General features: G+C 37.6%; 1 protein-coding gene across 1 annotated transcript; it reads left to right on the top strand.

The window, feature by feature from the left end:
* Positions 1-34,201: 34,201 nt before the first annotated feature.
* Positions 34,202-127,312, top strand: LOC131054623 (uncharacterized). Its single transcript, XM_057989171.2, has 6 exons — positions 34,202-34,682; positions 51,163-51,374; positions 90,415-90,732; positions 90,937-91,011; positions 91,896-91,970; positions 126,607-127,312. Exons 1-6 carry the CDS (start codon positions 34,493-34,495, stop codon positions 127,180-127,182), a joined length of 1,446 nt encoding a protein of 481 aa, XP_057845154.2. The 5' UTR covers positions 34,202-34,492; the 3' UTR covers positions 127,183-127,312.
* The last annotated feature ends 16,867 nt before the right edge of the window (positions 127,313-144,179 follow it).

The following is a 144,179-nucleotide window of genomic DNA, read 5'->3' as shown; positions in this document are numbered from 1 at the left end:
TCCATGCTCAACAGCAATCTTAATAGCAAGGGCCTCCATCAGATTATTAGAATGCTGCCCCTTGTAACTAGAGAAGACAAACGCCACACCACCATCATTACCTCTACCAATACCCCCCACACCAGCATGACCAGGGTTCCCACGAGAAGAACCATCAGTATTAATCTTAAGGACCCCCACCGGGGGAGGCATCCACCTCCCATCACAACAAACCCGTTGCCGAACCAGACGGGGTCTTCTACCAGCAAAGCATCTCCTGCTACTATCCCCCAAGCTCAAATTCCACACAATATCAAGATCACTTGGGTCAAGATTTTCAGGCATGTCACACTTAGCCGAAATAGTCTCCTGAAGCCTGTTGAGAATCTTCTTCCACAATTGAAGATTTTCCAAATCGAAACCACAAAAAACTCTACGGTTCCTCTCCAACCAAAGGTTCCAAAGAATGAAAATAGGCCCAATAGCCCAGGCCACCTGCAGGAAAGGAGTCTTCACTGGAGGTCTGCCCAAACTTTCCCAAAAGTCAATCAAGGAGGTAGCGTGAATACAACCATGATGCCAAGCCTCCCACCATCTATGTCATAACTCTCTAGAGTAAGGGCAAAGAAAGAACAGGTGGGAGGTACACTCCTCACTGTGAGAACAAAGAAGGCAAATAGAGGGTCCCTGAAAGCCACGCTTGCACAGATTTTCCCAAGTGAGGCACTTCCTCTGAGCAACCAACCATAAGAAAAAATTGCATTTGGGCTAAGAGAAATTGTCCCAAACCTTCTTCCACCAGTGCACCTCAGCCGAACCATGTAAGTTCCTATCCAGCATAGCATAGCCTTGGGCAACCATAAATTTACCTTTTGGACTAGGATTCCAAGCCAGAACATCCCTCCCATTAAGGGAGCTGCAGAGCCTAGTCTCCAAAACTCTAGAGAGAACAGCACAATCCTCATTAGAACCACCCAAGGGCCACTCCTGTGGGTCCTTCCAGCAAGCCACCACTGCCTGCCCAATATGCTTGACAGTTTTAAAATGCTCCACCTTAGTCCAACCGGCCTCAGAAAAAATATGGCAAAGAGGCTGAAGCTGAGGAAAACTAGAAAGAATGTGAGGGTGGCCATCCCAAGAGTCCTGCCAAAACAAAGCATCAGAGCCTCCATAACAAATCCAGAAGAGACCCTCCTTAATCGGCTGAGAACCCTTCTTAAGGGTATCCCAAATACAAGAACCTTTACCCTGCAAAGGAAGACGCGGCACATCAAGGCAATCAGCACCAGGAAGATACTTGTGGGTCAGAATCTTAGCCCAATCTTGATCTTGATTGTTACACCACCTCCAGTACAACTTGGTAGCCAAGGTCGTGATAGCAAGAGCCATAGACCTAAGACTAAGGCCCCCAGCATGCTTCGGCCTGCAAACAGACTCCCACTTGACTAAGCTCCACTTCGAGGAAAGAAGGTTTCCAGACCAAAGAAATTGCCGAGACAAAGCATCAAATTCCCGCACAAAGGTGGACGGGGGAACTTGCACACAACACCTATAAATGGGGAGAGACTGCACCACAGTCTTAAGAAGAATCACTCTCCCAACAGAAGATAGCCATCTGTAAGTCCAATGGCTAACCTTACTCCAAAATTTATCCAAAATTCCCTGCCAATACTCTCTTCGCTGGGCTCCCAAAGCCAAAGGGATCCCAAGGTACATCAAGGGAAGAGAACCGATCTGAAACCTAAGGATCCTAGCAATCCTACTCTGAATAAGCTGAGGTGTATTAAAGAAGTAAATGGAAGATTTATCATCGTTAATACACTGGCCAGAAGCCTTCAGATAGATGTCTAAAGCATGCCTGAAGTTCACCGCCTCACTAATTCTAGCCAAGCCCATTAGCCCAGTATCATCCACAAACTGAAGGAAGAAGGTTGTTCCAGCTCCAACCACAGATAAGACCCTGTCTCACCTAAGATTTAATAAATCTTCCAAGACCCTCTACCATGATGATGAATAAGCAAGGAGATAAAGGATCCCCTTGCCGGAGTCCCCGAGAAGCACTAAACAAGTCTGAAGGTTCCCCATTAATGAGAACTGAGAAAGAGGCAGAGGTCACACAACTAAGAACCCAGTTCACCCATTCCTCAACAAAGCCAAAGCCAAGAGAATTTTCTGTAAGAACTCCCAGCTCACCCGATCATAAGCTTTAGACATGTCAAGTTTAATAAACATAGCCTTCTCCTTAGAGTTAGCCATAGAATGAATAGCTTCCATGGCTATCACAACACCATCCAAAATTTGTCTCCCTTCAACAAAACCACCCTGCTCAGCCGAGATCAAAGTACCAAGGAGTGGTTTGAGTCTCTCAGCAATCAATTTGGTGATGATCTTGTAAACAACATTACATAGCGCAATAGGCCTAAATTGAGCTAACCGGTTAGCTCCTTCCAACTTAGGTATGAGAGCCAAGAAGGTAGAATTCATAGACTTGAGCATCTGTTTGTTCCTAAGAAATTCCTGAACCACCTCAAGGAGATCAAACTTTATAATTTCCCAAAACTCCTTAAAAAACTCAATCGAAAACCCATCTGGACCAGGGGCCTTACCTTTTTTCATATTAAAAACCACTTTCTCCAACTCAGCTAACAAGATAGGACATAAGAGAACCCCATTCATCTCAGCAGAGACCAGGTGGGGAATACAATCCATGATGGCCTGCTCCTCAGCCCAAGCAGCAAGATTCTCCCTAGAAAAGAGGTTTGAAAAATAACTGACTGCCTCCCTGGAAATATCAGCATAGGACGAGAGTTGAGCCCCATCCTGTGAGACAAGAGAGGAGATAGAATTCCCATGTCTTTGAGCCTTAACTGAATTATGAAAGAATGCAGTGTTCCTATCTCCCTCCTGAAGCCAATCAATACGAGGTTTTTGCTTCCAGAAGATCTCTTCTCGGAGTTCCCACTCTTCTAAACTCTTCAGAGCCAAGGACTCAGCCATACTAAGGGCCGAGGTCAACCCCTGATCCCAAATCTAATGAGTGATAGAATCCAATTTGGACTGGGCATCCAACTTCTGAGCTTGAAGGTTCCCAAACTGCTGTTTATTCCATCTCTTGAGCCTGAACTTCACATGTTGGAGCCTCTTGCTAAAAGTAAACATGGTTGTCCCATGGGAAGGCATCCCCTCCTGCCACCAATCCCACATAAGATCATGCAGCGACTGATCTCTTAACCACATCAACTGAAATTTGAAAGAGGGATTCTTGGTGACACCATAAACGATGGCTGAGAACTTGATAGGCCAGTGATCCGAGCCCCTCCAATCAAGAATTTCAGAACTGGTAATCAACCTACTATTCAACCAATAGCAAGAGATAAGAAATCTATCAAGCCTCTCTGAGATAGCCTCAACACCACATCTCCTATTATTCCATGTAAAGACACCATTGGTTGGCTTCACATCGATGAGGTTCAAGGACCCAATCATATCCCTAAGTAAATTTGCAGAAGGGTCCAGCCTGGCTAAACCACCCCTTTTTTCATCCAAGCACGTAACAGCATTAAAATCCCCAGCCATAATCCATGGAAGAAATGGGTCCAAGGCATGGATGAATTGAATGTGAGCCCAGAGATTTGACTTACCTGATAGATCAGTTGGAGCATAAATATTGGATAAAAGACATCTTTCTCCAGTCGCAAAGCAAGAGGCTACCAAAGAAATGGAAGACCGGCTAGACATCCACCATAAGGGGGAAACTTTCCTCGGGTTCCAGAAGCAAGCCACCCCTCCTGCATTATTCAGAGCACCCACCCCCTGCCAATTGCCTTGGGGCCAGATACGCGAAGCACAATTCGCCAAACCATCAACAGTAAGCTTGGTTTCCTGAATGAAAACCACATCAGGTGACTGCAATTCAATTAATCTGCGAACAACCTTTTGTCTAGGGATGTTGTTCAACCCCCTTACATTCCATGATAAAATAATCATTTATGAGGGTGGGAAAAATGGGAATCAATGGGTTTCACAGACCAAGACTCGACCAAAGTATCACCCATAATCTTAACCTTCTCTTGATCAGTCTTCCTTCCACTCTTTGACGGTTTATCAAGAGGCCCCTTCTTAAAGGATTTCTGATGTAAACCTAAAACCGGAGGAGCTTTGTTACCCTTTACAAAATCTGAGGCCCCCTTAGGAATAGGGGGATCATGGGCCACTACTACCAGGCCCTTCGAAATCTGTGGCCCCTGGAGAACCCTGAAATCCTGAGCTTGAGAAGGCAAATCCATAGCCATCTGATCTACCTGGTGGACCTCTGGAGATAAAATCTAATCCTCTTTCCTTGCATTCTCATCTAGAACTTCATGCAACCCCTTGGCCCCAGAAGAGAGTTCAGCGGGAATACCTTCCTCCTAGACTAGATCATCAAGGATATCAAACTTGTTAAAAGTACCTTCATTCTGTCTATCTAGCAAAGTTTGCTTCTTGCCCTTGCCTCTGTTACGGGACTTAACTGGAATAAAACCCTCATTATACCCAGATTCATTAGACATCGGATCCTTTCCCTTGTCCCCCCTAGGAGGCCCAGAGGCAGCCAAGGGGGGGGATTTAAATCTAGGGCATTTGCGGTGTAAATGACCATATTCATGACAAATTCTGCATCTAAAAGGTAGGGTCTCATAATCCAGCTATTGGATCCAAGAAGAGGAACCCAAGCGAATTTCCATAGAGTCTGGTAACGGATTATTCAAATCGACTTCAACGCAAATGCGAGCAAAAGAAATTACCTTACGATCTTGAGTTTGTGAAGTAGATCCCATAGGTATTCCAAGAAGAAGAGAGATCGAGTGGAGAATATCCTCCCTCCAAAATTCCAACGGAAGCCTTGGCAAACAGACCCACACAGGAACTCGCAAGGGGATCTCTTCAGCGGAATTGAAGCCCATGTGCCAGGGCTTGATGAATAACCCAACCTGGTTAAAGAAATAAGGGCCACCTTCAAAAACCCTATTCCTATTCGACATGCTTGAGAAGATAACCATAAAGTAGTTATTAGCTGCCAAAATAATCTCCATGTCACCTTCAGGGTTCCAAACCCAACGTGCCCAGGAATCCAACACCGGTAGAGATAGACGAAGGCCCAAAAATTTGCAAATTAGTGCATGATTACACCAATAATCAACATCTTCTGAAACTTGCTTAGGTTGAATGACCAAAACTGGACAATCCTCAGATCGCTCCAGACATCCATTTACTTTTTTAATTCGTAACCTCCCTTTTGAAGAAGAAACCCCATCCCCAGATTGGGGTTTACCCAGCTGATCCGTAACACCAGCATGCAACGAAAAAGATGGCTCCACCATCTCCAAACCCCCATTAGAAGCTTGAGATAGAGAAAAACCCCTATTCTCCATGGACCAAAAGGCACGATCCACACCAAAAGAGAGAGAGAGAGAGAGAGGCGAGACAAGAGGCCCACAGCCTCGGATCCGAACACCCCACCCCCAAGAAAAATGCAAAGCAGAAAGAAGGAATCAGAGACCAACAAAGAGAAAGACAAAGGTCGCACCCCAGTCGACCTGCGCACCTTGAACACTAGCAAAGACCCCCCCCCCCCCCCCCCCCAAGCACACACCACAGCCGCCGAGCCCACACAGTGCAGAGCAAGAATAAGCTAGGGCATGCGGGCCCTAGCTCGCACGCAGCCGCTGCACAACGCCATCCCTTTCCCATTTCTATTTTTTACTTTCTTTCTAACTAGCTTTGCAAGAATATATTTTTTAGTCTTCTGGTAAATGGATTTTGTGTAGGTGAAACATGAGTATAGCAATGTGTCTCGAATGATGCTTAATAAGGATGTTTTTAGTTTGTGTATTGATCCCAATTTTAATCAAGCCTTCATAATGCATTTGATTATCATGCTCAGACATATCTCTCTACTAACACTAACCTTTCTCATATGATATGATCACACAAAGGATGAGATAACTAGACCAACCTTCTTTTCTACCTAATGCCAAAACAACAAAGCACTTTTCTTTAATTTTTGAATATTTGTGCCTAACATAACAATGTCTTGGTTGTAGAAATATTTTTCAATAATTGAATTGATATTAAATTAATTTCATTCTCAAATGTTGTATTAATTTTGTTCTTAATTTTAATTCTTTTTAAAAATATTGAATGAAATTATTTTAATTTAAGTTGTCAATTTATGACCTCAAGATAAAATAGTATTTTTCATATATTTCTTTTATTTGACAGTTTCATGCTAGTGTGTCAATCATGATACAAATACAACTAGCATATATATATATATATATAAAGAAAGCCGAGAGATATCGAGGCTTTCATTTATTAATTTAAAAAGTTCAATTTTAAGTAAAAATTTGAAATGAAACCCTCGATATCTCTTGGCTTTCTTTATATATATATATATATATATATGCTAGTAGCATCTGTAGGGGCAATTGGAAATAAATTAAATTATAAAATATCTATTAATTTATAAGTACAAGGTTTTATGTTATATTAATTATTTAAATATTTAATAACTTATAAATCAAATAATTTAAATTAAATGAATTATTGAAATAGTTTTAAAATTAGTAAGACTTGTTATATGTTTTTTAGTTTTATGATTATGGTTTCATTGCGTTTAGGTTTATATTTTCATAATATTTTAAAGTTAACGGGTTACAATTCCATTTTGTTTTGTTTCATTGCTTAATTTGGTTGAGTTTAGCATTGGGGTTAGGGTTAGGGTTAGAGTTATGGTTCAATTCGGCTTAGTCGAAAGGTTGGTGCCAGGGTTCAACTTGGTTTAGGGTTAGGGTTGCGGTTGAAAAAGGTTTAGTGTTAGGGTTATTGTTGAATTATGTTCATAATTTGAGTTCAATATGGTTTAATATTGGAGTTGGTTTATGGTACAATTTGATTAATGGGTAGTGATCAATTACTTTTAGAGCTAGGGTTCAATTTGGTTTAGTGAGAAGGTCAGGGTTGGGGTTAAATTTGGTTTAGAGTTTAGGGTTGAATCGGGAATAGGGTTCAAATATGGCTAGGGTTTATTACAATTAGGATGAAGGTTATCTTTCAAATAGTTGTAGAGGTAGGGTTCGGGTTAAGGTTTAATTATAGTTATAGTGAGGGTTTCATTAGAATTAGTGTTAACTTAGGCTAATGGACAATTTAATTTTGACTCAATTAGGGTTTAATTCTAGTCAAAATAATATTAGATATATAGTTACATGTAGGGTTGGGATTAAAATATTAACCCCTAATTTAATGAGGGTTAGGGTTTAATTATATTTAGTGTTGAATTGGGTTTATTGTTAGGGTTCCATTTTGTTTTAGTGGAAGCTGTGTAAAATGATTGATTAAATATTTTGTTGTCATTTATGAAGAATCAACTTCAATGACCAGAGTTATTTGAATGAGGGTCATTCAAAAAAGCAAAAATGTGCTTTTTATTTAGTAAAATACCTTGTCCTCTAAGTATTCTAAAAATGAAATCAGGACAAGGGATTCTTCGGTTTCCCCATTGTTTATCACACCATAATGGTACGATGAGTTTCTTTTTTTCCCTTTTTTTATGATCTTTTGGGTATTCTCAAAAAGAATGGTGGAATAGATAGTCTTTATGTTCGTTAGGTATGGTTCGACCAGTTTCAAAATAATTCAAGATTTTTTTTCCTTTTTCAAAACAGTTTGAGTCAACTGATTCGTGTTTCACTTGATCCACCGAATAATTTGAAAGTGATTTATGTTTGTCAAGATGAGGTTCCAGAATATCCACTTGATCTTGATCTAGAGAAAAAGGTACTACAATGGATTCATATATATTTCCCTATAATACCTGTAAATCAGTTGTCTCTAATATAAAATTAGACATAGGGATACTCTGGTGCATTTCTCCTATCAAGTCAGAATATATATGTGTCTTGACTTTTTCTTTAAAGGGGGATCTTTTAGCACGAACCTCAGCAATTACTTGTTCCGATTTGATGAGTTGATTATTCTGAATGAATATCAAACTTTCTAGCGGAATCGTTAAGTTTTGTACTTCATATTGATTATCGATAGTCACGTCTAAACTATTATGACATATATAAGCAGGATGCCCATGATGGGTAACCAAATTTTCATTGAATTCAATTTTTTCGGTGAACAGGGCTCGTACATGTTCTGCAATATCACCTGTGAATACTCCACCAATATGAAAAGTCCTTAGTGTTAGTTGAGTTCTCAGTTCTCCAATTGATTGGCCTGCAATAATGCCGACTACTTCTCCTAATTTGAATAAGGTGCTATGAGTAGTATTTCGACCATAACATAATTGACAAATCCAATATACACTTTTGCAAGTAAAAGGGATTAAGAGTAAATTTGGTTCAAGGGCGAGGTTAGGGTGAAATTTGGTTTAGGGTTCAGATTTAGTTTTATTTAGGGATAAGGTTCAATTTGGTTTAGAGTTTAGTTAGGTTTAAGTTTATTGAATTTTGTTTATAGTGTCAGGGTTTGTTCAATAACTCTTTTACCTGCAGTGCAATGTATGCATTAGGCTCAACAATCGTCACATTAGCCAATAGAAAATAGAACAAAATCACTTGCTCTTAGAGGATGCCCTCAGCATAAAGGAGTATGTGGCAGGGTGTATGTGCGACTCGTTTAGATCAGAAGCTGAAACAGACCAGGAAATCGCTCTAAAAAGAAGAACTTTCCTTCTAATAAAAAGTATAGATCTATCATCTACTCTTACTGGGGATGAAATTTATGGTTTCCATTGGTGCAAATCCAATCACCTTGATGTGGGATGAAAAGAACTTCCTCATTGGTAGTGAATGTTCATCAATCCATTGAGCGAGGAAATAATGCAAATTGAAAAAATATAAAGAGATTATGTTTTTATTGATGTGAGAACGGACAAAAGGTCAACTACCTTGCCAACTCTCACAATTACATGTCGTTACTGTACATCTATAAATCTTATCATGAAAGTTTTTCTTACTTGATAATTTGGGGGGGAAGAGTAGAGCTAGAGATGGTAAACTATACAAGTTACCAAATAACTTATATCTTAGGGCTTCAGCGTATAGAGAGGAGGTTGTCGTCAGAGAAAGAACCATAGAAACTAAGAAATCCATAATATATATATAATTTTTTTTGTTACTTAAATGCAAGGTCCAATCCCTTGCCTACTTGGAAGGTGCCTAACTGAAAAGAATTATGGTCGAGAAGGTTAGAGTAGCAAAAGCCATTGGAATCTATATTTTATACACTAGAAAAATCAGTTTTATTCTTAATAAACCAAACAAGAAAATGATTGATCAAAAAATAGATTAGTCATTTATGAAGAATCAACTTCAATGACCAAAGTTATTTGAACGGGGGGTCATTCAAAAAAGCAAAAATTTATTAATTTTAAAAGTTCAATTTTAAGTAAAAATTTGAAATGAAAGCCTTGATATCTCTCGACTTTCTTTATATATATTTCTATATATATATATGCTAGTAGCATCTATAGGGGCAATTGGAAATAAATTAAATTATAAAATATTTATTAATTTATAAGTACAAGATTTTATGTTATATTAATTATTTAAATATTTAATAACTTATAAATCAAATAATTTATATTAAATGAATTATTGAAATAATTTTAAAATTAGTAAGACTTGATATATGTTTTTTAGTTTTATGATTATGGTTTCATTGTGTTTAGGTTTATATTTTCATAATATTTTAAAGTTAACGGCTTACAATTCCATTTTGTTTTGTTTCATTGCTTAATTTGGTTGAGTTTAGCATTGGGGTTAGGGTTAGGGTTAGAGTTATGGTTCAATTTAATTTAGGATTTAGGTTTATTTGGTTTAGTGCTAGGGTTCAATTCGGCTTAGTCGAAAGGTTGGTGCCAGGGTTCAACTTGGTTTAGGGTTAGGGTTATAGTTGAAAAAGGTTTAGTGTTAGGGTTATTGTTGAATTATGTTCACAATTCGAGTTCAATGTGGTTTAATATTGGGGTTGGTTTATGGTACAATTTGATTAATGGTTAGTGATCAATTACTTTTAGGGCTAGGGTTCAATTTGGTTTAGTGGAAAGGTCAGGATTGGGGTTAAATTTGGTTTAGAGTTTAGGGTTGAATCGAGAATAGGGTTCAAATATGGCTAGGGTTTATTACAATTAGGATGAAGGTTATCTTTCAAATAGTGATAGAGGTAGGGTTAGGGTTAAGGTTTAATTATAGTTATAGTGAGGGTTTCATTAGAATTAGTGTTAACTTAGGCTAATGGACAATTTAATTTTGATTCAATTAGGGTTTAATTCTAGTCAAAATAATATTAGATATATAGTTACATCTAGGGTTGGGATTAAAACATTAACCCCTAATTTAATGAGGGTTAGGGTTTAATTATTATTATTTTTTTCATTACGCCAGGGGTATCCCCGCGGCCCAGTCCAACGACCCAACCTGCCTTGTCTTGGGCTTACTTTTATTGCCAAGTTGGGGCCAGGAAGGGGTGAACCAAGGCGAGACTAGTCCCCTAGGGAGAGAATCCAGAGCCCGCAAATTATATTAGTGTTGAATTGGGTTTATTGTTAGGGTTCCATTTTGTTTTAGTGGAAGTTGTGTAAAATGATTGATTAAATATTTTGTTTTAGTCATTTATGAAGAATCAATTTCAATGACCAGAGTTATTTGAACGGGGGTCATTCAAAAAGCAAAAATGTGCTTTTTATTTAGTAAAATACCTTGTCCTCCAGGTATTCTAAAAATGAAATCAGGACAATAGATTCTTTTCTTTCCCCATTGTTTATCACACCATAATGGTATGATGAGTTTCTGTTTTTTCCCTTTTTACACTCTTTTTTGCCCTTTTTATGCTCTTTTGGGTATTCTCAAAAAGAATGGTGGAATAGATAGTCTTTATGTTCGTTACGTATGGTTCGATCAATTTCGAAATAATTCAAGATTTTTTTTCCTTTTTCAAAATAGTTCGAGTCAACTAATTCGTATTTCACTTGATCCACCGAATAATTCGAAAGTGATTTATGTTTGTCAAGAAGAAGTTCTGGAATATCCACTTGATCTTGATCTGGAGAAAAAGGAACTACAACAGATTCATATATACTTCCCTATAATACCCGTAAATGAGTTGTATCTAATATAAAATTAGACATAGGGATACTCCGATGCATTTCTCCTATCAAGTCAGAATATATATGTTTCTTGACTTTTTCTTTAAAGGGGGATCTTTTAGCACGAACCTCAACAATTACTTGTTCTAATTCGACGAGTTGATTATTTTGAATGAATATCAAACTTTCTGGCGGAATCGTTAAGTTTTGTACTTCATATTGATTATCGATAGTCATGTCTAAACTATTATGACATATATAAGTAGGATGCCCATGATGGGTACGGGTAGGATAAACCAAATTTTCATTGAATTCAATTTTTCTGATCAACGGGGCTCATACATGTTCTGCAATATCACCCGTGACTACTCCACCAATATGAAAAGTCCTTAGTGTTAGTTGAGTTCCTGGTTCTCCAATTGATTGGCCTGCAATAATGTCGACTACTTCTCCTAATTCAATTAAGTTGCTATGAGTAGTATTCTGACCATAGCATAATTGACAAATCCAATATATACTTTTGCAAGTAAAAGGGATTAAGATTGAATTTGGTTCAAGGGTGAGGTTAGGGTGAAATTTGGTTTAGGGTTCAGATTTAGTTTTATTTAGGGATAAGGTTCAATTTGGTTTAGAGTTTAGTTAGATGTAAGTTTATTGAATTTTCTTTATAGTGTCAGGGTTAGGATTCAATTATGTTTAGTCTTTAGGTTTTAATTTAGTTTTTATTTAGGTTAGGGTTCAATTTGGTATAGTGTTCAATTACGTTTAAAGCTACGGTTGAATTTTGTTTTGGTCTAGGGTTAGATTTGATTTAGTATTACAATAATGATTTTATTTGATTTAGGGTTAGGGTTCAACTTGGTTTGGTTCAATTTGGTCGTGTTAGGGTTTAAAAGGTATCTTTTGGTTTAGGATTATGGTTAAGTTTCAATTTAGTTTAATATTCAATTAGGTTTGAGGTTATTTCATTTTTGGTTAAGGGTTTGAGTTTAATTTGTTGTAGTGTGAGGGTTCAACTTGTTTAGGATTTAGGTTCATTTTGATCTATAGTTAGATCATTCAAGTTTATCTAGTGTTCAATAAAGAAAATGACTATTATTTGTGTGAATAATTAAATTATATGTAAAGATGTATTATGGACAGTTCATATTATTTATATATCATTTATAATAAAGTTGAAACTTTGTGTTTATATTAAATTAATAACAATATAGTATTGCATGGTAGTTATTGCATAAACAACTAAATGTAATTAAATTGATTACAAATAGAATGATACAAAAGGAATCCAGATTACTACTTAATCTAATACAATATGTAAATTTAATGTTGATCACATGAAATAATGAATGTTTATGAAAAAGTATTACATGAATTTATTTCTAAATCTTTCAATCTACTTTCTTCATCTTTTCTCTTTGCAAGTTGTTTTCCCTTTTTCATTTTTTCGTAGCGATCATATGTGAACAATGGCATTATTCTCAATCCTTGAAAAGACTTTACTCAAGATATAGCTACAAATGTCATTCCCGTTCTTTTAGTTGGTCCTATATCAACTGCGGCTTTTCCAAGTGTCAAACCTTGCAACTTGTGTATTGTCAATGCCCAAGCCAGTCTCAATGGTATTTTTACTGTACAACCTCTATGTCTTACACTGATGGGAATTGTTTGTAGATTGTGATCATTGAACAAAAATCCTGAGTAGTTATCAAACTTAACCATTACATGTGTTAGTGGTTCTGGTGGCATACTTCCAGGTTTGTATACAATACTTTGAATATAACCTAATGCTCCATTTACAAGACTTGCTTCTATCCATAGATTAGAAGCTAGCATAACTCTTGCATTTTTTCTAATCAATAACTCCATATCGAGCTCGTCATGAAAACTTCCTTCAGTTGCATTAATAGTTCCAAGTTTTGTTGCAATGCTACGTGCAATAGGTTGTTTGAGAGAATATGTTTTTTTCCTGTTATGATTCTGAACATTATCATTTGTGGAGAACAAATGAACATCATTGTCAAAGGCTTAATTGATTTTTGTACTCATGTTACTATTTGTTCTTGACATTAGCAACTTCCAGTCATTAATTGTAGGTTGTGCTTCTCTCGAGTTTGGCAACAGTTGACGAAATTGTATCTGTTCAACGTCTTCTCCATCCTGTCTAAAAACTTTGTCTAAGGTAACCACAATTTTTAAGTCTTGCCATAGAATCTTTGCTTGTCTGTTGCTCTCATATGTCAGTTTGTCTTTGACAGGAGACAACTAACCCAGGTCTTCAACTAAAATGATTGAAACACCTAAAAAATAATATACAAAAATAATTTTACATGTTATATAATGAAAATATGGAAATTTAATGTGTATATTACATTCTAAAATGCTTTTTATTATTCATGGCAATTATGAACATACCTGCAAATCTTAGATCAAAATTTTGTGGGAATGCTTGATGCAGATGGGAATTGATGTTCTCTAGTAATTTCTCTCCAATGAAGCTCATTTCATCAATCAATATATACTTCACATGTGATAGTTCTTCTTGGAAAGTTGATAGTCTTGTTCCTTCTAATAGAGCAAAATCTTTTATTGAAATTCACAACTTGGAATGAATAGTCGATGCTCCTATGTTGAATGTTGCTACTCCAATTGGTGCAAACAATAGAAGGGGAGATTGATTAGGCATTGCTGCACTTTTAAGACTTTCATGTTCCTATTGTTCCTTGAATTATCATATACAATGGCATCCTATTTTCATTCATATGATAATGTGACATAATTATGTTCAATGCTTTCTCTTGTTTCTCACTCAAGCTTGCATAATTGATATATTGTGGTATATCATCATGTATAGCGCATTTGTTCTCTCTCATTGTTTCTATGAAATTGATTGCCTGAGTTGTCTATTCATCACTTTGATATTCGTTAGACCAATATGTTTGTCTGCCAATATCCCTTCTTCCCAACATATCTATTTCTGAGAGTTGCATTACATCACAATGATGTAGCCTAGATATGATTTCCCATTCATGCTTTGTCATGTTTTCTTGAACGATACCACTGTCTTCAATTTTTGAATCACTAATATTTTCATTGTTTTATGTACTTATTGTTCACTCCAAATGCCAAGGGGTATAATTGAGCGACTCCCAGTTTGATATTATGGTGTCATTGTTGTCACCTATATCTATTTCCATGTCATGAAATGGCTTGTAAAGTAACAATTCTGATAAACAGAAATCAACAATTTTTTCTGATCCACATGAAGGAATGGATAGAAACCTTGGAAACACTCTGACAATAGTTGCTCTTTCCCTAGGCTCCCATTTGTTATTTCTTCTCCGTTGAGGATTATATATCCATGATCTTGTTGCATCAATAAGTGTGATAGCTTCCATTGAGTATAGCTGTGTCCTATATCCATCAATGAATGATTACGCTTGTTCTTCATTGTTGTTGGTGCTCCTGGCATCAGTGCATGTAAATCTGGCCAATATAAGTCCACAACACTAAGTGTAAAGAATATTGTCGGTGTTCCAATTTGATGGAGCATGTCAGATAGTTCTACTCGACATTTTGTCCAATATGATCTGGTTCCTCTCAATGTTGTTCCAAATTACATTAATTTATTAGCCAGCCGCGAGTTTGGAAAATTCTGCATATGCTTGCTCAATTCGTTTGTTGTGATAGGCAACTCTTGAAGGTTCCTTTTTGCAAATACAACAGTTGAATTTTGTGCTCTGTACCTCATTATCATGCAATATCGAAACCTTGGGTGTTTTCCAAAGCGGTGGTCCCTATAGCGATGCAAATGCTTGGCATACTCATGTAGGTGTACTCATATTATTCTTGGTTCCAATGAATCACACCTACCATCAGCAAATAGAGTTGGAAATGCCATGTCAAGTAAACCTGCTGTTGTGTATTCATTGATTGGAGATACACCAATTGCAGGCCAAATAATCAATGTGGGAGGATCTGCATTTGGATTATTCACCCATGCCTGGATTAATTCCATTTCTCTTTGCACGTTAGGTGGTTTTGAGGCCATTGATGTTGTATTATCTATGATATTAGAATCATCTGTTTCTACAATTGGACCAACAAATACAATTTGATTTGAGTCAGAATCAAATTCCATATGCATAGTCCTTATTTTGTCAAAGATATTTTGATCACAATCTATGTCCAAATCATGCAGAGCATTATGATCAATTGTAACACATGAATAGAACTTGTCATGCTCAATTTTGTATTTTAATGCTTTGTAGACACGTTCTCTATTTACTGTAAAGTTGTAATTTGTGCCACACCGATATTTTCTTCGAACAATGATTATTGGCAAGTCTTTGATTGGATGTGGCAGAATATTGGAAATTCATTCAATATTTTATGGAAAACTTATTGTGTGTCCTTCATACCTATATTGACCACCTGTTGCATGTGTGACTTGTAGAATTGGACTTACACGTGCAATCAACATTTCTTCTACTTGTGTAAGGTTGCAAGTTCTTGTGGTTGTGGTCCTGGATCCATATTGTTCGACAAAGAGAATATGTTATTCGCTCATTCTTGACGACACCTACCACATACAGGACCTTGCGTAGTGCGATACACTTTTATGCCAAGGTAACATTCTTGACATATATAACACATTGTTGGAGAAACAAAGTTGTCTAATCAGTGTCGAAATGCAAGTTGAATATTTTTCAAATCATTTTGAAGAATTCCATTAGGATTGTCTATATTTTGTACATTATTTACCGTTCCTACATTTCTTTCATGTAGAGGAATATGTTGAGTATTTTGAGGTATATAGTCAACAGCTGCAGATTCTTTAGTCTGATAATTCATTTGAATGTTTGTATGTGATTGAAATCGCTGCATTTTGAATGATTGTTGACGAACTTGTTGCAATATTGCCTACGTTGTTCCTCTGATTCAAAATTCATTCTTTGTTGTGGCATCACTACAGGAAATTTTAGATTTCAACAAACTTAATAAATGCATTTTATTTGAAAAAATACCAATATTGCAGATTGAAACTTAATACATCGTATTTGCGAAAGAAAAGTTCTAAACACAACACTTCACAAAAAAATCTACATATTTCATGTACGCATTTTATCGATCTTTATTGGATGTTTACAAATACAAATATCTATATGAAATTATCCAATTGACTTCCTCAAGTGCACTATAAATTATAAATTAGACAATTATCACATTCATAATTATTTAGTCTTATAAGACTTGGAAATCAAAGCTTTGAAATTTTTTGACGATGAGTGGAATGTTGAATATATATATATATCTATATATATATATATATATATATATATATATATATATATATATATATATATATATATATATATATGTATATGTATATATATATATATGTATATATATATATATATATATACATATATATATACATATATATATATATACATATATATATATATATATAGTACAATGTGATAAATGGATATAGTTTAATTTGGTTTACTGATCAATTAGTTTCATTACAATTGAGAATTAAATTAAATTTCAGAATTTTCAGAAATTTATTAATATTAAAACTTATAATGTTATGAATATTAGCTTGATTAGTATGAAGTTATTAATATTCATTTTAACATTTATTTAATTAGTCATTTTATATTATTAAAAAATTTCAATAGTTTATTAAACTAATTATCATACATTTTGTAATTTTAAAAAATATTACATCTTTATCAATTAAACTCTTAATGAATTGGTAAGCTGAACAATTTTGTTTATTAATTCAATATTAAATTAACATTTCATTTATAAACATTTTGTTAATACTATTATTTATGCTAATAATTAAATTATAAGTTAAGATGTAATATATAATATTAATATTATTTATATTTTATTCATAATGACTTGACTAATATTAAGTTATCAATAATGGTTTAACATTTTTTACTTTATATTTTCAATAATGTGATATTGATGTGATGAATGATTTAAAATCTCATTTTCAATCAATTAAATTTTTTAAATTAATTATATATATATATATATATATATATATATATATATATATATATATATATATATATATATATATATATATATATATATATATATATATATATATATATATATATATGGTGAAAATGGATAACAAATAACAACAATATTGAAAGACTAAAATGGATTCAACCACCAAACCCTAGCCTAACAATGAACAAAGATCCACCATAACATATGAAGATAACCCAAGACTATGCAAAATAACTCAAAATCATAAAGATTATACCATCACATGTCCAATAGGGTTTTGATCTCCATTCTTCCTATCTCCATTGATCTTGTTTGATATGCTTGCTCTCAGATTTTTGTATGCACAAGAGCTCAATAAAGAACGGAATGTGGTTGCAAGTGGAATTGTAGTGTAGCCAAGTTGCATGAAAGATCATTAGGATGTGTCATTAGTCATTAGGGTTTGACAATGAAGAAAGCATCTCCTTAAATAGAAGACACAATAAGAAATGGAGGGTTAAGATTGAGAGGTGTAAAAAGAGAGGTTGGCTAGGATTAGAGGGTAGGTAAAAGAAATACCAAAATAATGAAAGAGGTAGGTAGTGTATGAATTAAGAGATGAATGACATGTGTCATGTGTAGAAAAAGATAATGAATTAATTAAATAAATAAAGATTTATTTAATTAATAGAAGAAGTAGGACAATTAAATAAATAAAATATTTATTTAATTTAGGAAAGGGGTAATTTAAATAAATAAATGTATTTATTTAAATTAGAAATAAGGCTAGAAGAGGATAAATGAATTAATTAAATAAATAAAAATTTATTTAATTAATAGAAGAATTAGGCTTAGATAATTAAATAAATAAAATATTTATTTAATTAAACATGACAATTTTGAGTGTCTACATTTTGCCCCTCTTTGAGACAATGTGGCTTGTCGCGTTGTTTCAAAGAAGATAAGATGAACTGATACAAAGTTGCCCCAGGATGGGAATTATATGCCCCCTCGAGAGATTGGATGAAAATGTCTGAAAAGATTGCAGACAATCTCTCGATAAGAAAGATGGGATAGAATGGGTTGACCGAATAAAGTGACAAAGTCACGGGATGAAGAATACTGACTCGGGAAATGAGGGCGAGGGCTAGGGTAGGCTATAAGATAGGCCACGGGCAAAAGACATCCTCATTGTCATCCACACCCTTAGAAGATCACAGTGCAGAGCGAGAAAAGAGCAGCAGCAGTTAGCAGCGATGGCATTCATTCATAGATTCGACCGTGTTCGTCGATTCCAGCGACCAGCCGATGCAGGAGAGCCGGTAAGTACCCGAAAACCTCCTCGTACTTTCACGCATTTCAAGTTTTGTCATAAATGCATGTTTAGGAGCAATAAATGCGCTAGGAATAGGATAGTTGAAAAGTGCAAAAACGCGCAACCACGTCTATGTCAGTTCCAGGCGCGTCTGTGTCCAACAGGCGTGTCTGTGTCGGGTCCAGGCGCGTCTGTACCTGGAACCGCGTTTGTGTTGAATGCGGACGCGTTTGTGAAATGTAGCAGCGTCTGTGCTTTTTAGGAGTGTTTATGTCATGTAGGGACGTCTGTGTTCCTTGGTCGCGTTTGCGTTTATGTCATGTAGGGTACGATACATTGGGCTAGGATAATTAGCCATTGCTTAGACGTATAGTTGAGGAGACTCAGGGCTACTAAGTCCTTCCACATGAGTTCATACATCATCTATGCTTTGATCAGGAGTGTTGAGTACGCAGGACTACCTCACAGAGGAATGATTGGAAGAGGACCCGGCGAGGTCAGAGCTTGTGATTCCTATGCCTACTTGCATCATCCGCCAGGGAAAAACTACAAGTTAGTTAATGATACTTTCACGATGAACATCACAAGGACGTTGCAAGGAGGGATTCACAACAGATTATCTCAGGATGCCCAGGAATTCATCAAGAGGTACGGTGCTTGGTTCATTCAGTTTCCCAAGTTCACTTACATTAGAGTGCATGGATGTCCTTTACCTCCATACATGTTGCCGAGGTATCCGACAGACAAAATTGTGTTACTTGAAGTAACAAGGCAGTTGGCAGCATATGTGAAGGCATTCAGACACAGACATCAGAATGGAGTTAAGGTACCTATTATTTTGGGTAATTCAGTTGAGGTATGTCCTAATGTCTTAGCCATGGATGACGCAGAGAAGGAGTTAGCCTTGTATTCTTTTTCATCTTTTGCTTGGAGAAATAGTTTTGATCCACATGGACATTTAGAGGAGACGGTCGGTAGAAGATTTAGACATGAGCACCAAATTGAGGATTTTATGATGAACCTCCTAGATGATCTTGAAGTGAAACGAAAGATACATTCTAGATTGCCTTTGGATTTCATCAGGAAATGCAGGATTTACAAAGTGGCCGACCAAGCTCAGGACAATGGCAGGCACATCCAGTCTTCCTATGATAGAGAAAGTAAAACAATAAGGTTGGATTGGAATGAGCCCGAGGTCGTGGATTTAGATGATTTGATGGCACCAGTCTTGTCTTGTACTCGCAGATGGGTAGACGTTCAGCATCAGAAGTTGAGAGAACAAGGCATAGCTATGTCTTTTACTTTGGAAGAGAAACCAGCCGAAGGTGGAGCAAGCGTGAGTGAAGGCAATCCTAATCCTAGGAATTCAGGTGAAGGTAACCTTCGATGTGCCAGTGAGGGCAATCTCCATTCGAGAGGTTCGAAGAGAAAGGAAAGATCAGAAAAGAAAGAGCCTTCCAAGAAAAAGCAAGGTGCCAACAAAGATCAAACACCAGGTACTTCTTCCAGACCTGAGGATAGAACAATTCGAGTGGAAGAGTCTATGGAGTCTATGGTACAGAATGACAGGCAGGAGGAAGGACAGGCACAACATGTTTCGTCAGATGGATCTCTCCAAGACTATGAGTTAGAAGAAGATAATGAAATAACATCTCCTCCCAGACAAGAATAAATAGTACATAAAGAAATTCAAGTTCAAGAGACAAGATCGAATATCCCAGATTGGTTGAAGGAAAGATTGACTAGGGTGATCGTAGTTGAGGACGAGGACAATGCAATTGATTTAGAGAGCCTTGTTGGACGTTCACATGAAGTAACAGAGAGGAAGAAGGCTACAAGGATGTCCAAGATGATTCGAGATGAGACTGGATCCAGAAAACTGCAGATAGCTACACCGGCAGCAGACAAATATGAGGGTGAGATCCTAGCAGAGGATTATGATATACAGACTTTTGAGTTAGGACCATCCACAGCAGAGCAGACTTTAGATGATGCCACCGACACATTTTAGGCATTGAAGGACAAGCTTAGAGAAGAAGTGGAAAAGAATAGAAAGCTTGAGAGAGAGGTCGGTGCATGGAGGACATATTTCAGTCACATCAACGAGCCTTTGGGACGTCAGGATCCAGTTAGATCACCAGTGCAGGCATTGCCCCTTCAATCGATCAATGAAGCAGAAAGATTCAGGAACCTGGTCCAGCGTACATGTAGTTGGATGGATAGATCTCATACAGTGGCCATAGAGTTTGTTACAAGGATGATGAAGATTATTCATCAGGCTATCCAAGTTCTTGAGATTACACAGATTGATGGCAACAGTAGCTGCATTTGCCCATACCAAGGACGTTATCATCCCTGTCTTGAAAGTAATAAGACATACATCCAGAAGAATTTTAGCGCAGGAGAGGATCTTGGAAGGTGATTCTCACAGTTTGTTCCAGTGGTCAACCTTACTCCATATAAAGAGTGTTCTCTTCGAGGACATCAGTGTTAGATGTGGTCAAGTTGAGGAGGTGATCAATCCGATCTAGGATAGAGTATTTGAGGTACTTCGTACCATTCTTGGCAAAAGGATCGAGGTCGAGACAGATGTGGATATGCAGGAATTTGAGGATAGAATCAAGATCATCTTTTGCAAGGACGCAGATGTTACAGATGAGCAGTATGATCAGATGTATGCCACCATGCTCCTGATTGATAGAACGAAGGAACTTGAACCTACTTGGGACGCAGCTCTTCTAGATGCATTCGATCAGGTCATCCACTTAGAAGAGAGTATCAAGAATCTTCCCGAGATTCCAATCACAGAAATCGAAGGAATCGTGACAAAATTCATTGCATATGCTAAGAAAGAAAATTGGAAAGGGAATAAGATTCTAGATGAAAGGTTGTTGCAGATGACATGACATCTTATTTCTCATTGGTTGATACCTCCTAGGTTTTTGTGCCGAATTTAATATTTGGCTATGTATTTAATATTGTTCAGTAAAAAGGAGGTCATTTGTAACAAACCCTAATTAGGGTTTAGGTGTCATGATCTTGTCCGTTGATTTACTTTCAATCTGGACCTTTCATTGTAACTGAGGATGCTATATATACCCCCATTTTTCATTTCATTGAGTAATAGTAATAGTTGATGTAATAGAGAAGAGAGATTATAGTTAGAAGCAATTTTATTTTGTAGCAAGATTGAGTCTTGAAGAGAGAACTTCAAGCAATTGTTGTACATGATGACTTGGAAATCAATAAAATATTGAAGTTATGGTGTTTTGTTGCAAATTTCTTGAGTTATCTTCATGGTTGTTTGATACACTTGAATCGTGCTCAATCGAAGTAGTTTGTTAATTTGAAAGACTAAGTGTGAGATTTGATATTTGGTAGGATTCGTAATCCAAACCACTAGCTTCTTGCTGATTGTAGGAACGCCTTGTGTGGTCGACTGGAGAACACTTTGAGTCCTTAATCTTCAATTATCATTGTGTCTTGGATATGTACCTTCGTAGTAGTGTCCTTGATCTTTGATGTATTGAGTATCATTATATTACCTTAGAAGATCGCACTAATTTCAATTGAGTTGTTATCTTATGGCAAAATTGAAGTTGGTTGAGTCTTGCCAAATCTCGTCCATGCTAAGTCATTCATAGGGTTAGGCTAGATTAGACCTCTTTAAACCCTATCTTTTGCTTTTTTTGAAAGTTCCTTTAGTTTAGTAAAATCTTCGAGCTTCGAAAGCGTAAGACCCCTTGGAGGAAACAGCAAATCACATCATACCACTAAAAAAGCTTGTCCACACGTGGAGACCCCACTAAAAGAACCTTGGAGTCTACCTAACTGATCCTTTATGCGTATCTTCAACAGTTAGAGACTATTTTCTCAAGAGAGGATAAGATGCCTATTGGTATTTTATTCTGTGTATGATTGTGTATAAAATACACGTCAACAGAATTGGCACGCCCGGTGGGACTCTTGTCCCTTTGCATTTAACATTTTTGTTGCAGATTTTGCATTTTTGAAGTTGCAGATCGGACGATTTCGACGACATTTTAGGTTTTTTCCGTGTCTGCGAGTGTTCAGATCGCGTTTTTGTGTTTCAGAAGCGTCTGTGATATCGTTAATCGCGCCTGTGTTTTTGCCAGATTTTTATTTTTGCAGGTTTCTGGAATCGCGTCTGAGAATTTTAACCGCGTCTGTGCCGGATGTCATCGCGTCTGCGTTCTTGAGTCGCGTCTGTGACCTTTAATCGCGTCTGTGAACTACAGAACCGCGTCTGTGTAGTTCAGACGCGTCTGTGTCTGGTATAAAGGCGTCTGTGCTTTCTGTTTTGCAAATTTTTCAAGTTTCTTTGATTCGGGTTTTCGGATTTTGTACTTAGGGTTTCAGATCTGGTTTATTTTCGGCTAACCTTTGCAGATCTAGCTAACCTGGTTTGTGCAGCTTGCTTTGGAGGCAAAAACGTTTTTGTTGAAGGCCCCTTTTCACAAAGTCTTTTTGGGTTTTCTAAAATTTACCTAACTTGTGTGCTTGCAGGAAGGGGTTATCATTTGAAACAACCCAAACTACTAACAATTTTGTTGCAGGGCCTTAGGGTTTTGTAATTTTTATTGTGTGCCTTGTTTTCATAGCTTAGCAAACACTTCAATTGGTGCACTAAAATTGAATCATTGTCTTTTGTGTCTTGAGCAATAGGCTCTTTTTGTTTAATCTTTAGAGGGCCTGTCTTCCCGTGTGGTCATTAGGACTACTAGTGAGAAGAGAACGACCCAAGTGGTAGCGAGGAAAACCCACCTCATCCAAACCACTATAATCAAATGTATTCATGGTGAAAACTATGGATAACGTGTGCTGATTAGTTCATACCGACACTATGTCTCCCCATAAACCTGTTTGATCAAATTTATTTGATCATTTGTAGGGCGTAACCCCTACCGACTGGGAGCCTTCTGTATTTACAGAGCTGAAAGTGCCGCATGTATGGCCACACGAGCGGATGCCCTTACTAGCACCTCTTTGTTTTAGATGCCCAAATCCTTCTAGTTGTTGAGGCAGGAGGTCAGACCTCTGGTAGCGGCCCACACACATACGGTTCTTAGTAGAGATACAAAGTTCGCCATGGGGAGTTTTCATGGGGACTGATGCTTGGCTGACCCGAGAAGTGAGTGCTGAGGGTGGAGCCAGTGAGGTCAAGCATCTAAGTATCCGCTCTGAATAGCGTAGCCTCGGGGGTAAAACCCTATGTGGGATCAACAACTATTGTCTTGGCCAGCCCTAAGATTTGTGCTTGTCTTATGCTAAACACTTAAACATTCAAGACAAAACAGCAAAACATTGTGTCTTTTGTGTCTTCAAGTGTATGCAAAAACTTTTTACATCAAACAACACACTTTTTGGAGTCTAAACAGTCTGCAAACATTGAGTCATCAACACTGTGTCCTCTTGTCACGAAAAACAGTCGAAAAATCAGATTTGGTCACAACAAAACAACTTCACAGATAGGAAAGATCGCACTAAGGTTACAGAAACGCGTCTGTGTCTGTTCGAACCGCGTCTGTGTCGGATAAACGCATCTGTGAAGTACAGAATAGCGTCTGTGTTTTTGTCTGTGTCTGCGTCAAACAGAGTAGCGTCTGTGTCTTAAAACCGCGTCTGTGAAGTATACAGAGGCGTCTGTGTCAGGATTTGAAAATTTTAACAGTCAAGCAAACAAAGAAAATCAGTTTCGGCATACTTGAGCTTCCTAGGTTGTCTCTTCAGGTTTAATCTAGCATTCAGCCTGTTCTAAGGTCTTACATAGTCCATCATTGCTTCATACCTCATTTTACATTCATACTTGTCTAAACTTGAGTCAAAAGGTCACTTGCTTGTCCTCATCATACTTTGTCAACACACTACACACAACTACACTTGGCTAAGTGGTCCCTCATCAAGGTTTCTTACCTTTGGGTCTCATTTGGTCTTACTTAGAGTCAAGGTCAGCTTACCTCATCAAGAGAAACTATCCTCTCTTTGGAAGTCACACCTACTCTACTTACATATTTGGTCTTACACTTTGGACATTGCAAGTACACCTTAAGATTCATTTACACTTCATACAACTCTTGGTCTTCCATACTTTTTCCATTTTCATCTAGTCTCTCACATATTGGTCTAACACCTAGTTCATGGTTGAAACCCGCCTTCAAAAATCTAGGAGAATAGCTAAAGAAGCTCAAGAATCCGCAAACATGAGTTCTTATGAGTATGACAATGATCTATTCTACAATCCTGAGCACACTACATTACCAGACATGAATGTTTATAGACACAATCCAAATGTGGAAAGCGCAAACGCTATAAACAACAATACTACACACAATGACACCGTGGACAATTCTTCAATACTATCAGTAGACATACAAGAATCTATAATGGATCCTCAATTCAATAGATTGGTTGAAGAGATAATGAGGAGAGATCGTCAATACTTTCTAAACATGATGGCACAAAGTGGAGCCAAAATACCGCATGATTTTGACTTATCTCAACTTATGGAAAGTAGACCCTCACAACAAACTCAACATAACATGGATCAAAGGAGACCAAATAGTGGAGGACCAAATAATATGATGCCGGAGTCACCATCAGTTTTGCTTCAAAAACCAGCAATCCCACATACACAAGCTCAAATATATGATACTTACACTCAAAGACCATCATGGAGGCCTTATGCTCAAACACATGCTCAAGATATGGGTCAATTAAGACAAGTGGATACACAAGGACATCCTCAAAATTTTGACACAAGGAGACCCCATGTCAAAATTGGGGGCAACACAATGGAAAATGAAAAGCCTATTGAATATGGTGTATATACGCAAAACAGATATGGGGTCCCTCAACAAGAAGTTATGCCAAGTACTCCACATATGTCGCAACAATATAGACCTCCATATGGACATATCTACGATCAGTATCATCCATATATGCAACAAGTTCCTCCTCAAATGGGTGTTTCAAACATGGGATATGCTACAAGAAATCCATCTCCTCCCAAAAATAATTTGGAGCAACAAATTAGAGATCTACAAAAGAAAGTGGAAGACATGGGCACATCAAAACCCACATATACTATGAGAGATATATGCCCTTATCCCTTCGATAAGAGCATTCCAATGCCTCCGTTTCCTCCGCACTTTGTAACACCAAAATTTGACAAATATAGAGGGAGAGGAGACCCCAAGGCACATATAAGACAATTCTTCACAGCTTGCATTGAGGTAGCAGTAGAAGAAACATACTTGATGAGGTTGTTCCCACAAAGCTTAGGAGATCAAGCGATGGAATGGTTTTCTCAATTACCTCCCGGTATTAAGTCATGGGGCGACTTAGCAGAGGCATTCATTCAGCATTTCTCTTACAACATTGAAACAGATGTCTCAGTTACTACCTTGTGCAATACGAAACAAAAGGAAGGAGAATCTTTCGCAACATTTTTACAGAGATGGAGAAACTTAGCTAGCAGATGCTCTTGTGAGATCCCGCAAAAACAAATGGTGGAGATGTTCACACAAAACGTTAATAAAGCTATTGGCTATGATCTCAGAAAAGCTTGTTTGTCTACATTCAAGGATGTCATTGAAAAGGGCCTAGCAACAGAAAAAGTCTTAATTGAACAAGGAGTTATCAAGCTATTCAAAGAAAACAAAGAGGACTTCAAAGGAAAGGACAAACCAAAATTTTGGAACAAGAACAAGAACACGGTTAATGATGGTGTTGTTGATGCCAACACAGTAAGACCAAAGTTTGTCTTTTCTGGTTCAAGTTCTACCAACAATCAAGTGAACAATCAAACGGCTGCTAAACCATGAAGGAAGTATACTCCATTGGGAGAACCACTTGAATCAGTATTCAAAAAGCTTGTAGCAAATAAAGTAATCACGGTCCCAGATTTTCCTCCATATGAACCAAAGGTAAAACCGAATTGGTGGAATGATGATGAATTTTGCGAATTTCATAAGAGCAAGGGTCATAAGACAAGTAATTGCCATCAATTGAAAAACATTGTACAAGATCTCATTGACAGAGGAGATATTGAGATTGAGGGACATTCATCTAACCAAGAGCATGAGGTGTTTAAGGAACCATTCCCAAAACATGACAAGGGAAAAGGCAAAGTCACAGATGATCAAGCCAATTACACTAGAGCATCTTACAATTATGATTCCACTATTAATCACATCTCAATGGACAATCATATTTCTACCATTACTATCAAAAATAAAAATCCTGAGAATTCTTCTCAAAGACCCAAAATTGTCTTAAAAGGTGTGGGATCTTCGTCCGCATCTACCTCTGAATGTCATGTTACAACCTGTCGAGGTAAGATTACATTGCCAGGTACCTCTACTAAGAATACCAATCTTCCGTCAACTAAGCCTGAGTACGACCTTGTAGAGCAATTAGGGAAAACACCCGCACTCATCTCTATTCTTGAGCTCTTACGTATATCTCCTGCACATAAAGCTATCCTTGATAAAACCTTGAGAGATACTGCTGTCCCTACTGATCTGAACGTGGACCAGTTTCAAGCCATGGTGGGATACCTATCCATTCCACACTCCCTCACATTCACAGAAGCCGATGACGCCTCCATAAGTCAGCCTCATAATGCACCCCTACATGTTGAAGCCTTCATACATAAACACCGAATAAAATGAGTCCTGATAGATGGAGGAGCAGGTCTTAATATTTGTACATTGAGCACCATCAGACAATTGGGATATTCTGACAAAGCTTTAAATTCTACAAACCAAATCACTATTAAGGCTTATGATGATGAAGAGCGCTCGTCCAAGGGTACAGTCACCTTACCACTAAGAATAGGGCCAGTCACAAAGGACGTGGTTTGTCAAGTCCTGGATCTAGACCTCACGTATAACATATTGCTAGGACGTCCGTGGATTCATGAAATGAGGGCAGTCCCATCAACATACCACCAATGCATTAAGTTTCCTCATAATGGAGTCGAGGTAACGGTCAATGGTGATCCAAATCCATTCATATATTGCAATAACTTGAGATCACATACTGAGACTATCATTCCCAGCAATCGTGAGGCTAATCCTTCTTCAGCATATATTGATCCTGAGTCATTAAAGCCCTCGACATCCAAACAAGGTGAACTTAGAGCCAAGTTTCAAGACAAAGGCATGGGAGAATACACTCTGAATCAAACAATGTTCTTACGACAAGTCATGACCTCTCCCAAGGAATATGGGAGGCCACATCCTAATAAGCAAATCTCCATCATGCTACTCAAATGGGATCCTACCGTCTTTCAAAAATGGGGCGAACTAGAGGAAGAAAATTTATATAAAATGCTATATAAGGACGCTGAAGAGGATACACATGATCAAATTATAATACCCTGTGAGAACTATGGCAAAGGTTTCAAAATTCTGCAAAGATTCAGGTATGATGGAAAAAGTCCTCTTGGACTACGCAAAGAAGGTGTCATGGAGCCTTTACAACCTGAGCTAACTACAAGAAGGGAACGCTCCAAGGGGCTTGGTTTTCTAAATCCCAAGATTCACAATAAAAGAACAAAATAGATATGGCGAGTCAAAGTGGCTGAAGTTCAACAAGAAGATGACTATTCTACAGATTCCAACGAATGGGAATGGGGTTCAGACAAATCCTCCAGCGACTATGAGCTCAACGAGACATTTAGAGAGCTAGAGGAACCTACAAAGGAGGAGGAGTTTTACAAGAAATTCAGAGTTGGTCAAGAACCGACCCATGAGGATCCCGCACAAGATTCATTTCAAGGCCCTAGGTCAAGATCACATAGGATGAGGACACCTGTCCCTGAGGGTGCTACTAGTGATGATAATTTGGACTCACTCACGATCAAAACTGATGAGGAGAGTGCCATTGACGACCTCGATGACTATCTTGACATACCTGAATATAACCACATCTTCACTATTAGCCTTGCGAACTCTGAAAACACTAAAGACCTTCCCCTCGTACACCCCCAACTCATTGACTGGGATCAGGATGGACCAGCACAGCTTGATACATTTCAAAATGACGAAGCTATTGTCGATTATCTTGGCATTCGCGATGATCTTCCTCTTGGAGACCATAAAGCAGGATACGCCATAGAGCTTAATAACATGGCATACTTTGGTGAGGGTGTCGGGCCTTCTAGTCGCAAAAATGTGAAAATAAAAACAAAACAAGGGTCTTATGGCGAAAACCACACTGTGGCGCTATCTGACTTTAAAAAAGTAAAAAGAAAGGACGTATCTGAGGGTGAAAACCTCTCTGAGGCGCCCGAAGATGGAAGGCTTGACATTCTCCCAGCATCATACGAGGAAAAATCATCCATGTTGGTAGAGGAGACTATAAAGACAAACATTGGTACAACAGAGGTTCCCCATAACATATTTTTGGCTCAATCATTGACAGAGGCCGAGAAAGCAAGATTCATAAGCTTCTTTAAGGAACGACAAGTTAACTTCGCATGGTCTTATGCTAATATGCCTGGACTAGACCCCGATTTAGTAATGCATCATTTAACAGTCAAACCGGGGGCAAAACCAGTAAAGCAGAAATTGAGGAAAATGCATCCACAAGTGGCATTATTAGTCAAGACAGAACTGGAGAAATTACTGGATGTTGGATTCATACGCCCAATTGATTATCCCAAATGGATTTCCAACTTAGTACCTGTTAGCAAACCAGATCGCAGCATCCGAATATGTACAGACTTCAAGGATATCAACAAGGCTTGTCTGAAGGATGATTTCCCATTACCAAACATTGATTTAATTGTTGATCTCACAGCAGGCCATGAGATGTTATCTTTAATGGACGGATTCTCTGGATATAATCAGATCGGGATTGCACCTGAAGATCAACATAAAACATCATTTACTTGTCCATGGGGAACCTTCTGCTGGAATGTCATGCCCTTTGGGCTGAAAAATGCAGGTGCCGCGTATCAACGAGTTATGACTACTATCTTCCATGATCTCATGCACATAACCGTGGAAGATTATGTTGACGATCTTTTGGTTAAATCAATAGACAGAAATACACACTTGGACATACTTTCAGTCGCTTTTGATCGGTTGGAAAAGTACAAGGTAAGACTAAATCCTAAAAAATGTGTCTTTGGAGTAACCTCCGGGAAGCTCCTAGGATTCATTGTGTCTAAAAGAGGAATAGAAGCTGATCCAGCAAAAGTCAAGGCTATCTTAGACATGCCGCCACCCAAGAATATCAGTCAACTTCGGTCTTTACAAGGGAGACTCTAGTCCATACGAAGATTCATAGCACAACTTGCAGATAAGTGCAATCCTTTCCAGCACCTGCTACACAAAAACATCAAGTTCAAATGGGATGAGAACTGTCAACAGGCTTTTCAGGCACTCAAAGACTATCTTTTGAACCCGCCAGTTTTGATGCCACCAATACCAGATCAACCATTGCTACTTTACATATCAGCTACTCCAACAGCACTGGGGGCACTCCTAGCACAGCAAATACCTGACGGCAAGGAAAAAGCGGTCTACTATATCAGTCGCACATTGGTGGGATATGAGCTGAACTACACACCAATTGAGCGTGCATGTCTCACTGTGGTCTTTGCTTCACAAAAATTACGACATTATATGCTTACTCACAAGACTAAGTTGATTGCCAGAATTGATCCACTAAAATATCTTCTCAACAAAGCTACACTTACTGGGTGGCTGGCCAAGTGGGTAATGATCTTGAGTGAATTCGACATTGAATATGTGGACAGAAAAGCCATAAAAGGACAAGCCATCGCAGATCAACTGGCAGATGCTCCCATGATAGATGATGTTCCTCTACAGTTAGAATTTCCAGATGAGTCCATTCTAACAATATCACCTGCAAAGCCATGGCAACTATACTTTGATGGCTCATACACACAGCATGGGGCAGGAGCGGGTATACTCTTTATAACTCCTCAAGGCGATTCTATACCAAAGTCATACCGCTTATCATTTCCTTGCACCAACAATATAGCGGAATACGAGGCATTAACAACTGGGCTAAGAATTGCAGTTCAGTGGAAGATCCAAGAACTTCGTGTTTTTGGGGATTCTCAACTGGTCATCCGTCAAGCAACTGATGATTATCAAACAAAGGATGAAAAGCTAATGCCTTACAAACAACTGGTAGATGATCTGAAACAGCACTTTGCAAAGATAGAGTTTGAGCAGATACCAAGAGAACAGAATCGTGCTGCTGATGCCATGGCTACAATTGCTTCGCTCATTGATCTACCACAAAATGCGACCTGCTATGAGTTCCTGGTTGACAACCTGCTGATTCCGTCATATGAGATCACTCCTACGGAAATGATATGTGTTGTTGGTTCTGAATCCCAGTTATATGGTTCCATATTCACATACCTTCGCGACAATATCTTACCTCCCCATCTATCGAACAACCAACGCCGCACTTTCATTCGCCAATCCTCCCGATATGTTATCCTAGCTGATATCCTATACCGACGAGGTCTAGATGGCACCCTCCTTAGATGTTTAGAGAGTGATAAGCTCAAATTGCGTTACGAGAAGTGCACGAAGGGATATGTGGTCCGCATACTAGTGGTCCTACCTTGGCCAAGAAACTCATCAGGACTGGATACTACTGGCCTACTATGGAAAAAGATGCATATCAGTTTGTCAAGAAGTGTAAACAGTGTCAAATTCATGGAGACCTTATACATGCACCAGCACAGGAACTACAGCCACTTGCATCTCCTTGGCCCTTTTGTCAGTGGGGACTCGATCTCATAGGCAAGATTCACCCTCCTTCTTCCAATGGACATGCCAAAATGTATATGGTGAAAATGGATAACAAATAACAACAATATTGAAAGACTAAAATGGATTCAACCACCAAACCCTAGCCTAACAATGAACAAAGATCCACCATAACATATGAAGATAACCTAAGACTATGCAAAATAACTCAAAATCATAAAGATTATACCATCACATGTCCAATAGGGTTTTGATCTCCATTCTTCCTATCTCCATTGATCTTGTTTGATATGCTTGCTCTCAGATTTTTGTATGCACAAGAGCTCAATAAAGAACGGAATGTGGTTGCAAGTGGAATTGTAGTGTAGCCAAGTTGCATGAAAGATCATTAGGATATGTCATTAGTTATTAGGGTTTGACAATGAAGAAAGCATCTCCTTAAATAGAAGACACAATAAGAAATGGAGGGTTAAGATTGAGAGGTGTAAAAAGAGAGGTTGGCTAGGATTAGAGGGTAGGTAAAAGAAATACCAAAATAATGAAAGAGGTAGGTAGTGTATGAATTAAGAGATGAATGACATGTGTCATGTGTAGAAAAAGATAATGAATTAATTAAATAAATAAAGATTTATTTAATTAATAGAAGAAGTAGGACAATTAAATAAATAAAATATTTATTTAATTTAGGAAAGGGGTAATTTAAATAAATAAATGTATTTATTTAAATTAGAAATAAGGCTAGAAGAGGATAAATGAATTAATTAAATAAATAAAAATTTATTTAATTAATAGAAGAATTAGGCTTAGATAATTAAATAAATAAAATATTTATTTAATTAAACATGACAATTTTGAGTGTCTACATATATATATATATATATATATATATATATATATATATATATATATATATATATATAGTACTAAAGTAATTTTTTAATTGATTAATTTGTATTACATAGATATGTTCAACAATGTAATTTTTTATATTGAAATAAATTGCATATTGCAAAATTTATTAATATTCTTTCAATATAATACATATTTTTAAATTCGGATTTTTAAGCAATGAAAACTTACAAACAAATTATGTGCTTCTTAATATTTGACAAATTTTTACTGTTACTTCATCTTCCTTGGTCAAGTAGTTCTAATGCTTAAAGATGACTTATTTATTTCTTATCCTAAGCATGCAAGGTAGAAACCAAATTTCATTATAATGAATCCAACTACTCGCAGGTCTGTTGCTGAAAGAGGTCAGAGAAGTTAAAAGCCAAATTCTTTGCCATCGTTCTGCCTACCTATGTGAAAATGGAAGCTTTTCAAGAGGGCATGGAGATGCATCAAAACAAAATTGTATGGAGATTTTCATCAGACATTATAGTTAAAAATACTTTATTAGACGTGCATGCAAGATGTAGAATCATAAACATAGCACAATAAATTATTATTCCTGTGAGAAATTGCATACCTATTTAGTGGAACACTTGTTACTTTGGAAACTTGAAGGAGGAGACGAAGCTGAAACAAGAAGTGTCTGCAATATGTAAACGGTGAATTAGGCACAAGAAGATGAAGCAACAATGAAGCACAAATGACAAATGACAGAGTTATATCTATGTTGTATTGAATTGCATTTTTTCGCACCTTGTTTAAGCATGACAATAGCACAGTAGTATATTTTCGAATACAAACTACATAAAGATTTGTAAGCAATATAATGCATGCAATTTCAAACCAAGAACCATTATGAAAACCCTCTGTCGTGCTATCTTTTCCACTTGCAAAGAAACACATATACACTCTTATAGAAATGACATCAGTATTGGCGACATGATAGGGTAAGATTCCCATCCAACGGTGGCGATTAAAACTTTCAGCCAGATACAATCTATGTTCGAATAAGTTTTGAGACACATTAACGAAATTAATAAACGGTGGGGATTTCAAATCAATTCTGCAAATTAAGGAGATGAAAGTGTGTACACGGATGACTGACATCCATATATACGACCGTCGGAAGCCTCTCGACTTAATAATAAACCATGTAGAGAGGTTTTGTGCACACTATGTTTCATCTTTTACACTTCATCCCCTATCAAAATGTAGTAGTTAATGAAGTCCACTTCTTTCCTAAATATTGAGTAAATCCATGTCACTAAAAGGAGCTCAAATTATTGAATAGTGTAAACTTGTAGATGCATTTCCAAGAGCTTGGAGTGTGTACATCATCATATACAAGAGTCACTTGAGCTATTTTAGACATTTTTATATAGATTTTACAATTATAATTTTTTGTTGTTGCTATTTTACAATAAGGACTACATTTTTTTCAACAAGGATTTATATATGCATTAATGAGAATATTGGACTCATAATCTACTTGTAGCTAGTGAGAAATCTACCATCGAACCACTTGCCTTTTCACGCTAATTTTTTTAAAATTCTACTTAGAAGTGTATTCCAATTCGAACACCCCCTCTAAGATACATTCGTATTGATATCAACAATGACACAAAATTGAAAATTTCAAATATAATTAAATTCTAATAAATTTTAATCAAGATAAGTTTTCAACAATAATATATATTTTTTAATTTTTATTTTACAATAAAAAATATTTAAATAATTTTATCTTACAAATAATACATTTAAATTTTTTTAATTCTAATAAATTAGGATGACTCATGTAATACAAATGTTATTGCTTGATAAAACTGCCACCAAAATTCAAATAATTTTTTTTTTAATTCTAATAAATTTCAAATAAAATAGAATTTCAACCATAATACATGTTTTTTAATTTTTTTCTGCCAAATAACGCATATGTATATATCATTTTCCAAATCGAGAAATTTTCTCCACTGAAATTAAATAATTATGAGTGTACCCATACTAATTGTAAATCCTAAAACCCCTCAATAGACCATAAACTAGTAATACTCGTAACCTAAATTGCCTTTTCCCTTACAAAATAGGGTATATCCCAATGCTTATAACGGTAAAAATTTAGGTGCAAGCCTACAGACTTCAGGAGGAGATTGGAAAAACTTAAGAATAATGGAATATCGTAGGGTCCCAATACACCACCAAGAGAATCTGAAAACTTTAAGGCACAAGCTGGTTCAGAAGAACTCTCGAGCAAGAGGAGCTGGATAAGTCTGGCTTGAAAACATTCAATATAAGAATCTCAATCTATTCTCTTCCTGCGATGATCTTATTTAATTCGTAAAAGAGTGTTCAAAGAAGAATTCGAATATGTGGTATTTGTGTTATTTTTATCACAGGCTTTTGGATTACAGAAGACCTGAGGTGGAAGCATTGGCTAAGCTCTTTGGCGGCGCTGCTAAATTTGAGTGGAAACTTCCGCCACATCATCACCATGACTCGCCTTTCCACTTCATTTGGCTTCCCTCAGGAGACATCGCCTCAAAGATAGCTAATCGAAGTAAGTAAGCTCTATTTTGCGCTTTTCAATCACAGGTTTCATGAAAGGGAGATAACTTAAAATGCAATGTGCTTAAGATTTTTTTTCTTCTCAATTTCATTTTCTGTTTGCGTCCTCGTTTTTCTACAGAGAAATCCCATGTCATTGTAGCAGTTTACTGGTTGTTAGGTTAACTCGAGTTGCTTTCTGATAGGAGGATAAATATCCTGATACCTTTTGCAATTCGTAGGCATCGGTTACACGAATCATAAGATTTTTATGTGGGGATATATTGTCTTTTCCATTATCTCTTTTGGTAATGGACTGTTGAGTAAGTTGTAGATGATCATTCTAAAACTTTAACTTTTTCCCACCAGTTTTCGTATTTTTGGTTGATCATTTTCCAATTAATGCTTGAAAAATGACTTTTCAACTACAAATAATCTTAAGGAAATAAAGTTCAGTGGGCTATGGTGTATTGGTAAGCTGGAGAGATCGCCATGATAATCACCGTTCAGGCTCCTTTGGGCCTACTATTTATGTTGAAATGGTAATTGAGACGGGTGATATAGGTAGGTTTTGCGAACGGATTTTTGAAATAGGATAAATGTGAATATAATTGGGTGTATGGATGTATTGCCTTTAAATATAGTCAGCACGAGATGCGGGTACAAGTATGGAAAGGGAGCTGAGATGAAGTCCCCGCCCCGATCGTGAGACTCCTGGTCACTATGGTTAAGATGGCTGCAATTCTTGCGGGTCATGATCAAGCACAGGATTAACCATTTTTTCCCAATTCATCTACACGCTCCTGGGTTCTCGAGTATGGGTCAAAGTTCCTGGGAAGTAATGACAGAAAATGTAAATATTTGAACGTGGCCTTTAAATTTGAATGGAAATCACAAATTGATGGCATATACTACATGAATCAAAAGTTGATGAAGTGAGTGTTTTTTGGATAATTTTAACGAGGGATTTTATAGGGGTTCTTTCTGTTGGATTTTGCCAAGATCAAGGGCACAATGAAAAGCATAAAAGAGACAATAGAATGACAAGAACAAACTGTATTCTCATCAATATAAAAATGATCAACTGGATTAACCAATACAATGAATAGAGGCCTGCTTATATAGGCAAGGCCATGTGGATGTATGAGCACACAAATATGACAAGTGGCTCAATGAGAAACAAGGGTAGGTAGGAAATAGGTGTGGGTAGGTAGGAGAAATAATATAATATTCCACATGAGGTGGATCACCCACCGAAGGTGGAATTATCACTCCACAATAAGTGGATATGATAGTGTAATAACAAGATCAACACCATAAGAGGTGGAATTTCTCCTACACACACTATCCCAATGAGGCACAAACACCCAAGTGTCTCATATCCAAACTACTATGAAATGCATTATCCTAAGTAAACTTAAGTAAGTGTAATAATATCCATGATGAATAATTATTTACACCAACACCCCCCCTTAAGTGCAACTTAGGGGAATGCACTTAAGTCTACAATGCAACTAAGCAGGATGGGTCCCGGCTACAAGGCCATGATAGGTACCCATGTACAACATGCAAATGCAAGCAAAACAATGCAATGCAATCTCTCACAACCGGAGAAAAGGAGAAAACCCAGTGGGAAAAAACTCCCCCCCAAAAGAGAGATGAATGTACAAAAGAATCTCAAGGAGGAAGGACAAAACCTCAAAGAGGAAAAAGTCCCCCCCAGAAGATAGGAAGGAGAGGTCAGCTGACCCCCCCTAATGACACATCCCGCACCCCCAAGAGAGCTCGCAACTGCTGGAACTTACTCTCGGTGAAAGGTTTGGTGAATATGTCAGCAACCTGCTCTGCTGTAGAACAATACTGCAAATCAATGACCTGCTCCTGGATGAGCTCTCGGATATAGTGCATATGAATCTCGATGTGTTTGGTCCGCTGGTGCTGGACCGGGTTCTTCGAGATGGCAATGGCACTCTGATTGTCGCAATATAGGACTGTCGGCCGTGGAGTAGTAAACCCAAACTCTGTGAGAATCTGCTGGAGCCAAATGGTCTCAGTCGCTGCGTTAACAGCGCCTCGATACTCAGCCTCAGTCGAAGAGAGAGCAATAGCATGTTGCTTCTTGCTCTGCCAACAAATGGGGCCTGAACCAAGGTGAAAACTGTAACCAGAAGTAGACTTACGATCAACTAGATCGCCAGCCCAATCGGAGTCTGTGTAACCAACCAAGCGAAGTCCTATGCCTGCTGCATAGTGAATCCCATAGTGATGTGTACCCTGGATGTAATGTAGAATGCGTTTGGCGGCTTTCCAATGAAGCTCATGTGGTTCCTGCATGAAGCGGGAAACCATGCCAACTGCAAATGAAATATCAGGGCGTGTATGAGTCAAGTAGATGAGACTACCCACAAGCTGACGATACAAAGTGGCATCAACTAGTGGAGAAGAACACTGAGCCTCAAGCTTGACTCCTGAAAGAAAGGGAGTCGGGGCAGGCTTACAATCAGCCATATGAAAGCGTGCAAGTAGATCAAGAGCATACTTGGGCTGCGATAGAGTAATCCCGGAAGATGACTGTGAAATCTCAATCCCGAGAAAGTAGTGCAAAAGACCCAAGTCAGTCATAGAAAATCTGTCATGCAAAGCAGATTTGACCCTGCTAATGATGGATGCAGTACTCCCTGTAATGATCAAGTCATCAACATAGAGTACTAGTATCAAGTGAGAGTCATCCTGTCGCAAAATGTAGACATTCGGATCGGAATGACACCTGGTGAAACCTGCAGAGAGTAGAAAGGAGTCCATCTTGGCATACCAAGCCCTGGGGGCCTGCTTAAGGCCATAGATAGATTTCCTCAATCTGCAAACCAAAGAAGTATCCTGGATGAAACCCTGTGGCTGCTCCATATAAATCTCCTCATCTAGATCACCATGAAGAAAGGCACTCTTCACATCCATCTGATGTACAGCCCAACCATGAGCTGCAGCTATAGCAAGTGTCAAACGAATGGAGTTCATCTTAGCTACGGGTGCAAAGGTCTCAGTATAGTCAACACCTGCAACCTGCGAGAAACCTTTGGCAACAAGCCGTGCCTTATACTTATCCACACTACCATCCGCTGCAAACTTAGTTCGATAGATCCACTTACATCGAACCATCTTTCTCCCCTTAGGGAGATGTACTAGATCCCATGTGTTGTTCCTCATCAAGGAACTATACTCTTCCTCCATAGCTTGGTCCCACTCAGGAACCCCTGATGCTTCCCTGAATGTCTGTGGATCGGAAGCGGTAGCAATAAATGCATGTGGATGTTCCTGATGTTGTGATCGTGTTCTCCGTGTATCCAAAGGATCCCCAACAAGAGAACCCGCGGACTCAAGTGTCTGTCGAGCCCAACGAGGTCTAGGTGGAGGTGGAGAATGAGGCACCTCAACTACAAATGGACCCTGCGGAGGTGTAACCCTGCGAGTCGGAGTTGAGGGAGTCTCATCATCTGAATCACTAACATCTCCATCCACAATGGAGGAAGGTGGAGGAGGAAGAGAGGCTAAGCTAGGAGAGCTTTCCTCAAAGTGAACACTCCTCTCAATGAATACCTCATGTGTCTCTGGATCCATCAATCTGTATGCCTTAACACCCTCAGGATATCCAACAAATATGCAAGGCCGACTCTGTGGTTCCAATGCCTTGCGTTTCTGTGGCGGAATGCGAGCCCATGCTGGACACCCAAAGACTCTGAAATGTCTCACAATCGGTTTTCTACCAACCCAAGCTTCAAAAGGAGTAATACCTTGTAAAGCTTTGTGAGGAACCCGATTCTGGATGTGTGTGGCACAACTGATAGCCTCTGCCCAAAAGGCGGGATCAAGAGAACGTGCATGAATCATACAGCTAGCCATTTCTTTGAGAGTTCGATTCTTGCGTTCTGCAACCCCATTCTGCTGTGGAGTGTATGCAACAGAATGCTGAAGATCAATCCCCTCAAATGTACAAAAGTCCTCAAGTCTCTTGTTCACATATTCCCTGCCATTATCTGTACGAAGAATCTTGATCACTTTCCCTGATTGCTTTTCCACACGAGCCTTGAAGTCCTGAAATCTGTCAAATACTTCACTCTTATGAATGAGAAAGTAGACCCAAGTGAAGCGGGAGTAGTCATCAATGAAGGTAAGAACATAGCGGGCCTTACTAAATGAAGGTGCTGGAAATGGACCCGCTACATCACTGTGAACAAGTTGAAGAACTTCCAAAGCTCTCCAAGTTTTCTCTTTATCAAATTTCTCTTCGGGATGCTTGCCCATGGAACATCCTGAACATACACCCTCTGAAAAGCTGATTCGAGGAAGACCTGTGACCATGTCTTTAGTACTGAGCTGCTGTAGATAGCGGTAGTTGAGGTGACCAAACCGCTCATGCCATAGCTTACTTTCTGAATTTGAATGAGTAAGCAAGGCCCTAGAAGGTGAACATGGCACAAAGTGGGAAAATGAGTAAAGCCTTGAGTTGTCATTGACTTGTCCCACTGCTACCAAGGCATCATCATCAAGTTCTTTTACCACAACCGAATCTGGTGTAAACTCAACCTTTTTCCCATTCCCATAGTGAGTGATTTGGTAGATGGAGAGAAGGTTGGTAGACAAGTTAGGAACATAGAGAACATTCTCAAATGTTCCATCATCCATGTCAACTGAACCTTTCCCTTCAACCTCTACTTGTGTATCATCACCTATGTAAATGTGAGGTACCTTAGATGGCTCTAATGAAGAAAACTGCTCCTTTGTAGAACCCATGTGATAGGAGGCACCCGAGTCAAGTATCCATTGCTGTGAAGAACCTGTTTTAGCCACAAATGCTTGCCCTTTTCCTTTTGACTGTGAGGAGGAAGAAGATGAATCCTTCTTTGTGTAGGCGGATGGCAAGTTGATGTTGTTTTTCTTGAGAAGATTGGTTAACTCATCAACTTGCTTTGCGTGGCATCGATGCTCATCATGACCATACTTTTTGCAATATGCACAAGTTGGTTTATCCTTCTTAGGTGTTGTCCCCTTCTTGGAAGAGGATTGTTGATTGCCTTGTGATGGAGAGGATGATTGTCCCTTTTCTTGTTGTGGTTGAGACTTAGATTGCTTCTTCTTCTTGTTGGAATTTTTGCCTTGACTTCCTTGATTTCCTTGATTTGCTACCAAAGCCTTGGACTTTGAAGACTTGAGAAGCCCCATGTTCAACAACTTGGATTGTTCCAATATCAACATTTCTGTGAAAGCTTCAAAAGAAGGCATAACATAAGAACTCCCCACTGTCAAACGATGAGTTTGGAAGCTTGATACAAATGCTGCATACTCTGGTGCAAGCTTGTCCAACAAGTTGAATATCAATTGAGCATCCTTTTTGTCTATTCCACAATCCTTTAGCTTTGCTCTTAGCTCATTTGCTTTGGTTACATAATCTTGGATTGTATCAAAATTCTTGGGATCTAAGTTGGTGAGCTCATTATCAATCTGGTAGCCTCTGATTTCATCAACTTGTCCATACAATTTCTGAAACATATCCCAAGCCTCTTTAATTGTTTTACACTTCTCAATGTGGAAAATGAGGTCATCTGATACATACTTGCGTAAGGTTCCAAGAGCCATGCAATTCTTAGTGAGCCATTCTAAGTGAGCATTTGGATCAGCCTTAGGATCAGGTGGTGCTGTTATTGTTCCATCTATGTAGTGTGTGAGACCCTTTTCCATTAGTTTACTCCATACTTTAATTTTCCATGATGCATAATTATGTGGAGTTAATGGTGGAAACTTATTAGGACTCATTGCAACAAGAATGGAAAGAGCACAAAAGAGGCACAATCACACAAGACACCCCCCCAAATTCACTCAATCAAAGAACCCCCCCAAATGTGATGATTTTGGCACTTTATAAGTAGTGCGTATACAATGGGCCACTTGCAAAAAATGGCAAAGTGGATTTCTGATTTACAATTTTACAACTGCCTCAAGAAGGCCAAAAGAGACTCAACTGAAAATGCAAGAGATCTAGCTAAGATCCAAGCAATTTACAAGTACCTAATAGGCCAAATAAGACCAATATCTGAAAGTACAATTTTCACTCAAAATCTCTGAAATCTGATCATAGATTCTGAAAGTAGACGAAAAAATAAGCACTTTAAAAAAAAACGGCACCTGAAAAGGAGGTCGTATGAGCTCAAACGAGGCCTTTGAAGTTGCAGAATTGAGGATTGGACAGGTACAGCTGAGAGAATCCGAAAATTCCGAAAAACCTGTGCATCAAAATCAGAAAATAACCACACCACTGCGAAGAGCACGAAATTTTAGCCCATTTCAAAAAAAATTGCACCAAAAAAGGAGCAAAAATGAGCAAGATATGGCCTTCCAAAGTTGGACTGCAAAACTGAAAAGCCCAATGGAGAGGGGTTTAAAAATTTTCAAAAAATGCTGATGTAGCGCTGACGTCAGCAAACCACTGTGTTAAATTTGACGGCCGTATGACCGTCACGAAAACTTCGCTGCCTGGCTGACTGGGCGTCCGTACTGTACGGACGGATGACTCGGCCTGCTGACTGTGCAGTCCGTACTGTACGGAAATGATGACTGTGCAGGCTGATGTGTGCGTCCGTACTGCTGACTGTGCGTACGGTGATCTGCGTGGCGTACGGATGTGTTTATCCACGGGCCAGTGGCCGCCTGCCACGTGGCGGGCGTGGTCCACCTGTCTCTGTCCGCGTGTCCGGGTGACGTGGCTGCCGGAGAGGTCTTCGCCGGAGTCTGAAGCCGGCGGTCACAGTGTCACCGGAAGCTGGAGGCCGCAGGCGCCGGAGTCCGGGGAGGAGGCGGAGCTGGCCGGGAGCGGGCGCCGAGGAGGCGCTGCAGCAGAGCCGGGACGTGCACGGGAGGCGAAGCCCGAAGGGAGCTGCGGAGGCGGGCGAGTGGGGAGGTGACGCCGGGGACAAGCGCTGCTCGGGCGGCGAGCTGGAGGCCGCGGTACGAGGGAGGCGCGGTGGACGATGCAGACGTCGGGCGGAGTACCTGCGCGCACAGACCTGCAGGTACCTGCAAACAGGAGGTACGGCGAGCACGGGGGGGGGGTCTGCGGACCCCCCAAAAACCAATATTTGTTTTTTTTTGCTTTTCAATTTTTTTTTGATTTTTTTTTGATTTTTTTTTTTTGATTTTCAAAACAATATTCAGAAAAACAAAAAATATATTTTTTTTGAAAAAAATATATAAAAATTCGAAAATCCGTACAATATAGCCAAATTGGGGAAAAAAATTTTCCTCACCAAAATAGGTCGACTTTATAGTCAAAATTTATGGAAATGGCCTCCCGGATTCAACGGTGATGTCCAAATCGCTGTATGATGCCTCCAAAAAATGAAGATCCCCAAATCCGAAAATAGAAGCCTTCCACGATGTCTCCAAAAACTGATCAACGAAGCCCCAATAGCTCTGATACCATGTTGGATTTTGCCAAGATCAAGGGCACAATGAAAAGCATAAAAGAGACAATAGAATGACAAGAACAAACTGTATTCTCATCAATATAAAAATGATCAACTGGATTAACCAATACAATGAATAGAGGCCTGCTTATATAGGCAAGGCCATGTGGATGTATGAGCACACAAATATGACAAGTGGCTCAATGAGAAACAAGGGTAGGTAGGAAATAGGTGTGGGTAGGTAGGAGAAATAATATAATATTCCACATGAGGTGGATCACCCACCGAAGGTGGAATTATCACTCCACAATAAGTGGATATGATAGTGTAATAACAAGATCAACACCATAAGAGGTGGAATTTCTCCTACACACACTATCCCAATGAGGCACAAACACCCAAGTGTCTCATATCCAAACTACTATGAAATGCATTATCCTAAGTAAACTTAAGTAAGTGTAATAATATCCATGATGAATAATTATTTACACCAACACTTTCCCATGTAATAAATAAGATACATTACAAGCAAAAATACACATAGGCTGAGCCCACTCGATATAGAACATAATTTCATAAGTGAGAAAAACCAAACAAAAGAAACTTCCATTCCTCAAAAAGAACTGCCAATTGAGGAAGCAGAGAAAAAGCATGAGAGCACCACCCACTACCATTAAACTGGAGAAGTTACACGCCAGCCATGAACACCACCTGAGGCATCATCACGAGAGAAACAAACCACCCAAATTCCTTTAGAACAAGCCGCAAAATCTTTATCAGGCACCTGCTAGTTGCAGAAATTGACACCATAAACGGCCTTTGCTCTGTAAGCAGGCTGAACAGATCACCATCCAGTGAGAGAATGGTGTGTGCACTAGTGATCTCCAAGGAGTCTTTAGCATGAGTAACCCAAAATATTTTAACCACCTTGCACAAAACTGCATAGAAGGCCTGAATTTCTTTAACTGATGAGAAATTGAGAGGAATTCCTTATCAAAGGTTTTTAATTAATTCTTTGGTACCGGCTTTAGAGAAGTCTTACGTGCTGACAAAGACATCCCAATTAGATTTTAATGAATAGAGGAGGACACTTTTGAAAGCAATAAGCCAGACATCTAATTTCTAATGTCGTCATTTATGTTGTGTACTGAAATCACTACTCACACTTCTTGAGGTATCAATCCACTTCAAGGGTAGGGAAAGGTTGTTATTGAGGGATGAATATATTTAGTCAGCAACAAAGAGTGAGTGAGGACAGACCAATAGTTGAGAGTTGATATTCTCTTCTTCACTTTGGATTCAGCTAGACCTATAAGGGTATTCCTAGAGGTATCCTTAACAAGACTGAGGACAATTGAAAATAGATAAATTGCAGACATAGTAGTAGTATCTAGTGTATGCTTGGTCCCAAAAGTTGTCACTAGACCAAAGACTAATGTATTGCACATATAACCTCTATTAAGCCGATGAATACATGCAAAACATGATTCTCTTAAGGATAAAAACTCTTGATGCTCATTGGAGATGTTTCCGTGGGATTAATACTAAATCATGAAATGCATGCTAATTTGCTAATTAACTTCTTACTCCTAAATATTTTGTTAAAGATGTTTTTTTTTCATTTTAAGTGCATGGAGGATTGTTTCTTCAAAGATCAGTGCCTTGTATTGGGTTACAGAGTCGTAGTTTACTAGAAGAAACACCATATAGAGATAACAAAAGATATATGATATCAACAACTAAATATGCTTAATGGTCCCTCTTTAAACTCCAGAAATCCATATACAATGTCAAAATGTTGCGACATTCATCAAATCTATATCATAAACACACTAACAAATATGGGGAGATAAAACCCCCAGGCTAGAATTATGTCATAATTCATCACTTTGGAGTTTTTCTAATATCTACAAATGATCAAGGAGACATTTAGTTATACATATCTGCTACAAACGAGCTACTTCGCTAAGATTCACAAACTATGCTACACAACAGGCAACTAGACTTGCTGTAATTGAGACCCTAAACTTTTCTCAGTGCTTGTAGTCATGTGGAAATGGGGAAATAATTGATTGTTGTTCTGTCAATTGAATTCATATTTATAGCACCTTGTGTGGTTGTTGAGTTGCTTGCGGGAATTTGGCTGAGAACTAGATGCCATTAATGTGTTGTGTGAAACCAACTCGAATCTGGCAAAAATTGCTGAAATGGCAACTTGGATTTGGCATGGGATTACCTCTATTTGTAACTTCAACCCTTGTATTCATGGTGTCACGGTGAAGACTTGAGTCTTGGCAAAAACTCAGCAAATAAAATGAATTACATGGTTTGTAAATATAATTAAATAATTCACAGAAAGTATAGGTTGTTAGATAGTGATTTTAAAATATGATCATAGTAGCACTATTCAAAATTAGGATTCACTTTGTAAACCAGAAATATAAATGCAATTCAATTACTTGGTATTCAATTGGGAAATTCAGGAATATAAAAACAGGGAAAATGCTGTTTTTTGTTATTTTGAGCAAAATAAAGAGGAAAATTGCCTCTTTTCCATCTGGTGAGGCCAAAGCATTTTTTAAGTTTTCCTTTCAGAACTAGAACAGGGTTCTGTGGGCTGTGTCCCTTGCAGGATTTTGAGGCAGCTAAATCAAGGGCTTCAAAGCCATAGGGACCTTCATGGTGCATGCTATTTTCATAATTTTATCATCTGTAACCAACTGTTGATGAATTGATGCAATGTTGTCAAAAAGTGGAAGGTAGAAAGAGTGTAAATAAGAAACTGATAAAAAATGAGGGTTTTAATTTTTTTTTCATTTTTGTGCCTGTGGCCTGAATTTTTTGCTGCCAGGCAAGTTTCTGGATTGAGTCACCAAATACTCTTTGTCCATTTACACGTGAGCGATGTGAGTTTATAGATGAGTAACTTGCCAAGACTATGTGACTTGTGAGTGCTTGGAAGTAGGCAAGTTACTTGCTGAGTTTTGATGCATTGGTTTAAGCATAGGCTATTCTGCTTAGACTTCTGATCCTATTCAACTATTTTGATTTTTTATGTTGTTCCCAAATGTTTGAGTCTTGGAATCATTCAGAGTTGACTCATTTAACATGGAAGTTATCTCACATGTGTCCTTTCTGACATCGGCTTGGTTTGATATTGGAAGCACTTTCACCTGCAAAAGATAATAAGCATGACCAAAAATTTCACAAGATTAGGGGTCTACTGTCAATAAATAAAAAATTGCACCAGATATGAGTTCCTTGTATATAAATTTCCTTTCCTGTTTATTAATCATTCCTTTCCAACCCACTGCAAAACTAGTGTAATCAAACAAAGTTTTTGTTCACATTGTAATCTTTAGTATGTGTAGAAAGCATTAATTTTATGCAAGAACTGGGTAGTACTATAAGAATAATGCTCCCCTTTCAAGAAAATTCCAGCAATGTTTAGGAAGTTAAATGCAGTTTGAACACAACATCAACATAAACTTTTGATGCTTCGCCATCTTGGAATGTCTACTAATTTTCCCCCCTCTTTGGATGTTGAAGAGTGCACAATTTTATGTGTTAAGTACAACATTTCTATTTGTAATTGTCTAAATGTGCCACAATCCATAAATATTCTTAAAAACGTAATTTGAAACCAACCATGGTCTTATGTGAAAGGGAAGGCTATTTTCAAGGGGTTTGAAGGGCCCAACCAAGCACATATCAACATGGGAAAAAATATTGAAGCAATAGCTATCAGCACCTGTCAGTCTTGATTATATATGGATCTGTTGATGTTGACAATCAGAGATGAACAAATTTTTCTGTGACACTTCGCTAAATTTTGGAGCATTGGAGTCATTTGTGCATTGCTGAACACGAATGCTATGTAACTTGTTCTCTTCTTTACTTTGAAGTTTGCACAATAAATATTGATCTCTCCATATTCTTATCATGTGCATATCAAAGGAGGGCACCATATTGACTATTATTAGATTTACATGTAAACTTGGTGATGAATTCTGCTTTCTGCAAAGATACCACCACCCTTCCTCTTGGATTCTCCTTCACGGTTGTTGACTTGACCTATAAATCTCAGGAAAAGATGTCAAGAAAAAGTCAGAGAACCTTGTAAAGATTTAAATTTTTGTGGAGAGATGTCTTGGTGAAGTGTGGGAGAGGCAAATCTCTATGGAGTGAAATGCATGGGCTGGTAGTTGGGGGGAGGCAAAGTCAATGTCAGGAAAACATGTCAAGAAAATCTTAAGAGGAAACTAATGTATGGATTCAATCTTTGTGGAGAGAACCATGTAATTGAAATATCTGTGAAGAAGTATGAGTCATATGCAGCTAACTTCCAAAAAGAATTGTATGTGTTTCATTCTCATAATTGCCATTGCTTTGAAATTAAACTTCACCAATTTTATGTTGTTTACATCCAAAATGTCATGTTTAAACAATGATCCAACACCAATACTATGAATGATATGCCTTGACCAAGTGTAATAGTGGTGGCATTGAGGGTGCTTGCATATCAGTTAATGCTTTGTATTGGTGCTTGTGCTTCTCTACATAACTATTGGGGTTATCAATTTTTCTCAGGAAAGATTGAATCTGCCGAAGTGCTTGTGAACCTTGTGTAGGTTCTAGCATTAATAACATCGAGGTTTTCATTATTGTATCAGTTTGGGCACTCAGGATTGAATATCTTGATATTGCTGCCATTAATTGGGGTTGAATTGAATCGAGAGAAACATGCAGTATCATTAAAAGTGTCGGTTATTGTTGTCACTAACATGCCCAAACTCCAGGGGGTCATGTCTGAAGTTTGCGCAAAAGTATGCATTTAGCTTTTCTATTTTTCTTGAGGGCCTTGGTCATGGATTGGATTTTGATTGGTAGTTCTCCTTTATACAAAAAAGATTTGCCCAAGGCTTTGTTTCATAGGTTGGATCTAGGCTTTTAACTATAATAAGAGCTTCCTTTAATAACTAAGTCTTGTGTTCATATTGCTCAAGTGTTTTAAAACATTATGCCCTTGCTCTACTGAAATTTCAATTGCCACTTTGAATGAGGTTTTTTAAATCATTGACTTAGTAGAAGATCTTACAGCTCATAAGGTCTTCTACTCACAAAATGGGACCTACGGCTGCTCTTTTATTATTAATGTTGAAAGCCCCCCTTTCACCATTGATTAAATCTTGATTAATGATTTTTCACTCATTTTTAAAGTAAATGCTTAAAGCTTCGCCCAAAAATCCTTGAATCTGTCCTCAGCATTCAAAGATTACATCTAACGGTTGAAAAGATAATTTTGTTCCAACATGCACCTTACTATAAAGGCTTTTCCTTCAGCTCTTGATAAACCATTGACTTGCAATCTATCCAATGGCTAAAAAAGCTTTTGTGGTACTGTTGTCATTTTATGACACCCTTGGTTCTCATCAGTGAGAACCGATCAGAAATATGTTCTATGGACCAGCGTTGCCTTAGTTGATCAAAGAGAAAACAATGGAATCATGAAGTGTGAAGTGTTGTCTTGCCAGAACTCCGGAACCCCCAAGCTCTGAAGTTCCTAAGTCTTCTCTTCCTCAACCCTAGAACTTTGGAACCCCTAGGTTCCCAAGTTCCTAAGTCTTCTCTTCTTCAACCCCAGAACTCCGGAACCCCCAGGTTCCCAAGTTCCTAATTCTTCTCTTCCTCAACCCTGGAACTTCGGAACCCCTAGGTTCCCAAGTTCCTAGTTCTTCTACCCTGGAACTCCGGAACCCCCAGGTTCCCAAGTTCCTTTTTCCTCAACCTCGGAACTTCGGAACCTCAAGGTTCCCAGGTTCCCAAGTCTTCCCAACTTCGGTGACCCAGGTCTCCGAAGTCTCCCCAACTTCGGAGACCCAGGTCTCCAAAGTTCCTAAGTCTTCTCTTCCTCAACCTCGGAACTCCGGAACCCTGGAGTTCCCAGGTTCCCAAGTCTTCCCAACTTCGGTGACCCAGGTCTCTGAAGTTTCCTTAACTTCGGTGACCCAGGTCTTCGAAGTTCCTCCAACTTTGGCGACCCAGGTCTCTGAAGTCTTCCAAACTACTTCTGGCTTGCAACACTTTCGGGTGGCGTGATCAACACTCAAGGCTTTAAATGCTCTGACAACTTTGATGACTTATGCACCTTCTTTTGTGGAGCCACAGGGGTGCATTTAATGTTTTTGGCAGGATTTCCATCAAGGGAGGTACGAGGCCATGCTTGTTGTGGTGACTTATGTCATGTCTGCATACTCTGACTTTGGAAGGTCAGTCAATCCACCCTTCTCAGAATTGCCTTTTGTGGGTATGGCTAGGTTGCTTGCATGTACAAGTCAAGTCCATGCACTTCCTTGTACTCCCAGACTGACATACAGGGGTCATGATCACTCTTGTAACCATTTTTCTATATAAAGGCTGTTAAGCCTCATTGTAAAGGGTTCTCTCCCTGCTGGTTTGAGCTATTCTATGCTCTTTCACTTCTCTTATATTTATCTTGCATTTATGCAACTGTAAGTTTGGCCATTGGCCTTATAATGAATTGAAATCACCATTCTTGCCTTCCTTCAAACTTATGCATGTTGTGTATGTTTCCTTACCTTCATCATAGGTGTATGTTTTGTGGCTCTTCTCTCATATATGTTGTGTTAACTTATTTCTGAGTGTGACTTGTGGGAAACCTTCTCCCCTCTTGGCATTCGGCGAATTCTAACCTCCATACACGCATTGGGATCACTCATACAATTGAAGTTTGTGCATCTCCTGGGTATTTCAATTGATTCTTCGTGTCATTTTGGGTAGGGAGAGGAACAATCTCTTCTTGGTGCATCACTTCCTTTTATTTCAAGCAATTCTCTCTCCCCTTTACCTGTGCAAGTTGATAGGATAGGCTTAGGAGTAAGTTTTGAAGTGTTGAGTTGGTTCGACACCTGCACCGGATTGAGAAGGAAGCCGGCCTTCTTTGGAGACTCAACCCCCTTGCGCAAGGTCCCACACTTCGGGGTTGTTTCCATGTTTCACAAGGTTGCTGAGTTGATAGCTCAGCAAGGGTGCGAGCTTTTGTGATAACAGGTACCAAAATAAATTCATGTTTTGTTATTACCCTTCAAAGTTGAAAAGTGTTTTCTTTATGAATCAAATTTAGATTTGACTGCAATTTTCTTTTGGCTTATATTAAAGATTATGCCTCAAAGCAAGCCTTGATGCACACACAGCTTTTTACATCCTTTAGTGGACCCAGTGAACAACCCAGATTTGTCTTCAACCCCTCAAAGCCCCAAAACTGCAACCTTTTCTGAAAACCCTTGAAATACTTTAATGGCCGTTGACCTAGCCCATAATCAATTGTCAAGAGGCTTTGCCACTTCTATTTCAAAATTCACAGCTCCAGTCTAAAGTGCATAAAAAGCTCTAGCATTGCTTTGCCATATGCTACTTTCAAATGTTGTGGCCAAATGCTTTAGAAATCAAAGACCTTTCGAATTGAAAGCATAAATGACATCGCAGAATCTTTGAGTATTCTTCTTAACTGACCCAACTCTTTTTGTCTTTTGTGATCTATTTCTCAATGCTGCAAACATTGAAGGTCTTTCCAAAACGGAAATATTGCTCCTAGTTATAATTATAAGTTTTTCCAGGATTAGCTATATGATGAGCAAGAGAAATTAAAAGGAGCTAAAATATGGCCATTGGGATTTCAAATGGAGATCGATTTGTTTTCCAGTTGCAGCCATAAAAGGCAATAGATCCTTTATCACAGAAACTAGAAATTGTGTAAATTATCAGTTAGCTAACAGAAAATGCAATTTGACTTGAATGAGTTGCTGCGATTGGTGCTACTTACTATTTGATAACAATAAGTGCTTTATATGAGAAAAAGATCAGAAAATCTTTAAAAGGCCAAGGAAGAGATAAATTTAAAGAATGAATGGATTCTTCTCTTGAGTAGAAAAACAATATGATGAGATGAATGGTCTTGTAAAAAGATAGATAATCTTGCCAATGTGCTCTTCCATTTGACCAAGCTCTTGTTGACACTTTAGATACCAATCTTATTATCGGGGCTTGTCTTCCTTCTCGTTAATGTATGATTTATTAGGATTCAGAAATCAGTATATTACAGCACTTTGACTTGGTCTCTTTAGCTGGGAAAAAATGTATGAAGAAACACAGAGAAGACAGCTCACTTAATCACCAAAATCTTCATAACTGTATCTTCAATTTATGTATGGGATTCAAATTAAGAATATACCTCTCATGAAAAGAATATTAAGTTTCAAATGTCATATCTCTCATGAAATGAATGCAAAGTGCCATTTCAACTCTTAAAACAACAGAAAATGAGCTTGAATGTTGTATTTTGTCATTAAAATTTGACAAGGGCTGATTTGTTTTACAGCATATGAGTTGTTCTAGCAACTGACTGAGGACCGAAGGTCTTAATTCATTTGAATTATTATTCCCATGTGAAAATGTCATGTCATAAAATGAAATTTAGAACATTTCTTAGCACAACCTCATAATTTATTCACATTTTCCCTACTTAATATGGCATCTGGACCAAGGTGCATATCTTGTAGGTGTTCATAACTTTATGGACATTGGATAATATAGGATTCGGGATTTCTCTCCGTAAACTATAACATAGATACTCTAAACTCTACCGCACCTGCCTATGTAACTGAAAAACATAGCTATTGAAGTTAAAATACCTGTCCATCTTTTATAGTTGTATGAAATAGCTCTTAGTTTTTAGTTTTACCATATTTTGATAAACCCAGCTTAATTTGTCTATATCCAATTGCAAGTGGCATCTTAACTGGTTGTTCTTTGCTGTCATATCATTAAGTTTTGTAATTTGTGGGCCTTACTATGCTTTCTTTTTTATTTTTACTTGAAATGGCTTCTGTGATGTGACATTGAGCTGGCCATTTGCTTTTTTTTTTCTCATCAAATGTTGGAAAGTTGATTGACCATTGCTTTTACATTTTAATTGTTTTTGGAAAGTCTTTGGGTATTTGATATTCTAGAAGTTTGCAGGTATTCTTGTGAAGTGCATGTTGGAGTTATGGGGGCAGGGTTATTCTTATGAAGAATTAAAAACATTGGTGCAAACTTTTCCAGAGGAGCACAAGTTACCATACCTGGGTGCAGAAAGCACTTTCAGGATTGTAGTTGACACTTTTGGAAAGGTTCTCAGCTCAGATGAACAAAGAGAACGAATTGAAAGCTTCAGCTACATTCCTTTTAAGGTGCGTGAGTTTGATTTGTGTAAAGATTTCGGGTGAATTAGGATCATTCAGTTAAGGAAAATTTGAATTTCATAGCTTTCTACTTTAGGCTATAGTGCTCCTGAGTATATCTTGTAATCAGTTTTAGTGGTTGAATAAGATCTAAATCAGAGGTACAAATACCTGAGGCTTCTCAATTTTTTAATGGTAAACATGGTGGGATGCATATTTTCATAAAATAATTATTCAATTTGCTATTTGATAGTGGTGGATGTGAAACCCACGGTAAGGGAGAGGACATTATTAAAAGAATCATAAATTATTTTTATAGGTGTGACAATTAGCTGTGTTTATGGGTATGTGGGTTTGTCAGAAATGTTATTATATCTGTCATGTAGCATGCAGCTAATGACATTACTTCGGAGTTGTGCAGATATTTTTCCATGGGAATAAAGTTTTTTGTTCAAATGTGAGATACTTGGTTGTTTTACAATGGTCACCCTGCACTGCTATGCATAAGTCCAACATCTTGATGAACATAAGATGTTTGAAGGGATATAGAGTGTCACATTTTTCAGTTTTTGTGAGCTTATCACAATTGTTTTAATTATTTGGTCATTCAGTATACAGCTGATGGTATTATGTTGGAGTTGTGCTATGGAAAGGCATGATCTTTGTTCTTCCATATAGTTACCCATATAAATAAAGTTAAATATTCAATAATAAGATATGTGGTTGTTTTACGATTGTTGCCCTGTAGTGCTATACATAAGTCCACCTTCTTGATCCACGATATTGTATTCTATCAACTATCATCAATAGAGATGATGCTTCCACTATGCTTTAAAACCGATCTCCAGCATACATCTTGTTCGATGGATAAACTTATGCAACAACTGGGAAAGCCAATCCAAACAAGCAAAGCAGGAAAATGGCTTGAAAGCACAAAAGTTGCCATGTGATGATATAGAGTCTAGACATTAGATGTTCCATCTAAACATATTAAATGCAGAGAATGCCCTTTATAAATGCAGATGACTTACATGGTGCTTTTTTTTAAGGAGAGTTGCACAAAAATGTGCCTAAGCTGGTAAATATATGAACTAAAATTATGATCTTTTCTGTGGCCATTTTAAAGATATCTAGTTAGGCATTAAGCTTTTGTGCATGACAAAATCCAGAACATCAGAATTCAAGATGTTTGTATTAATTCAGCTGTCAATGTTAGTCAATTTTTTGATATACAGATAATTGTTTATGTAAATAAAGTTGAACATGCAAAAAATACTTGGTTGTTTCACAATGGTCATCTTGTAGTAGTATGTATAAGTCCTGCTGTGATGTTTTTACACATCACCCCATTGCAAATGGGGACCCCCACTTTTTGCTTTCTTTGCTTTCTAGGTTAGTTGTCTTAGTCTAGTCGTCTAGCCTGGCAGTAGTTTTAGAGCTATTAACTTCTCGCTTGAGAGGGGATACAATGCAATTTCTAGGTCATGTCAAGGCATGAATTCCATGATGGAGGTCTGGGAATAATCCTCAAGCAAATCTGTATCTCAACAGAGGATGATAAGGGATAGGTGGGGGATGGGTGAAAGAATGAAACTAGGAGTATCAGTTGCCCAAGGATAAAATCTTCACCAAAGGGGCAAAATCAGCTTACCAAGCCAATGGCTAAGTGACGAGGAAGTGAAGAGAACATCATATAGGAGGTGAAATGCATGGATCAGCTAAGTGCTTAAAGGCAGACATGATTTGGAGAGGTCGAAGTGAGTACCTTCCTTGCCATGCTAAATACCCGGCACCTTCCTCACACCCTAAAAACCCCGATTATATGCTTGACTACTCCCAACCCATGGCATATGCTTGACTACTCAAGATCCCCGAAATATACCTACCACTTCTAAATCTCCGAAGTATGCCTTTCATCCCAAAATCTCCAACCGCATGCTCGAGGCCTCCAAATCCATGACATAGCAAGTTGACTTGAAAATTTGAGAACAAAGTGTGGTGAAGGAAGGTGAAAATGTTTTAAGGAAGAAGTTTAGATGAAGAAGTCCTCAAAAGAGGAAGGTAAAATGACAATGAAAGATGCACATCCTTCATCACCTTCTTCCCATGGCACATGTTTCCCATGCCTTTCTCCCCATGACATATTCTTGGCAATATCCCTCATGCTTTCCATCCCACTGCACATTGCCTTCCTTATCCCCTTTCATCCCACGACACATCACATGCTTTACACTTCAAAAACTCCAATCCATCCTAAGGAGCATGATTGACCCCCTCCATTTCACTGCACCTTCCTTGCATCTCCTAATCCACGGCCACTCCATCACCCATCCTTCCCCACGGCAACCCTTATACCTTCCAACCCACGACACATTCCTCATCCTCCAAAATCTCCGATCCTTCCTAAGGAATATGCCTCTCCACTCTAAACCCATGGCATATGCCTAGCACCCCTAAATCTGCGACAAGGCATGAAGGTAAGATGTGGCACCAAGGTGGATAAAGAAAGCTGACCTTTGAGTGAGACGTGTCATTCAAACATAACTGTTGAGATTTAAATTCAAATGAATAAAATAAAACATTGCAAGAGTCAAGTTGGCTTTATACATTGGAGTTTGAACTTTGCAAATCATTAAATAAAAATTGAAAGATCAAGTCGACCCTATGAGGAATATGAAGGACCAAAGGACACATCCCTTCAAGATCAGCACCTATATTGGATGGTTGATCATTTCATTTGATCAACCATCATTAAAAAACGATTTGTCTCTGTTACTCAGCAGTCTTCTCCTTCATTGAAAGGCGAATTTACCTTCAGTTAACAGTGAATTATATCTACCCCAAACAAGCAAAATCAGAGCAGTGTTCACAGCGAATCGTAGGTGCAGGTTTTAAAAGTGATTTTTACCAAGTTGTGAAGCAAATTAAGGGCTGATTCAACATCAAGGAGTGGCAAATTCATCAGCAGACTGAGTTTTAGAGCCTGTGTTGAAGTAGCAGATCTGATTCAAGACGTTTTCCAGATCTGAAAACCTTTTCAGACTTGAATGGATTTTGGAATCATGATTTATGGTGTATTAAGAAGATGAGGGATTAAGTATTGCTGTACTTCCATGATTCCTAATTTGCTGTGTTTCCTCTTTCAGGTTTTATGATTCAACAAATGAATGAGGCGTGGAAGGATGGAAAGACATCACAACTTCAATATTGCAATAACAACATGAAGGACTCATCAATCCAAGACAAGGACAAGTAATTCAATTCCAAAGCAAATTAAGAGGAGTGGAGGTCAGATCTGAGCATGTTTGAGGAACAGAATCAGACTTGAAGAGGCAAATCAGGTCATGCAAGGGAAACTCAACATAAGCACTTCAAGGACATGAAAGGGAAATTCATCAATAGCATGTAGAATTTTGCAAGATGAAGAAAGTGCAGCTACAGCAAAGACAACATCAGAATCTAGCACTGATAGAGGACTTAACAAATACAAGGAAGAGATCAAGATGTCATAGCATGAACGATACTCCAACATGAAGATTTCCAAAACAAGGAGAAATTTCACAACAAATTCCAAGAGATCGAATCATGCAAGAGGAAGGAGTGGCAAGGAACATGATAGTGTTCAAGGTATTCGAGTTCAAGACACTAATCTACAACAGAGGAAGATATTTCACAATTTTGAATTTCCTCTGGAAATCCAAGAATCATTTAGTACAAGGGAGTAATCCAAGAAAGGGAATTTCAAGAGAGCAATGTAAGGACAAGTTCAAGACATCATAAAGGAGTTTCCACACAAGAGAAACAAAATGCAAATGTGATTAAGGCAGGAGATAGTTCCAGAAGAGTTAATCAAATTTAGAAAAGATTGATCCCCAAGGATGATGCAATTTGGGAATATTTCCTACCTTCATCTCATTCATGATTGAGCTTGGAAATGTCGAGTATCAAGATATATGCCTCAATCACCTACATTTGTGATGAGTTACAAGGAACAAGCTGAAGTGGCGCCTAGTCATCACATACCCAATCACATCATTCCAAGTCAAGGCGTCCAGATTCAATGCACTTGACTCATCCAACGAGGAGGATAACTACCACATGTGGGCACAAAGTTCGATGTACCTAACCTCATCATTCATTGGGTGACATTCAAGGAAGGACATGTGTCCTATTTATTGTAATTTTATCATTGGTCAAGTATTAATTGCTATGTAATGGGTGTAACAAGCCCTAATTAGGGTTTCTATCTTGTAATCTTGGCCATTGATGTGGATTTAATCCTAACCATTCAATTGTAATGAGAGCACTATAAAAGGCTCCACTTCCTCATTTGTAAAGGTTAATAGTTTAATAGCAGGTAGCAAGTAGGTAGCCATTAGGAGTAGAGTAGGAGGAGAAGGCAACAATTGTTGTCAAGCTTGTAAATAAACATCCTTTTTATTGAATTTATGGTGGAATGTGTTGTTTCTTCTACATATTGCATGGTTTCTTGTTGTATCCTCATGTTAGATGATATTGATTAGATGGATGAAAGCTATTGTGGATGATTAATGGTGAAATTCGCATGTTCATACTACTAGTATTTCTCTGATTGTGAAGTATCTTGCATGGTCAACTGAACTCTTTATAAGCTTAACTTCAATTGCTCCTCACCCATTGATATGCATCCCATTGATGTTGTCTATGTTGTTGGTGGTGATTTGAATCATATGCTTACCTTAGAAGATTGCACTAGCTTTGTGGAGTTGTTGCTTTGCATGTCAAAGCAAAGTCTGATAGAATTTCACTAAGTCATTAATAGTTTCTTACATTCCTAGGATTAGACTAGCTTTCTAAACCCTCTCTCTTTTGCCTTTTGTTTTAAAATTAAGTGAATTTCTACTTCCAGCAGTATTCAAACATTCAGGTTCAACGTAAGTCCCCCCTTGTGATTCCAGCAAAATCACATCACAATCACCGAGTCTATCCATGTATAAGGTCAAGAGCTGACTATCAGAACCTTGGATTCGTCTCGTTTCATTACATTGTTTAGCATCCGAGAAGTCTTTGTTCAAGAGAGGATAAGATACTTAGTATTTTATTCTGTGTTTGAAGGTGTCATAAAAAACACATCAACAAGTCCATTATGATCCATGATACATAACCTGTCCAGAATGATCATTAGATATAGATTGCTCACAGTAAATTTTAATGCCCTTATCGAGAATGTATCTTATGAGAAGGATAAACATATTCAATGACGAGGAGGCCCAATGCAAACAAGCTACACAAAAAGATGGTTTGAAAGCACCAAAGGTGTGACTGTGACTATATGGAACTAGAGGTTCCATGTGAACTTCTTGAGTGCAAATAACTCCCTTTTTGTACAAAAAAGAAAATGGAATTATATGACATTTTCCAGATGTGCGGATTATGAGATAAACAAACATGCACAACTCTGAAGTAGTGCCCATTTATTTGGATTAGACAAGCAAGACAATTGCAAGCTTGAGCATGTTACAGTTTAGGTGTTATCTCTAATTTTGTATTCTCCCAAAGATGCAACTTCTTGACCATTCCACTTTTAACCAGTGCCTTGTCTATCAAGTGGTTCCACGCATAGGTCGCTTCTTCATTTTCATCAAAGATTGAGAATCCCTCTAAAGGAAAAAATGTCTTACGAGCTTGCATGTTTAGTCAGTATCCTTGATGCAGTATTTGAAGATACAATTTTTGATTTACAATTTTATTTTGCTAGTATCTTTTTTCCATCAATTGGAATGTTGTTTCAATCACCTAACAAACTCTTATAAACAACCAAGAAATCCTCAAAGGATGAAATTGGACCTAAACTTTAGAAACATGCAAGCTGCATTTTGTATTCCCAATTCACAAGGATGGAGATGATTTACTTATACTTAATTTTTCCTCTATATAAGTACTCTAGCTCCAACCTTAATATAAAGAATGGTCTCAATGCCACCCTAAGACACATTTATTATTATCAATTGTATTGAGATTTGCATTTTGCCAATTGCAAGTTCGCTCTTGGGGAGGGGGGGTGAATCGGTATAACAACTAATTTTATCAATTTGACTTTATTAATCGCAATAGCATTATTCACTAACTTTCAACACTCGTGCACATAAGTACACAATAACACAATGTTTTACGTGGACACCCAAATGGGAGAAAACCACGACAAATCAATGCTTTTATATAATTCTTCTTTTACAATGTTTATATGTCTTCCTTATCATCTTAAGCGCTGCCTTTTAAATTGTCTTTGTTATTTACTAATAAACACAACCCTTTTTGTATTTTTCTAAGTGCTGCTTTATCACAACCTTTAATAATTGAAATCGTTGCACATCAATAATAGTGACCGCTGCATTATTAGTAGCTGCCTTTCTAATTTTTTTGTCTCATTCTTATTTTGTCTTTTCTGCTTTTGTCCTTTTCTGTTTTTGTCTTCTAGTGCCATCTTTTCATAAACTAATATGAATCAATGACTTCAACTTACTGTCTTTTGACCAACACAAACCTGAAATTCTTTGGAAATCGTATCTTCTGTATAATACTCTTTTTATTGATACATCGCTGCCTTTTGGTGATTATTATTTGTAAAGACAAATCACCATCTTTGCTGTATATTAATTACTGTTTTAGTAATCATCCTTTGATCTATGTAACTGCTGTCTTAACTTATCTCTGCTCTCATATATATCAAACTCAAAACAGATTTCACACATACTTCCTTATAAACAGATTATCTTTGTATATGATTCAATGTGAATGCCTTCTTCTTCTTCATATAGTCGGCTCTATCAGTTTTGTATGCACCATCAACTTCAGTTGTATTATGTTTGTCTTCATTCTGATTTTGTTGTTTCATTAAATCAATATAATCACTTGGTCACTGCCTTTTATGGTTCACTGTCTAAAATTTGTTCATTAGTAATGTTAGTCACTGCATTATTAATGTCTGTCACAGTCGCTGCAAATCAATGTCTTGCATACTTTGTTTAATCAGAGTCTTGATTACTAACCGCTGTATTAATCATCGTGTGTCTTGTCATCAGTATGTGTATTATCTATACAATCGATTGCTTGACCACAACATTTGTAGTTGGCATGAAGTCAAGCATATCAATCATGATTTCCTCATCTGTTCAAAGCATATCGATCATAGTTTCCTGCCATGATATTGATCATAATTTGAAAGTACTCTTGAACCCGGATGTTCACTGTTCAAGGTATATTGGAAGTCCTCAACATCTGCAGGTCTTACCTCTATACAAGTTTGTTTAGACATTAATGACAATATGTTCAATGATCTCCACTGAGCTCCTTTGACATCAATGACAACAATTTCAACATGAACAACCCCAAAATCATCATGTTTCTAGAGTGGGGGATGTCCCTGAGATGCGAAAATTTGGGGAGATGTCCACTTGGTGTGAATGGGGTATATTACTGAACTGGTTTCCCTATTAGGTCCCATTCACACTAGTTTATTTAAGTTTATATAGGGCATTCTTGTTTTATGTCTAGGTCAAATATAACACGTCATAATCTGTTGTTGTCCTATGTCTCACCTTGGCCTTATGACTGACAGGTTCTCATTGTAATAAAAAAATCAATCATATTCATGTACCCATTGTGCATTTGCATCATTTGATAGAATATAATTATTCTCTCATTTTGGGTCTCTCTTGTGCTTTCATTGAAGCTCCTAGATCTTGGGTGGCTATCTATTGTTAGCGTAACAGGTATATATGACATTATTTGATCATTAACTGCTCGCCAATTATGGTGTTGTTACTGCGGTCATAGTGTAATGTCCCATTTTTCGGCAGCAATGGAAATAATAAATAATTATTTAATTATTTATTATGCTGACTTAAATTATTGAAGGCAACTGATATTTAATTAATAATTATTAAAAATAGAGTGATTTTTGGTAAAAATAAAGTGATTTTGGTTAATATTAAAATATAAATAAAATCACTTGATGGCAAAAGTATTAAAATAATAATTAAATGACTTTAATTAAAGTCATTAATGAGCAACCGTCGGGAAATTGAAAAAATAAGGTTATAAAGGGAATCTTTGGGTTTGAGGATGGTATGGAATGATTTATATTTTTACATTAATATTTTTGAGGATCGCTCAGATTCATAAGTTCAGGATGGAGACTCAAAGGCACTATCTTCGGCAGTGAAACTATCTGCCCTAGCTGGACTTGGAGGAATCAATCAGATTTCTTAGTTGGATTCAATGAGTGGGTTGCAGAAATTGGTGAAGTCTTCACAAAAGACAAATTTCGGAGTATAATTGGTATGTTATTATGTATATTATTTTGTGGTGCTTCTTTTCAGAATATTGAAATCTAAGGGTTTTGGTGGTTGTCTTCATTCTGCATTAATGTTGGACAACCTCACTGGAAAAATACAGATGCTTCAAGAAATAATATTATTTTCCAGCGGTTGCTGTAATAAAAGTAATTGTGCTCTTTAATATAGTCTACGACTACGGAAATAAGAAATATTTCTCAAAAACCATATATTCCCATAGTCATCGGGTAAATCAAACATGTGGTTTATTATTCTATGTGCAATATTATATCTCATGGGATTTACAATATAGTGCAGTTAAGGTTGGAAATATTAATATGTATATTGGAGGCACTATTTGAGGAGGATTTATATTATTATGTGAAGTCATTCAATATTCTTTGCTAGGCGGCAGTGCCGTGAACATTTCTATTCACGTGGGATCGTGAGTTGTCAGTATCGGGATTTTGTTCTGAATGGGCAATGAAATATTATATTTTGTTGTGATTCACAGAAGATGTTATTAATGGACGACACTATTGATTTATATGCTTGGTGAAATCCACATATGTTGGAATAGTGAGTCTCATTGAGAAAAGATTATAAGGTGTAAGGGATAATGATTTTATAATCCAAGTGATTTTGGATTTTATATTGACGGAGGAGCGAACCAAATAAATATTTGTTTTGGGATGAAATGTTAATAGTGACAAATAGTATTATTGGAGCGGCTTAGTGGTTGAGAGTAAACATTTCAACCTATGCCTGGGCTTTCATCATGACTTCAACGTGGAGGGCAAGACCATGGATGGATGTGTGGCAGCTCAGTGATATCATGAGTCTACTTCATATTAAGGGACATGGCTATAGATAGACGAGAATTGTGAAAAATGAAGAGACTTCAATGATGTTGAGAAGACGAATGCCACTATTTTCTGGTATTCTAGTAGTTCCTAAAACATATCTTGGTGGATGTGTTTGTCATTGCCTCGATAAAGAAATAATATAAAACCTTAGAAAATTTTGTCTTATTTATAACACATCATAAATTTTAAATTCAAGGCAGCGATCAAGGCTTGACACTAGCAATCGCATAGATAGTAATTAATTAACTCAGCAATTGAGGCACTCTAGCAAATAAATAACAAACTAAAGATATATGATCACCACCCTTATTCTGGTCGAGACCCTTATTTTGGTCGGCACCATTATTCTGGTTGGCAATCCCAAATAAATAACATTAATATTAATTACTATATTAACAGGCCAATTGGGTTAATGGAAGAAACATTGCTTCAAGTTGAGGAGGCACCACTGTTGGGAGGGACATCACCATAAGCAAGGGAGGTGACCCTTCACCCCAATGGCTATATAGGCTGGATCTTCCTTGGAGAAAGGGGGGAATGATGGGCATAAGGAACATAAGATCTCTGATTCAGGATACATATATCGCTTCAGTACACTTGTAGTCCCTGACAACAGTCTGACAACTCAGCAACCATTGGTACATGGCATATTGGTGTTTAATGGATAACTCTTCACATAGTAATAAACCAATAATAGATGCATAATAACATATTTAATATGTAGTCATCCTTCTTGGTGACATGACTAGGCATCCCTTGTATCTAGTATATATATTTGATATAGATAAACAGTATGCATAAGTCCTCACATATTGGATATAGGCAAGAATGAAGAATATCTTATTTGCTGCAACCAATCATGAGAAGGTTAGTGAGGCAATACAAGGAGGGGAAATAGTTATGAGGTCCTCTTCTAAGCACACCACCTCATGGTGGATGATCAATGGTCCTATGAGGCCAAGGGGGTGCAAGGAGTGTCCAATTCCCTCAATACCCTCTGTGCTATTTTTATCTCTCATAGTCTTTGCTCTTCTTTGCCTGCCAAATCATCGCTACTCCATTTAAATAATACCTCTTTTTCACTGCTTTAGTTTTCATAACCGTTTTTGTTGTTATTTTCCCCTGCATTTTTTGTTGGTGCAACTGTCTTAGCGTACTCACCTACCTTTGTTGGTCAAGTGAGCAAAACAAAATTTGTTGAGGCTTTATGCTTGAAGGCATCTCCGCACGGTAGCTTTAACTGAAAGTGAGCAGAAAGCATTTGAATAGCTGTTGAAAGAGGAAGACTTTAATAGGATAAGGGTACCAGCCAATATGTCTTTTCATCTATAAAAGCTAGATGGCTGGCAAAAATTAATTTTGAAGAGTGCTTTATTATCCACATGGCCATTAGAGAAGAGAGGAGGATGTTGCTTACAGAGAAGATATAAATGCATTTTGATGACAATATACTTCAATGCATCCTAGCAATGGTAAAAAGAAGAATTACAGCTTGAATACCAATAAGTACACATTCCATTTTTTAGTAGTTTTCCTCCAATGGTTGTATTCAAGCATAGATACATGGTAGTTGATATTTGTGAATCCCAATACAGAAGGCAAAGGGAAGGATGAGGTTACACAAAGCGAACATGGAATTACTCTAGCTATCAACCAAAGCTTAGAAGTTAATTTTGGGAAACATGGACTGGCAACCTCTCTAAATCATCAGCAAGTTCTATAAGTTAATTTTGGGGAACATGGACTAGCTACCCCTCTTAATTGTCTGCAAGTTCTATACTTCAATCCAATTACAAAGTTGTGCATTGTCAGATGTTTGCAAAGGGAACACTAGAAAGTTTGGTGTGCAATTACTTTAATTACAAGCATTGGATGTCACTCTGTTTCTTTAATTTGCTAGACAATTACATGTCTCCAGTGGAAGCTTCAGAGTATGGTCTTAGTGATAGAGTGATTGATCAAGAGTTTGTTACCCTTTTATTGAAGATTGTAGTACTCTCTGGTGCTATTTTTGGGTAAGGACTAGCAATTGTCGGTTTGGAGGTTGGAGGCACTAGAGATTAGAGGAATTTCCATCTTCTCAAGTCAGCTTCTCACTTTGAGATGGTGCTTTGCATGAGAAACAGTTTTGCCTTTTCTTGCTTTCCTTCTTGATGTTGACAAATTTTAAGAATACATGTATTGTGAAGTTTGATATTTAGAGACAGGTAAGGGATTTGGTTTTGAACTCAATATGCATTGCTGCCCAAATAGTTCACAAGACTGTGATTGAGAATTATACCCTTACCAGGGTCAAAAGACAATTTGATGTAGCTGTATGTGTGTACAACTCAGTGTGGATTGTTGTCCAATAAATTGGTGTGTGTGATTCGGGAGTTTGAGGAAAAGAGAATTTGGGAATTTAGCTTGGAGCTACACCATTACGAGGGTCAAGAGGTAGCTTGATGGAGTTCCACTTGATTTAGGGTTTGTTTCTTCAAAGAAAATTCTTCTAAGGAATGTGTAATTATTTTGTCATGATAGCAAATTTTGTTTTGTAAGCCTTAAGGGGAGATCCCCTGGCAAGGTGATTTTTTGTGTTGTGTCGATGGCACTTTTGTGGGAACATCGTAATAAGGGGGGTAATGTTAGCGCAACAGGTATATATTACTTTGTTTGATCATCAACTGCTTGCTAGTTATGGTGTAGTTACTACAGTTATAGATCTGCCTCCATGTATCCTTTATAAATGTTGTTGCATATGAAATAACACACATCGAAAATTCACCTTTTTGCTTTTCATCTACATGGCCAAATTTTGCATGGTGTAAGAGCATTCTATCACAACTAGAGAAACGAAAATTGTGCAAAATCCCCTGGACTTGGCGAGTCCCGAGCTGAGTGAGTCTTGGCAAGTCCAAGGGGCTCGGACTTGGACTCGACCGAGCTTGGGGTCCAAATTCGCTTGGACTCAAACTCACCTAGAATCGCAGAGGCTGGGCGAGTCTCGACTCTGTTGTGACCATTTCACACATTGCCCCATTGCAAATGGGGACCCTTGCTTTTTTGCTTTTTAGGGTTTGTTTTTTTGGTCTTTTAGGGTTTTGTTAGTTGGCCTTTGCATTTTGAGTGTCGCCCAGGGGATCACATGGATAAGCAAGTCTGGCTCGAGTGATGTCCTGATCCTGAAATTTTGGCTAAGTCTGGAATGTCCTGAAATTTGACTAAGTCTGGAAACTGAAAAACCTCAAAAAACTAGATTTTGCAATATAACTCCTGGAGGTCTGAGGTCACTTATACTTAAATGTTATATTCCATAAAAATTATCCTGATAGAGAGTTCAAAAAGTCAAATTTCGCTCCTGTCCTTCACTGAGGATCCAGAGCGAAAAGCGCTCCTGTCCCTCTCCAAGGGTCCAAGGCGAATCGCTCCTGTCCCTCACCAAGGGTTTAGGGCGGAAAGGCTTAGTGGAGTCATTCCTGACCTTGTTTGGACAAATTGAGACATCAAAGGCATGATGGAGGACAAAATGAACGTGATAGAGCATCCAGACTTGATCAAAGACGATGAAATGATGGAGTTTTTGTCTAGAAAGGTAAAAGCGCTCTTGTCCCTCTCTGAAGGACGAGAGCGATTTTATTCATATACACATTTTTAGACCTTTCTTGGACTTGAGCTTTTATTCATGGCGTGTAGCAGGATGATATCTTCCCTAGCAAAGACATTTCATGGTGAAAAGTGAAGCATTTGGGCCTGGAGGACAAAATTCGCTCCTGTCCCTCACTGAAGGACCGGAGCTTGAATTCCAAATTTGCATTATCCTCGCAAGGTTTAAGTGATTTTACGATTTGAGGAGACCAAGGGAAGCGAGTTTTGTCCGTTGAATATAACTTGAACAATTCGCAAAGGAGGAAATCAACCCAAATTGGCTAAAACGCTCCTGTCCCTCACCCAGGGACTAGGGCAATTTTCAAATGAAGCTCCTATCCCTCTCCAAGGGACCAGAGCGATTTTCCCTCAAGACAAGTTTTTGGCAAAAGGAAAGCAAGTTTCGCGTTTGAGGTGGATGAAGGAAGGCACAATCGATCCGTTGAAGATAATTTTCGAAGTTAGCAAAACACAAGTGAGCTTATAATTACAAAATCGCTCCTGTCCCTCTCCAAGGGACCAGGGCGAAAAACACTTTAGCTAACCTTCCTCTCCAAATTTGGACGAATCCAAGTCAAGACGCAAGGTTAAAATGATATTTAAAGGGTTTCATGGAGGAATAAAGTAATAAAGACCACCAAGTTGATGAAAAAAGGGTGAGATCGCTCCTGTCCCTCACCAAGGGACCAGGGTGAAAATGGTTCTAAGGGGTATTCATTCCAAAAATTGAATAAATCAAACTCTAAATTCCCAATGAAAATGCCATCTTGAACGTAAAGGAAGAGATTTTGAACGTGAAAAACAAGGATTGCAAGGCTAAGATGAAAAGGCGCTCCTGTCCCTCTCCAAGGGACCAGAGCGATCTTGTTGATGTCCATTATCTTGCCATGCCTAGGCGCCAATGTCATCTATAACACATTAAATGCCAATTTCGATAAAACCTTGAAATATTTTGAAATTAAATTGACATTTAATAAGTGCGCATAACATTTAATAATTAATTTAAGCCTTTAAAAAATCAAAATTTTTAATTATAAAGGCATTTAAAATTAATTATTATTATTATTTTAAAAATAAAATTGGAGCGCTTGGGTATTATTTAATGTTTTTTCTATCAAGTCGGCCTCTCCTTTTATTTAATTTTTATTTATTTTTTGGCCTATTTTGCCAAGTCAGCCTATGGGGAGATGAAATGGTGAGCGCTCTATATATTGGAGGTGTTGTTTCACAATTCAAATCATTCATTCATTACTTCAAGTGCGATTTGAGGAGCAAGGAAGGAGCGCGTGGAGAGAGTTTCTACCAAGTGTGGAGACTAAGGAGGGCGAAATTCATCTTGAAGGCTATTGGAGAGGCGAATTTCTTGCTAGATTGAAGGTTAATTTCCAGATGTTTTGAAGGTATTTGAAGGCGAATTTCCAGATTTTTGAAGAGGAAGGTGGAGTTCTTTTCCAAGCTAAAGGAGGTGCATTTTATCCAAGGGAGAGCTTTGATCTACACTTTGCCTAGCAAAATTCATCTATTTTTACATCATTTCTTAGAGTTAATTCTCAAGAAGAGGTATGGCAAAATCATCTTGACACCCTTATTCAAGGTTTGATTTTTTAAGCATTTTTTGGAAAAATCTAAGTATTACATGGTTAATTAGGAAATGATAACTCAAGATTTATCATGAAGTTTCCTAATTAAAATCTTGAATCTTCCTTTTAAGTTTAAATTTTAGACTTCAGGATATATTACTAATTGTAAAATGTTGTGTAGGTATCAAGATGGCGACTCCCAAGCTCGAAGGATCTACAAGTCGGAAGGTTCTCCTCAAGGAAAATCAAGCCAGATCAAGGACAGTCTCCTCAAGGACGATCAAGTAAGGACAAGGGCGGCCTCCTCCAGTCTAGCATTCCAAGGCGAGGTACATCATCATCTTGCAAATCAAGGACACAAGAAGTCAAAGCAAAGGGTTCGTTGAAGAAGCAGATAGTTCCAGAAGAATTAATTAAAGCTAGCTTCTCAACAACATCAAGTTGAATATCTACCAAGTTACAGGTGTCAGACGAGGTGGCATCCTAGTCATCACTTCTCCAGTCAGTGTGGTCCACCTCAGCACGTCCAGATTCCATGTACCTAACTCATGGGAGGTGACACAAACTTCGATGTACCTACCCCGGCTATTCATTGGTGGAATTTTCCAGAGAGGACATGTGTCCAAGCAATACAATTTTATCATTGGTCAAGCATTAAATGTTATGTAATGGTTGTAACAAACCCTAATTAGGGTTTTTATTATTGAATCCTGGCCATTGATCTCAAATTGATCTTAGCCATCGAATTGTATTGAGGGCACTATATAAGCCCTGGCATTTCATTTGTAAAGGGAGTTAGAAATAGAATAGAATAGGAGTTGGAAGCAGTTAGAAAGGAGTTAGTGAATAGAGAGTAGTTAGCTAGTTGATAGAATAGCAATTAGAGTAGAGTAGAGAGAGAAGGCAAAGATTGTTGCCAAGATGTTGTTGTAAAAGACTTGTAACTTCATTGAAGAAATGGTGAAATTTATGGGTCGATTCGACAATTTGCATGGTCTCTATACTTCTCGTATTTGATTTCATGTTATTAGATGAGTGGAAGAAATGTGCTTGATTGATGGTGAAATTCGTATATCCATACTACTAGCAGTTTGTTGATTGCAGACTTGCCTTGCGTAGTCAACTGGAATCGTTCAGCTTAAGCCTAACTTCAATTATCGCTTCTTCATTGATATGCATCAGCGTGATGGTGTCTATGCCTGCAGTGATGATTTGAACATCATAAAGCTTCCCTTCGAAGATCGCACTAGCCTTGTGGAGATGGTCTTGCGATGTCAAAACAAGACCTAGTTAGCATTTCATCAAAGATCATTCATTGCTCCTACATTCTTAGTATTAGGATTAGATCCTCTCCTCGCCCTCGTCTTTTTTCTTTTTTTTTCAAATCAGAGCTAGTAAGAGCCTGTGTTCCAGCAATATTCAAAGCAGATCAGACGTTCAATCATCAAATGTAAGTCCCCTTGTGATTCCAGCAAATCACATCATACCACAGAGAGCTTATCCACACGTAGAGACCCTACATACAAGAACCTTGAAGTTTCTCCGACTGATCCTTTTCGCGATATCTTCAGCATTTGGAAACTTTACTCAAGAGAGGATAAGGTACCTTTAGGTATTTTATTCTGTGTATGATTGTGTACAAAATACACGTCAACAGACTCCCAAACTCGGCCGGTGGCAATGACATTTTAAGTTTAAAAAAAACAAAACAACTTACAATATGTTTTCAATTGATTTTTTTTTTGTGACGACGACATTGATTGGGTCGACCAGGCAGATAGAGAAGCTGAGTCTGTATCCATGGTAGAGGAGCAGAGAGCACGAGCAAAGACAATAGAGCTAGAGGCAGACATAGATATTCATATACCTGATGTTGGTGAGGGTGGCATGGTGTCACAGGTAGAGGCTATGGCTGTTGAATCATCCAGGAACTGCCTTAGACGCCTTCGTAGGAGGGATGCAGGATCCTCTCAGCCATAGGCTTGTAGTTGTTTTTACTTTTGATATTTGTATGGCACATTTGATCATATGATGACATGGATTTTTTATTCCATGAGTTTTGTAATATTGTATATATTTGATAATATTTATATATCTATGTTTGTTATTTCCTTCAGCTACAATTTGCGTTTATGCTTATGTGATTGATGTATACTTGTGTATGTAATCAAATTAGCTTCTATTTGATGATGTTATTGTCTTTAAGTTGTATTTAATAAAGGGTGCATGAAACAAGTTTTAAATCTTTAAAAATCTCTAAATTTCTTTATTTTTTCACTTTGCCAAGTCTGAGCTGAGTTTTTTTTGTCAAGTCCAAGTCTCGAGTTGAGTTGGCCTCGCCGAGTCCGAGTCTCGTTTCTATGATCACAACTCTTAAATGGTATTAGAGCTTGTGGGATTGCTTTTTGTTAGTCTTTTTTGTGAGATCTAGATTGTAGATTTTGTGTTTTTGTTAAAAGTTGAGTTTTCTCTTCTCTTGCATCAAATGATGACCTAGAGAATCAAAAAAGCTTGATAGAAATACCAAATTATGGGAGGTTAATTTTTGTGGCTTTGTATTGTAGGTTGCTTTGGGAGATTTTAAGAGTAAATCTAAGTTCATCCTTGAGTTTAGGATGTTCAACAAAGTTAGTTTAACCTTTTCATTTGTTCAAATTGAACATTGGAGGCTAGTTCTACGAGGGTTTAAGGTTGAGAGGTGCATATCAAATATAGCAGGTTATTGATCCTTTAGAGCATTTTGGGTCAAATATGACCCTGCCATTGTGTTCAAAAGGTCCAAGAACTTAAAGATCGTTAGTTTGTCAAAATTTGAGCACTTGATTTGGAGCCTTGAGAGAAATTTCTTCCTACCCCATCATATAGATTGGATGGAATATTTCCATGTAATCTTCTAGTATAGCTCCTACATGGCTTGTTCAAATTAGAATATTTTTTATTAAATTTTTCATATTTAAAATGAAAATAAAATAAAAATATGGCTTGTGAAATCCTACACAATTTGTAGGGTATGTAGCCCCATAATGGCTCCACGTGGCTATTGAATTGATGGAAGAATCCCCATTGTCTAGCAATATTGTGGTCAACAATGACCACCACATTGCTAGCAAGCACTGCAACCTACATATAGAGAAATCTGGTCATTAAATAACTTTCGGAAAATCACTTCCACCTCTAGATCAATGTTTTTTTGTTCATGGTGGTTTTTTAGTTCAACAAACAATTTTTTCATATGGACAATGGTTATGAGAATTCCAAAAGCAATTTCGAAATTTGGGAGGAATATTTCAACAATTTGGAGCATATTTTGGTTGTCTTTTGTTGATGTCAATTATTTTCTCTCCAACTAGCTCCCCTCTCCATTTGCAATTTGATTTTTACACTTGAACTTTGTAGGCTTTGTTCTTGATCATATATGCTCCTTTTTGTGAACAATTTTTTTTTTTTTTGATTTGGAATGAAATTTTGAGAGCTGTGTAGTGGTGCAGATGGTTATTGATTTTGGTGTCATTGCAGTTTTTTATAGGTGTTGCTAAGTAGTTCTCATTATACATACTTATGATGTTTTGTTTGGGCTCATATGGTAACATTTTTTGGTGTAGTTTTTTTCAAAGTGCATAATTTTGTGTATTTCATAGTGGTGTAATGAGATTAATCTCATTCTATCAAAAACTTATGCTTCCATTTTTGTGGCCAATTTTGGCATTCGTGATGTATTGTGTATTGACCTGTTTTGGTTCCTGAGCTTTTGGGAGTATTTTTCTCCAGATCCAGGCCGTATAGCCCTGGCACGCAGTTTGAGAAAAAAATTCAAATTTTTTTTTTTTTGCCTTTTTATGGCATGCAGGCCGGATTTTGATTTTTCAAAAAAGAAAATCAAAAAAAGAGTGAGAAAAACAAAGCAAAGTTTTTTGAATTTTTTTTTTTGTTTGGCAAAAAGTTTTTTTTGGGGGGCAACCCCACGGTACGCAGGGTACCGTGGGGCCCCCTACCAAGTTGTAGGCCCCGCCGTACAGCCGCCAGTGGCACCCTTCTGGCCCTCGCCAGCTCTCCAGCTATCGCCGGCCCGACCCCCGTTGTCATCGGCCTTCGGCTTCTCCTGTCGGCCTCCGGCCCACAGCCGCCTCCCCAACCCTTGCCGCTGCGTCCGCACCGTCATCCTTCGGCACCCCGCAGCTCCCCAGATCCCGCTGCCCGCCGCTTCCCTGGCCGCAGGCTTCTCCCGCCGTTGCCGCAGCTCCCCAGCCCGCGCCGCCCACAGCACCCCGGCCCACCTGCCGCGCCTAGCTGCCGCTCTGCCACGCGGCCTCCCTGCTCCGCGCTGCCACTAGCCCGCCACTAGTGTGCCACTCACTGGCCACCTTCGCCTGAACAACCACCAGACTACCCCTTCGTCTTGTTTTGAAGGGGGGTTTGCTTTTTTGGTCATATCTTGGGCATACAGTGTCGTTTTTTCGAAAACGATTAGGCATCGGAAAGCTGGTTTTGAGTTGGACCTCGTCATGTTGGTATTTTTTTCCTATTTTGTTGTTTGACTGTGTTTTTTTCCAGTCAAAGTGAGGTCTTGTTTTTGCACTCCGGGAGCCATAGAATGAGCATCCGACCTCCGTTTTTCGAAAAGTTTGTATTTTTGGAAAGCGTGTGCTGTGTACTTTCCAGCCATATGAGTTTTATTTTCAGATTCTGCTCCATGCATATTTTATTCAGTTTTTTGCTTTTCAGCACTCTGGTGGATATCTTGGTTGTTTCAGGTCCTGGGATCTCTTCTCTAGGTAGGATGTCTCTAATTTGGTTCTCGTTTCTATTTCCTTTCTTCTTATCATTGTAGCTTGTCTTTATGTAAACTCACTGAGATAAAGTGCCATCATGCATTGTTTACTTGGGATCATGCACATCTTGTGCCTTATTGTACATGCACTACATATAAAGTGCCATGAGGGGGTTGATGTTTGCCTTGTTTGCCCTCCACCTTTGTCTAGTGAGTGTTCCTTCCACAATATTCGCCTCATGTTGTGTGTCAAGTGAGTGTTCTTTCCACGACACCATGTACTGTCTCTGCGCCTTTGATGTTCCTAGTTCTTCGTCATGCAGTTCTTCTTGGCCGCTCTTTTCAGTGTTCCTATCCCTCTTCAGCATTATGGGGAGGTTTGTCTTGTTGGTTCTAATGCTTCTGTGGTTCGATTGATCAGCTCTTCAGGCTTTGGTTTTTCATGCCATCTGTATCTTCGATTTCAGTTGTTTGCCTTGTTTGCCTTCTGATTCGAGTAGTGTCATTTGAGGGCACTCATACAAATTACAGTCTTCTCTACCTAGTCATGTTCTATTTCAGTGGAGGTTCTTCAGATCAGCAGTTATTCTTCGACAGAGTTTGCAGGTTCTTCATGCTTCAGTGGTGTTCTTTTCCATCTCTTTTTGGAGTAGAGTTTTGTTCCCACGTGGTTTTCTCTATTTCTCCAGTTCATAGAGATTTCATTGTATTTGGGTATCTGATCAGGCCTTGTTGTCGGGACCTATCTTTCCCGCTTTTAGTAGTTGTTCTAGGTTTTAGCTTCTCCCTAAGTCTAGCTTAAGGGGGGGTGTTAGAGTATTTGGGTATTTACTTGATTAATTAAACAATATCTGTTTAATTATTTAAGTTCCCTTTATCTCTTTTACACTTAAGCTAACTTTAGGTGCATAATAATTATGTGCAAACCTAGGTTTTCCCTTTTAGGGTTTCTTGACCTATTAAAGGTTAAGTTCTTTCTTTTCATTGTAACAAGAAGGAGGATTATTCCATTACATTTTGTGAATATTGAGCTCTTTCTTTTTGAGCATATTTTCTGTGTATTTTTTTCTTCTGTGATTTGCTTCCTTGCTTCTCCTTGTAATAGGTTTTTCAGCTTGCAGAGTTCATTTGGGCTCCTATGGTGTTGTATTTTCCCAACTCCAACAAAGAATACTTCATTGATTTGGAAAGTGGTAGATGTAATTACACTAAGCATAAAGTGCCAAGATCATATATTGCCAGGGGGGTTTATGATTGTGTGAATTGGGGTGGGGTGTAATCTTATGCTTTTGTTGGATTGAGTCTCTTGATTAGTCTACTGCTAAATTTGAGAACATCATTGTTATTCATGGTATTTTATTTCATCCTTTTGTAATTGACTTGGAAATAGGGAACTATAAGTCATAGCAAGATGAAACTCTAAAGCATTTTAGATGGCTTAATCTTGCCTATCTCTAGACTTGTTTCCAAACCAAGTAACTTGTATCAATAGTTTGTATGGCAAGAAAAGATTGATCATGTCATTGGCTTTATTGGCTATAATGGTGATTATTACATGGCCTTTGTCATGATTGACATTGAGTGCCCTTGTGCTTTTTTGGAATAAAATTTGGGAGATGTATGGAGGTTGAGTTGATCCTCCTTTCGTAGAGATTTTTCCTTGGATTACCTTGTTCCTCTAGGTGATTTTAAAAATCCACCATATGATCATAGAGCAATTAAAGTCGCGATGACATTGTAATGTCCCCTTATGTTAATGCTTAGGAATAAGGGACAGTTAACTTGAAAATCAATTGCAAGAGACTTCTTCCTATTTAAAACCCTTGTGATGAATTTGGATAGTGGCAAATGCAAAGTTAAATGTCTTGTTACTATGCAAGAATTGGGCTGCTGACAATACTTGCATAATGATGATGATCTTTATGCTCAACCAATTATCTTAACTTGTGAATTGATATGTATTAAATGTACTATAATCTGATGTACAAGATGGATCTGTTTTATCCTATCTCTATGAAGCAAGGTATAAGGTTTATATCGATACCAATATATTGATCGAAATATCTACTCAATGTATATGCAAATGATATCTTTGATGTGAGTGCGATGTTCTGGTCCGCAATCTATATGCCTGGTGTTTGTCTTACAAACTTTCAGACAATATGAAGTTGTGGCTGTTTCAGATATCACCGTAAAAATATGCAAATGCTTATCTGATATAATTCTTATGAAATGGTGATGTGACAATAATGGTCGATCCTTAATGAATGCTGCGTCTGACATTACTTTATAAATATGTAAGTTCTTTCTGCCCTTTGGACTGATAAGACCTCCCACTGTAATAATATTGCTTGTCTGATGTAAAGATTATAATGGTGATCTCCCTTGTCACTGTTTCTGATCTATAACACTGGATATATGCGTCCTAGCCCTCTATGGCTGCTGCTCAATCTTGAGTGACCCAATACTGGATAAGAAATAAAATAAGAAATGTTCTATGTTTTCCTTGAATTGATGTTTTACATACTTTTAAGATGCTATGAAGAGATTGGAGGATGGGGTTGCAACTCTTCATTATCCTTATCATATTGCACCCTTTGGCTTATAATTACTAAACTCTTGGTGATCGTTACTTCCGTGTTAACTAATATTAATTAATACTTGCTGATTGGTTAAGTAAGGCGATGATAAAATGGTAGTATTAACCAGTATTTAATGATTACCATCATCACCCAATTTAATATGATGCCTGACTCTGATGTCTTCTTTTTATGATCGGGCTGAATTATATTAACTTCTCTTGCAATGCACAGGTTTCCAATTTTCCGTCGGATCAATACGAGTGGATCAGGTAGTGGTGATTAGCTCTGGAATATTTATTCCCTTTTCATTTTGCCGTGACTGTTATTGCTGATATACTTATTCACGGTGTTATGTGTCCTCCAAAGCCTTGTAAATTGCTGACTTGTTTAATACCAATGGTTTTTATTGTTCATCCTCTCTTCTTTGTCGTTGTTTTTATGATCATCATTCTTAGCATTGCTATTACAAATTCGAATGTTACTTTCAAATTTGTCTCCATTGGAGACTTCTCGAATTCAATGACTTCAATCGACTATGCTTAGAAGAACTAATCTTAGAATGCATGTTTGGATTGGATGGGGACATCACAGACATAGTGACTTCACTTGATACTCCTTTAGAGTCTCTAGTTGAGACTTTGACTTTTATGACTCTTATCTAGATCTAGAGGGGTTCATCATCTATATGAGTCAACATCTGGAGGCCAAGGAGTCTTGTATTTCAGCATTGGTAGATTAATTTGATTTTCACACTTAGGCATCTTGTGCAGACACATTGTTTAGGGATGATTAGTGTATTGATAAGACATGCATTGAGATCTCATCTCCATCTCCTGTTGCTTCTGACAAGATTAGTGTTGATACATTTATGGCTCCTAATGATTCTTTGGAGTGGGATGTATACCATCTTTTAGATATAACTACATGGAATGAGTACTGTTGTGACCTTTTCACACATCGCCCCATTGCAAATGGGGACCCCACTTGCTTTTTGGTTTGCTTAGTTGTTAGTCTTAGGTGTTTGCTTAGTTCAGCTTAGATTCGGCAATAGTTTCAATGTCTTTAGCCTTTAGAATGAGAAGGGTTTGGCTTTGTCAAGCCTTGAACTTGGTTGAGGGGTGTAATTATGAAATGAACTCTTGTGTAGAGGTGGGTGACAAGGATGAAGATCATGAAATTCCTAAGTTGAAAATGAAAGAATGGATAATGGAAAAATTCCTAAGTTGAAATGAAGATCATGGAGAGGAAAATTCCTAAGTTGAAACAAGGATTATAAAAAATTCCAAGGTAAAGGAAATAAGGATTTTATCCTTGGAATGAAATTGAAATAAGGATTTTGTCCTTAGAGTGAAAATGAGATAAGAAAATTATCCAAGAAATGAAGAAGGAATAAGGATTAATTTTCCATGGAATAAGGAGGCGAAATCCAAGCATAAGGTTGATTTACTAGCAGGAAATCCACAATTACCTCAAAATTCTGCCCTAAAATCCTTGTCTACCTTGCAAAACTGCTAGGAAATCCACGTCTAACATGAAATCTTGCCCAACAATCCTTGAGTGAGTCATATTTCCGCCTTGGAATCCTTGAGCAAGTCAAAATCCCACCAAGGAAAATGTGAGTGCTCACCTTGCACAAATAGGCATTCAAGACATGGTAAAATTAAGTCCAAACCAAGAAGGCCAACCTAGATTTAAAAAACATGAAATTCGCTCCCAGAATCTTTTATTGTTATTTAAAATGCAAAAATTTTTTTAAGGAAGAAGGCCGACTTGAAAGGTGGAGAGGATTTGCAATTGAAAACAACAAAAGAATTCTTACCTAGCTGACCCCCCTTTTGTCAACCTTTTGTCAAAGGTCAAGTTGTTACTTAAGTGCCTATTAATGCAAGATTGGAAGAATCATTTCTAACATCCTTCAAAGAAAATTAAAGGCAGATTCAAGAGTGAAATAGGGAGCAGAATTAAGGATTGAATTCCAGTAGAGCAGATAAGGGCAAAGTTGTGCAATAAATCAGATTCAAAGCCAAGTGTTGAGCAAGGAAGAGGGCGAACTTTGTCAAAGAATAAATCAGATTTGGAGCAAAGGAGAGGTGATTTCTTGGAAGGAGTTCAAGTAATTTACATGCAAATTTGAGCAAATCTCTTCACAATTCTAGCATTTTTCAGATTTCAAGGCAAAAAGAAACATCATCACCACAAATATTTTCAAGTCAAGGGTGTGAATTTCTAGATAGTTGGAATAAAAATCAGAATTCATTAAAGATTAATTTTCTGGAAAATTTTATCCAAGGGGTGAAGATCAAGGGTTTTAGAAGGGTTTGTGAAGCATATTATGAAGCAATTTTTGTGAATTCTTGATGACACTTTGAAAATCCAAATGATTTTGTTCCTTAGGATAAATTTTGTTTCACGATTCCATTTTGAAGATTAATTTTCGTGAAAATTCTTTTAGAGTTCTTCAATCGAATTAGGAATGCAAGAATATGAAACTTTCATTTCCTTATCATGATCTTGTTCCATTTCACTAAAAATGTTCCGGATTAAACTTAGGATATATTCACAGTTGTAATTCAAGGTATGTTTTCTTTTTCAGGAGTAGATGTTGGGTGCTAAGACTGTAGGTATGTCAAGGCAAGCTCAAATTAAGAATGATTTCAAGGGAGTGCTTTTGGAGTCAAAGATCATTTCACAATGAAGGTTGGATACACTAACCTTGGACACAGATATGGAGAAGTTCAAAGGACGAAACACAATTTGTCAAAGATAGCTAGGGAGATGATGCAGAATGGGATCGTGCAAGCTGCTGGTTTTCCTCCTGCAGTACAATGTAATGAGTTGATGGTGGAATGTGCTAAGCATTATGATCTTGAGGAAAGACATGTAGTAGCTCTTGACGGTAGAATATTGGCTTATCTTACAAAGGAAGCTATTGCAAAAGCATTTGATATTCCGGTGTACAATTCCACAATCTACAAGACAAAAGAAGCATTGAAGATGTACAATGATGGACCTAACACTAGTACTTGGTTTTTGAAACTAAGAACTCATTATTCCAAGATGTCCAAGATACTTCAGAGGTCTGATTTCAAGGAGGAATAATGGAGACCATGTCACTTTGTTTTATAGAGTCACAGGATGCCCTCAAGCTCCTAGTTTCGAGCCATGCATGTTTTACTATATTGAAGAAATATCATTTGGAGTGAAGATGATCAATTGGGCCAAGACAATCAGTGGCAATCTAGATGACCAATCAAGGAAGTTAGAATGTTTCCAATCTTTTTATATGGGTTCATATGTTGTCTACATGCTGGCAAGGAGTTATAGATATGTAGGATTAACTTGTAAAGGGCTAGTTGGGAACAGTGAAGGACAAATCAAAGTGTAGGAATGTTATCCTCAATTACACCTTCACAATATTGCTCATTTTAGAAGGGTGAATGATGCATTCTCAATGTACATTATTAGAATTCTACAAGGAGGTACCTATGAGAGATTGTCACAAGAAGCCAAGGAGTTAGTGAAAAGGTATGTGGTTTATTCAGTTTCCCAAATTCACTTACATTAGATTGCAAGGATTTTCATCCCATCCTTATAAGCTTTGAAGGTATCCAACAGACAAGATGGTTTTGTTAGAAGTTACAAGGTAGTTATTTATGCGTGTTTAGATTCAGAAGTAACTTTTCCAACCACTCTTGGAAATTCAATTGAAATGTGTCCTTCAATTCAAGCAGCTGAGAAATCAGATGAAGAGTTGCAATTTTACTCCCTTGTGACCAACACATCAATAATGAACTTTTATCCTTATCACAATATCAGGAGAGTTAGTGGAAGAAAATATAGGCATAAGGTACACCTTGAAGATCATTGGGCAAATGCAGTGGATGATTTTGAAATCAGAAAGGTTTTCCAGACTATCAGTGAAGATGATTAGATTTTGCCAGCCATTCTCCATGCCAGATCAAGTTAGGTGAAGAAAAGGGGAAGAAGTTGTGCAAATGAAGGTGAAAAATGCACCCAAGCAAGAAGTTGTGCGAATGAAGGTGAAAAATGCGCCCAAACAAGAAGTTGTGTGAATGAAGGTGAAAAATGTGCCCAAGCAAGAAGTTGTGCGAATGAAGGTGAAAAATGCGCTCAAGCTAGAAGTTGTGCGAATGAAGGTGAAAAATGTGCCTAAGCAAGAAGTTGTGCGAATGAAGGTGAAAAATGTGCCTAAGCAAGAAGTTGTGCGAATGAAGGTAAAAAATGTGCCCAAGCAAAGAAGTTGTGTGAATGAAGGTGAAAAATGCACCCAAGCAAGAAGTTCTGTGAATGAAGGTGAAAAATGTGCCAAAGCAAGAAGTTGTGCAAATGAAGGTGAAAATACGCCCAAGCAAGAAGTTGTGCGAATGAAGGTGAAAAATGTGCCCGAGCAAGAAGTTGTGCATGAGGGGTGAAAGTGCGACTAGGCAAGGAGGTCAATTGAAGCATAATGTAACATGTTGGAGAGCATGAGATGAAGTGTGTGAAGTTGAATTTGAACCTAGACATAAATGCAACATGTCACATTTTGAGTTTGTGATCAGTTTTAAATTTGCTTCTTTGATTCGTAGTGGTTTGATTTAAGTTTATCTCTTTTGCAGGTCTGATTGCACATGGATATGAAGGGATGCACAAGGATGTGAAACAAGTATAAATGGACTTCATCAAAGGCTATCAATGTGGTTAGCACCGAGCAGTCAAATTGGAGCTAGCATCAAGTGAATAACATTAAATAGTCATACAAGCAAGATGGTAGACTTCACAACTTCAGCTAAATAATTGCAACAGGATGAGGTTCTCAACATCTCAAAAGATAAAAGGATTTGCTTAAGCAAGCAAGTTAAACAATCAAAGCTAGAGGGTTGACTTGACCGTGATGATGCCATCATCATCACACCAAGCTTAAAGATGTTGAGTATCAAGAGATATTGCTCAACGACATATGCGTGTTATGAGGTATCAAGTCTGCAGTGCAAATTGAGGTAGCATCCTTGTCATCACCAACCAATCAAAGAATTCCACGTTAGCATGTCCAGATGCAATGTACTTGACTCATTCAATGGAGGCACAAAATTCAAGATACCTAGCCTCATTTTTTATTGGTTCACATTCAATGTGGAACATATGTCAAATCAAATGTAATTTTCTCATTGGCTGAAAAGGAGTTTGTTGTAACAAACCCTCATTACGACTTTATCTTGTAATCTTGGCTATTGATTGTGAATCAATCTAAGCTACTCATTGTAAAGAGCTATCTGTATAAGGCTTAGTTTTCTCATTTGTAAAGGTGAATGAAGAATAGTTAGTAGCAGAAGCAATCAATAGTTAGCAATTAGAGTAGAGTAGGAGGAGAAGGCAAAGATTGTTGCCAATATCTTGTTGTAAGAGACATATTGTTTTCATTGAAGTTATGTTGAATTCTCTATGTTAATTCAACATGTTGCATGGTCTTTACTTGTCGTTTGCTTCAAAGTTGGTTAGATGAATGGAAGATATCATTGTTGATGAATGGTGTACCTAATGTTCATATTAGTAATTTGTTGATTGCGAATTGCAGTGCATAGTCGACTGAACTTGTGTGAAAGCTTAATTTCTATTACTTCATTCTCATTGTTTGTGTGGTTGATGTGCATTAGTGATATGACAATCATTCGTTTATCCTTAGGAGATTGCACCAGTTTTGTGTAGTTGTTCCTTGGTGGTGAAACAAAGCTTGGTTTGGTCACACCTAATCAACAATTAGTTCCTACATTCTTAGGATTAGATTAGCTTTCTTAACCCTTAATTCCTTTTTCTACGTGTTTTTCAAATTAAGTAAGTCTTCATGTTCCAACAACATTCATGTTCAACGTAAGTCCCCTTGTGATTCTAGCAAAATCACGTCACAATCGCTGAGTCTACCCACAACATAAAGTCAAAACCTGACAGTATAAACCTTGGAGGTCTTTGTTCAAGAGAGGATATAATACCTTGGTATTTTATTTTGTGTTTCATAGTGTCATAAAAACACATCAACAATTTGGACTTGGGTTTTCCGGATGAAGGGCTCGATGATGGAATGATATCAACACTTTGAGGATTCCAAGAACATGAAGATTTAGATAAATATATAGAATAGTCAACAACTCTTGAATGGTTGAAGAATCGAATGAAGAAGAAATCTATATAGTAGAAAAGGATTTTTCTAATGACTTGGAGGATTTTCTAGGTCGGATAGGTAAATCCATAGAAAAGAAGAAAGCAAAGAAATACTCCAAGATTACAAAGGAAAGTTCCAGGTCTTGCACAATGCATGTTGCAGTTCCAAAGGTTGATAAAGCAAAAGAAAATATCACTCCAGAAGAATATGAAGTTATGACAATTGATTTGGGACCAACAACAAAAGAGCTGGAGGTTGAAGGATTAGAGGATTCCATCAAGGCAATCAAGGAGAGATTGAGAAAGGAAGAAGAGGATTAGAATCAGCTAAAAGTAGAATTAAAGGGATTGAAAGACTACATACAACACTTGATGAATCAAGCATTTGACTTCCATTGTTGGTCTTGTGCATTAATTTTGAGGAAAGAAATCCTTGAGAAGGCAAAGGATGATTGGAAAATGATCAAGGACATGCAAGATAGAATCCTTATTTCCATGGAAGTAATGTTTGGACAAGAAGTGAATGATGATGGAGATATGAATATGGAAGATCTGAAAGATAAAATTAAGCCACAAGTTCCATTTTAGAGAATCATTTGGTTATGTTGCCTTATTCATTGTTTTCATGAATAGTTTTCAAGAACAAGGATCGAAGCGGGAAAAGACTTTTACATGTACAACTGATTTGGTAGTCATTGAATACAAGGTGGAAGCCACACCAAGTCTACTGATGGATGAGCTTGAAATCATCATGTCTAGGTTCGTTGAATTTGGTGTCAAGGAAAAGGACAATGGGCACGCCATCCTAGAGGATGATTTGTTACAATCCTAAAAGACATGGAATTTTCTTATTTGCTTTTGTTTCTCACAAATTGTGTCATTGAGGATATCTTATTTTTCATTGTTCAAAAGTTGTAAAAGGTGGCAGTTAGGGTGTTAGTTATAACTAACCCCACCTTAGGATTTTATTGTTTAATCTTGGCCATTGCCTTAGGATTTTATTGTTTAATCTTGGCCATTGATTTATAATCAATCTAGACCCTTGGTTTGTAATAAGAATTCTATATAAGTCTTGCTCATTTCATTTGTAAAGGGGGATTTTGTGAAATTGTTGTCGAAATACTACCAAAATAAATACAAATTGATTGAAGCTTGGTGAGAACTTGTGTCGTTTTTTAATGTTGCATGGTTTCCTACTTCTCATTAGTTTAGATTAATTAAATTGAGTTGAATAATTGAATGGAAGACATTGTTGTTGACTAATGGTGAAACCCTTTATGTTCACACCATTTGTAGTTTGTTAATTTCAAATTGCAGTGCATGGTTAGTCTAAACTCTCTTTAGAAAGCTTAACATTGCTTTATGCTCATTGATTCACATGTTATGGTGTTGATGTGTATAAGTGATTTGAAATCATCTGTGTACCTTTGGAGATTGCATCAATTTTGTGTAGTTGTTTCCTCATGGTGAAGCAAAGCTTGGTTTGGTTTCACTAAGTCAACGATCACTTCTTGCATTGTTAGAAGTAGATTAGATTCCTAAACCCTTATCCTTTCGTATTTTGTTTCAAAGTCTTTCTTAGGACTAATTTGAAGAACACCATTGCAAAATCTTACATTATTCAAGGTCTTGAAGCTAGGATTTGCTAAAGTTTTCCATAGATAAAATCTCAAACAATTGTGTAATTCCCTTTGCGAGAACAACAAATCGCATCATTTCATTGAGTCTATCCATGCAATGCAAGACCTGACATTAGGGAACCTTGGGGTGACCTTATTGATCACATCATTTAGCATTTAAGGTCTCCTTGTTCAAGAGACGATAGAATATTTAGTATTTTATTCTATGTTGGAGAGTGTCACAAAACACACATCAACAAGTACTTGACAAAAATTTCAAGTTTGTTTTGTGAGTCCTATCTTATAGACTTGGAGGGAACTATTCAGGGTATTCATCTTCTTTTTATTTTTAGCTTTTATATAGTTGCATCATCTTCTTTGGATGTCGTGAGGGTATCTTTTGACCCTCCTGTTTTTTATCCACCTATTCATTGGTCACAGTTTGGCATTGGGTTGGAGATCCTTGAGTAGCATTTGGAGGAGCCATTTTTGTCTTTGTATCATGCTCTACCTTTGTTTCCACAAGATTTTGGATTGTCACCTTCATTAGTTAGGTCTAGAATTCCTAATTTGATTGTGACAACTTTCAACACTTACATGGTGACATTTGAGTAGAGTTTAGAGATATCATATACATTGATCCTTCTCTCATATTCCTTCTTAGGAATGGTAAAGACTTTTTGCATACATTTTTGGTTTTGTATTTTCCTATGGGAGGAATGTTGTTTGACGATACTGGATCATCTTCAACGTTCATTGTTGAGCATATAACATTAGTGTAGGAGACGTTACTTTGATAGGGGCTACATAGTCTTTCTTCTCTAATATGGGGGGTGGGGGTTTCTTCACATGAGGTTTTATCCTTTTACTTTTGCAGACCATCTTGAGTTTTCTCTCTTTTTGGAGAGGGGTTTTCCTACAAGTTTTTATCCTTTATTTTGTGAGAGATTCATCTGTATAAAGGTACCTAACATGGCCTCGTAGTTGGGACCCATCCTTGAATCCTCACATCTTTGCACGTTTTCACATTCTCTCTAAGTTGCTCTTAAGGGTGGGTGTTGGCGTGAATGGGATATATTACCTAACTAGTGTCCCTATTAAGGCCTATTCACATTAGTTTACTTAAGGTATTCTTAGAGCATTATCACTTTATGTCTCAAGTCATAAGATTAAGACACATCTCATAATCTTATATCATCCTCTGTCTCACCGTGACCTATATAACCAAGGGGTTCTCATTGTAATAAAAAATCAATCATATCTATATATGCATATCATGCATTTGCATCTTATGATAGAATATAAAATTATTGTCTCATATTATGTCTTTCTTATGCTTTCATTGAAGCTCCTAGATATTGGATGGCTATCTCCATAGCCAAATCTTGCATGGTAAACAACATTCTATCCCAACTTTGACACCCCTGTTGCCACTTCGCTCAATCCCCTCGCCCTCCACCACCACCAATAAAGGGGAAACATCCCAAAGATGCCTTCTAGAAGCAAGGGGCATCTTTGCCCCCATATTGAGGATTGTTGGGGGACACCTCAATGTCTCTAAAATGGTCAAGGTTTCCAAAAACCTTTAAATTGCAAAAAAAAAGTGTAGCCTTGCAAAAATGGAAAACCCTAAAGTTGTTTTTTAATGTCTAGGGATTTGAAGGGTTGGGTTCTAGTTGTGCAAGAATTGCGACAATGATAGGGTTCATATTTATAACACCAATTGTTGGGATCTTGTTGTGCTAGAAAATGTGTTCATCAAGTCAATCATAGTGGTGGTGAGCCTGTCATTCTATTATTTTGTAGTGACTCTAAGGTTATTCTTTGCAAGGGAGGCAAGCCTATTTCAATTTATATGCTTTAGCCTTCTTTGCAAGGTTGCCAGGAGACCGATACTAGTACTGATATGGGAGGTTGGTACCGGTACTGATACATCTATTTTCGAAAATAGGAGATGGGGGGTACTTGGAGATGCCATTTTTCAATATAATTTAATAATTTATAGAAAGTATCATTACATGGAACTTTGAATAGTGCAAATCCTTCGGCAAGGGTATGCCCAAATACTAAATAGGCAATGAAAAGTATTCAGGAGAAAAAGGAAGTACAAACACCCAACAACAATCCAGATGTATAGGATAAAAGATGCATGAGTTCATCTAGAACCAAAACATCCATCATAAAACAAAGGAAATTTCATAGGAATCAATCAAATGATTTACATATTTCACCTTGTCCATTTACAATCATAGGGTTCTCTGCAAAGACCATGCATTTGGTGATGCCCTTTACAAAATTAACTCATAATTAATACGTATGAAATTGTCTAGGAGCATAATTTTTTAGTCTACTTGATGCTAGTATCTATAGAACTTGTACCGAGTACCCCTTATATCATGTAATGCTTTGCTATGACCCCCAAAGGACTTCAACAAATAAGACAATAAAAAAAGCACGAATAATTTTTTTTTTTGATTATAAAAAGAAGATCCATCTAAATACATTGAGATACATGGTACAAAAAGATAAGGAAATGATGTACAAATATAAACTAACATCAATCCTCAAGGCCCCACAACGATGTTACTCAAGGATAATCAAAACCGAACATACAAGGACGTAAGAAACCACATAAATGTGAAAACTCTGTTCTTTACAATGGAACATGATACATATTACATTGCCATGAGAATATACATTGATCATCGGTTACATCACGAGGTATCCATAACGATAAAATCTCCATGAGAACAAACAATGGAGAGAATACAAGAATCTAGTGTATGAAGAGAGTCTTCAATCCTCTCACGAGCCATGACAAACAAGATGCGGAACAAACCAAAACCCAATGGGTGTGAATAGCATTCCACCCAACCATGTGGTACCATCAGGTCCACCCCCCGTGCTAGGAGGTATTAGCCAGACCCAAGAGACGGAAGGAAGATCAAGATGATACAAATGACTCACATGAGGCTCACAAGATTACTGTCACAAGAGACTCACAAGGCAACGGTCACAAGAGACTCATGAGGCCAAAATCACAAGAACTCAATAGCAAAACAACCAACTTCCAGAGGCCCGAGCAATCCACAAAAGGATAAACAAGTTACCACTAGGCATGCAATAGGGAAGAGTGTCATTACTAGGTTGTCATGAGTTAACTTGGTGAGTCTTCACTAGGTCCTGACCCCCTTTCTGGGTTACCTTGGTGACCTCTCCCCGACCCCCGGCCCCCATACAAACACTAGTGGACCACACCAACCTTTCGAAAGGACAAGATTGGTGGAAGCCATTCCAAGCCCTTCTCTACTTACCTCGGACCTAAAACAAGCACTCGAGCGTAAGAGAGGCAACAATATTATTTTAATTAATGTTATCTAGCTACCCTTCCCAGTTCATTATATTAAATTTTCACTTGATTACAAAACTCTCATTGAGTTACCCTGGCGACCACTTTAGGTCCCAACCCCCAATGAAAGCCACTCCCCTAAGATTGCACCTAGGAGTCCAAGCAATACCAAAGATCAAACCGGAAATCACAGGATTTTAAGACATCAAAATACCATAGCAAGGCTTGACTCTCTTGCTAGAATAAGATAACATACAAGAAGTAACCCAAGCAGGCTAGGAAACACCATCTAGCTGCAAAATCATACAAGACTTGAACTCTTAACCTCAGAGAGAAGCATGATTAAACAAGAACGAATCCAAAAACTCCCTTCATAAGCCTCTAGAATTCATACAGACAAATCCACACATCTGAGTATGGTAGACAAAATTGAAAAGCAAATCTAGTTCACATGATGCCAAGAGACAAGGATCCAATCATAAAATAATATCAAGGAGTCCATAATGGCTTCAATAAATTATTTAATTCAAATCTACATTAATTTCAATAATCCCCAAATTCAAGACCTCCGTAACTCATTTTATTCCTATTATTTTGCACATTGATACTGACATTAGAAATATCCACAACATTTAAGAATACGTAAATTCCAATCCCTCAATTACTATCATTATATTTGCTCAACAACAAATTAAATGCAAATTAGCCAAGTTCATATGAAAACATATATTCACTGTGGACCACCCGTGAGGGTGGTGGAGATCCCACCACCGTGGGTGCCCACGATGCCCTTGAATACCCAAGTACCAAACAAAAATAATTACGCCAATAAACAATATACACAGAGCAAGGAAAATTAACAGTAATAAATGAAATATATATATATTAAAACAACCAAACATGATTTCTACAGGAAAATTTACACAGAGACATTATTCTTTTTTTCAATTTAAAACCCATTTAAAATTTACTATCAAAGCTTCAGAAGAAATCTTTTCCTGATAACAATTTTTGACTCGGAATTAAATACGAAATTCTAAAGACCCAACCATCCCATTGACAGGCAATTCCTTACAAATTTTCTCAATACGGTAAATCAACAAGCTGATTTTTATTCAAATTAAGAAGAGAATTTAACATGCTAAAAGCAAAGAACTAGAAACCTACCCCTTTACGAAATCTGGAAAGCAACACAGAGGTAGAAAACAGTAATCGCCAGGCACCAATCCGGAAAGCTCCAACCAAAAACTTCAAACAAAATCTACTAGATCTCGTTCTCTGAATACTCCTATCAGTTTCTCCAATTCATTTTCAAAACCCAACTTTCCCCAAATTCCTCTACAAAACCCCCCATAACTAGAAATATTTCCTACCCGCAAAAAAACTTCACGGGAAGAGCCCTCATTTTCCCCCAAAAGGCAGATTATATCAATTACCTGAATGTAACTCCCAAATGCATGCGAGAATACCCAAATTAATAAGTTCATTAATCACTCTTTTGTAGCTCCTCTAATTATTCAAATTTTAATTTTTTTAAAACAACTAATTGACATTTATATTTTTTTTAATCTTTTGTTGCATGAGCACAAAATAAATTCCTAATTAAATATTTAATTACCCTATTTAATTAATCCTTTACAATGAGGATAAAATAAATTTAATTATCTTACCACTAACATTAGATTAATTTAATTGTGCACAATTTCAACTTTACTAAATAATTAATCATTAATATTCTATTGCCATTTAAATATATAATATTAATCTTTGTCACAAAATAATAGATTATAGTTAAACTAAACACGAGCAATGAATTGCGACAAACCAAAACACGAAGACCAGCAAAAGACTAACAGGGCAAACAACCGACATGACTGGCAACAAAACATAGGGATACTTGACAAGCATCTCATTCCCATAGGAATGATGGTTGCGTCAGGGTTTGACTAATAACTCCTTTTTCCACTTTTCCATTGGGTCAGAGAGCACGCTCAGACTTGAAGATTCAGGTGGAGTCGATGCTCGGTACCTGCAGCTGCATCACCGAGAAAACACACACATACATTTCACTAACATATACAAGCACACCGGTGGAGGAGAATTGTGACATTCCGCGTCCCTCTGAAGTGGGTGATGGAAGAGCATCCCGTCGCACCCCATACAGACTCGTAACCATACAAGAACACAATCACCGGATATAACTCATACATAAAGTAGATATGTCAGTCCAAGGTCAGTACATAAACATATAATCTAACATCCAAACATCCACAGAGATATAATGCACAACTAATATTTATTAAATCCAAAACATCATATCATAGAATCATGATTAGCGAATTTCATCCAGTCACATGAACACAAAAAAAGTCGATCAGAGTCAAACTGGGTCAAGTAGAGCCTGCTCGAGGGAGGGGCATTACATATCTGATATCATCTACTCTCTACCCCCTAAAGAATTAGCATGTCCATTGACTGGCTAGATTTGTTCGCTGGAGATGGAGATTAACCTGCTGAGTATCATCATGATTAACTATTGCCATTTCTTCTGCAGTGTTCAGTTCTCTCAACAGTTGTTCTTACTGCTGCTCAGGAGATGGCGAAATAGGGTTATGTCATGGACTTGTGAAATTATTGTGTCTGCTAGCAGCATTCTCTGAGAGCTGCTTGTACTGTGATCCTGATGATGCCCTACATTGTGTCTGTGTAATTTTTTTCAAACCCTACCTGAATTCTCTCCTTATATGGTATTTTTTATCATCTCTGCCACTGTTGGCTTTGTAAAAGTGTATCCACCTACTTATGGGATTTTTCAGTCATTCCAATTCCTCATTTAATGTTTGGTTTTCCGTATCAGTCAAGAAGTAATTTTTCCATTTTTTTTTTCTTTTTTCCAGGTTAATATCACCTTTCAGTTGCATACATGCATTATGTGAATCTGCAACTGTGTGAAGTAAAAGCATTATGCTTCTCAAGAGGGTTCTGGAAAGTCTGTTTCCTGCCAATTATAGTTATAATTTCTGATTCAGTTGTGTTTGCTCCTGTGTTATTTAATTCTTTTTGACTTATGCTTTTTGCTTTTCAACTCTTCCTCAACCTGTTTCTATATGACGAATTCCATATATTTGTTAAAATAGGATAAATAGTAGTCTATATGTGAAAATAGATAAGGAGAATGAATATAAATATCAAGTACAAGTTATACTAAGCAGTGATGTATCCCTACATGGTAGCTTCTTCTTAACTATCGGCATTGATAAGGTTCACTATGTGCACTCTTTTTTCAGAGAGGCTTCGTCTGTAGAGAACATATAGATGATTGGATAGGAGATCTTGGTAAATTTTAGTGGGAAACCCACCTGAGATCAATTTTGATAGAAATTAAGTCTCTTTGTTAGTGAACCAAACTTTTGCTTTACCATTTTTGATCAGAAATTCCTGAATATCTTTCAAAACCTTGATTATTAATGCTTTTAAAATTCAATCGTCAAAATTGAATGCTTTCATTATTTCATAGTAATGAGGGCGTTGACAGTTTGATTTCAGGTTTATTTTGTTCGCACCAGTTGATACTCAACCTTTTCAAGATTATGAATATTGACCCCTTTTGTAGAGTGTCAATATTTTCACTCTATATCACTATCACTTGGTGTGATTTGAAAAATGTTAACGTGTAACATCTTTTCTTTAGTTTGAATTCCTTATTTGACTACAGCCTTGAAATAAGCTTCTCTATTTAGCCTTATGTGTTTATAATAGACTTGCTATTTCCACAGTTCGTACAGTTATTGATAAAGCTTCTGTTAAAGAACCGTGTAAGTGTCAACTGTACCTATGGACAATTCCATATTGATAAATTAGGTGTATTCTCATTGGTTAATTAGGTAACTTTTGATACTCCTCTTTTTGTAATTCATTTTTGAAGATTTCAGACTAATCTTTCTGAGAGTTTTCCTTAAAGTTATAATTCATTTTGGTCTTCAGCTCATTTGTATTTTGCGCTGAAATTTGATGTGCAAACTCATATAATTTCATCTCTAACTTTAATTTGAGTCTATAATTGTAATACCCTGGGGTAATAATGTATATTTTTAATTTCTATAATTTTCTCACACCTTTTGTACAAATTTTTTGAGGTTAGGGTGTTTATATTTTTCAAACACCCTCTTTTTTAATAATTTATTAATTTCTGTATGATGTGAGATTACTTTTAACATCCTCTAGGTGAGATTGGTCAATAGGATCTATAGTAGTATGTTTAAATATTTTGAAATACTGTTTTTGTTGGTATTTAATTTTAAGATAAACTCTCCATGCTTGATTTAAGGTCTCATGTACTATGTTATGGTGGTAAATACCTATGTAATTTTGCCTAATACCATTATATAGCTATGTTCCACCAAGTTTTTGGGATGGGGATGGTAGGGGATGGGGGGATTTGTTTCTGGGTTGGACTTTTTGGGAGGCCATTTTTTAGGAGATGGCAGGGAACAGCTATTAAAAACATAGTTTGCATACTCGGCGAGTTGCTGAGTACTTGCCATTTTTTTTCACCCACTAGTTTTATCAGTGTTTACTTGCCAAGGTCTTTTTCGAATTTTTTGAAAAAATCGTTGAGTTTTCCATTCAACTCAACATGTCAAATTGAGGTAAAAAAAATGTGGGTTAGACATTGCAAAAAACTATGTTTTTTTGGTTTTATAAGCATTGGTTTATGCCTTCAAAAACATAATGAATATGGTGTGTGCTATGAAGATTTGTGTGGTTTTGAAGGTCTTCATTTGAGCTTGGTGGTGGGCCCCCAGAACCTGTGAGGGGTGCTGCCCCTCAACCCCTGCTAGAGGTGCTACCCCTTGACTCTGCTGGGGGCATTGCCCCTAGACCTCCACCAAACTCATTTGATACATTTTGTAGCTATATTTTGCATAAAAATTATATATTTTTCTTCAAAAATTAAGTGTTATTTTGAGGTGCCTAGTTTTTCCCAAGTACTCTCCGAGTCAAATTTCTTTTCTTGCTGAGTACTCGTAAGTCCAAGTTTGCGAACTATGATGAAAAAACAAAGGGAAAATTCAAAAATATCAGAAATTTCATTTGTGTGTTAATATTGGTAGGGCATCCATCATATACATTATAGAACCTTAATGCATAACATTAGAGTTGAATTGAGATTATACACAAGAGTTGACAAATGAATCAACAAATTTCATTTGCTTTCATTGTCAATGTGCATATATATTGTATAAAAATTATAACAAAATGTCCAGACGTTGGAAGTGATTTATAATAATACATTTTGTTATAAAAACAAGCAGTGGTTTATAATGAAACATTTTGAATTTATATGATGACTCTGGATTATTCATATGGCTAAAGAGAAGTGATAAAAGGAATGATCTTGACAACACCCTGATCTTAGATGCTTGATACAAAAGCTATTAGGGGTTTATTATCTTAGGTGCTACATACGTCCCATCAACATACTTTGATAAGATGATATTTGCTTGTCATCTGTCAGTTATGAGATGTGTTATACTTAAGGTAACTTGGAACTATTCACAAATTTACTTGATTGTTATAATAGATCAAATGGCACAAGAGAAGTGCTAGAAGGAATGATTTGAACAGTACCCTGATACAAAAGCTTTCAGGGGCTTATTATCTTAGATGCTACATATGTTCCATTAACATACTTTGATAAGCAGATCATTTGCTTGGTGTCTATCAGTTATGAGATGTGTTATGCTTAGGTATCTTGTTACTATTCACAAATTCACTTGATTGTTAGAAACAAACATTGGTTGTTAGCGATTAGTCTTCCAATTGCCTGCCTTAGTGATATTATCATATTTCCCTATTGATATGTTTTGGTTTTAGACATGATCATCTGTACTTGAATTTGAATGTCCTTTCCCTATTTCTATGCTTGATTTTACAATGTGATCATAGTGCTTTTGAATTCAAATATGCTTTCCCTATTGCTATGCTTTGGTTATACCATATGTGCATTCCAAACTTGTTTTGATTTTCTGCCATTTTTCTTCCCATTATTTTAATTGTAAAGACAGTAAGAGGAAGTTAGAAACTGATTTTGAACTTTTCCAAATTAAATCTGTATAGAGAGCACTGAACTTATAGTTTGAAACTTTGAAGCATTGTATATTTTAATATGGCAGTAATTTTGCAGGGGCGTGTGGATTTACGAAATGCAGACTATAAGTTCTGGGTGATTGAAACAGATGACCAATTTTCTAACAATGGTCTTCCACCGACAGTTCAAAGGACTTTGTTTTTTGGGCGTGAGGTTGGGGGAGCAGATCGCAAGCTTTTGCCAACATTTTCTCTAAGCAAACGCAAATACCTTGGTCCAACTGCTATGGATGCAGAGATTGCATTCCTCATGGCTAATCAAGCCTTAGTTCAACCTGGAAAGCTTGTTTATGATCCATTTGTTGGCACAGGGAGCATTCTTGTAGCTGCTACACACTTTGGGGCCATGACAATGGTATGTACTATGTTTTACTAATTGTACAATTAACTTGCATCAAAATCATGAGAAACGGTAGTTCAATGACTGTTCTTCAATGCTGTCATCATTTGTGTCTGTATCTGTCTTGGCTTTTGACATGTTAGTTCAAATTTATTAAAATGCCTTGAATTCACAATTCATATCATGATTGTTAATGCATTCTATTTCTAATTGGACTAGGGTGCTGATATTGACATACGAGTAGTACGAAATGGGCGTGGTCCTGATTGCAACGTGTGGAGCAATTTCAAGCAGGTGCAGTTCTTCAATTGGGTTGATTTACAGAACTATTTGTAATTGTATCAAGTATTCTCTGAACACAACATTTTAAATTTTTTTAATCTTAGGGATCATTAGGATTTGATGTGCCTATATTGATCCAAATTAAGTTACTTATTCTAAACTAAAGATGATGAGTATTGAAATCATTAAATGTTAAAGAAATGTAATCTGCCTAAACTAGGACAGGATAGGCTTCCCATTGTAGTTCCAAAGAAGGTATTTTACCCATCTCCAACTTACAAAAAGGTTGTCCATAAACTTGTGTAAATGGTTGACACATTGGAACATCTACGAAGATTCAACAATGACACTTTTAAATAACCTGGAATTAAGCATCTAATCTAAAATCAATGACAATCTTTGGAATGATGAAAAAGTAGAAAACCAAAAATGTTAGCATTTTAAGAGGTAAAAAAACTATCTGGTATTTTTTGAATTATCATTAGCAATTTTACCACTAGCTAGCTGGAGAATCCCAGCTACTTGCATAGGCTAATCAGCTTTAGAAAGTAAATTATCACTACCAAACTAAGAACCAAATCACATGAGTTACACAGTGAAAGTGGTAGATGGATCCACCTAAAGACACCTCAGAAACAAATATTGTAAGGTGTGTGACTTAATGTTGGAGTGGATGAAATTTATTTTCTCTTGATCTGTTTTTTTTTATGTAATGATATTAGGTTCGATTGCACAAATACTACAATCCTAACCTATTACTTAAAACCCTAATTTAAGGGAATATATATCATATTGAAATTTTTTATCTGACTTAATTTCATCATTCATGTGATTCTTTTTTGAAATTGTGGCTTTCAATGGTTGAGATTTAAATGTATATTTTCTTTATTTTGCAGTATGACTTACCTCTGCCAATTTCGTTGATTCGAGCTGACAACAACCTCCCTCCTTGGCGTGGAGACCTTCAAGAGGTGAGCTTTTAGTGGTTTAATTTTTTACTTTTTATCAATCTGATTTTATAAGATAAACCTAATGGAATATACGTGTTTCTTGAAACCCTTTTTGACATTATAAATGACATTTTTTTAATTGGTAAAATACAAGCAGAGTGATAGGTTTTGTCCAAAAACTTGGAGATATAATTATTGATTGCAAAATTTTATAAGTCAAAACCAATGTTACCCCGAGTTTCCGGGACAGGGACGACAGGGGATGGCGGGACGCGTTTCTGGGATGGCAAATTTTTTTGCCAAATTTGGGGACGGCGGGGGACCACGAAGGGGACGGCTATATAAAATATAGGAAAAATTTAAAATATATAGGAAAATTTCAAAATTCTAAATGTTCATATGAAAACATGGATAAAGCATGCATACATACATTATATTCATATGAAAACAATAAAACATGGATATAGCATGTGTATGATACTATGAAAAGTTGAAGACATTTTAGAATGTAAATTCTGAACATACAACATTGTTAATACTCAATAGACAATATGCCATTATGCATTCATAAATCAGAATTTCAATTCATTCACATTGTCAATATGCATATCATAATAGATATTAAAGAAATAACATACAAAATGTCAAAACAAAGAGGTTAAATTTTCCCTACTTCTATCGACGCAGTTTCCCCCCATATTTTTCAACGGGGGTTTGGGGGCAGCGCCCCTTGTGCGCTCCCTGTCGCGATACAGGGCGGGGTCGAGGAGCAGCGCCCCGCGAGGCCAAAAAACTTATTCTTTAATAAAGGTGTTGGGTGTTATTTTTCTATTAACTCGCCGAGTTTGGCGTTGGGTGTTATTTTTCTATTAACTCGCCGAGTTTGGCGATTTTCTAATCTCTGTGTCAAAATGCCCAAAGGCTACACTGCTGCCATATAGTTTCATTGTCAAAATTATGAATTAAATTAATGTTATCTTTTAATTTTTTTATTTTTAATATCAATTTGAATTAATAAGGGGCCTATATTAGAAAATTTAAAAAAAAAATTGAAAATACAAATTTTTTAATTTTTTTAATATTTTTTAATGGCCTTAGATATGGGGGACGTCTGGCCGTCCCCGGAACGGATTGGGGACGTCCCAGCCATCCCCAGCCATCCCCGGGACGTACGGACGTCCCCCAGAGCTAGGGCAGGCATCCCCATGTTTCGGGGACTTCCCCTCAAAATACTAGGCAATTTGGGGACGGGGGGAAACGTCCCCTGGCCGTCCCCAAGTTCCCGAAACGTCCCGGGGACGGGGATGGGGGTTTTCAGGTCGGGGACGCGTCCCCGGGTAACTCTGGTCAAAACATTTTACTTTATGAACTAAATGGTACTGAATAGAGTTGTAGACATATTATAAATATTGGCTCAAAATTAATCAATAAAGAACCAATGTCGCACTTAGATGAAGTCAATAAGTGTAGAATTTTGATATCCCTGTTGACCTGTTGCAGACCAGAAGGAATCAAGACATTAACTTCTACTTCCTGTTTTACTATAAAAACACAGCAATGAGAACATTTTAACAGAAGACTCTGCAGCAAAGGTATGGCAAGAGATTCAACCGTACCTTTTGCAGCCATCACTTGAATTTTGGCTAGGGAAGGAATAACAACAATAGGTAGGGAAGTATCAACAACCTGTTCAAGTATGGTGCTGGTAGAAGTATCTGTATCCTGAATTTATCCATTCTCATTTAATTTACTGTTCTACACATGGAAAGCAGCGTCCTTATGCAAATCTTCTGAGAAGTATTACCTAAACCAAAGTGACGAGCGGAATTTTAAAGAACTTTATGCTTCTTCTCATCAGCTTGAATGGCAATCCATCATATGATAGTCTACATGCTCAATAGTTGCAATTCTTCTTCTTTTGACGAGGGGAAGAATTTTGATCTTTCTCACTGTGTCTTATAATCATGTCCACAAACTCTCTACAAGCCAAAGTCAAGAAATCTTTGTAAATATTTGTAAGTCACCAATGCTTGAGGAGATTCTTGTAAACTCAACCTAGAGAGTTCATGAGCTTTCATTCTGCCTTGAATTTTTTTCTACAAAGTCAGATTATTTTAGTAAAGAAGGTAACAAAAACTTGGTTGTGAATTAGATCTTCACATCTTGCAATTTGCAACTACATTACCCATATATTGGATCAAACAGTTGTCTCCATGAATAAAAATTGAGCAGCTACTAGTATTCTTCTCGACATTATGCAGCCAGTGGCCATATAAACAATCAAAAAATGCATGTTGGATTGATTGATGCAAGTTACAAATATTGCTCAAGATGTTGTTTAAACATGGCTTGACTAACACATTACTATCAATAAGTTCACACTGCTATCAATAAGTTCACACTGCAAAATCTTGTTGGGTATTTGTTATGGTGCTTTTGGAGCAGGTCAAGGAACAGATTGAATCACACCAGGATATATTCAGGAAAGGACATGCTTGCTTAAGCAGTTTCAGATGATGTTAAGTTTAAGGACATGCTGTATTTTTGGCTTCAGATTTAAATAATATAGGACTACCCACTCATATTTTGTTAACATTTCTTTCATACTTTTGTTTTTAGTTACTTGCATAACCTAAGGTATTTTTTAATCTTAGTACTTCTGCTATAACTAATTGTTGTCCAAGTCTTATTGACTCATTTTAAATTGTTCGGAATGTTGATTCTACGCTAACATCATTTCTAGAAAACCTGAGGAATCTGGGAACATTAATATGAATGGTTTGATATCCTATCTCAACAACCTCTATGGATTTTCTTGATCATCTGAAAACACTCAAATCACTCAGCTCTGCATGGAGGTTTTTTCTTGAGGATACAAGGTTTGGCACTAAGCTTCTTGTAAAAGATAAGCCAAAAACATTGAGGGGTACCGAGCTGAGATCTTGAAGCTTGGGAGCCTGATACTTGTGCCTCACATAAAGCCTCTTTTCAACAAAGTTGTTTAGCAAGTTTTCCTCCAAAAATAGACCAAAAAATTAATTGTTCGGATTTTCGAATGTGGAAACCAGAATGATCTAGTCATTTACCAAGCCATCATTATTAGCCCTCTTTTGGCAAAGTTTATGGTTTGATACTTAAATGAAAAATTAGCTATTGGGTTGAGGCCAAAAATAAAAGGGCCAATGATAATCTGACGTCAGAAATCAACACACTAGTACGAATCACCTTGTCACCTTCAGAGTTATTCTTGAGGATTAGAGACAAAAAGAGGACCTTGTTAGTTGTTTGACAAGCCAACATCTAGGAAAAAGTAGGAAAAACTTGTAGCTCTCTAGAACTTCATAATGTTGTGATTAGACTTTATATGACAAGGTATGTGTGTATATATATATATAGAGAGAGAGAGAGAGAGAGAGAGAGAGAGAGAGGGGTCAGGCAGGCAAATACTCTCGTGGATCTTCACAAGCAGTGCAAGGTTGTCCAACTATTTTGTAAGAATTATGAACTGACTGTAAATACTGGCAAAACTAAGCTAATGGAAATTTTGGAGGACAATAATATGATGTTTGAGGAGGTCCAATCTTACAAATATCTTGGCATTGACTCATTTACTATTTAAATTGGAACCAAAGCGATAAGAGAATCCCTAATTTCTGGAAAGCTTATTATGGACTTGAACACACATTTAGAAATGCTGAACGATGGCACTTGGGTAAGAAAAAACCTCTTTTCAATATTTTAGTGTATTCTATATGGCTATGATGTTTCAGCTTGCAGTGTCTCTCACGAGACTTGGAACAAAATTGAGCAAATCTAAAAGGGTTTTATAACAAACAACTTCAAAATAACAGGTATCAATTCATACCACATTCTTTTGATCGAAGTAGGTTGTATTTTGGTGGACTCTAAAGCCATATGATTAGACACGTAAAATATAATTACAAGCTTCTTAAGTAACAATAAACTCCTTGATATAACTTCTACTACGAGTGGTAGTCACCATAGAATTGAAAAAAGGTGTTCAACGTACATTGAAGCTTAGATATTGGAATATAAAGATCACAACCTAGTCAACAATGTTTATAAAATCAAGTTTTATATCCTTAAAGTAGGAAAAAAATGAAACAACAGAATTGATAATAAGAGGAAGTTGAAGTAATAAATGACTTTATTAAAAATCAAAGCATTTTGAGCTTGAAAACCAAAATAAATATTGCTAGAGTACTAATGCTAACGATTTACATAGTGAAACTGGCCTTTGAACTTTACCTAGAAACACTTTGGAATAAGTGATTTAAAAAAATGTGATACCAACAAGTTGAGGATGACCACCATTTCCTTTAAAATTTTTCTTTTATTAATCCTATTTGGAAAAAAATCACCCTATTTCACAATTTAAGTAACATTTAAAAACTTTTCTCTTACAAGAATCAAAACGGCTTGGGTACCTTCATTTCTATCTTGTACAAATATAGAAATGATATTATATAGAATTTCCTGTCATGTATCTCTTTTCTTTCAGGAGGCATCCTAGACACATACAATAGCAATCGAGAAACATGGAGAGATAAGAATTGCTATATCGAGGAAAATCGCAAGTATGAAACTTCTGCCTTTGAAGAGCTATAACAAATGAATGATTGGAGGTATGGAAATAACAATTAAATCAACTTCAATGAAACATTATACAACAAAGTCAAAAGGCTTGTTAAATTTTATAACTAAATGTTGCATTTAATAGGTCCTAGAAATCAATTTGACATTGAAAATTTAAAATTTTGTGTTGTCATCATCATAATGTCCATTTGAGACTTTCTGTTACAACTTTTGATGTGTAATGGTCAGTGTGACAAGGATGCTGGTATTTGCATATCTTTTTTTTTGCCTCTGATTTGTCTTTTATTTAAGAGGGTGGTGGACTTATTGATGCTGGTTCATTTCTTGTTTAAAAATTGTTAAGGAGTCCAAGGATTCCTTTACAAAAATTAGGTTTAATGAATATAATAATTAATTAACCTATTTTAAAGCTGTGACATATCATTTAACAAAATATTGAAATCTGGAAATAACAGAAATGAAAGAACTTAGCTGATTTTGGTGGCTGATAGATAGTTGTCTATCATTTTGATCATAATTTTTGAATTGTAACTTAGAACCACAACTTCTTATATGCATTGGAACTACAAGTAGTAGCACAAAACTTTAATTGGGTTGGTCTTAGAATTTGGTGGATTGATTCCGAGCACTAAGGGTTTGAACTTGAATGCTGTGGATTTGGTGTTCCACGTAATTTGATTTTTGTTGTGCTGATTTGAACTGACAAAATGTGTTCTTGAGTATCTTGTTCACTTCCACCTTAGTGATATTTGAATGTGTCAAAATAGTGTTTACAAGCACTTTGGAGGAAGGTCATGTTCTCCTAGGTTAAAATATTTGATGGCCCAGCTTTATGAATTTGTGTGAAGATTCAAAGATAACAGTCACCAATTTGTAGATGACCCAGATGTAGACAAAGTTCTTGTGATATTCCCCTTTTTTTTTTTTTGATTTTCACAATAAGATTACAATGCAAACACAATAACCTGTTAAGGTTAGAGAAATAAGCTAAAGCAATTGAAAGGGAACCCTTCCACCTTTTGTTCACCAAGAGCCCAATCTGGGAGGGTGAGAGCATACGGTGTTCCGGGGATTGTTAGCAACATAAACTGAACTGAAATTACAATGCACGGGCGGCAAGCCAGCCCCTTCTGCTTATCCAGCAGGGTAGAAACTAAACTTCTTGGTGGTGAACTAGCCAAGGAAACAACAAGGGATTTCAAGTCAATCACTCTACCGCATATTTCAGCGGGAGGACAATACATAACAACTATCACTCTACCGCATAATTCAGCGGGAGGACAATATCACTCAACCACTTAGTGGGAGGACAAGAGTTACAAAAACTGAATTACTAACAAAAGGCGGCTAAGCCATCCTCTTCCACTTTGCAGTGGGCAAGCAACACTCCAAAAATGGTTAGTAGTACTACTACTTAACCTTACAATATAGAATAGAAGTTTATAAATGATGTCCAACACTGATTACAATAATAAACAGCTATCAAAATAACTTCTAGTAAGCCACTACTGCTTAACCAAATCTGAAAGTCAATAATGCACAATTCCAGCTTAAACCGACAACACCAAAATGATCACCACTCACTCAAAACCACACTAAATCACACCAAATCTGAAACAAATGAAATAAACAACATAGGCGATTAATCTCAAACCTCAAACCAGCAACATGGAAGCTTCAACAATGATGCACGCTATTAGAATATTTAATTCTATGTTAGTCACCTATTTTTAGTTCCTTGGTTAATGGTCATTTACTTTTTTTATGTAATTAGCTTTTAAGCTTAATTTAGCTTTCACGCTTAATTTAGCGTTTAGCTCTTTAGTCTTTTACTTTAACGTTATGTTCTAATTATAGAACATTGTCTTGTAACCTCTATATTTATGTGTGTATATCGTTCAATGTAATTATCCGATTATTGAATCATTCATTCAATTTATTTTTCATGGTATTAGAGCATGGAAATTAAAATTTTTTGAAGTTTTTATTAGAATATTTAATTCTATGTTAGTCACCTATTTTTAGTTCCTTGGTTAATGGTCATTTACTTTTTTTTTTTATGTAAATAGCTTTTAAGCTTAATTTAGTTTTCACACTTAATTTAGCGTTTAGCTCTTTAGTCTTTTACTTTAACGTTATGTTCTAATTATAGAACATCGTCTTGTAACCTCTATATATACGTGTGTATATCGTTCAATGTATTATCCGATTATTGAATAATTCATTCAATTTATTTTTCATGGTATCAGAGCATGGAAATTAAAAATTTTCGAAGTTTTTATTGAAGAGATTTTTTTAGAACTGTTTTTTTTTAAACAAAAAAAAAAGAGCAGGTTCTTTTTCTCTTCCTGGGCGGATTTTTTATTTTGCAGGTCGAAAATTTTTCTAGGGTTTCTGCAATTTTCGACTAGGGTTTTGACCCTTCAGTTCAAGTCGAAATTTTATTTTGGTTGCAAATTCTTGGTGGGTTTTTTTGAGACTTCAATTGGTTCATCGTTAGATTTTTTGGGTGCATCGTTTACCGTGCCTCAATTTTTGAGTTGTCAGATTTGCATTTTGTTTGTAGATCCTTGGTGGGTTTTTCGAGAGCTTTTTTGGGTTGGTCTCAGATTTTTTTGGGTGCCTTGTTTTCCACGCTTCGAATTTTGTGCCAACGAATTTGCCTTGGAATTTAAAAACAGTTCGCAAATTCTGCTAATTCTGTGGACGTCGGTAATTTGGCTGTCTTCTGGGCATCGTTTATGTTGTTTTAAGTTTGCAAAAAATTTTAATTTCTGGGTTTCTTCCAAACCTCGAAATTCACACCTTGGAGTTTGTACCAGAATTCTCCTATAAGGTTTTAGTTTTTTCAGCAGTTGCTTCTATTTGGGTTTTTTTAAAAATCAGATTCTTCTGTCTCTTGCTTTCACTCAATTGACCTCGATCAACCTCAATTTCCGTGATGGCATCATTAACCAACATCATGTGGGAACACTGTCAGAAGTTCAACGACCGCAACTACAACACCTGGAAACATCGTATGCTTACCATCTTTGAGTATTATTGCCTTGATCAACTTGTTTTGGGCAAGGAATCTCGTCCTACAACAACAGGTGATGATCAAGACAAACATGATGTGAAGAATTGAGAGACTGTCATGCTTATCAAACTCTCCATTACAGATGATCAACTCCCACAAGTGCCTTCAGGTAAAACAGCAAAAGATATCTGGGATCTTTTGAAGGATCTTCATGAAACGTTCGACAAGAGCCGAGCTTTCTTTCTGAAGAATATGCTTTTTTCTATCATGATGGATGAGAAGTCATCTATCCAGGCACATCTTATGAAGATCAAGGACATCTGTGATCAGTTGGAAGCTATAGGCCAAACCATGGTGGAAGAGGATATGGTAGTGATCACGCTGAAAAGCCTTCCCAGATCCTACGAGCATTTCATTGATACACTCAATATCTCCTCTACTAGTGTTGATTTGAAGTTTCCTGATCTCTGCAACAAGTTGCTACAATAGGATCGATGGAAGCAATAGTTAGGAAGCAGTGCTAGTTCATCCACTGAACATGCTTTCATAGCCTCAGCTTCGCATAAGTACAAGGGTAAAGCTCTGTCCTTCTAGCAGAAAGGTCAAGGTCAACCTCAATAGTCTTCCAAAAAGAAGAGCTTATAGTGTTCCTACTGTCATATATATGGCCATTTGGTGAAAGATTACTGGAAATTGATAGCATCCCAAAAATCCAAATAGGGAGGGTCCAAGCAGAAAGCCAATTCTGCCACGCATCCTGATCAGAAGGAATCCGCCTTCTATGTGTTCATGGCCCAAACCTCCTCTGATGATGTTCAATCATCAGCCTGGTACATTGACTCTGGAGCCTCTCGACATTTCACACATCGTCGGGATTGGTTTATAGAGTACATGCCTTTCACTGATTCAATGATCTTTGGTGGAGGCGAAGAGTATATTGTTGTTGGTAAGGGCAACGTTTAGATTTCATCTGGTGGGAGGGATTTAATATTCCTCAATGTATACTTTGTACCTGGTATGAAGCTCAATCTACTGTTAGTTAGTCAGATTATGCAGCATTCACCACAACTGGATGTTGTCTTCGGGTTGCACAAGTGCAACATTGTTGACAAGGAGACTTGCACTACAGTTGCAGTTGGTATTTAGGATCATGGTCTTTATAGACTTGTTGATTCTACTGGTTCTCAGGATCTCGCCATGGCAACTAGGAGTACTTCCATCAGCACTCTTTGGCATCAGCGATATGGGCATCTCAATGTCCACTATCTCTCTCAGTTGGTTCGAGAGGATCTAGTCGTAGGATTACCTGGGATTCAAACCCAGAATCATGGAGTTTGCGGAGCATGTCAAGCTAGAAAGCAGCATAGGACTTCGTTTTCAGATGGAGATGCTTGGAGAGCATCCAAGGTCTTGCAACTCGTTCATGCAGACATTTGTGGTCCCATGAACACTCCATCAGTCATTGGATGCAGGTATTTTCTATTATTTGTCGATGATTTCAGCAGACACATGTGGGTTTATTTTCTCAAGCAGAAATCAGAGGTGTTCACCATGTTTCAAACGTTTAAGGCCTTAATGGAAAAAGAGTCTAGCTGTTAGATAGTCACTCTTCGGTCCGACAATGGAGGGGAATTTTGTTCTACAGAGTTCAACTTTCGTGCATCACGTGGCATTAAGCATCAACTTACCACACCTTACACCCCATAGCGGAACGGTGTTGTTGAGCGCAGGAACCGTACAGTCACTAAGATGGCTCGGTCTATGTTGGAGCATAGAAATGTTCCAAAACACTTTTGGGCAGAAGTGGTCTTCACTGCAGTCTACCTTCTGAACTGGTCTCCCACAAAGGCCGATAAGAAGATGACTCCAGAGGAAGCTTGGTCTGGCAGGAAGCCCAAAATCAGTCATTTGAAAGTTTTTGGCTCTACAACTTATGTTTGGATTCCAGATGCCAAACGCACCAAACTGGATCCAAAGAGTCAGAAATTGATGTTCACCGGCTACAATGACAACCACAAGGCATATTGGTTGATTGATATAGACACTAATCACCTCATATTCAGTCGAGATGTAGTATTTGATGAAGAAAGAGGGCCTTTTCAGCCTTCCTCTCTTGATTTGAGCACTAAGGATCACCCTCCAAAGGCTGCGAGTATGGGTGTTTGTCTTCCCTTAGCTCCACCCGATGGGAGGGATTTAGTTGACTCTAAAGTTGTGGGGTCTCGCAGGCATGACATTGCACCCCTTGTCTTTCCTCAGGATCTTCTAGATCCATATCCAAAGGAGCTTGCTCTAGATATTCCAGGTAATCTTCATCCTGTGACAGATGTTGGTACTTCTACTCTCTGACCTAAGTGGTGGGCCAAGACCATTGGTGATCTTCATGACGATGAGCTCATTGAGGGTAGATCAGTTAGAGGTAAGAGCAAGCAACACAATTAATTTTGCTCTTATGGCCAACATTCACAGTATTTATGAGCCTCAAACATATACAAAGGCTAAAGGTGTACCTGAATGGGAAAAGGCTATGGCAGCTCAGCAACATAGTCTTTTGAAAAACAACACTTGGGTATTGTCCGATCTTCCTCTAGGGAAGAAGCCCATTGGCTGCAAATGGGTGTTTAAAGTCAAGTATAAAGCTGATGGAAGCCTTGATAAGTACAAGGCTCGGTTGGTGACAAAAGGGATTTCACAAAAGGAGGACATCGACTATGAGGAGACATTTGCTCCCACAGCCAAGATGAGTACCATTAGGCTTGTCCTCGCTCTCTTAGCTCAATTTGGATGGAAAGTCCATCAAATGGACGTCAAGAGTGCCTTTCTCAATGGTGATTTGCAGGAAGAAGTCTACATGATGCAGCCTCCAGGTTTCAAGGTTGCCGGTAAGGAACACCAGGTATGTAGACTAGTCAAAGCACTCTATGGCCTCAAATAGACTCCTCGTGCATGATACATCAAAATTGATAAGTACTTGATTGATCAAGGCTTTCAGAGGAGTCCTTGAGATCTCAATTTGTATGTCAAACATACTAGTGATGATATTCTATTTTTAGTAGTCTATGTTGATGATCTCATCATTACTGGCAATGCAACACATCTGATCATGCGGGTCAAACTGAATTTGTGTCAGCATTTTGATATGACAGCTTTGAGACTTCTCCATTATTGTCTCAGTGTAGAGGTTTGGCAGACTGATAGCCACATATTCATTTCTCAGTCAAAGTATGCGAAGAGCCTACTGGATAAGTTTCGAATGCAAGATTGTAAACTTGCATCTACACCTATGGAGATAGGGCTCAAATTATCAGCCAAATCAGATTCACCTATAGTGGATGAGTCTTCATTCAGGCAACTAGTGGGCAGCCTCGTCTATCTCACTGCCACTAGACCAAACATCAGTTATGCTGTGAGCTATATTTCTCGCTTCATTTCAGCCCCAAAAGTTGAACATTGGGTTGCAGCGAAGCGTGTTCTTAGATATGTGAAGGGTACTCCTGATTTTGACATTCTGTACAGCAGAAGCAAAGATCTTAGGCTGGTTGGTTTCACAGACTCAGATTGGGCAGGTTGTGTTGATGACAAAAAGTCAACTTCTGGGTGTGTTTTCAGCTTGGGTACAGGTGCAGTCACATGGACCAGCAGGAAGCAACAAGCAATAGCTCTTTCCTCGACCGAAGCAGAGTATCGGGGAACTGTTAAGGCAACATGTGAGGCAATTTGGCTACGTAGGATGCTTGCAAACATGCAAATGTCTCAACCAGGACCTACTCCCTTGTTTTGTGATAATTAAGGGGTTCTAAAATTAGCCAAAAATCCAGTCTTCCATGAGCGGACAAAGCATGTGGAGCTTCATTGATATTTCATCCGCCAGCATGTTGAAGATGGATCAGTGATACTGCAGTACATTCCTACAGAAGATCAGACTGCAGATATCCTCACCAAGTACTTGAGCCCGGCAAAGTTTCTCAAATTTAGAGGGCAGCTTGGTGTGATAGATAGCATGACCATTAAGGGAGGGTATTAGAATATTTAATTCTATGTTAGTCACCTATTTTTAGTTCCTTGGTTAATGGTCATTTACTTTTTTTATGCAATTAGCTTTTAAGCTTAATTTAGCTTTCACGCTTAACTTAGCGTTTAGCTCTTTAGTTTTTTACTTTAACGTTATGTTCTAATTATAGAACATCGTCTTGTAATCTCTATATATATGTGTGTATATCATTCAATGTAATTATCCGATTATTGAATCATTCATTCAATTTATTTTTCACATGCAAACCGAGGCACCTCCCAATTGGTACGACCCAACAACAAATTTCGATTTGCAACTATAAATCAGAATCTCCATATCCCAGATTGCAACTTGGTGAATTATATCGCCCAGGGAGTAAGGATCGAAAGAGCCAATACAAAGAACGATATGGTCAATAGGCAGAGAGATATAATCAGAAGATCGCTTCAGCCACCACATCCAGCAACACCAAAATTACAGCAGCAAACAAAACACTCCAAAAACCACACTGAAATTGAAAATGCACACTAAAAACTTCACCACAATCCAACACTCAGCTAGGTACTATGTTTCAAATATGAAATTGGCTAAACTAGGGAGCCACAACTCTGAAGCTCAAGTTCACTCACCATTCCGGTAGCATAACAATATAATTTCTTCAAGATAACCAAATGAGAGGGCAAGCACTTGTATTTATAGATTTTTCCCTTTGAAATTCAAATGCAAATGGTGCCCAAATTCATTCGAAACTCACTTTATTTCATTTTCATATCCCCTCAAGACATGGCGCCCACTTTACCCAGTCTTCCTAGGCAAAAGTTCGAACTTTTCCTAGGTGAACACTTGCAACATAAAAAATAATGCAACACGAAGTGTTCTATTAAGCTCACGCCATTTGACTTAGGAAATAATAATATTAACAATAGATATATATCTTTTTCCTTAAGTCGTCCACAATAAAATTAATTAGTAATAAAATAATTAAATATTAAACCTTAAGATAAGGAAATAATATTTAATTAAATAAATTATAACTCCAATACTGATTATCATCAAAATCAAGGATGAAACTGAGCAATGAGAACCGTTGAATTGAATTGGATCAGAGACCTGCCCAAGATTGCTAAAAATAGCAATGCTCAAAGTTTCAAACTACCACTTACTAAAAATAGTAAGTCATGAAATACTGCATTGAAAAACATGATCTTCACACCTAGAGAAAGAGCTTGGAAAGCTCGGTAAAACTATACCATCCAGTCAGCCAAACCCTAACTTACTAAAAATAGTAAGTTCACACTTCACTCTAGAATCAAATGCATGTTATGCTACCCTGAAGTTCAAGAAAAACCCAGAAGGAAACCATAAACAAAACTAAAGAATTCCCTCTTGACAAACCCTAAAAAGCTCGTGCAGAGCTCAATAAAAGTAGGAAACCCTAATTCTCCTTTCCAAATATTCTACGGGTTTTCGGAATAGGCCATCGGGTCATTGAATGAGCATCATTGAGAAGTGGACATTACAGTTCTTTGCCCCTTTAAAAAATTGAAGTGTTCTAATGATTATTCTTGATGTTCTTGCATTAACCTACATGCGAATTAATGGCACCTTAAATGTGTTCAAATACCGAGACATAACAATATGTCGCACGAAACACTTACCAAGTCGACTAATAACTTCTTCTAGGAAGGGGTGGGGATTTTGGAATTTGAATTTTAACATATGAATTCTAGTTTCTGTCCTACATGCCATGAGATCAATCCCTAGTGGCCTGGAAATTAACTTGGGCAGAAAGGTGATTATCTCAAGTTAGGGATGAATGTATGGGAGTGGTGCGGATGTAAGTACATTGATGAAGGGCAAATGATGAATGTGTGGGAGTAAACAGGGATAGGGCACGAGCCAAACCGAGCACAAGTGTGCCGCTTGTCAATATGTAATTACATTTGAGGCATTCTACCAAGGTGGCCACAAACTAAATGGTAAATGGCATGGGCATGCAAATTCATGATTACATTTTGCCCCACTTTGATGTGCACATGAATATAGTATGAGCATGTAAGAGTAAATGGACATTCTTAATCAATATGAAAAGTAAATATTTAGACACTCGCGAGTCAAAAATCGGCCTAGACTCTCCCATCACTTCAGTCTCACTACCAGTGACCTCCTCAATTGGAAAAGGGAGATTTTCCATCTCTTGCAACCGGTGAACTTCGTCCACCCTGTCCAAGGTGCACTCCCAATTCGATTCTCTATATGCAAGTACATTCCCCTCCCTTAGGATATGGGACAATTTGAAATCTTGAAATTGTTCTAAGAGGCTTGTAATCACTTCGATTGCTTTGTTTATCTTCCAATTTTGAGCTTCACCTGAAGCCATAGCATTGACAATTACTTGTGAATTTCCTTCAAGATGTAATTTAGATATGCCAAGACATCTTGCTAGCCTAGTTGCAAGCAAAGCTGCATGGGCTTCAGCCTTGTTATTGGTTCCATCTTTAACTCTTTGAGCTCCGATTGCTAGAATCTCTCCATATTCATCCCGAGCCACACATCTAGCCCCAGATACTCTAGGATTACCTTTAGAGGCTCTATCAAAATTAATCTTAATCCATCCATGATCGAGTTTTCCCCATCTCACCTTCTTTCTCTACCCACTAGTGTTGATGATATAGCGTCGGTAGTAATCCTAGAGGTCGACTAACCGAGACCAAATATGTGAATGGCCTATTAGCCTTACATATTTTGTGGTTCGATTATTTATACTTAGCCATGCATCATACTTTAGCCGATTTCTTAATATGCATGATTAATAAATAAATTAATTTTATTGTGAATCGGTATGTGATTGGGTCCTTATTATTAATGTTTGTTATGTGGTCGACTTATGTTGAAAGTCCGCCACCCCTCATTGAAGGAATGCGATGCTTCTTTTGAAGACATGTCTCCTTGAAAGGTGTTGGCCCTTGGATAAGGGTTACCATCGACAGATATAAAGGGAGATCATATCTCCCTCGCTTGATACAATAATGACGGCATATTTGGTATCTCTACAAGCAAGTCAAAGACATATACCAGCAGCGCGTATATACAAATCAACATGGTATCAGATTCAGGTTCTCCATCCGACCATGGCTTCCTTGTTAATGTCGACATTCAGAAGGATAAGCAGCATCACATAGATATGAGATTCATTATTTGGGAGAATTAATATCAGCAATATTATTACTGGTCAATACTTATATGCGATGAAATATATTGAAGCATTACACTCCCGTGTTTCATGATAGCAGCGATTTCATAAAAAAAAAGACTGAATCACGTTGGATGTGTGGAAAGTGAATGAGAGATGGGAACGAGAAACACAAGAGAGGGAATGGAAATGGAAATGCTTCCAGGTCCTCCCAGCAGAGAAAATGGAGGATACATGCACTGTAGTGAGAAGGGGTCGCTAGCATACGGGGCAGGCAGCAACATAGTGATAATAGAGATGAGATCCATGCAACTGGTGAGTGTATTACCCATGCCTCCACCTTCTTCTTCTCCCTTACTCCCCGCTCCCTTCGTCACCTCCCTCAGTGGACACCGCAATCTATGCAAAAGGACATTACGTAGGAATTATCTACTGTGCATCTTCGCCTGGCCGTGGGGGATTGCCAAGGTCGGATTGCCATCTGGGATGCAGGATCTAGGCAAGTCACACATTGGATGAATTTCGAGTCGGAAAAGGGGAAGCTGGGCATTTAGGATGTGTGTTGGGGGAAGTGCATGGGCACGAGTAGTTGGCTTTTGATGGCAATTCACGGGCCATCGTTGTTGACCATATGGAACACACAGAGTGGTCGTTGCGTCTGGAAATACGATACGGCTCCTTATATTCTTCTTTCCCTTCGCTGTGATCCTTTTGATTTCAGGCACCTTTGCGTCCTTGGACTCAAAGGCCTTCTTCTCTCTATCAAAATCGCTGGGGATGAATAGAATGATATAGTGCTCAAAGTACATCAGCTTCAAGTTAGTGAAATCGGGAATTTAAATAGTGACAAGGAAACAAATAGAAAGTTCAGTGTGTGGAAGAGAAAGGAAGGGAAACAAACTTACATATTATGTATGTTGGAAACTTTAATGCCCTTGATGGGCACATCATTGCCATCACCAACAATACTTGTTTCTTATTGCTCTTTAGAGCTTGAAATCGAGAAAGCTCACAGAATAAATTTAGAAGTAGTTGGTTTCAAGCCCTTTGAGCTGCCTGCTTACATAGAAAAAGCTGCTTCTTCCATGTTATTGGGGCAATCTACTCATGCCCTGGAGACAACATTTATCTTTTTTTTTGATGATATCAAAGTGTGGAAATGGTCATTGACTGCAGAGGTACCAAGAGATGTGCATAGTCTAGAAATGAATGAGACTGTCTCCAGAGATCCTATTCAACAAAGTGACAAAGAAATATCGATAAATTTGACAAAGACACAAGTAGATGGACACGGCGAGGAAGAATCTAAAGTTTCACAGCAATTGCACATATCCATTTTCAGTAGAGGTGAACCAATCTTTCAATGTATGTGTGATTGCAGGGGACACTTGAAGACCTTAGTAGTTAACGCTGGCTTGCTGTTATGCTACTTGCAAGGGTTGCAAGTTTATCCAAAGACAGATGGAGCTTGAATAATGAGATAAGTATTTATCTTGGTTATTATCTCTTGAGTTTTTTTTGTCGTAGTCAGCCTCTTATTTGTATTCCTATATGTACTATAAGAGTTATTTACCTTGTTATGCTCTTGTTCTTTTCCTTGGCCCTCAGAATGTTTTTTTTTGCAAGAAAAGAAGTACGATGCATTAGGAATCCTGCCAAGGCATTTGTGCAGGGCTCGATCTTATGAGATTGATGATTCGAGAGGGAAGCCTATACAACTTGTCGGGATGCTCAACCCAAGTGTTGGTATCTGCTTATGATAGCAATGACATCAGAAACTTGCCACCGTGCTTGTCTTGAGAAAGATGGCTACAGATCTTTCTAAGAGCACGAGTGCACTTACAAAAGTTGTGCACTTGATAGGAGTGTCAAGAGTTCCTTGCCGAGCTGTGACAGTAGGTCCAAGGTGGTCTTGAATCTAACACTTCCAATCGTATGAGGATCATACCAGATGATGAGAGTCTCCTAAAGAAAGATATCTTCCATGATTGGGACCATGTGAGTAGGGGAAGCTTCTGTGACAGAGGGAGCAGCTAAGTGGATGTGCTTCTATTGATATCTGAGGATCTTGGTCATATTGGTTCAGAGGGAGTGGACCATTTCAAGATGGTTTCTCTAGTAATTAGTTAGAGGACTATGATTCATGAGATGGAGTCTCATATATGTAGGCCAGATGGCCTTTATACTGACTCCTAGGTCATGATATTCCTAATTAGACGGATACTTGGTGAGCTTGGAATACACCAAGAGTGATGCAAACTCCAACCTTGTATTTCATGAAAGGTCAAAGCATGTGGAGATCAAGCATCACTATGTTAGAGACATGGTGGAAAGGAATGCTATTCAATTAAGATACATTAGTACTGCTGAGTAGACGACGGATATTCTCACCAAGCCTCTCGTCACAATAAAGTTTGTATACTTTTGAGGTAAGCTTGGTATGGTGGAGAATGAAGCCCTAGCTAAGATTGAGTCTCAGCATCATTGATTTGGTTATATGCCATGCTAATGTATTCTTATATTTGAGAAAAGTTGTTTAAAGTGTAAACTCTTGATTAATGCATTTCTCTTTTAGAGAGACTCAAGGTGTAAGCCCTTTTCCCACCCCTTGATATGGTTCATGGTGAATCTCATGTGTGTGACTCCATGACAAGCATCACGTGAGAGAGTCCGTGATGATTTTCTTGTACTTGTGTGTTTATCCTTTGGATGAGCTATGGTGAATGTCATTGTGAGGTGACTATCTCACAATGATGAACACTTGTACATCTCACCATTATTGTAAGGTGATGATCTCACAATAATGGTTGTATATGTCATTATGGTGGATATCAAGTGCAATGATATCTATGGATATGCCATAATGATTGATATCTCATGAGGTGATATCTATGGATATGCCATAATGGTGGATATCATGTGAAGTGATATCTATGGATAAGCCATAATGGTGGATATTACTTGAGGAGATCTCTATGGTCGATATCGTGTGAGGTGATATCCGTGGATAAGCCATAATGGTGGATGTCACGTGAAGTGATATCTATGGATAAACCATAATGGTGGATGTCACGTGAAGTGATATCTATGGATAAACCATAATGGTGGATGTCACGTGTGTTAATGCATGATAGCTTCTGCAAGATAAGACATCTCTAACCATTGCAATTGACCTCCTTAATTCTGTTATTGTTTATTCTTCTTTGCTATGCTTTCCGATTTGAATGTGATAATCGGGTTTTAATAGATGATTGTCAAATTATAAATATTGTCACTGTTATTAGCAATTGTTAACACTTTGCATATATGAAAAGCATTGATCTATATGCTATCGGGCTAATAAACCCGATAGCATCTTAATGGTGATTCATTTTATGAATCGACATTAATATGTTATCAGGGTATTAACCTGATAGCATATAATGTTATGTTATAAAACCCGCAATGTAATGGTATCGGGTAAACATAAAATTAAACCCCGCTTTGTTATCAAACACCGATTCATTATCGGGCTGCATAATTAATGATAATTGCTAAATGCCAAATAATAACCGATATCGGGCATGAAGAGGCACCAATCAATAGGTGCCTTGATCGGTCATGCCTAAAAGGCATGACCGGCCAAGACATCTATTGATCGATTGCCTAAACATATAAAGGCCGATAAGAATCATTTGGAGAAGACATAGAAAACGATAAAATGATCTCTCCTTCAGCCTGCATCATAAATCAGAATTATTAGACATTGAATTTAGAAATAATAATCACATAGCATTATTAGTAATATAACTTGTTCTTCAATTGAAATTGAATAAACTTTACAACGTGAGGTGATATCTATGGATATGCCATAATGGTTGATATCACGGTGAGTTGATATCTAATCTTTCACCATTCATCGGAGAAGCCATGATGGTTGATATCACGGTGAGGTGATATCTATTCTTTCACCATTCATGGGAGAAGCCATGATGGTTGATATCACGGTGAGGTGATATCTATTCTTTCCGTTCCACATATGGGAGTAGCCATTGTGGTCAAACATCACGATGAGGTGATAAGCTTCTTTCATACACGAGTGTAGTCATTGTGTTAGTCATCACAATGAGGTGATGTGACTTGTAGAAGTTAAGAAGGATTCCTCCCTAGCTAAGAGGGAGTGTTGATGATATAGTGTCGGTAGTAATCCTGCAGGCCGACTAACTAAGACCAAATATGTGAATGGCCTATTGGCCTTACATATTTTATGGTTTGATTATTTATACTTAGCCATGCGTCATACCTTAGCCGATTTCTTAATATGCATGATTAATAAATATTTTATTGTTATTGTGAATCAGTATGTGATTGGGTCCTTATTATTAATGTTTGTTTTGTGGTCGACTTATGTTGAAAGTCTGCCACCCCTCATTGAAGGAATGCAATGCTTCTTTTGAAGACATGTCTCCTTGAAAGGCGTTGACCCTTGGATAAGGGTTACCATCAGCAGATATAAAGGGAGATAATATCTCCCTTCCTTGATACAATAATGACGACATATCTGGTATCTCTACAAGAAGGTCGAAGACATATACCAGCAGCGCGTGTATACAAATCAGTTCATGCAGAAGCTGACCGATACCTGGGGTGCAATCAACAACTAGAAGGATCAACCCTTGACTGCCCCTGAATGGGCATTAAATGTCACTTTATTAAATAAAGCTTTTTCAATATGATTAATATTAAAGTCCGCCAAGTCGGCCTAATATTTTAGATGCTTTTTGGACTTCTTTATAAGGAGGGTGGATGGAGGAAGTAAAGCATGCTTTGGATTTGATAAATGATTTAATATACTGGAGATGAAAATCTTCAGGACTTTGACAGAAGGGCTGGACAAAAACTTGCTTCTTCCAAAGGAGTTGATTCTTGATGAAGTTTACAGCTAGGCCAAATTGTGAAGTCTCCATTGGAGACAAATTTGTAAGGTTTTGGGTTTGTTTCAGAAATAAAGAGATTTGTAGATATTGATGCTCAATATTTTCTTATGATGAGTTTCTTCCATCTTTAATAAAGAGATATTTTTTATTTGATCGAGAGTTGGTTGTCTATGTGCTTGATCAAATTTCAATTTCAATATTGGTCTGCCTTTTCAATAATATCATCTGATGTATTCTATATTGACATATCGATTTTATAAAGGCTTAGTAGATTAATGTTTGGCAATTATTACTTAAAATTGTGGCTTGATGAAGTTGGACAGAGAAATACTTAGGCTGCGAATTAATAATTGTCTGGGTCGATTTATCATTTGGCTCTATTATATGTTTTGGCATAAGGGTGATATTTAGCAGAGTTGATTGGAGAAATCGACTCGAGTAAGGCCGATATATCAAAGAAATTCTTTTTTGGCCTACCATGAAATAATCTTTCTCACTGATACATGCCCAGGAGTGATACAATAAGCCTTGCTGAACTATATGCAGAGGTATAAGAGATTTATGGTTGTCATGCGTTTGCTACAGAACTGTCATATTATTCAGGATTGGGAGGATTCAAATTTATAGACAGGTTCATATCGATGCATGGTTTATACTTTATAGAAGGCGATAATCTTCAAATTGCTGAGAATCTATGCCTTGTGATACAACTCTTCTGTTGGTGTGTCGTGGCTGGTATTCAATTACATCTGCGAGTAGAACTAGGAGCTGTGAGAGCTTGTATTTGTTTTGGGCAGATTGGGTGGTAATCAATTGTGCTTTGCGACTTCCAATGCAAGCTACATTGATTCATATCAGCACTCATTGTAAGATCGATCTCTTATTGCTGCTATGCAAATTGATTCAGGTCCAAGTTGATTACTGTGCTCTCTATCTTTGATAAAACTGTGTAATTAGCTGAACTAATTATTACGAGTGGCAAATCTGAAACTTGTGGCATATTGATAGAACTTATTTTTGGTTATTCATTTGTGCATTTAATTTGCAAATTGAAACTTAGCATTGACAACAATAAGATTGATTAACAAACCTAGTAGTGGTATGATACTTTACAATTACCAATACTGAAAGTTGTTAAAGTTGAGGGAGATCTTGTAAGGGTCATTTCAGTGTATCGAAGCATCTGATCCTGCCAGCCTGGGGAAGGTGAATGAGTGAAAGGGAACACTGATATCAGTAGCAAGAGAAGAAGGGATCCTCCATGGGGGACAAAGAAGATAGTGCAGAGGCCCCTAAGAGTTCGGAAGAATTCCATATTAACATTTCAGAAACAATGAGAGAAATGGTTCACTTTCTGAGAGGTCTCAATCAGCATGAGAATTCTAATAAGCTTGCTCTAAGAGGTCGGAAGAATTCCATATTAACATTTCAGAAACAATGAGAGAAATGGTTCACTTTCTGAGAGGTCTCAATCAGCATGAGAATTCTAATAAGCTTGCAAATGACGGGTGAAGATAGCATCTCTAATGGGGGAAAATTTACTGCATAAGGTGAAAGAGCATCAGTAAATACCAAGTCATTCAGGGCCAAGTTCTTGTCAAAGGAGGATGTGGGTGAAGGTCATCCTGATCAAACTAATGAAATGGACTGACTTCATGTTGAATACAATGCCTTGAATGAAGCAGTAAAAAATGTCAAGACTTTCACTGAATATTGTGGGTTGAAAGAAAAAGAAGGGCATAGGAGGAAGGGGTATGATGAAAGAAAAGGATATCCAACATCGTTTGGGAAAGATCACAATCCCCAATTTCGATGTGACAAGCAGTACATCAGCCAAATCGTGGTTACAAAAACTTGATACATATTTCTCCTTGAATCCAATGCTCCAAGAGGAAACTATTAAATTCTCCACTTTGCATTTGGAGGGAGTAGCTCATGAATGGTGGTATCACAGTATGGTAACCCAAGGGCATGACTCTATCACTACTCCGGAAGATTTCAGTCAAATATTAATTAAAAGATTTGATATGATGGACCCAGAAATCCATTTCAGGGATTTAGCAAAGCTGAAACAAGAGGATTAGGTGGAGGATTATGTAGCAGAGTTTCAAAAGCTTGTTGTAAACCATGGTGCCTGATGTGACAGAAAAGAGACTCATGGTGCTCTTCATGGAGGGATCAGCTGAACCCCTAAAAGGATTACTTAAGGCCTTCAATCCCATCACACTACAAGAGGCCATCACAAGAGACTTTAATTTGGAGGATTCATGACTAATAATAGCTTTACCTCCAAGGGAAAACACAATCATGAGCACACCAGTGCCAAGCACAAGAAGGTACTTCAAGAGGAGTCCAAAGTCTCGCCCAAGCCAAGTAAGGAAGATGATAAGAAGCTGGATTTTGAGATCAAGAATGAGTCGCGTTAGAAGCTGTGCTTCACCTATAAGGAGCCATGGTTGCCCGGTCTAATACATTGAAGTATTTGGTAAATTATGTTATATTTACTAATGATTGAAAAGATCATTAAATAGAATTACAAATATCGATGCTTCTATTTAGATACAACCAATAATTGAAGCAAGAAAGGAAACTCCTAATATTTACAATATTGTACATAATTAACCATTAAATAATAGAAATAAGGATATTCTAATACCCTCCCTTAATGATTAGTCTGTCTACTACACCAAGTAGCCCCCTGAATTTAGCAAACTTATCCGGAAGTAGGGACTTAGTGAGGATATCTGCAGTCTGGTCCTCTATAGGAACATACTGCAAATCCACGGATCCATCTCTAACCAACTTGCAGATGAAGTGACAATGAAGCTCAACATGCTTGGTCCGCTCATGGAAGACTGAATTTTTTGCGAGTTTCAGTACCCCTTGATTGTCACAGAAGATGGGTGTAGGACTTGCTTGAGATAGCTAAAGGTCAGAAAGTATCCTTCGTAGACAAACTACCTCACAAGCTGCTTTGACTGTTCCTCGATATTCAGCTTCAGTCAAGGAAAGAGCTATGACTTGTTGCTTCTTACTGGTCCAAGTGATAGCACCTGTGCCCAAACTGAAGACATATATGGATGTAGACTTTCTGTCATCAATAGAGCTTGCCCAGTCCGAATCTGTGTAACTGATGAATCTGGGATCTTTTGTCTGTCCATAGAGGATACCAAAGTCAGAAGTGCCCTTGACATAGCGCAGGATCTGCCTCGCTGCAACCCAATGTTTTGATGTAGGAGTTGTCATGAAGCGGGATATGTAACTCATTGCATAGCTCAATACAGGTCTAGTGGAGGTGAGATATATTAAACTGCCCACTAGTTGCTTGAAATCGGATTCATTCTCAACTTGAGAACTGGATTTGGATGACAACGAAGGCCTTTCTCCATAGGTGTAGAGGCAGGTTTGCAATCCTACATTCAAAACTTGTCTACTAGAGCCCTAGCATATTTGTACTGAGAGATGAAGATGCCATGAGGCTGTTGCCAAATCTCAACACCTTATCAGTAGTGCAGAAGCCCAAGGTCGGTCATTTCAAAGGACTGACATAAGCTCTGCTCGATTCCCTAAATCAAGGATGCCGAACTGCCTGTGATGATCAAATCATCAACATATATAACCAAAATGATGATATCACTGCCAGTAGTCTTGACATACAGATTTGAGTCGGAAGGACTCCCCTGGAAACCCTAATCTATGAGGTACTTATCAATTTTCATGTACCATGCTCGAGGAGCCTATTTTAGGCCATAGAGTGCTTTTACCAATTTGAGCACCTGGTGTTCTTTTCTGGCAACCTTGAAAGCAAGAGGTTGCGTCATGTAGACTTCTACCTGTAACTCACCATTCAGGAAGGCACTCTTGACGTCCATTTGATGGACCTTTCAACCACATTGAGCTGCCATGGCTAGGACTAATTTGATGGTGCTCATCTTTGCAGTTGGAGCAAAAGTTCCCTCGTAATCAATGCCTTCACGTTAAGAGAAGCCTTTGGCAACAAGACGAGCCTTGTACTTATCTAAAGTACCATCAGCCTTGTATTTTACCTTATAGACCCATTTGCATCCAATGGGTTTCTTCCTTGGAGGAAGATCGGATAGAACCCAAGTGTTATTTTTCAGCAAGCTCTGGTGCTCAGTTGCCATAGCTTGTTCCCACTCAGGTATCCCTCTTGCCTCTGTGTATGTTTGTGGTTCATACACATTGTGAATGTTGGCCATGAGAGCAAAATTGCATAATCAAGCTGCTTGCTCTTCTTCCGAGCAGTTCTACCCTCGAGGAGCTCATCATCATGAAGATCAGCAAGTGTCTTAGCCCACCACTTAGGCCGGAGAGTAGAAGTGCCAACATCAGAGGCAAGAGGTGCAACGAGATCAAATTCATCTAATAGAAGATCAGATGAATCCCGAGGAAAGTCAGGTGGTGTAGTTGTGTGTTTAGGTGATCCTGCAGGAGAAGGAATTGGTGTAGGTGTAGGAGTTGGAACAGCTAGAGCTTTCCCATTAGGTGGACCGAATGGAAGATGGACACCCAAGTCTAAAGCCTTCAAAGGCTGATCCTCGGAATCCACAATTGGAGGAGAGCTGAAATGGCCCTCGACCCTCATCAAAAACCACATCACGACTGAAGATGAGACAATCTGTCTCGATGTCAATCAGTCAGTAGGCCTTGTGATTATCACTATAGCCGGTGAGCATGAGTTTCTGGCTCTTGGCATCCAACTTGGTGTGCTTAGCATCAGGGATCCAAACAAAAGCAGTGGAGCCAAAAACCTTCAGGTGACTGATTTTGGGATTGCGACCTGATCATGCCTCTTCTAGAGTCTTCTTCTTCACAGCAACAGTAGGAGACCGATTCAAAAGATTGACTGCAGTGTTAATTGCTTCAACCCAAAACTTCTTCGGAACACTCTTGTGTTCAAGCATAGACTAGGCCATTTCGGGAATCGTGTGGTTTCTCTGCTCCACGACACCTTTTTGCTGAGGGGTGTATGGTGTAGTGAGTTGGCACTTGATGCCATGTTCACAGAAATGGGAGAAAGGAGAAGAACAAAACTCTCCCCCATTATCAGACCGAAGAGTAATAATATGATTACCAAACTCTTTTTCTACGAATGCTTTGAACTTTTGAAACACAACAAACACTTCTGATTTCTGATGAAGAAAATACACCCACATTTTTCTACTAAAATCATCAACAAAAAGTAGAAAATACTTGGACCCAGTAACATAAGTAGTAGCCATAGGTCCACAAATATCAGCATGGACTAGTTGAAGTACCTTAGAAGCTCTCCAGGAGTCGCCATCTGAAAAGGGAGTCCGATGCTGTTTCCTAGCCTGTCATGCTCCGCAAACTCCGAGGTTTTTGGTTTGGATCTCTGGCAATCTGATGACAAGATCTTCCTGAACAAGGTGAGAAAGACAGTGCACATTTAAGTGCCCATACCGTTGATGCCAGTGTATACTAATAGAGGAGCGCTTGATTGCCATGGCAAGCTCCTGAGAATCACCTGAGTCAACTAGTCTGAAAAGACCATGATCCTCAAGACCCACAACAACAGTTGTCTGAGTCTCCTGATCAATGATATTCAGTCACATCGAGTCGAGGAGAATGTCTCAGAATTTGACTGACTGAGAGGAGGTTGAGTTCCATTCTTGAAACATAGTACACATCAAGGAAAATTAATTTCCTCCCTCCAGATTGAATTTGCACATTGCCCTTTTCAACAACTGTGTACTCTTCCCCACCTCCAAAAATGATTGAATCTAAGTAAGGCTGCAAATCAGTGAACCAATCCCGGCGATGAGTGAAGTGGCGAGAGGCACTTGAATCAATTTACTTGGTAGAAGATTTGACATGGTCTGCAGGTCTTTTAGCCATGAAGGCATAAAAGGTAGATGTGCTCTGCTCAGTGTGCTCTGCTACATTTGCCTTCGGCTGTGAACCACTTTGCCTAGCTTGTGCAACTAAGCGTTTACGACACTCAACTTTCATATGACCATACTTATGGCAGTAATTGCACTAAGCACTCTTTTTCTTCGAGCCTTTTGATGACGGAGCAGAGGGTTTCTGCTGAGAAGACTGAAAAGACTGAGATTTGCCTTTATCCTTTTGAAATGATTTGGCAGCAAATGCCTGTTTTGTAGAGGATGAGCTGGTAATGCCGTCGAACTGTTGCTTCCATCAGTCCTTCTGCAAAAGTTTCGTGCAGAGGTCAGCAAACTTCAGATCAACACTGGTTGAGGTGATGTTGAGAGTTTCGACAAAATGCTCGTAGGACTTTGGTAAGCTCTTCAGAGTGATCAGGACCATGTCCTCCTCCATAGTCCGACCGATGGCCTCTAACTGGTCACGGATGTTGATCTGATTGAGATGCGCCTAAAGAGATGTGTGCTCATCCATGATAATAGAGAAGAGTATATTTTTCAAAAAGAAGGCTCTGATGCAAAGCATCCAACAAACACACAAACTAAGGGAGATCTTTCTCCCAACTCACCTACTCAAAATGGTGATTACTCTTCATAAACCTTCAAGAGCCCTCACAAGGTCGATAGGTGCTCATAAGTTTTCAATACCCCAAAAGTGCACTCATGCTTCTTAACCCTCATCCAACCATCGATACACATTAGTTTAGGCTTACTCAACTTGCCCAAGGCCAACTTGAGGCTCTCCAACCCCTAGGTCACACCAAACCCTCAAAACCCCACTCACACAAGCCTATCTTCTATTAGGACTCCAAACCGTCCATAGACACAACTCCCATTGATACATAAGTATTCACCAACCCAAGGGTCTACATGACATCTCTATGGAGAGTCCTCAACATGGATAAACCACTGCTCTTCACCCTCCCATCCACCCTAAAGGCCAAAGAATGCTACAGTAACAACGCTGTCTTCCTATAACAGTTACAAATACTTAGGGCAGTCATAACAAATGGGGTCCTCTCCTCTCACTAGGACTTTCTATCACCTTCAAGGGTCATGAAGAGTCTCGACACACCTTTCCTAATTGTTTCCCACTCATCAAATCCACTCTTTGCATCTTTTTCATAAGATCTCAGACCATTAATCTTTTAGGACAACAACATACCCAGTTTAGGACAGTCATTAAAACGGTGAGTACGTTGACCAATCAAGGTCCACAAATACTTGATTAGGGTCTGCACTAACCCCCCACACCTCTTCAAGCCTTCACCCAACCTTTGGGAGCCCAATATTGTACTTATATCAACCCACACATCACCAACTTGCTGTCTTTTTCGGTCTGAGACACAAAATTAGACTTTGTGTCATCCTCAGCACATGTTAAAATCATCTTGGGGCCGTGCAACCATTATAAAATGAAAGAACACAATAAAATACAACTTTCCACCCATTTGTGGGCTTTTGCAAGGGTGGAAAGTGAGGTTTTACATTTTATTTATACCCGCTGTAAACCCTAGGCAGGGTTATGGCAGTTTTCACCAAAATTATGATAACTTTTTCAAACCAGAACTAAATTAAATGAAACCAATGGCAAAATGGAGGGGATTCACGCCCTTTCACATCCAATCAATGAACAATGCTGGAGAGTACGATTTCATAGAGAAAAATACAAAATAGCAGACTGCTATGCCCAGAAAACAAGGAAAATGCAGGGTAAACTTTGAAATTTTATTGCTTATGCCTCAAAGACATGTTCCAACCAGCCCTTGGTCGTGGAAATGAAGATATTTAAAGGCTTTTCCAGCCCTCCAATGTTCATAACCACCCTTTGAACACCAACTACGAACAAACCACTTCCTAATGCACTTTTTTACAACAAATTTTGCATTGACAACATTGTCAATTTTGGCAATTTTTTGTGCAACTTGACTATAAACCCAAAATGAAACCTATATGACTTCTAAGCATCATTAATGCATCCAATTAGGCTCAAATAGCCTTCATACATGATAAAATACCCCATTTGATGCCTTGGAGACACTTCAACCCTATAAGGACAATTTTAACAATATGAGACAAGTAGGACCACATCTTGAACTTAGACATTAGAAATTGGTCTTCAAGGACCTTATTACATGAGAATGGTCATTCATGACCTTATTTCATCTTTACATAACATTGAAACTCAAAATAACTCATGATGGCCAAATAGGAGCAAAATAGGAGCACATGGCCACCTAGGTGCTCCTGCACCATCTACTCTTATCAGACATCTCATATAGCATCTTGAGATGCTCCCATATCTCGACAACTGTTTTGCTGAAAGGTATCTGAGGAAGCTTATCGTCGGTCACTAAGAGCTTGATGAGCATGACTACTTTACGATTTTGTTCATCAAACTTTGTTTGATCAGGACAGGCTGTAGTGGGATGGGTGGCCTTTCCAAGAACCAACTGATCAATAATGCGATACTTAAAAATTGTTAGCATCTGTTGTTTCCAGGTATCATAATTTTTACCATTAGATTTCTGACTTCCCTTGAGCAGAATATTCGTCAAAGATGCCATTGCTAAAAATTGAGGTCAAAGCTGGTTGACCAAGTGATGACACAAATATCGAGGTAGAAGATTTGTGAAATCGCGTAAATGCGACTCGTAGACAAAAATGAGGTTGAAAAGGGTGCATAGATTTAGAGGTAGTTGACAATTTTTGGGTACGAATTCCAATGCACATACAACAGAAGACCCAGAAAATTCCGACAGAGACCGAGATGAGCTTTTGAAAAACCCACCAAGAATTTGCAATCAAAATAAAATTTCGATTTGATTTGAAGGGTCAAAAACCTAGTCGAAAATTGCAGAAGACCAAATCGCGAGCTTTGGAAACATAGAGTGCAGATGGAACAAGAGAGATGTCGCGCGGACAGAAAGAGTTCCTGAGCGTCGCGATTTTGCAGAAAATTGAGAAAATAAACACAATCATGTGGAATGAAAATCACGAAAACTGCGAAATGACAAAAACCGTTGCCGAAAAATGCAGAAAGGGCACAAAAAATCTTGGCGGAATTGAGACAGGCGTCGCGGAAAAAGAAGCAGAAGACTAAACGCTGGGTTAGAGCATAGAAATGCTGCCACTGCGGCCAAGAACACAGAGTGCGACGCGAAAAAATTCGTGGGTCGAAGTCGCACGATAAAAGATTAACGCGAAACGCGTTTAAAGCCACCATCAGGAGCCACCAAAAAATGCCGAAAAAAAACTACCAATCAGGTCGCAAAAGTCACAGCTTCATAAAAAATCGACCTAGAACAGGCCTAGAACAGAATTGTCGCGAAGAACAGAATACGGATCACGAAAAAACGCGAATACGAAAACCCTTAGGCAGATTTGAAAAGATGACTGAAAAGTTGATTTGAATTGTTTTTTTCACTGAAAACTTTAGAATTATAAAAACCGTTTCAAATTTTTTTATGCCCAAGCTCTGATACCATAATATGCTGAAGTATTTGGTAAATTATGTTATATTTACTAATGATTGAAAAGATCATTAAATAGAATTACAAAGATTGGTGTTTCTATTTAGAAACAACCGATAACTGGAGCAAGAAAGGAAATTCCTAATTTTTACAATATCGTACATAATCAACCATTAGATAATAGAAATAAGGATATTCTAATATGGTCATAGATGTCGTGGGAAGGTTCAATTGCATTATTTTGAAGTTACATCTAATGTTGATGATGCTATTGATGATACTTCAGAAAGTGACAATGAGGAGTAAGATACTGTAGCCTTAGCACATGGTGCCACAACTTTACTTTCAAGAACGTATCAGCCATTTAGAGTAAGAGGAGTGGTTAATGGACAGCAAGTGACATGTTTGTTGCATAGTGGTGCAACGCACAATTTTGTGAATGATAGCCTGGTAGCAAGAGGAGGATTCCCATTAGAAGATTTTCCAGGATTTCATGTCATGATGGCTGATGGATTTAAGAGGAAATGCAACAAGAAGGTACCACATATAAGCATTAGACTTGATGACTACACAATCTCCAATTATATATACATGATTGAGATTGTTGGTTCCGATATCATATTAGGAATTCAATGGTTGTATTCTTTTGGACGATACATTTAGGACTTCTAGCAGATAGAGTTGGAGTTCATGGTGGATCGGAAGAAGATAATACTCAAGGCCTTGGTGGATGAAACACCACATGTAGCAGCAGCAAGGATAACCACAACAATGAATAATTACGGAGTGAATGGACAACCTTACCAATTGATTTTCCAAGGAGTGGATATGATGATGATGCAAGAGATTTTTCAAGTATGACATCTATGGTGGGCAGATTGGAGCATGTAGAATGGATTAGTATACAAACACTCATGAGTATGCAAAATGTTGTTAATCAAATTTCCATCTACAAGATGAGTATGGAGTGGTGGGATTATGATGAGACATTGTTGGTGTTGTTATATGGAGCCTAATCAGACTCGGAGGTTAAATTTTCTCCACTTTTATCAGCACAGTTTCCCCCCAATTTGTTCAACGGGGGTTTGGGGGTAGCACCCCCAAGGTGGGGTCAAGGGGCAGAGCCCCAAATGACTCTTATTATTTTATAAAGGCGTCGAGTGTTATTTTTCTATTGGTTGACATATTGTAACCCTAATTTTGTAACTGACATAAGTCTTTATAAAATGTCTAAGGGTTAGGGTTTTTTGGAGAGAATTTTGTAGCATTTTGCAGCGGTATTGAGTTGCAAGGGATTGCTGGTTGTAATCGGTTCAATTTACTCGATAATAATATTGGATTCTCTATTTGGTGAACATAGCCCAAGTTTGGGTGAACCACGTTAAAATTGTCTCCTCTCTATTATTATTTCTGTGTTTTTCATTCCTTTGTTTAATCATTATTTGCATATAATTGATATTTTCTGCATGCAATTCCTAATAGTTGGAAGGAGAGTGGATAAGCATGACAATAGGAATCGTTTTGCATGACAGAGTTGCAAGTTTCAATAATGTTGATTGCATCATAGTGGAACAACAGAGTGATATAGTGTTCTTCATATAGCTGTTTTCGGATTGTGGTGGTGCGGCAGAGAATTGCTTGAGGACAAGCAATGTTTGGGCTGAGAGGACTCTAATGTCCCCAATTTTTAAGGTGACAATTAATTAAATTGATTTTTACTCAGTTGTCAAAAAATAAATGAAATATTCAAATGATGACTTCATATTAATTTCTTTTTTAAAGGGCAAGCGCTTTTGACTGGAGCTATGAACTAGTGAGATCACATAGGAGGACCTCATCTCCATGTCGTGAGCCAAGGCATCCTCGATGAAGCACCTGTATGACTGGAGAGCACCAGCCGTCATTTCCATTGGCCAACGAATAGAGATAAACCATCGATCGAGCTGCTGAGCCATTGACAGTGATAGTCGACATCAAACTTTACCCTACATCTGTGCTAGGCCTTCCTCGCAGTACGCACTACTAGATTGGTTTGTTGGCATTAGCAGGGCGGAGCAGATGTTTTTCTGGGATGGGGGACCTACGGACAATCATAGTTAGCGGGGGGCGAGATAAACCTCCACTTCATTGAACCGCCCAGCTTGGACAGCACGACGTGAGGCTCGAGGGTTTCAACCCCAAGACCTCCACCTGGAGGTGCACAGCCTACAACTGCTGCAACTTCATATTAATTAATTTAATTAAATAATAATAAAATATTATTAAATTTCACTTTATTAAATAAAGTTCTCCAAATATGATTAATATTAAAGTTGGTCAAGCTGGCCTAATTTTCTAGATGCTTCTTGGAGTTCTTTATGAGGTTGGATGGAGGAAGTAAAGCATGTGTTGGATTTGATAAATGATTAATGTTTCTGGAGATGAAAACCTTCTAGACTTTGACATAAGGGCTGGATGAAAACTTGGTTCTTCCAAAGGAGTTGTTTCGTGATGGAGTTCACTGCTGGGCCAATTTTGTGAAGTCTCCATTGGAGACAAATTTGTAAGGTTTTGGGTTTGTTTCAGAAATAAAGACATTTGTAGATATTGATGGTCAATATTGTCTTATGATGAATGTCTTCTATCTTACATAAAGAGATTATTTTTATATATGATCGAGAGATGGTTGTCATTGTGCTTGATCAAATTACAAATTCAATATTGGTTTGCCGTTTCAATAATATCATCTGCCGCATTCTATATTGACAAATCGATTTTATAAAGGATTAGTAGATTAATGTTTGGCAATTACTACTTAAAATTGTGGCTTGATTAAGTTGGACGGAGAAATACTAAGGCTGTGAATTAATAATTGTGTGGGGCCGATTTATCATTTGGCTCTATTATATGTTTTGGCATAAGAGTGATATTTGGTGGAATTAATTGGAGAAGCTGACTTGATATCAAAGAAATTTTTATATGATTGGTAGCTGGTTGTCTATGTGCTTGATCAAATTACAAATACACTATTGGTCTGCTGTTTCAATAATATCATTTGCTGCATTCTATATTGACAAATCGATTTTATAAAGGCTTAGTAGATTAATGTTTGGCAATTATTACTTAAAATTGTGGTTTGATGAAGTTGGACAGAAAAATACTAAGGCTGCAAATTAATAATCGTGTGGAGCCGATTTATCATTTGGCTCTATTATATGTTTTGGCATAAGGGCGATATTTGGCGGAATTAATTGGAGAGGCCGACTTGAGTAAGGCCAATATTTGTGAATTAATAATTGTGTGGGGCCGATTTATCATTTGGCTCTATTATATGTTTTGGCATAAGGGCGATATTTGGCGGAATTAATTGGAGAGGCCGACTTGAGTAAGGCAAATATTTGTGAATTAATAATTGTGTGGGGCCGATTTATCATTTGGCTCTATTATATGTTTTGGCATAAGGGCGATATTTGGCGGAATTAATTGGAGAGGCCGACTTGAGTAAGGCCAATATATCAAATATTTGGCGGAATTAATTGGAGAGGCTGACTTGAGTAAGGCCAATATTTGTGAATTAATAATTGTGTGGGGCCGATTTATCATTTGGCTCTATTATATGTTTTGGCATAAGAGTGATATTTGGTGGAATTAATTGGAGAAGCTGACTTGATATCAAAGAAATTTTATATGATTGGTAGCTGGTTGTCTATGTGCTTGATCAAATTACAAATACACTATTGGTCTGCTGTTTCAATAATATCATTTGCTGCATTCTATATTGACAAATCGATTTTATAGAGGCTTAGTAGATTAATGTTTGGCAATTATTACTTAAAATTGTGGTTTGATGAAGTTGGACAGAGAAATACTAAGGCTGCAAATTAATAATCTTGTGGAGCCGATTTATCATTTGGCTCTATTATATGTTTTGGCATAAGGGCGATATTTGGTGGAATTAATTGGAGAGGCCGACTTGAGTAAGGCCGACTAGAGTATAAACACATTGGGGGAAAGAGACATGAGGGGTCGTTACTAGTGTTTCTGAAGATGTGTTTTGGATGATTGATGATGGCCTCCTCTACCATCCCGTCCTCCCTTCTTATACCCTTATCCCATCCCTGAAAGGATGTGTCGTTTGGACAGACCTTTCCCTTGAAAGGGGGTGTCTCCTCTTAGAACTTAATCACTGCTCTTCAACTAGTTTGTTGTCTTAACAAACCGTTTGGTGTCTAATCCCTTATCTTACTGGATTGCATTTGCTTCTCTTTTCCTCAACACATGGTGACTAATCTTTGTTTAATCCTGAACATGGGAATAACACTTAATCATTGCTGAAACCAGTGCATGTGATATTCTTCTGTCCTTCCGTTAAGTTCATTCAGGTTATCGCAGATGCGTATTCGCTACAGGGGGCATGACAGCTAGAAGTTCCCAGAATGAGTAAATGGTTGTCAAACGAATCTCACACTTTCTGCCTGATCTTGCAGTTATAAAAAGTTTGTCATAAATGCGATCTGATTTTAACAGTAAGTGGTCGCTGGAATCTTCAATTTAATTTTCCAGTTGATGTGAATATGACTGGTGAAAATATGGTACAATATCTGCTATTTGACTCATGTATTTTTGCATCATTTGATATTTCTGCGGGAACCCATGATCAAAAGCTTGTAACTCAAGAATTTAGCTCAAGAGCTGTACCTTTACAAGGTTTAGGAGGTAGCTTGATGGAGTTATACGTAGTTCAAGAATAGTTTTTTCGAGGAAAAGCTTATGAAAAATATGCAATTCTACTTTTATTCTCTGTTAGTATGTTTTTGCTTTTAGTATTATAAGCCTTAATAGGGGGTGTTAGAAAATACGACTTACCTTTTGTACTAAAGTCACCCTAGTGACTCCTAGTGACTTTGTAGTGTGTTATAAAAGTTAGTAATTCAATTATTGTCAGTTACATTTCACATTCTTTAGAAGGATATGCACCTATTTGTAATGTACACACCAATATTTTCTAATATAAATATTTTATGGTGGCAATGAGTGCTATGGGATTAATACTAGTTTCCACATGCAAATGCACGTGCTTGCTTCTGAGATTGTTAACAGATTATTTTGTTGGGTCTATATGAGGCTTTGTGAAGTTAAATAAGGTGACATACGGAAACTTGTCTCTTAGTTACCTGCTCTTAAGAAGAAAGTTATTTTATGTAGCTTCCAGAATAGTCTTTAAAGTAAATTATCTGAAAATATATGAGCATAGCCTCATGTGAAACAACCATTTGCTGGAAAACTGCCTACTACTTGTTGCTCAAGTCTTGTATGTGTCTAGAGTAGTATCATAAGAAATCCTATTTTTTAGTTAAATGATGGCAGTGCAGATGTTTGAATGCTTTTATTTCCGATGGTGTTGGTAATGTGAATTTTATTGAACTTTAAATGTAAAGGATTTTCTCATCTTTCTCTATGATACTATTGCTACCCTTGAATTGTTTCGTTATTTTAATTGCCATAACTTTTTGTAATGCAGGTCTTTGATGCAATCATATGTGATCCCCCATATGGTGTTCGTGCTGGGGGACGGAAATCAGGTGGCAGGAAGCTGCTGAAGGGGGTGAAAGGTCCATATGTTATTCCAGATGAGAAGAGGAAAGATCACATTCCTTCAACAGCTCCATACAGTCTGGTAGAATGTGTGCATGATTTGCTTGACGTTGCTGCTCGTTTGTTGGTTATGGGTGGACGGCTTGTTTTCTTTTATCCTTTGGCAGTAGATGAGGATGCTAAAGATATTTTTCCAGATCACAAATGTTTTACATTGGTATCCCATAGTGAGCAGATTCTTAGTACAAGATACAGTCGTTGCTTACTGACAATGGAGAAAACAGCTAGGTACACTGCAGATGTTGCTGAAATGGCAAGGAAAAAACACTTGGAGTTCAGAGAAAATCATGGAAAGTTGACAGAAGAAAGTGGAGAGAATGGAACTCTTCGTTCAAAGGTTTTCAGCCCTGCCGACAATTTAGAGGTTTCTTCAGGATTATCAGAAATGAACATTAAATGTGATAAAGATTGGAAACCCAAGTACAGAAGTAAATATGTCTGACATTATGCTAAATTTTTGTCTCTATGTATTAGAGAATGCATGGTTTTATCTTCAAATATATTTCTTTCATGGTATCTGTCCCAAGAGATTAAGAGAAGCATTCATCACATGCATATTACTTTTAAGTAAATTTTTGGCAGAATATTACCTGTAGTACCTTCATGTTATCATGAACCAAAATATGGGGCAAAAAAATTAATCTATGTGATGGCATCAATTTAAAAGAAAATGGACATCAATTGGGTCTTAGGAATATAATCTCTCTGAATATAGAATTTTGACACATTGTCCACAACTATTATGTTTTAATCGGTCATCCCTAATGTGACAATATGAGAAAAAGTTTCCATTCACATTATAAAGGTCCATGGAATAATCCAAACAAGATTAACAATAATTTTCAATACCTTCTTTGTTAGCACGGGAAAAAAAAAGTATGAATAGCTATTCTGAAGCAAATGGTAAAAAGCTGTGAATGGCATCATAAATAATAAACAAAAAAAGCTAAGAAAATGATGCCAATGATCCCTTGGATTGCATCTTAATGCTAACGGTTTGAAGTGAAATTTCGATTATGGAAGAATTGGTTAAGTAATGTTTTGATAGAATATTACCCTACACTACTGTTTCTTTTATCATGACCTGCAGTGTCAGGAAACTTATATACGATGTTCAAACATCTTATTGAAAGCATATGTCAATCCATTTAATATTGATTTGTGAGAAATTGTCTACCCTTCCGACTGCATGGAATATTGGCATACAAGTGTAATACTTTTGACTTGATCAAACTAACTGAAATTATACAGAACTTGTCTATGTACAAGTATAGTAATGATCCATGGTGCAATCCCACAAAGTAAAAACGGAGGACTGCACATTTATTCTGAATAAGCATGAATAAAAATGCCGTCTGGATGCTTATTTCAATTCAAATAGTTATAAGTCAAATGAACTGGAAGTTGAAAAATCAATACGGTTAGTTAATAATGTAGTTATTCTTCACCTTTCGATGTTTTAACGTGTGATTGGATTTTGGCTAATTTTCAATTAATTATGTTAATAAATTTATTTACTGAATTTTTTTCTGAATGCTTGTGGGTGCAAAGAATGAATACAACTGTTATAACTGCTCGCTTACTATTATATATATTTTAATTCAATTCACAACTACTACCAACTATGTTGATCAACCATATCTTTCATCTGGCACTTATCCCATCACCATGGTGGCAACAAGTATAAGCCACCACTTATGCTTACACTCAGCAGTGGTAAGCTTTCAAATGTTAGGGTCATCCCTAGACCTACACCTAAACTTTGAGGGTTCATTTGTGATGACCTTCTTTACATAGCTCCTTTTTAGAATTAGATGTTTTGAGGTTCGTACACCAATGTTAAGAGAGTTCATCTTCTTTTGTATGAGAAGCTTTGATTTTGCTTTCAAATCACAATTATTAAATAAGCTTATGTTTTAAAATTAGTTTGGCTATTAGAATGATAAGTACACACCATCTGTTGGTTTTGTACCAACCATTAGTGCACAAACACATGTTTGCATAGGAGTCATATTATTCCATAATCCCAAGTTCACATCGTGTTTGGCTCAAACTTATGTAACCTATACACAAGGTGAGTAGTTGATACACACATCACAAGTAGAACAATGATTAGCTCATACACACATCACAAGTACAACAATGACTAGCTCATACACACATATATTTAATGGGAGTGATCAACACATACATCATTGGTTTATCTAAACACCAACCGACATAATGGAAGTGGATGTAACCTATCATATGCATAATCTCACTACCTACTTCCCTAAAACATAAGAAAATAAGTAGATCTTATCTAGAAAAGGAATGTTAGTGCATCCCATATTTGTGTCTATTTTCCAATCCATCATTGTCTATGACAACGACAAAATATCTTATACTACTTGATGTCCTCATTGGCAAGAACATAAGTATGATAATGTGTACCATACCTAAAGCTAGTGATAAAATTTTCACAACCCATTGATCATCTAGGTCATCACACCTCTATATAAGTTAAATATTCAAGATGTCTTATGGTTATACCATAGACCCAAGGCTAGCATCTATAGTATTAATTATATAGACTAAATAAGTAGTCAAACTAGGAAATCCTACCTTAAGCAAACACCACATAGGAAACACAATTTGTTTGATATACTATTGCTAATATTGAACTTCTGAGAATCATATATCTATTGGCTGCATGCTATTGGCGGAAACCATCCATGCCTTCAAAGCAATACAAGCATCCATCACTTGCATGCCATTGGCTCTATGGCTTACATGCCACTAGCAAAAACTGTCTATGCCTCTAGAATAGATCAAGTATCCATGGCTTATATGCCACTGCCAAAAGCTAATCTAAACTCTATAAAATCAGGTAGCTCTCAACATCTAGCACCTGCATGCTATTGGTCAAAACCATCCATGCCTCTAGAGTAACATGGGAATTCATTGTCTACATGTCATTGGTTCTGTGACCTATATGCCATTGATGAAAACCATTCATGTCTCATGAAACATGGGTTAATGAGTTTGACTCAAAAATTACATAGTTGAATCTTGATAGCAATATTGTAATTTGACTTCTTGTGGAAAATATCTCCTACTTATCAATGGGCATATATTGCTTGCATGTCACTAACAAAAGTTGACTTACCCTATGATATAACTGATTACTATTTTTGGTAGAGCATGCTCTATGACTCCTGTCATGTTGGATCGATGATAAGCTTATCTATAAGTGGTTCATTGATTTTACAATTTTGGTGATCACCTCTAGATAAGTGGGACAAGCTACATATAAATATCCTCTACCCATGTTCTCATAGAGTCCCTCACTCAACCCTAGGTGTGGTGCTAAGAAGTGATCTCTTATATCAATCTCAATTCAATATTTTGATATTATGAAGTATTAGGATATAAATCTAACAAATTATTGGAAGGGTAATATGGCTAATGAATCTGTTTATATTACCTGAAAGAGATTTGGTTAACTATTTAATTATCTTATAGGTTTGAGTTCAATTTACCAACACATAAGTAATATATTGAATCCACATATGGGGGCCTCTATTGAAACACATGCATGAACTCATGAAAACTCATAAGGAATCAAATTTCCACGATCCATGCAATAATTCTTTTGATGCTTCTGGATTCGATTGTGTGCAATTTTTTCTTATACATCAACTTTTCGAATCACACTCTATGATTCATCACCAGGATGAGAGTTTAAAGGAGATAAAAGATCTTATGGCATCCTTCATCTCCTTTAAACTCTCATCCTGATGATGAATCACAAAGTGTGATTCGAAACGTTGATGTATAATTTTTTTTTTGCACGCAATCAAATCCAAAAGCACCGATAGAATTAATACATTATTTAATAGACATGATTAAATCCATAGATATAATACTAAACAAAATGCCATACAATATTGGTAATACTTACCCTCATAGTTGGCAAAGGCCACCTTTAGAAATTCAATCCTAAGCTCAATATAGATCTAGGTGTATATTAAAAGTGGGAAAAACCCTCTATAAAATAAGAATACCTATTGTTCACCTCATTAAATTATGTTAGCTTAATTTTACATCATTATTAGATATGAGTTATCAAGATTCTTTAAGTTTTTCCATAGCCATCTAATGCCAATCCCAACCTTAGACTAAAACATATTGCAGTGGGAAGGTTGAACAAGTTTAGGAACTAATCTAAACATTGGAGTTATCCTCTAACTCTCTCCTACTGACTTGAGGTCACATGAGCATCCTTCATCCAAGGGATACCTATATGCTTGCTTCCAAATGGGATCAAAGTTACATTTAGTTCTTTTGAGATTTTATCTATCAAGACAATAACTTGGGCTTACCTAGATTAAGATAATCTATATAGATACTACACAATGCTACCTATTTGTTTCCTATGCCCACAAGATTTAGCATTATATGATTCTCAACCTTGATATATAGTTTACCTAAAGAAGCAAGGGGCTAGCTTAACCAAGAAAGATCATGAAAATAATACAAAAATAACTATATATGTGTTTACTCAAATGTCTTAATTCAACATGTTAAGATGGCACATCATTAAGAATAAGGTTCCTAAATTAATTTACATACAAGGCTCCCTGCTATCATCCATTTATATACTTAGCTAAGCATTAAAGTCACCCATCATAATTTACATATCTTAGATAGTAGTGTCATATAAGGACAAATCCTCCAAATCAAATCTATACATGATACTTATGTAGTACAACATAGTCAGTATAAAATAAGTCCAATCACATCATAGTGCAAGATAACTACAACCAAAATATCTTCACAATGAAACAATTATACAAGCCTAGATATGGCTTCATGCGATCTCCTATTACAAGGAAAAGAAATTGATTTAATCTATCTAAAACAACTATATATATTTAATAATCACACCACTCCGAGTGTTTTAGTAATAGTAGCATGCCATGATCAATCACTACATATGTTCCAATACAAAGGACTGTTAATTGCATAATCTAGATTATCTATATTAGAGCATTATGTACTTCCAACATTCTTCAGGAGCAATGAACTATACAATTACGTTACTCAGTGTATTAAAATTTATGTTTGACACACACATCCATTTGTGTTTACCATTCACATGCACTATGATATCTTGAACAATTCCTATAATAGCCCAATAAGGTGTTGCACTCCATATTTTACTAGTACCACTCTCAATTCATCACACTAAACATGAGAATAAAGCCTTGATGCCACAATGATCTACTGTAATTGGTGCAATAGAATAGTTTATGGATACTTGTGCTAATCAAGAGAACTCTTACCATGTTCCACGTATTGGAATCCAAGAACACTGATAGGGGGGCGTGAATCAGTGTTCTACTGGTAAATGAATTTATGAACTTATTGCTTATGAACCAGTTAACAGAATATAAAATTAAAGTGCATAAACAAATCAACACATAAATCAACAATACCATAACACCAATATTTATATGTGGAAAACCCTGTAAAAGGAAAAACCACGGTGGGGCTGATACCCACAATATCTATATACTTGATCAAGGTATACACATTACATGGAGGAGATTGCACATGCAATCAGGCTCACTACCTAGAGCTAATTGCTCAAACAGAAGTCTCGCTGACTTACACAACATTGCACAATGATTTGATACAAAAGTGAACTTATAGGATGCATTTGACCATGCTGGATAAGTTCCGATTAAAGCTCTACCAACCTCCTCTAAACTGGTTTATTGATACTCTGTTCTGTTACCGATTGGGAATGTGTTGTGAAACTGCACACAAAACCTTCCACTCGCTGACCAAATTGCTTACCATCAATCTCTGACTGATTCACATTACAAATCACATAACCACTAACATGAAATCCATCGCTAAATGATCTCCCTTAAATACCCTTGTAACTTGTTCAACATGTCGGCCTCAAGATGAAAAATAAACTTGTCGGCTTCCGGATCACAAAGTATGATATGCATTATCCCGATGATCATATCTGATGTCAGCCTACACGTTACCATAAATTTCACAAGTGATTTTACCGGGGTCCCAAAATACCTTAACTGGGTCCCAAATATACGTTACCGATACCAAGACTAACCAATTAACAAGAATAAAGCAAAGTGTGTGTATACCGGTTGGCCCAATCTATGCAAAATGATAAGACAATGAATCTGGATGAGAAATACCAACAGCTGAAGATGAGTTGCCATCAATGACAACCCTAAATGTAATTCACCTTACCAGATGAGTGTCAATTGCCAACAATCTCCCCCTTTGGCATTGATGTCAACACTCATGTGAAAAATGATATCATCCCTAAATCTGCTCCCCCTTACCTATACATCCATGCAATTATATACATCTAGTGTACTCCCCCTGTGATATGCATCCATTTTTCACTATACTCCCCCCTTCGACATCAACGACAAAGCAGGGTGCCCACCAAATATGTTGTACAAATATATACATACCAGTTCCTATACATGCTTCAAAATGTTAGTATACAAAGTCTTCAAAAATGAAAAATATGTGTCGCAACCCTGATTGAGAGAATCAAGAATAGAGGTGAATCCATTCAAGAGATTGGCATAATAGTCAATTGCTTGGGATTCATTGGGATCCTCTTGCTGCATGTTAGATATACATTTTGTTTTGTGACATAGCAGGTTATCTAGTCGGGGACCAATAAAATTTCGGAGCTCTATTGCTCACCTTATTGTGTTGTCCCTTTCCTTTTCTAACCTCAAAATCTGATCCATAACCACCAAAACTGGACCTTCTAAAGAACATGTCAAATTTGCTGCCAGATTATAGGAGTTTGAAATCTGGAGCAAGTGATCTTTACAATCCAAAATTTACTTGTCTATAGAGGCTGTAAGCTTAGAAAAATCTAGACAAGTCTTGTATACCTTTCCTCCTCTTGCTAACACATCATCAATAGATTGTAAGCAAGTTTGAAGTTTTGCCTTCTTTGATGCAATCATCACTAGAAATGTCTGCTTCCAGGCCTCAAAAATTTTGTCTTTAGCCTTAGTTATAGAAATCTTAACCAAATAATCATATTGCTTAGGGATGCATTCAATTAACTCTAGCAATTTACTTGATGAACTTGCTCTCTCCTTAGCCTCGAATTTTGGTACAAGCCGGTTCAAAACTTCAAAAGTATTATGAATTAATTCTCTATCCTTAAGACTCCTCATGTGCCAATTCTTGAGTTGCTTGAGCTTGAAGTGCTACGGTGGCCAAAATTTTCTTTGCCAGAGAGATTAAATGATAAGGCTTGTCAAAATTGATATAAAATTGTGGCATTTTCCCTTTGGCTAAGGATGATGTGTCAATTGCCAAATTGGAAGGGAAGACCGACTTTGTCTATTTTCCTTTGTCAGTCGGTGACTTATTCTCTATAGCCTTTACCTCTTGTGCACTGGTGGCTTCGCCACTTGGTGCCTCACTCATTGTTGGTGCATCATCGGAGACCTTATCCTTTGTACCTTTGTCCTTCTCAACCTCTGTGTCTACATCCTATACATGGGATTCTAGAGGATTCTGAGTATCCCCAGTACCGAAATTGGACTTATTAGTCGATTGTGTAGTAACCGGTGGAGTGTTAACCGGTGGATCTGTATTTACATTCTACTCATTTGTTTTTACTGGTTCCTTGTCCTGGTAATTGAATGTTCTATGACTGAACAAAACTGGGAATTAACTCATATCCAAGACTTAAAAGAATTCTGACCCATATGTCAATGGTCTCCTTCTGGATCTCCTCATATTTTTCTAGCATCAAGTTATTAATCTGGTGTTTAGGATTGAATTTAGTTGAACCTGTCTTATTAATTAAATCTGCAATCATTGGTGGAGTTATTGATGGACATAGATTGACCAATTTTGTTTCCTTTATTTGCCGGTCCAAAGTTTGTGCATGTAATTTTCTGACCTCTAACTTATCATACAATTCCTTGGGCAAAGTTTTCTCTAACTCAATCAGAGTCCTACTACCTCCTCTAACTGCTTCTTGTCTTCATCATCAAAATCATCATAGAATGTAGAAATGTTATCCAAATTACCATCATTAATTATCTGATCAATAATGTCTTGAGCATCTAACTTCTTCTTACCGGTTCTTCTCTTTGTTTTCGGTTTAGATTTCTCATCTGCCTTAGGCTTCCGCTTATGTACAATTGTGATTTTGGGAGTCTTCCGGGGAGGCTCCATCTAAGGTTGTTTCTTCTTTTCTTCCTTCTTTTCTCTCACAACCCTTGCAAAAACACCTTTCTTCTTTGGAGCTTGTTTGATCTCTTCATCAGATTCAGTCTCCTCAGAAGATACAATCATGTATTGCCTAGCCGGTTTTTGTTTCCTTTTCACTGATTCCTTTGGCTTGGGGATGGCAGGCTCACCAGATGGTGCTTCCGGTTGTTTTGATGAATTTGTTGTAACCGAGACCACATTAGGAGTGGCCTGAGCTGCCTTGTTCTCTTCTCTCTCCTTCTTCCTCTTCTGCTTCATCTCTTCCTTTCTCCAGGCTTCAAGGATTTTAACTTTTTGTTCAATTTTAGCCATGTCATGACCCTCATTGATTAATGTCTTAGCTACAACCCTTGTCATTTTCTTTCTTATGGTGGGTGCAATTTCTTCTTGATGAACTTTTAAACCCTTCTCCTGAGTTGTGCCAATTTTTTCTTCTTTCTCATTAACTGGAGCTTTCAATAAATGTTGTGCATAAGCATCCAGTGTGGCCTCATCCACTTCATAACCCATTGGCATGATCTAAACTATTCTAGGCTGGACTACCTCCATCATACATTCATATTTATTAACCATAAAACAAATAGTATCCTTATATTTTTCTACAATTTTCTTTGGAATTTTAACTCTATTTTTTATTTCCTCTTGAAAATTTTTGAATAATGCCCATAGTAGCCTTTTATTTTTGATTAAGGAAAATTAGGTTTTAAGGGACCCAAAACCCGCTTAAATAGTGAAAAGATAAGCAAACAAGAAACTAGGAAGAACATAACAAAGAGAGAGGCTGCAAAAGAACAACAGAAAGACCAACAACCAAGGAAAAGAACAACACAAGGCCAACGAGAGGCTGGCAACCTAAAACCAGATTACATATCAGATGAAAATCTTTATAGTCTCTTCCACATCCTTGACCAGCATCATCATCACCTTAGCTGCCTCTTTCAGATCTTTGTTATCCTGCATCTATTGATTGTCTTTGGTCTTCAACTCCAGCTCACTAGTATTTTGCCTGGTTCTGCGTCTGGTGGAGTGTAGAACAGAACTAGAGGCCGACTCGTCATCAATGATCACCATATCTTTATTCTGCTTGTTCTTCTCCAGGCAAGTAACCAACACATTTATGTTTTGAGAAGACACCTTCAACATCGCCAGACTATGCTCCATGAATTTCTTCAAAGCATTCTCATTTTTTTGAATCCGATTGTTTATCAGACCATTATCAACCTCACCCTTTTCTTTGATACTTCTCACCACATCTTCAAGATGCTTCAAATCTCCCTTAATAATGTCTTTTTCCGGCTAGTCTGGAATTTCTTCTTCGTCCTCAACATCAATAGTATCCTCCGTATCATCCTCTTTACCTTTAATGTTGGTATCCTTAATCAAATTCTCAATTTTATAATCCAGGTCTTTCTGTTTATTCTAAATGCTAGAGATATTATCAATCACCCATTTCTGAAAATTGAACATTTCCAGGGTACTATTTTTGGCTGCATTCAGAATGGAATCCGCGTTCTCCATAATCGGGGCAGAGTCCACAGACCTAGGGTTTCCCTCCTCCATGCTGTGTTGAACATCCTCCCTATTATCTGAGGCATAGGGACTATCCTTCGGCTCTTCAACATCCTCTTTTCTCTGCTCTTCCCCTTCCTCGCCCTCAACCTCCTTCTCCTACTCATTCTCCGCCTCTTCTTCCACCTCCTTCCCTTGTTCCTGCTCAGAACCAACATTTTCTTCCATGTCTTCTTTAGCTTCATCACTAACCCTCAATTAGGAGGATTAGAAGAATCTTCATCAGAATCAGAGCAATCATAACCCTCAGAAATGTGGGCATTCTCCACAAAGGGGTCATCCCTATTAGCCCTAGCTTTACCTTTCAAATGCTCATATATTAACAAAATAAGGCCTTGGTGAGTAATGGAGTAGGATTTAGGTTTCTTGGCATGGTCGACCAGGCTATTGTTAAGGGAAGAGGCCAAATAGAAGGGCAACGAAATCTTCGAGCCATGGCGAAAATGGTTAAGGATGACAAAGTGGTAATTGTAAACTTTCGAAAACCTTCCATCAACCGTAAGGTATTCCATTAAAACTTTCAACATTTTTTGCCAAAAAGATTTTACTTGGCTAGCGAGGTAGTAGGACACATTGTCTTTCTTAGCGAGCCGAGCCCTTTCTTCTTCATCTTTAGAGAAATTCTTGGTAGCTTCCATCGAGAACTTGCGGTCTTTGTAGAATTTGATGCCTTCCTTCTGCAATCTGGTAACCTCTACCACCAAATCTTCATCCAACTTCCATGTCTAGCCAAATAGAGTAACTTTATTATTGATCCAGCCCTTGGCAAAACCATGTGAAACAGACTTCTTGCTCTCATGCAGTTTCTCCATGTAATCAATGAATCCATATCTATGCAACCTTCGCCATATTTTCCTTTCACTTTTCCAGCTATCACAGCTGGAAGGTTCATTGTGATTAAGATTCCCCCGCATAATGTAAAGGTTGTTGAAGTCAAAACCCTCAATAGAGTACAAAATAACCAAATGCTGAAGAAAGAAGACGCTTGAATTGAAAAACAAGGCGGTTTTCTTGTTGTTCAAATAGTCTTTTAAGACATTCAAAATAAACCAGCACTTAATATGATTAGGCCCGTCACACCAGTGCTCATTATCACGATGCCTTAAATAGGTAATCAACTGACACTCTGCATCACTCCAATATCTATCATTGAGATTCAAACCCAAAAAGGTAATAATGAAATTAACATATACCATGGACTCTATCAAATAATAATTGCTCATGGACTCCATTCTTACATGAAACTTCTCCGATATACTTAGCATCCTCCGCTAAAATGACCCCCTCATTGGCTAACAAATCAACAACCCTATTACCTTCCCTAAAGGTATGGGTAATAATCACACTATCATAGGCATCTAACAATTTTTTAGCATTAACAATGATATTATGAATGTTCCAAGAAGGGGAACTAATACCTTTAATAGCTTGAATAATATTGAGAGAGTCCCCCTCCAGCAATATTCTTTTAAAAATTAAAACTCCTGAGCAAGCTGGAGACATTTTAACAATGCCAGAGCTTCTGCCACGTGGTTGTTTTGAACTCCAAATGGAGAGGCAGTTGCAACAACACAAAAGCCATAAGAGTTTTTGATGACTCCTCCCCCTCTAGCCTTCCCAGGATTACCTTTGGTTGCACCATCAAAGTTCACCTTAACCCAATCATGACGAGGGAACCTCCACACAACATTATCTCTCCTGCTCTTCATATTAGATTTGTAGACCTTGTGTATCAACTTCCATTCAGTTAGGATGCTTTTCTCATTATCAGTCATATTAATATAACTACACTGCTTGTTATTTTTGTGAATGGTGTTGATGTTTTCTTTAATAGGCCTACAAATATTTTCAAAAACCACCTTAGAAGACCACTTAGCCTCCTTGAATATTCTATTGTTTCTCTCCTTCCAGATATGCCAGCAGGTCATAGGAAGGACAAAGGACTAGAGGGTCTTAATCATAGGAAGCTTAGTAGGGAAGATCCATTGCCAGATGACTTCCTTAAAACTATTGTGCATTACCCAATCAAATTTGCATTGCATCCACACTTTACTCCAGATTTCCCAGGTAAAAGAACAATGAATAAACAAATGATCCACAGATTCAACCTCTTTCTGACATAATTCACACCTATTAGGAATCATGAATCCTCTTCGAGCCAGGTTATCAATGGTAAGAATCTTGTTGTGAGTTGCAAGCCAAAAAAAACATGTTAACTTTAGGAATGAGGAATCTATTCCAAATTTTAGTCCATATTGGGTTGCAGGCCTGAGTAACAATTTTTTTATAAGTAGAGGCAACAGTAAAATTACCCCTAGGATTACTCTTCCATAGGAACACATCATCATAATCTTTACTGATAGAAAAGGACAACAAATCATGTTGGAGCAACGAGAATCCAACATAAACTGCATCAAGTTTGACCCATTTATTCTCCTTCCAATAATTACAGACCATAGAACCATACCTTCTTTTACATTCTTCAATGAGATGGTTGCAATCCTGTTTAAAAAGAGGCTCATCTTTAATCCATACATCCTCCCAAAATATGATTTTATCACCTTTGCCAAGGACCCATCCAACTCCAGCTTTAGCAACTTTTATAGAATTGATCATACTATTCCATATAAAAGATCCAACAGGGATATCTTCAGAATAGAGAAGAGAATGAATTGGCTGATTATGTAAGTATTTATCAAACCACACCCTACTCCAATATTTCTTAATATCATATGTCCCCCAAATATTTTTAGCTAACAAGGCTTTGTTGAAAGGTTTGAGAGCTTTAATACCTAACCCCCCATTGCTTTTAGGAGTACAAACTTTATCCCACGCAACCAAAGCAATCCTTTTCTTATTTTCTACACTAGACCAAATAAATCTTTTCCGAATTCTTTCTAAAGCTTCAACAAATTTGACTGGTATACTCAACAAGCTAAGAGCATAAACAGACAGATTCTGAAGAGTAGCTTGGAGAAGCTGAAGCTTACCAGCCTGAGTTAGCATAGATCCTTTCCAACCTGCCAATTTTTTTGTTGAGTTTATCAATTAAAGAATTCTAGAAGGAGTTTGGAGGAGACAAACCAAGAGGGAGACCCAAATAAGTATAGGGGAGCAGCTCCACCTCACAACCAATTATGTTAGCAATCCTCTGCTGCCTCAAAGATGGGGTATTGATGAAATAAATAGCAAATTTCTCCCAATTAACCTGCTGTCCAGTAGCAAGGGAATAAGATCTAAGAGAATTTTTGAAGGAAACAACTTCACTAACAGAAGAATATCCCAACAAAATAGTATCATCAACAAACTGTTGATGTGTGGAGAAGACAATAGCAGAAGAGGGTTGCAACCCTTTGATGGTTTTATTCATTTTCAACTTTTGAATCAGTCTGCTCAAACATTCCGCCAAGATAGTGAAAAGAATAGGCGAAATAGGGTCTCCTTGCCTAAGACCCCTAGAAGATTTAAAAAATCTGCACAAAGATCCATTAATAAGAAAAGAAAAATTTGGTGTAAATATCAATTCTCTAGTAACTTTAATAACCTTCTCATCAAATCCAAAGGCCTCCATGACCCTGAAAAGAACCTGCCATTCCACTCTATCATAGGCTTTTGCCAGATCCATCTTTATAAGAAAACCCTCTTTGTTTGCAACATTAAGAGAGTGGATATTCTCATGCACAAGAATAGTAGAATCCAAAATCTGCCTGCTTGGGACAAATCCTTTTTGCTCTTCAGAGATAACAAAGGGGAGAACAACCAACAGTCTAGAAGTCAGGACTTTTGAAATAATCTTGTAAAAAGAAATACAAAGACTAATTGGCCTAAACTTTCCCATAGAATCAGCTCCAGTCACCTTAGGGATTAGAGCAATAAAAGTAGAGTTGATTTCTTTAAGAGTTCTTCTGGATCCAAAGAATTCTTTGACAACATTGGCCATGTCTTCCCCAACAATATGCCAATATTCTTGAAAGAAAAACATAGGGAAGCCATTCGGGCCCGGAGCCTTATCCCCTTGAAAGGAGAAATAATTTTTTTTTAATTTCATTAGCTGTAGGGATAGAAGATAATATCTTATTCTGATGAGGTCCAATAATCATAGGAATGTTATCAACCAGGTCTTGTTGCTTAACAATGTCAATTTCCTTACTACCTGTCAGGAGGTTAGAGAAGAACCTAACAACTTCATCACCTATGTCGTCATCTTTGAGAAGATCTTTGTCATCAACAATTAATCTGGAAATTCTGCTAGCATCTTTATGCTTCATAGATGTCATATGAAAGAATTTAGTGTTTCTATCACCGGCTTATAACCAAATAGCCCTAGATCTCTGCCTCCGATAAATTTCTTCTCTTGATATAGTGTTGTGTAATTTGGCTAGAACCTCATCTTCTTTAGCCTTGGGGAACGTCTTATAACCATCTTTCTGAATTGAGTTTTGAATTTGTTCTAATTCCTTCTTCAACTTCCTCTTGGATTTAAAAATATCGCTAAAAACCTTTTTGTTCCAGATCTTAATGTTATCTTTGGTGTTTCTTAAATTTTTAGCAACTTTGAACATGACAGATCCATCCACAGTAATATTCCACCATTTGGTAGTGGAAGTTTCCAAGGAAGGGTGTGAAATCCACAGTTTTTCAAACTGGAATGGAAAACAACGTTTTCCCTTAATTGAATCAGCAACAAAAGAAATGGGATAATGATCCAATCCTATTCCGTTAATAATAGACAAAGAGCATGTATACTTAAGGACCCAGTCAGGAGTGATAAGGGATCTATCAAGCCTTACCTGAATAAGATCTCCTCCATCCCTTTGATTAGACCAAGTGTAGGAAGCTCCAGAGAGATCAACATCAATCAGGGCATTGGCATTGATGAAGTCCATAAGATCAATCCTGCTATCCAGTTGAGCTTGAGTTCCTCCAAATTTATCAATATCTTGCAAAGGGGTGTTGAAATCTCCCATCAACAGCCAACTGTCCTGAGAAAAAAACCCCCTTTTCTACTGGATTTTGTCCCAAAACTTACTCCTAGCAGCTTTAGAATTTGGAGCATAAATGTTGGTAACCACCCATTCCTATCCTTCAGCAATGCATTTAACTCTCATAGAAATGATATTACCAGCTTCATCAATCAGACCTCTATCAATAGTTTTCTTATTCCAAAACATGGCCACCCCACCTGACGCCCCATTCGAACTACTACCACAAACACCCCCCTATTTAAAGAAGTTTAATTTTTCAACTTTTTCCTTACTCATTTTAGTTTCCTGAACCAGGATGATATCTAGCTTATGATCTCTAATAAAATTCCTTAATACATCTTGTTTATGGAGACCATTTAGGCCTCATATGTTCGAGGAAATTACCTTCATTTGGAAACTTGGGAGCAGGATTCCTAAATGGTTCGCTGCCTTCCATCAGCTATGTTTTGTTTACTCTCATGGTCCCTATGCCACTTCATGGTTTTACATCCTTGCGGGGATTTGGAAAGACCAATATCCGCCTTAGACTTGGTTCTAGTTTTAACCCCATTAGAACACCCTATCATCTTATTTTTCTTTTTTCCCACTCCTATTATCTCTTCATCATATTCATCTTTATATGTAGAATGCTTATTATTCCAAGGTTCTCCTATTCTCTGAGAAGAGGTGGGCGATTCAGTTCCAACACTCTAAAATAAAGAGTTAAGGTTAACCTGAGGTGATCCCAACTTGGTCTTTTTTTCAAAGATAATATTTGGACCTTGAAAGTCGTTTGGACACACTTTGTTACTTTCCTTTTCTATATCTTTTAGAGCCTCATGTTGTGATTCATTTATGTAGCCAATCTCACCATCTTCAAGAATTTCTTCTATGCTTACATTCTCTTCCTCCCGAGTCTGTAAAACTTCAAATCCATTGACTGTTTTGACTTCAAATACATTATCTTCATCCTTTCTAACTTCCTTTTGAAGAGTATCCTTGGAAGGACTAGCTTTCCTATCATCCTTTGTTATATCTTTTGGGTTACTAGGAAGTCCACTTCCTCCTTCCACTCTGCCCTCCTCATTTTTTGTTAATCTTCTCTTTCCAGATCTGTTTAATATGATTCTTATGCTTCTGAGCATTCTTGGGATTACTTGGGAAAGCCTTTGCCCAATGTCCAACTTTCTTACAAGAGAAACACACAAAAGGGAGGGAATCAAACTCTATAGCTTGTTCCCACTTCCCTAGCTTGGAATTTATTTCAATAGAGCTTGGAAGGTCCATATTTTGTGATATATTAACACATATCCTCACATACACCAACCTCTTTCATGCTGTTGTCATAGAATCTATAGCCACAAGCTCCCCAAAGGAGTTAGCAATACTTGAGAAAACATCCTACAACTAGAATTCAAGTGACAAACTAGGCAACCACACCCAGACTAGAGCAGATTAAAAAAAAGAGTCATTGAGCTCCATATTTGGAGACCATTTTCTTAAGGATAAAGAAGATTTCCCAAACATCCAGGGTCCTCCACTCAGAGCCATTTCCAAATCTTTCCCACAAGAGAAGGAAAAGACAAAGAAACCCCTTGACAGGGTTGAGACATCAACCCGTCCTTTCAACCTCCATTTTCTCTTAACAAAAGACCTACCTACTTCAATATTAGGTCTTGGTCCAACAAATTTTCCCACTAGAGAAAAAGCCATTAGAGAAATACTGTGGTCTATAACCACATCTGGTACTGCAATAGCTAATCTGCCTATTTTTCTATTAGAAATATCTTCCACAAAGGGAAAAGATGATTTACCAGTGGGTTTGTTAGATTAGCCTTTTGTTGCTTGTCACCTTGCCTGTCTAATACTTTATCTATTTGAGTAGCTATCGGTCTATCAAAGGCCCATTGAATCTTTCCATATCCCAGTATCATATTCAAAAAATAAAATGTCAAGCATATGATGAAAGAACCATACCAGAATGTATTCTTCTTGTCTTGCTTTATCTTTCAAAGATTGGTGATTAACTTGTTCATCATCACACTACATAGGCCATAATGTGCATCTTCCTTCACCATCTGATGTGCAATGAAGATGTTCATTCCAGAGATTGATAAAATTTATAACCAATTACCATTGCTGCAAATTTTACATCAATATCTCTAAGATCATCAACCCTCATCGATCTACCATTGAAGGTGGCACCGGTGAGTTTGCAGAGTTCCGTGTTAGAAAGTTTTGACCTAGGCCCTGGCAAACCTTTGAACTTATTAAGGCATGTGATATTATTAATGAATTCCTTAGTGATTTTATACAACCGATCCAACCATAAGAATTCACCATGAATGTGGCTGAGAATATATCTGACCCATTCATCTTCGTCGAAAGTCGAAAAATCCATGAACTGGGTAAAACCCTTCCCCTGCAAATGTGCATAGTCTGACTTCAATTGATTGTCGATGATCAGGTGCTCAGTAAATACATAGGAGAATTCTTAACTTTCGATCTCCTCAATGTCACAGTGGATGTATGCCCTAATGTCTTTAATGTGAAGAACACCCTGGCAAACACTCAAAAATGCTGCCAACGGATCATCCAAAAGAGATTTGAAAGGATGTTTCTTAAA

This window comes from Cryptomeria japonica, chromosome 5 (genome assembly GCF_030272615.1).
Source record: "Cryptomeria japonica chromosome 5, Sugi_1.0, whole genome shotgun sequence".
NCBI classification, from domain to species: Eukaryota; Viridiplantae; Streptophyta; class Pinopsida; order Cupressales; family Cupressaceae; genus Cryptomeria; species Cryptomeria japonica.
The sequence above is the reverse complement of the archived record's forward strand: the minus strand, read 5'-3'. Positions and strand labels throughout refer to the sequence as shown.

Bases quoted from the DNA above. Each gene is read 5' to 3' on its own strand.
- LOC131054623 (XM_057989171.2), top strand. From the start codon at position 34,493: ATGTGGTATTTGTGTTATTTTTATCACAGGCTTTTGGATTACAGAAGA. The intron at 90,733-90,936 runs GTATGTACTATG...TAATTGGACTAG, and splicing joins ACTTTGGGGCCATGACAATG to GGTGCTGATATTGACATACG. The intron at 91,971-126,606 runs GTGAGCTTTTAG...TTTGTAATGCAG, and splicing joins GGCGTGGAGACCTTCAAGAG to GTCTTTGATGCAATCATATG.